The sequence below is a fragment of the Mesocricetus auratus genome, unplaced genomic scaffold (assembly GCF_017639785.1).
Source record: "Mesocricetus auratus isolate SY011 unplaced genomic scaffold, BCM_Maur_2.0 Super-Scaffold_100044, whole genome shotgun sequence".
Lineage (NCBI taxonomy): Eukaryota > Metazoa > Chordata > Mammalia > Rodentia > Cricetidae > Mesocricetus > Mesocricetus auratus.
Window position 1 is genome coordinate 1,348,436 of NW_024429221.1, and position 143,078 is coordinate 1,491,513.

At 48.1% G+C, this 143,078-nt stretch overlaps 2 protein-coding genes across 5 annotated transcripts in view; one reads left to right on the forward strand and one right to left on the reverse strand.

Annotated features, from left to right (window-relative positions):
• The first annotated feature begins 36,496 nt into the window (after nt 1-36,496).
• On the forward strand, nt 36,497-103,459 carry Smco4 (single-pass membrane protein with coiled-coil domains 4). Its single transcript, XM_021235248.2, is given in 3 exon segments — nt 36,497-36,695; nt 74,206-74,267; nt 102,440-103,459. Coding segments are annotated over 3 exon segments (384 nt in total). The 5' UTR covers nt 36,497-36,634; the 3' UTR covers nt 102,701-103,459.
• Nucleotides 103,460-125,294: 21,835 nt separating this feature from the next.
• The window catches only part of Deup1 (deuterosome assembly protein 1), a 67,249-nt gene continuing 49,465 nt past the window's right edge, over nt 125,295-143,078 (reverse strand). For all 4 annotated transcript variants that reach the window (XM_040735260.1, XM_040735261.1, XM_040735258.1 and 1 more), the window contains 3 exons: nt 137,786-137,982; nt 129,287-129,401; nt 125,295-126,089 (listed from right to left, as the gene is read on the reverse strand). In XM_040735260.1, coding sequence (XP_040591194.1) covers nt 125,913-126,089; nt 129,287-129,401; nt 137,786-137,982 — 489 coding nt within the window. In that variant the 3' untranslated portion in view covers nt 125,295-125,912. The remainder of the gene's footprint in view (nt 126,090-129,286; nt 129,402-137,785; nt 137,983-143,078) is intronic.

A 143,078-nucleotide genomic window follows, 5' to 3' on the forward strand; every position in this document is an offset into this window, starting at 1 on the left:
GCTTCCAGCCTGGTCGACAGCTTTAACTATCGGTGTCTGGATGAACAATGAAGCACATTGAAATGACCCCAGAATTCAATTTTTCTCCTCCTCCACTTCCTCCTCTCCTCCACCCCCCTTCTTCCTTCTGTAGCGCTGGGGGAAGAACCCAGGGCCTCCCATGTGCTACCCCTGAGCTGCAGCTTCCTGTGACCTCATCCTTACGGGCACACTGGCCAGTGTTTAAGGTGAATGCGAGTAGGGTGTGATGATACACTTATGTGGAAATATCGGTTTTTTTTTTTTTTTGGTGTGTCAGTTTCTAAAGACATGAACGAAAGGCCTCTCTTCAGCCAGATGAGACAAGAGCAATGTCCATCTGCCTATGGTTCTGGGAAAACAGAGGCCACTCCCTCTTACAATTGATGTCACAAAGGCTACTTACTAGGGAGCCCTGGGCCTGGAGTGCCTGCAGGAGGTCAGGGGACAGAGAGAGACAGATAATCATCCACAAATACATGCTGCACACCACATGATGCTCATGCCCCTGCAGCGGCTTCTGCTGCAGCCATAGCTGAAGCCAGCAGTGGTCATCTTCTTGCGGGGAGGGGGGGCACCAAAGCTCTTGTGTACAGACTTTGGGTCCGTGATGTTTTCTACAGCCACAGAAGCTGTTACACTTTCCAACTCGTGTAATTCTTCCAGGGCAATGGGAAGATGCTGGAAAGCATCAATAAATAAAGAAAAAATGGCAATGCAATAAAATAGTCATAATGAATAAAAAACAAAAAGTCGATATTTCATACAGAGAATCTCTGAGGTAACTGAAGACAGATGAATGATGATATTTGTGTCGGATCTGTGAGTAAAACATCTTCAGGCCACAGAAGACAATAATTTTAGGTAGCTGTCATGCACGTTTTCATTGAATGCCTAGATCCAGGCTGAGGTGACTGCTTTCTCTTTCCATTTATTCAATTTGAGGACAAACACATATTTCTATGTCCTCCTCCTCTGCCTTCCCAGTGTCTCCCTGGGAGTGATGAAATGCCTTGTTTGTTTCTCTGTTTTCTGTACCTGCTACATGGGCTCAAAATTTGTTTGTTGGATGAATACCAAGCAAAGAGATTTAAATATTATTGACTAGCAAACAGTGCTCAAATAGTTTAAGGCCTGTTAGGTAGGCACTCATTAATACTGCTATAGTCATGCTAATATTTTCTTCCTCTAAATTATTTTCAATCATCCACAGAACTTTTTTATGTGTGTGTGTGTGGTGTGTGTGTGTGTGTGATATGGAGGCCAAAGGTTGACATCAGACATCTTCGTTCATCACTCTCCATCGTATATATTGAGGGGGGCCCTCACCTGAACCCAGAGCTCACCATTCAGCTTAGGGGGCTTGCCCCATGGATCTCCTGTCTTTGCTCCCAAAGTGCGAGGGTTACAGACTGGCCTCTGCACCCACACAGCATTTATATGGGCACTGGGAAGTGAACTCAGGTCCTCACACTTATTTGCAAACACTTTACCAACTGAACCTTTAGTAAAGCTGGGATCTTGCCTGTAATCCCAGCACGCAGAGGCTGAGGGTCACATGAGTTCAAGGCCAGCCCATTCTACATAGTGAGTCCCAGACATTGAAACTATATAGTAAGACTTGTATAGAAAAACCAACTAACCAACTAACCAACCAATTAAACTAAGCTAAAAGGTGGTGAGTGTAAGTTGACTTGGGGAATTAGACTTGGAGAATTAAAATGCTCTAAGAGAAGGCTGTATGCTCAGCTCACCTTTGAGAAGGTGAAGTGACTTTTAAATAATCCCAGGTCAGACATAATCAAGAAACTAAATGCATGGTAGGAGATCAAATGCCTGCAAAGCAGAGGAAACATTTATAAAATCACCTTGTGCTCCAGAATGTACACAGTGCTGTTCTGCTCAGTAGCATAGTTAGTAGTAAATTGGCTCTAATTATTAATACCAATAACACCATTCATTCACTGTGAAATCAGTTTATAATAAAGAATTATTTAGCTCCCAAGCTCCTGGGGCCAAACCAAATACTTGCTGGAGAGGGAGCAGGAGGGATTATTATTATTAATTATCTGTCCAATTATCCCTGTTCTGCTAGGAACACTAACAATGTGCATGTCCCATCTGGGGAGGGGGGAGATGGCTGCCTGAGCCTTCTTACGGCTCAGGCTCCTTTCAACAGTCTGGAGGCCCTTCAGCAGGTGGTCTAGTCCTGAAAAAGCTTTCAGAGCCTCGTGAGAATGTGTGTGTGTGTGTGTGTGTGTGTGTGTGTGTGCGCGTGCGCGTGCGCGCGTGCGCTCGTGGCTACACATCCTGTGTATGGTGGGCTCTCTTCCAGTCATTTCCTTCCCTACAATGCATGCCTACCTTGCGTTCTCAGGAGTGACTTCCCTCAGCTTTCCCCTCTGGCTTCTTGAGTCAGTCTTTCTCATTGTGCTCCCAAACCCTGCTTCTTCCTCTCCCCCCATCCCTCCCCCCACCCCCGTCTTAATTATCTGACAAAATCAGTTTAAGGATGGAGGAATTTGTTTTGGCCCACAGTTGGAGGAACAGACCATCACGGTGGGAAGCTGAGGCAGCAAAGCTCCAGGCAGCTGGACACATCTGCAGCCAGGAAGCAGAGACAGAGACGAATGCCTGTGCTCAGTTAGCTTTCCTTTTTATCCACCAGGGTTCCAGGCCTGGGGAGGGTGCCATGCACAGTTAACAGCGGGTAGGGGGAGTCTTCCCACTGTGGTTAACTTAAGCCAGATCAGCCCTCACAGGCATGCTCAGAGGTTGTCTTGGTGCTGATTTCAAACCCTGTCAAGTGGGCAGTATTAACCATCACCTTCTCCCTTTCTCGCCTCTGAAACAGCTGTTGAAGGAAAGATCTTAAACAAGCTTAAAGTTGAATAGAGCTTTTTTAAAACTTTATGGTAAAATACACATAAAATCTACCATTTAAAACCCGCGAAAGCACGTGAGTTAACATTTTCAAGGCACTCTTAATTACATGTAATCTTCACTACCATCTAGTGTCACTATGTTTTTAATCACCGGGAAGTTGTTTCTTGGAGTTGGCAATCCTATCCCCCAACCCCATCCCTGCAAGTCAGACTTACTGGGGGACCCAGTGCATTTTCCCTTCTGAGCATTTCCTACTCAACATAAACTCCTCTGTGGCTAGTTGTCTTTACTTGGATTGGTTCATTCATTTTTGTGGCATACATCAGTTCTCCATTCTTTTTAATGATCCAATTAAATTCCATTATATGTAGAGATCACTCTTTATCAATTAATGGGCATCTGGGTGGCTTCTACCAACCAAACTGTTTTAAGGCGAGCCCCTCATATCACCTCTGTTTTCTCAGTCAAGTGGAAAATGGTTCTTGTCCTGGCAAGAGTAACAAGCCAGTGGTGACAGAGAACCTGGGCTCAACAGGACATAAAGTGCTTTCCAAGCAGAGTTTCCCTTGAGCATCTTCATTGTCACCTTGATGGGGTGTTGAATTATCACCAGACCGAGCTTCTGGATGTATTTGCAAGGGTCTCTAGTCAAGTTTAACACAACGGGGCACCAGCATCCATTCCCCGGCATCCACCTTGCAGATGCAATGTGTCCTAGTTAGGCTTCTATCACTGTGATAACGCAGCATGATCAAAATCAACGTGGAGGTAAAATTTATTTGGCTTATAGGTTCATCACCAGGGAAGACAAGGCAGGAACCTGAAGTCAGGAACTGAAGCAGAGACGATGGACAAATGCCAGCTTGCTCAACAAGGCTTGCCCAGTCTGCTTTCTTGTGTAAACCAGGACCATCTACCCAGGGGTGGCCTTATAGTGGGCTGGGACCTCCCACATCAATCATTACTAAAAAAAAAATACCCCCAGTCTTGCCTACAGACCAGTCTTATGAAGGCATTTTCTCAACTAAGGCTCCTTCTTCCAAGGTGACCCTAGCTTGTGTCATGTTGACAAAAAAAAAAAAAAAAACAAAAAAAAAAACGAAACAGCACACAGTGTGACCAGCCATGTTCTTGTCACCATGTCTTCCCGGCTGTGCTCTCAACTGTGAGCCTGTCTTCCTTCCTTAAACTCTTCCTTCCAGAAGTTGCTTTTCCCCCTGTCATTTTGCCGTGGCAGTGAGAAAAGTAGCTAATACACTTCATTGTATGAAGCTAGTGGCTTTGATCATCGTCAGGCTGCCCAACAGAGGGGCTGGGGTAGAATTCTAGCCCAGGTCCATCAGCTCAGCCAAGAGCCTTGCAGGGGTTGTTTCTGTCCTAAGAGAGGCACTGGGCTCTTGCACAGAAGCAGTCCTGTGCACAGCCCTCTGCCCTAAATGTTGTCCCTGTGCCCAGTCTACACTTACAGGAGGGAAAAGTCAGCATTTCACACAACTTTTCCAAGCCCAAACAGCCAGCGAAGAGAAGCAGCCAGGAACGGAAGCCAGCTCCAACTGAGCCAGAACCCTTAGTCACTCACCTCTCCAGGTGACACTGTGAGTACATCTGCAGCCTTCTTTCTTCTTCCAATATTTCCTTGCACCAGAGTTCAAGAAGAGGTAAGACCTCATGACCAGTATGGCATTTATATACACAAAAAGAATCTTCATGGATACATACTTAATCTTAGCACCTGAAATACATTTTTCCATCCTATTGCCTGGGTAAGTTTGAGTCTGGAGCCACTAAATTAGTTTCTAACAGGTTGTTCACAGTTTGAAACTCACTACTTTGAATGACATTTGATACTTAGCTTGGCCACCATGATGTATCTGAAGACACTCCCCCTGGTCCAGGGAACACCCATTGTCCTCAAGCTGCCTGAAAGCAGTCATTCAAGGCTCACTGTTTCTGCCTCCCTCTCTGTGCACCATACAAAGAGCTCTGCTGCTCCCCATTTTAGTTAAATGCCTGCTCTGCCTCCCAGTCTCTCAAGGGACATAAAGAACTCTTGAAACTCCTGAAAACAACCCAAGGAAAAGAAATTTGCTGTCATCCATCATCCGATAAGTAAAACCAAGGGCCACAATAAAAGACACGGTACAGTGGTGTCTGGAGTTATAACCCCAACAATACAAGTGCTGGCAAGAACACGGAGCCATTGAAATGTGTGTAAATCGCTGAAGGGAGCAGAAAGAACTTCGGTCCTTGGAGGACCTATGGACAGTTTCTTCTTGTTGCTTAGCATGGGCTCCCCAAATGCCACTCCTATGATTTTTTTTTTTGCCCAGAAATCAAAACACATATGCACACGGGATCCTTGGACACAAATACTCTTTACAGTTTTATTTCTTGTCCCGAACACACAGCAGCTGAAACATCTACCAACTGACAACCGAGGGAGAAAAGGGATAGGTGTTCTCCTTTCATTTCTCTTGCTGTGACAAAACAGGCGGACAGCATGCGACTTAGGGGAGAAAGGGGCCATTTCAGCTCACTCTGCCAGGCTGCAGTCCACTATGATGGGGAAGGCACGGCAGCTCCATCTTATGTTTGTTTATTTATTCTACGTGGCTTTTACATCATGTACCTTGATCCCTTTAATTTCCATAGCCCTGTGTACCTGCCCTCCCCACCCCTGCATCCCTCCCCAAAATAAAACAAAATTTAAGAGGCAAAAGGGGAACAATTAGAATGGGAAAAAATTAAAAATCTCGTTATGCGAGTCAAGCTGTAAACCTCTTTGTTCGTGCATGTTTACTTCCAAGTGTTCATTGAAAGGAGCCATGGGTTTGGTTTGAGGTCTCTGGAGTCTACTACACTATGGATGCTGGGCCCTCACTACGAATCTTCCTGGGTTGTTGCCCAGTGTTGTTGAGATCCTGCAGCTTTGGGTCTGCAGGTCAGGTTCCTTCACATGCTCCGGCAGATCATAGATGGGATGGATGTTGGGATGGACCAAGGCATGAACTTGGGCCTGGGCCTGGGCAATCGCAGGGTTGGTCTGCCAGATGAGAAATGGGGACAGCTCTCCAATGTTTACAGCTTTGGGGCTGGCTTGCCACACTGGCTCTGACAGGGTTGACTCCCTGCTCTCATGACCACTGGGACAGCTCTCCCATCTGTCCAGGTATCGACTGGTGTGTGTCCCTTGCCCACGATGCCACGAGACTGTTGGGTAATGGGGACCACTCTCCCATGCTCACAATTTTGGGGCTGATTCACCCACACCTGCACCAACAGGGTTGGCTCTATTTGCAGCAGCTGGATCTTGAGAGAGAGGGTCACTACGGTGGTCAAGAGCAGAGAGAAATGAATGCATGCAGTCATTTCTTGCTTGTTTATGCTTATCTTGGTTTCTCCAGTCTCAAACTCTCTGCCTAGGGAGTGGTACCACCCACAGTGGGCTGGGTCTTTCCACATGAATGAGTGTAATCAAGACATTCCCACGGCCCTACACAATGTACACAATCCCTCATCGAGACTCTCCTCTCAGGTGAATCTAATCTGAGGTAACCAACACTGTAGGTGCTGAGGGTCAAATGTCCATGAGACACTAGGGTGAAAGCTTTATAAAACCCAGCACTTCATTCAACAAATGTGTAAGGATTAAAATAGAGGAGATAGGCTGTGTATATATGGGAAATAATGTATTTGAGGTAACTCTCTACGAAGCTAAGATACTCAAGAATTTTAAAGTATACGGATAAAAACGGAGTATGGTGGACATCCATGCATCGGAACACTGCTTTGCTATATAAATACATGAGCTCCTGATTTAGCTAACACAAATGGGTGGATTTTAAATACATCACGAATTAATTCTAGGGAAGGGCAAACTGTAATGACAAGAGAGCATAACTGTGGCCATCTGAGTTGGGCTGGGTAGGGGTGTTGTTTACTAACCAGAGAGGCCACAAGGTAGCTTTCTAGATGAAGGAGAGATTCTGTTCTAGTTGTGGTTTCATGGGTGCATGTAAAACTGTCAACACTTATCAGACTGTGTACTTAAAAAGATCCACTTTAATTTATGTAAAGTGTATCGTTCTAAAGGTTGATTTAATAGGCCAGCTGAGGTTTAAAAGTACTTCTTCACTTACCCCACCTAGCAAAACCAATTATCAAACTCTGCTAACTTGACTTCAAACATTTCCTTCACACGCGTCTCTCCACTTATGCTCTGCTGCGCAGTTCCGAGCCTCACTTCTGGCTGTGCGGCTTCCCCTCACTGCGGCTCAAACTCATCTAACATTCTCCACGTTCCTCATCGCTCCCGTCAGCCCCATGAGCTACCTGTCGCCATTAGCTGGCTTTGTCACAGCTCGTGGTGCAGAGTACACCCTCCCTCCCTCCCTTCCTTCCCCTTACTTTCTATACCTCAACAAGTGGCCTTTGGGGGCATTTAGCACCCCATAGAGAGCCACGCCATAAACCATTCCTCGCCTTGACGCAGCTGTACCTGCTACCTGCGCGTCCCTCGTGCTCTCTTTTTGATTTGTTCAAGGTCCAGCTTGTACAATTCCGCCTCTGATTACTCAACACCCCTCCCACCAAATGTCTCAGGAGCTTTCATTTAACTGACCGACTAACATACACACACCTATACGTGTAACAACAATAATCCCGAAAGAAAACAGGTGTCCGGAGAGGAGCGCTTTCTGCTCTTGCAAAGGACCGTTGCCTCTGAAGCTGTAAGCAATCCTTCCCAATCAAATTCTTTCTTTTCTAAGAGTTGTCATGCTCATGGTGTCTCTTCCCAGCAGCAGAATGGCGAATGTCTCTGTTCAGTATTCTTCATTCATTTGTGAAGTTGTGCTGTTGGACTGGTGTCTGTCTCTCACCTCAACCCTGTTCCTTACAAACTGGACTCTTCTTGTTTGTGGTTGACTTTCCGTGTGTCTGAACCGCACTGGAGCAAGTCCTCAGAGACATTTGTTAAAGAGTTACTAGGCCCCTAAAAAATGGATTAAGGAAAACAATAGCCCCACCGTTTGATCCACGCCTGGTTTCTAAGCCAGGGATGAAGAATCATTTACCCTGAATGAACAAGAGTCAAGGACACCATAAATTATAGGAACACATGTCCTGCAAGGCCAGGAAACACAGCCCGTCCCAAAGATCAGAACTTGGCAGTTGACGACACCTTGTTGGAAGCCAGCTGGCTGACTGCATTTTGGAAAACACAGAGATGCATTAATTCTCAAAGGCAAAGTCAGAGGACGCAGCTCTGCTGAAGGGCCGTGTGCCTGACTGCAGCCAAAGAGCCCAGTCTCCAAATGCGTCCCTTTCCCAGAGCCAGTTCCCTGTGCTCTGCGACACTGCCATTAGGATGGGAAGATCTGGCCTGAGTACGGTGTACCTGCTGCCTGTCTGGGCACTTAGCTGAAAATGTGACCTTTCTGGGGCCTCAGAGTTATCTTTAAAAACTGCTTTTGTATAATTTAACTTTGCTAAATGTGTAATGTTTGCTATTTTATTATCTATAAATTATTGGGCAAATATCTAGAATGCAGAGCTTGAGGTTAAGGAGTTGTACAGGAACAAGGACTTTTTAGTTTTCTGTGCAAGAATCAAAATGGAACAGTTAAAGATCGAAGAGAGTTTACCATTCCAGGGTGTAACAGAGGCCACAAGATAGAAAGTGTTTTCTTTGTGGCTACTAAAGATCATTTCAACTTTAAAAGTTAAAAACAAACAAACAAAAAAGCCTAAAGATCCCAGAAAATCCCCAGTGCAGTAATTAGAGGCTGGCCGCTGCGCCTTTGAAGTGTGGGCTTGTGTGACAGTCACTGACCAGCGCAGCCTGAATGACAAGTGTGGGGTTGGGTGTGGAAGTGACTTGGTTGGTAAAGTGCTTGCACCTGAGTTCAGATCTCGAGCGCCAACATCAGCTGAGTGTGAAGGCAGCTCAGGTCTATAACCCGGGACTGGGTAATGAGATAGGTAGACCCCCTGAGGTTGCTGGCCTACTGAATCCATGAGCTCTGGGTTCAGTGAGAGGGCGTGTCCCAGAAAGGAATATGGAGGAACACACTTGACCTGCAGTCTCCATGTGCATGTACACAACAGCACAGATACGTGAACATGTGTATACATACACAAAAGGCAGAAGGAGGGAACACAGACACACACAGACATACACAGACAGACATACACACAGACACACACAGACACACACAGACTTACACAGACACAGACAGACACAGACACACAGACACACACACAGACATACACAGACACCCACACACACAGACATACACAGACATACACAGACACACACACAGACATACACAGACACACACACACAGACATACACAGACAGACAGACACAGACACACACACACAGACATACACAGACACACACACACAGACATACACAGACAGACAGACACAGACACACACACACAGACACACATACACACACATACACAGACACAGATAGACATACACAGACACAGACAGACAGACACAGACACACACACACACAGACATACACACACACACAGACATACACACACAGACACACACACACACATACACACACAGATAGACATACACAGACAGACAGACACAGACACACACACACAGACATACACAGACACACACACACAGACATACACAGACAGACAGACACAGACACACACACACAGACATACACAGACACACACACACACACATACACAGACATACACAGACACACAGACAAATACAGACACACACACAGACATACACACACACACAGACATACACACACAGACACACACACATACACACACAGATAGACATACACAGACAGACAGACACAGACACACACACAGACATACACAGACACACACACACATACACACACACACATACACACACAGATAGACATACACAGACACAGACAGACAGACACAGACACACACACACAGACATACACAGACACACACACACAGACACACATACACACACATACACAGACACAGATAGACATACACAGACACAGACAGACAGACACAGACACACACACAGACACACACACACATACACAGACACAGATAGACATACACAGACACAGACAGACAGACACAGACACACACACACAGACATACACAGACACACACACACACAGACACACACATACACAGACACAGACAGACACAGACACACACACACATACACACACATACACAGACACACACACAAACATACACAGACACACACAGACATACACAGACACACACAGACATACAGACACAGACAGATGCACGCACACACACATACACACACGCGCGCACACACACGCACGCATGCACGCACACCAAGATATCACTTTGTCCCTCTCCTAGGCATCAGCAAACCATGGTTCTTGGGGCTTTGAGCTGAAACTTGCATCAGCACCTGAGGCCTCTGAACTTAAGTTACCCTCATGACTTTTGGATGGCAGACCTCCTTAATTACAGGAGCCAATTCCTGTACCGCGTTCTCTCTTACTGTCCCTGTATCTTTATTGGTTCTCTTTCCCAAGGGAACTCAGATTAAAACAATCACCATCAATGAAAACACTTAAGCTTAACCGATGAGTGAGTGAAAGGCCTGCTGTGGTTGTGTTGCTGTGTAGCTGCTATCTGTGGCTTGAAGCACTGCTTGTAGTGGTGTCAGGGAAGCTGGGTAACTAGTGGGAGAGCAAGGAGACTCCAGCCCCTCCCTGAGGCTGTAGAAGCAGGGGGAAGGAGCCACTGAGTGTCCTGCGGCCTGCAAGTCTGCAAGCCTCCCCCCCCCGCAGGCAGCTCCGGGGACACAGCTTGCCTGAGTCATCACCCATCTTGGGAGGTCTTCGCACTGATGGGGCTTCCTGAGTCAGCCCTGCTTCTGCAAGTCACTCGAACGCATTCGCTGGATCACCGTGCCGGACTTGCGGTAGAATCGGTTATTTAGTACAACCTCCGTTAGCCTGTCTGGGATGAACAGATGCCTGTTTTACACCTCCCCAGGAAAAGCCACACAACAGTTTGTAATCAGAAAAGCTGAAAAGGAGAAGTAACACGAGGAGCTGGTAGGCAGCTTGGGCGTGCGAGGTCGCCGGCAGGCATGCCCTGAGGGTAGCCGTGAGTATCATACTTCATGTGCATGATCTCGTTAGCATGTCACGAAAGCTTCACTTATCCCACTCTTACAGAGAAGGAAACTGAGGCACTGAGACTGGACTGCTGTAGACCACTGGTCAGGAAGTTGAGGCCAGCATTCCTACCAGGCCAACTCTATCATAGGCTTCAGTGTCTCTGGTTATTATAATGAAATACAAATATAGTAGATTATAATTGAAATGTGTACATACTATAACTAGAAGGACAGAATCAACGATTAACAGAAGAGCAACAGCCTGTGCCACTGAGCGAGGGCTTCCCTGGTCATCCCTAGCTTTCCACTCACGTGCCAGGGTCTGTACCTGCCTCAGAGACCATTCAAGTGCAGCTGAAGAGTCTGATGTGTCCGAGGCTGCACTCTTGGCCTTATTTTCTGCTGGGCTTCTTGGTTGGGTTTTCTGGAGTGTGACATGCCTTCGATAGTTTGGAATGGACCAGAGATCAAAATTGAGGGAGTAGGGCTTGTCTCCATTTAAGTGTCTTAAATCTCTGGTATTCCAAAGAGAAAGAGACATGAGGGCACCAGGTTCCATGGGGATGGAAGTGACAGGCTGAGCCACTCTGCCTGCTGCTGTATGTCCTGGGCAGAGCCCAGGTTTAGGGGGTCTGTCTCCCCACCAAGCAGGCATAGCTTTGTTCATTGCTCTCAGACCAAAAGCCGGCTTTGGGAGATGTCAATGCAGATCATACAATGCAAGGCCGTGCTTCTCAGAGGCAGGCTGCCAACACGTGGCCAGTGACCAGCTGAAATTGGCAGTGGGAACCACTCACTCTTCCTCCAGCCAAAAACAGAGTAACTGGCACCTTGGAGGAGGTTCAGCCACCGCTATGGATTGGATTGCTCCCAAACTGACTCTGTAACAGGGACCCGCAGAACGCCTAATGTGAGTTGCTCTCTTGAAGACCAGAAACCTCTCTGCTGGAGTGAGTCTAATCCTCAGAGGATGGCAGGATGCCAGATCACCCAGGCTCTCCATCATCCCATTATTAATCTCGTCTCTTATTAACCCAGATAAATGCTTTCTTCTCGACAGCAGTACCCCTGGGGGCAAAAGCTACTTTCTTCGGGATTCAAATTGCCAGCATTTTCTTTGTTCCAGGCACTACTCGAAGTCCCCAGGTGGACTTCCTACCTGTCTCAGTGGCTCTTTACAGAAAAGGGAAGCAGAGAGAAGAGAGCAACTTCAAAGGACACACAGAGGTGTGTCACCTAGGTCACCTCTGAAGTCTAGGAGCATCGCACACACGCAGAACTTCTCTCTCAGGAGGGGTTTGGGGAGGAATTGTTTAAGTATTTGTGTCTCTGTTTTCTTTCCAAATGCATTTCCTCAAGGGCAGGGGGTCACATCTAACCCCTGGGTTTCTGTAGCACTCATTCATGCATTTGGAAAACGCACATTGAACAGTTGTGTGTACCAGGGATCACACTAAGCATTTACCAATGTGAGGATCAAAGTCATTGGTCTGCCCTGTGGAAGTATTTAATCCCAGGGAGGCCAGTGGCTTATCACAGAATTACAAGGGCTGCTCCACATGACCTGTGACATTTATTTTCTTTTAGAATTTTTTAAAATTTAAGTTAGAAACATGTTTCACATGTCAATTCCAGCTCCCTCTCCCTTTCTTTCTCCCCCGCCCTCCCCACCAGCCCCCCAGCCCCCCACTCAATCTCCACTATGATCCCCAGGGAGGGTGATGCACTCCATGGTGGATCTCCAGAGTCTGTCATTTCATCGAGGATAGGGCCTAGGCCCTCCCACAGGAGTCCAAGCTAAGAGAACATTCCTCACTGTGGGATGGGCACTCAAAGTCTATTTGTATGCCAGGCATAAATACTACCCAAGGCCCCATAGATTACCTAGGCCTCCTCACTGACACCCACATTCAGGGGGTCTGGATCATTCCCATGCTTTCCACACAGCCATCAATCTGGGGTCCAAGAGCTCCCCCTTGTTCAGGTCAACTGTTTCTGTGGGTTAAACCAGCCCAGTCTTAACTCCTTTGCTCATCGGTTCTCCCTGTCTGTCAGTGGATTCCAGGAGTTCAGTTCAGTGTTTAGCTGTGTATGTCTGCCTCTGCTTCCATCAGTCGCTGGATGAAAGTTCTGTTTCTCAGACTCTCTGGCAGTGGGATTGTAGGCTGGCACTCCTCTGATCCACATCTAAAATCCATATATGGGTGAGTACATACCACATTTCTCTTTTAGTGACTGGGTTATGTCACTCAGGATGGTTTCTTCTAGTGCCATCCATTTGCCTGCAAATTTCAAGATTCCATTGTTTTTTTTTTGTTTGTTTGTTTGTTTGTTTCTTGTTTTTGCTGAGTTGTACTCCAATGTGTAAATGTACCACATTTTCTCTATCCACTCTTCAGTCGAGGGGCATCTAGGTTGCTTCCAAGTTCTGGCTATGATAAACAATGTTGCTATGAACATAGTGGAACAGATGTCCTTGTTGTTTGAATGTGCATCTTTTGGGTATATGCCTAATAATGGAATTGCTGGGTCTTGTGGTAGACTGATTGCCATTTTCCTGAGGAATCTCCATACTGATTTCCAAAGTGGCTGTATGAGTTGGCACTCCCACCAGCAGTGGAGGAGTGTTCCCCTTTCTCCACATCCTCTTCAGCATAAACTGTCACTGGAGTTTTTGATTTTAGCCATTTGACAAGAGTAAGATGGTATCTCAGAGTTGTTTTGATTTGCATTTCCCAGATGGCTAGGGATGTTGAGCACTTTCTCAAGTGTCTCTCAGCCATTTTAGTCTCCTCTACTGAGAATTCTCTACTAGGTTCTGTACCCTACTTTTTGATTGGACCCTTTGCTGTTTTGGTGACTAGCTTCTTGAGTTCTTTGTAAATTTTGGAAATCAGCTCTCTGTCAGATGTGGGGCTAGTGAATATCTTTTCCCAATCTGTGGGTTGCCTTTTTGTCCTGCTGACTGTGTCCTTTCCCTTACAGAAGCTTCTCAGTTTCAGGAGGTCCCATTTATTAATTGTCGATCTTAGTGTCTGTGCTACTAGAGTTATGTTCAGGAAGCTGTCTCCAGTACCAATTCGTTCAAGGGTATCTCCCACTTTTTCTTCTAACAGAATCAGTGTGGCTGGATTTATGTTGAAGTCATTGATCCATTTGGGTTTAAGTTTTGTGCATGGTGATAGACATGGATCTATCTGCAGTCTTCTACATGTCAGCCTCCAGTTATGTCAGTACCATTTGTTGAAGATGCTTTCCTTCTTCCATTGTGTAATTTTAGCTCTTGTCAAAGATCAGGTGTTCATAAGTGTATGGGTTAAGGTCAGGGTGTTCAATTCGATTCCATTGGTCTATCTGTCTATTTTTATGCCGATACCAAGCTGTTTTCAGAACTATAGTTTTGTAATACAGCTTGAAATCAGGGATGGTGATGACGCCTCTGGATGTTGCCTTGTTGAACAGGGTTGTTTTGGCTATCCTGGGTCTTTTGTTTTTCCGTATAAAGTTGAGAATTGTTCTTTCGAGGTCTGTGAAGAATTGTGCTGGGATTTTAATGGGGATTGTGTTAAATCTGTATATTGCTTTTGGTAAGATTGCCATTTTTACTATGTTGATCCTATCTATCCAAGAGCATGGGAGATCTTCCCATTTTCTGGTGACTTCTTTAATTTCTTTCTTTAAAGACTCAAAGTTCTTGCAATACAAGTCTTTTGCTTGTTTGGTTAGCGTTACCCAAAGGTACTTTATATTGTTTGTGGCTATTGTAAAGGGCGATGTTTTTCTGATTTCTTTCTCAGTCCTTTTATCGTTTGTATATAGCAGGGCTACTGATTTTCTTGAGTTGACCTTGTATCCTGCCACTTTGCTGAAGGTATTTATCAGCTGCAGGAGTTCCCTGGTAGAGTTTTTTGGGTCACTTATGTAAACTATCATATCATCTGCCAATAGTGAAAGTTTGACCTCTTCCTTTCCAATTTGTATCCCCTTGATCTCTTTTTGTTGTCTTATTACTCTAGCTAGACCTTCAAGGACAATATAGAAAAGGTATGGAGAGAGTGGACAGCCTTGTCTTGTTCCTGATTTTAGAGGAATTGCATTGAATTTCTGTCTATTTATTTTGATGTTGGCTGTTGGTTTACTGTATATAGCTTTTATTATGTTAAGGTAAGTTCCTGTTATCCTGGATCTCTCCAAGACCTTTATCATGAAGGGGTGTTGGATTTTGTCAAAGGCTTTTTCAGCATCTAGTGAGATGATCATGTGATTTTTATTTCTCAGCTTGTTTATATGCTGGATTGCATTGATGAATTTTCGTATGTTGAACCATCCCTGCATCCCTGGAATGAAGCCTACTTGATCATGGTGGATGAGTTTCTGATGTGTTCTTGGATCTGATTTGCCAGTATTTTATTGAGTATTTTTGCAGCAATGTTCATGAGGGATATTGATCTGAAGTGTCTTTGTGTAGTTTGGGTATCAAGGTTTTTGAAGCCTCATAGTAAGAGTTTGGCAAAGACCCTTCTGCTTCCATTGCATCAATACTTTGAGAAGAATTGTTATAAGCTGTTCTTTGAATTTCTGGTAGAATTTTGCACTGAGTCCATCTGGCCCTGGGCTTTTTTTTGGTTGGGAGACTTTTGATTCTACTTCCTTAGGGGTTGTAGGTCTATTTAAATTGCTTATCTGTTCTTGATTTAATTTTCCCAATTGATATCTATCCAGAAAATTGTTCATTTCCTTTAGATTTTCAAATTTTGTGGAGTACAGGTTTTCAAAGTATGACCGTATGATTCTCTGGATTTCCTCAGTGTCCGTTGTTATGTCTCCCTTTGCATTTCTGATTTTGTTAATTTGCATGTTCACACTCTGCGGTATCATAAGTTTGGATAAAGGTTTGTCTATCTTGTTGACTTTCTCAAAAAAACCAACTCTTCGTATACATTGATTTTTTTGTATTGTTTTCCTAGTTTCTACTTTATTGATTTCAGCCCTCAGTTTGATTATTTCCTGGCATCTGTTCCTCCTGGGTGAGTTTGCTTCTTTGTGTTCTAGAGCTTTCAGGTGTGCTGTTAATTCCCTAGTGTAACTATTCTCCAGTTTCTTCATGTGGGTACTTAATGCTATGAACTTCCCCTGCAGCACTGCCTTCAAAGTGTCCCATAAATTTGTGTATGTTGTGTCTTCATTCTCATTGAATTCTAGGAAGACTTTAATTTCTTTTTTTATTTCTTCTTTGACTCAGGAATGGTACAATTGTGCATTATTCAATTTCCATGAGTTTGTAGGGTTTCTGCAATTTGTGTTGTTGTTGAATTCTAATTTTAACTCATGGTGGTCTGATAAGGTGCATGGAGTTATTTCAAGTTTTTTGTACCTGTTGAGGTTTGATGTGTTGCCAAGTATGTGGTTGATTTTTGAGAAGGTTCCATGTGGCGCTGAGAAGAAGGTATATTCTTTTTTATTTGGGTGGAATGTTCTATAGATGTCTGTTAACCCCAATTGGGTCATAATCTCTATTAGTTCCTTTGCTTCTTTGTTAAGTTTCTGTCTGCTAGTCCTGTTTAGTAGTGAGAGTGGAGTGGGGTGTTGAAGTCTCCTACTATAAGTGTGTGGGACTTTATATGTGATTTGAGTTTTAGTAATGTTTCTTTTACTAATGTGGATGCCTTTGTATTTGGGGCATAGACGTTCAGAATTGAAACTTCATCTTGGTGGATTTCTCCTGTGATGAGTATGAAATGACTTCCTTAATTTCTTTTGATTGATTTTATTTTAAAATCTAATTTGTTAGACATTAGGATTGCTACCCCACTTGTTTCTTGTGTCCATTTAATTGGAAAATATTTTCCCATCCCTTAACTCTGAGGTAATGTCTGTCTTTGAGGCTGAGGTGTGTTTCTTGTATGCAGCAGAAGGATGGGTTCTATTTTTGAATCCATTCTGTCAGCCTGTGTCTTTTTTGGGCGAGTTGAGACCATTAATATTGAGGGATATTAATGACCATTGATTGCTCATTCTTGTTTGTTTTGGAATGGTTGATAGTAGTGAAATTATTTGTGGTTTCCACCTCTTTTTTCTTTTGGCTGTTGGTAAAGTGGGATTATCTATTGCTTATGTTTTTCTGGTTGTAGTTAATGTCTTTGGACTGGAGTTTTCCCTCCAGAACTTTCTGTAGGGCTGAGTTAGTGGATATGTATTGTTTAAATCTGGTTTTGTCATGGTATATTTTGTTATCTCCATCTATAGTGATTGAAGGTTTTGGTTGGTATAATAGTCTGGGCTGGCATCCGTGGTCTCTCAGTATTGGTAGAATATCTATCCAGGACCTTCCGGGTTTCAGAGTTTCCATGGAGAAGTCAAGCGTGATTCTGATAGGTTTCCCTTTGTATGTTACTTGGCCTTTTTCCTTTGCTGCTCTTAATATTCTTTCTTTATTTTCTATGTTTGGGGTTTTTACTATTATGTGGTGCGGGGACTTCCTTTTGTGGTCCACTCTATTTGGTGTTCTGTAGGCTTCTTGTACTTTCATTGGCATGTCTTTCTTTAGGTTAGGAAAGTTTTCTTCTATGATTTTGTTGAATATGTTTTCTGCACCTTTGAGCTGGGTTTCTTCACCTTCTTCTATCCCCACTATTCTTAGGTTTGGTCTTTTCATGGTGTTCCATATTTCTTGGATATTTTGTGTTAGGGATTTGTTGAATTTAAGATTTTCTTTGGTCAGAATCTATTTCCCCTAGTGTATCTTCAACATCTGAGATTCTCTCTTCCATCTCTTGTATTCTGTTGGTTATGCTTGTATCTGTCATACCTGACCATTTGCCCAGCTTTTCTATTTCCAGCATTCCTTTCAGGCTGTGTTTTCTTTATTGTCTCTATTTCAGCTTTCAACCCTTGCACTGTTTGAATTGTTTCTTGCCATTTTTTGCTTTGTCTTTTCTTCTCTTCCTTGCATTTGTTAGATTTTTTTTGGTTTGTCTTTTTTCCATTTCTTGCATACCTTGCATATTTTGGTTTGTTTTTCTTCCATTTCTTGCATTTTGGTTTACTTTTTCTTCCATTTCTTTAAGGGATTTTCTCATATCCTCTTTGAGGGCCTCTATCATTTTCATGAAGTTGTTTTTAAAGTCTTTCTCATCTGCTTCTTCTGCAATGGACTGTTCATGTCTTGCGGGTGTAGAGTCTCTAGTGTCTGGCTGGTGTCATATTGGTTTTTCTGTTGCTGAGTGCATTTTTATATTGTCTCCTTCCAATCATTTCTTCCTGTGGGTGCAGAAGGAGTCTCTTCCTCTCCTGGTGGGTATGTGACCACGGTTCCTTTCCAGTGGGTGGGAGCAGGTCCAATACCCTGGTGGCCTTCCTCTTGCATGGATGAAGCTGTCCTAGTATCAGGGTCTTGGCAATCTCTGGGTAGGCTGCACCCTCACCTGTCCCATGGATGGAGAATGGGACTTGGACTTTGGTAGTCTCTGGGCAGCCTGGCTTCTGATGGGATGGGAGCTGCAGTGCACAGTACCCTGGCCTTGGCTTGTTGTGCAGAGATCACCGAAAGGGGGGGCTGCAAACAGGTCTAGGCTTATCTAGCCCAGTGAGTGGAGAAGGGGACTATGGTGCTGGCAGTCTCTGGGCGGGCTGAATCCCATCGGGATGGGATCGGACTTGTGTAGTCGGCTTGTGGCATTCTTATCCTATCAGTTAATCACAGACAGGGAACATATTTTGTATGTTCATATATCTGATTCTAAATGTAATTAACAAGCATGCTATTCTCTGAAAAAAAGCAAGCTTACATTAGTTCAATCAAGAGTGTGTATGCCCTGTGCACAGAATCTCTCTCCCTGGCTCTTGGAGCAAAGTTCCTAAATACCTTGGGATTCTTAGAGTGATCAGAACATCTTTTATTGTAGAGGCAACCCTGGAATGTCTCAAGATGGATACGGTGAGTCAGTAGAAAATGCAAACCCTGGCTTGAAGCCTGAAGCTATCAGCCTCTATTCCTACCTCTCTGAAAGTGTAGGTGTGGGGACTGGAGATTGAGGGACAACTGACTGATCCTGTCATTCTATGACGTCATCATTCTGTGGACTCCCCTAGACATGGGGTCTGCAGAGGTGCAGGGTCAGTGAGTACACAGTGGTGTTGGGAGAGACCCGTGCATACAGAAGGCATAGAGAACCCCAGGTCCTCACCGTGAGCCTCTCTCATTGGCTGCTCTGGGGGTGCCTTCTCTTCCACAAGCAGATTGTTGTAAGTGGTGTCTTTCTGGGTTCCGTGTGTCATTCTAGTTGACCATCAACTCCACTGGGGAGGTCATGGGAGCCTGTGCTTTAACAGCCAGTCAGTCAGAAGTGTGGGGATCTTGGGATCTGGGACTGGTGCCTGGCATGGGGCAGCTTTGCGGAGCTGAGTCTGACTTTCTTGGAGCTGATACTAACTGCATATCCTGTTTGGGGAACATGCAGGTACTGTCTGGAGACTCGGAGAATTGGTCACTGGTGTTGGGGAGCACTCTGAGACTCTTGACATATTACATCAGAAGGTATATAATCATTCTGTCAAAAAAGCGCAGCAAACTGAAAAATTCATACAACTTCATTTTTGAAAACTGTTAAGATCAAAGAGGTGTGTGTTTAAGGTTTCTACTAGGAGTTTCTGCCTGGACTACTACAGAGGCCTCCTGACTCATACTCCTGTGTCCTCTGCCCCATTGCCAATTTCTCAGTGGTAAATTTCTTTTTAAAAATTATACAGATGGGTGTTTTGCCTGTATGCATGTCTGTGTCCCATGTGCCTAAAATGGACAGCCAGGTCCTCTGGGACAATTTCAAGCCACCATGTGGGTGCTGGGAATCAAACCCAGGTGCTGTTGGCCACTGAGCCATCTCTCCAGCCCCAGCACTAAATTTCTTAACACAACAGAAATCACAAAGCTTGCCAACGACTTGCAATTGCTTTCCCACCAAATCCTAAGTTTCTCAGCTTGTCTGTGATGATTGACAGGACCTGCCTCTGAGCTTACTGGACTGGTGTGACAGTGGTGATGACGATAAGGATGGAAATGATGGACAGGTGGCCTTTATTGAGCTTCCACGAGGCATGTCACATGTCATTGAATCTTCATGACAGGCCGTGCACCTCCTTTCTAACTGACATAGCAGCAAACGGAGCCCTTTCTCCACAGTGAGCTGGTCACAGATACTTGCACTTAACCCCACTGATGGCCAGACCCTACTTATCTGTCAGTAACAATGTCACCTTTTTGGGTGTCTGTCCTAGACAGCCAATCACGAACTCCCTCACTGGGCTGACTTTCTGCCTGTGAGAACTCACTGAGTCCTTTCACAGCCAGGTTCCACGGCCTCTACCCTGACGCTCGTCTCTCTCCATCTAGAACACGGTGCAGGATCTGTGACAGCAGCTCTCTTGACTCGCTGACTTCGATATTACCAGCCAGTCCCATGTGTCTAGCACGGGTGTTCAACGTGCAGTTGGTGAGACACATCCCGGGAATGTGTGTGCTAATGCGTGCCATGTCTTTTAAAAGCTCTGGCAATTCTTTTAAGTGACGATCACCTCCATGTGCCTACATCTGTCGCTTCATAGGTCTGAGTTCCAGGGGTCCACTAAGATGTGTGCAGCGGTGACAAAATCAGGCCCAGGGACCTGTGTTTTGAAGAAGCTTGGTGCCATTGCTTACATCTAGACAAACAGTGGCTACTTCTAGGAAACATTAGGACCACAGGGTTAACAGGAGGTGACCTTAGCCCTTATTCCTTACTGTTAACTTCACTTGCCTTGCTCTTCTGCCTGACAGTTTCAAGGTTCCTGGCTCTGGGATAGCTTTAGATGTTTGTTTCTCCTTGCTCCTATGCCGGCCAGGCGAAATTCTCCTTATGCTCTTATCTGAGATACGGACTCACATCTAATGTCCCCTGTGACCTTGTTCAATTAAACTAGTGGTTCTAGCTCCTGAATCCCAATGTGTACTATGTAAAGACACACAGAAATACAGTCCTGTGGTGTCAGTGGCATAGGCTCTACAGTTAGCTGCCTAGGTCTGCTTATGACCAGCCATGTGCATTAATTATGTTTCACGTCTCTGTGTCAAAATACCTGATGAGGGCAGCTTCATGGAGGGGGGATTTATGCTGACTGGGGGGGGTGAAGGGATACTGTTACGGTAGCTAGGGCTCATGTCTCTGAACAGCAGGGAGCTAGATGGGAAGCATGGCTTCTGTGAACCCTATGTCCTCCAGGCAGTTGCCTGAGCAAATTCTGCAATCTGCCCCAACAGCATCAGCAGCTAGGGACCACGAGTTCAAACATGCACGCCTGTCAGAATACAGCAGCCGGTAACTGGACACTCTGAGCTTTAGCATCTTCATCTGTGAGTGAAGATAATTGTGCTGCCTGTGACAGTACTGTTGGAGTCAGAGACAGATGCTCCAGTCTAATACCGTGCACTGAGTGGCTTCTAGCAGAAGTGACTGTTTCTGTAGCAAAGGAAAGCCCTCTCTCAGTTGTGTGGGCTGAGGGGGAGTTCAAGCTCAGGACAGAGTCCACGGATGCTGAGGACCTCCTCTTCCTGGATGACCATCTTCCCGCTACAGCCCCATAAGGCAGAAGGTAAAAGACACTCTGAAGTTTAGTGTTTTTCTCTATTCTTGAAAGTATTTTTTATAATTTCTGTCTATACTCACTTTTAATCAATTAATTAAAATTATTTTCATACCACATATCTTGATCATATGTGTTCCCCTCTCCCAACTCCTGCCAGATCCTCCCCACCTCCCTGCCCACCCAATTTCATTCTTCCTCTCTTTCTCAAATAAAAAAAACTCAAAACAACAAACGAAAATCAAAACCGACCAACCAAGAAAACCCCAATAGGACAAAACGCACTAAAACAAATCAGTTTTGTGTTGGCCATGGACCTGCCCTGGAGTGTGGTTGCCATACCTAGTGCATTTTTATATTGCATGGGAGGAAACTGGTTTTCTCTTGCCCGGTGTGTATCAATTGTAAACAGCTTCTTGGGTGGGGGTGGGGCTTTGTGTCCATGTCTCAGCACTGGGATTTTTGTCTCGCTTGAACAGGCGCAGGCTTTGTGCATGGTGTCAGAGTCTCTGTGAGTTCACGCGTGTGTCAGCCTTGCCGTGTCTGGGAGCCACTGTTTCCCTGGAGTTATCCTCCACCTCCGCCTCTCACAGTCTTCCTTTCTCCTCTTCCACAAGGACCTCTGTGCCTTGAGGGGAGGGACTTGATGAAGGCAACCCTTTTAGGACCGAGACTCCAAAGTCTCTGCACATTGCCCAGCTGTGGATCTCTGTGTTAAATACCGTGGGATGGTTAATCTTATTGCCAACTTGGGGGATTGGGGATCCGTTAAAAGGTACACTGAAAGGTTCAGGCATTACGCTGGCCTGGCCCCTGTTACCCGGCAGGATGCACTCAGGCAGTTCTCTGGCCAGCCCAGGGTTCCACGAGAACCAGTCAGCACGCAGGTGCAAAGGACCCCTTTAAAAGACAGACCCCGCCCACTTACATTCTCTTCTCTCACTCCTCTTACCTCTCTTTTCTCTTACACTCCCTCCCGTTATCTCTCTGTCTTCTCCGGCTCTCGCTCTCCCGCCGCTATAATAAGCTATGACTCATGCACTCTCCATGGCTCCTGCTCCATCTATCACGCTGGCCCCCTGGTTCCGTGCTCAAGCTTGTGTTTCACTTTAGCCCCTTCTAATTTCTAATCTTAAGCAAAAGAACAACATATACCTCTTGAGGGGACTCTGTGAGCGTGAAAGATTAACTGAGGAGGGGAGGACCCCCTAATAGTGGGTAAGCATCTTCTGATAGCCATGCAGATATAAAGATGTCCAAGGGAAGCACAGCTCTGCTTCCCTGCCTGCTTTTGCTTCTTGCTGTTGAGTATGACTATCCTGTTGCCGCCTGTACTGTTGCATCCTCCGCTGACATCTATATCCTGATTTGGCCTCCCAATGTAGGCTGAAGACCAGCAGCTCTGTGGGATCCTTCAGGCCCTCAGTACCAGATTTGGCTATGGAGGCATCTAGCTTCACAGACTACATAGCTCCTGGACCCAGCGTTTTCAATGTGCAGACAGACGTTGGCGAGTTACCTAGCCTACACGGTGTAAGCCAACCCTCTGAATCCTATTTCAAACTCTGTGCTCATCCTGTCTGTTCTGTCCCTGTGAAGGGCCCAGACCCTCACCCAAGCCCCCTGCTTTGGCAGCCCTGACAGGCTGCAGAAAAGGCCCAGCAAGATGTAGGCCCGTGACTCAGCAACACGTGCTGAGCTCCCAACCAAGCCTGGCCTTGCCCTCCATGTGTCGAGGAGCCAATGAGAAGTTTGCAGGGGGGCTCTGGAAGTGCTTTACTGATAACAGTGGGATTCAGAGCACAGCAACCACCCTGGGAGGGCCTCCAGGCATAGCAACCGCAGCTGCAGCTGACCAATCAACACAGGACAGGTTGTCCAAGCTGGGAGGGTCACCAATCCTGAGACCGTTGCTATGGAACTAGCGGACCCCAAGATATTCCCCTTGCTGTACCCCAACATATTCCCTGCCCCACTGCTGCTCGAGGTTCTACCTGCTTCACCAGCTGTGTTGGATGAATGGGGGAACCAAGTTAATTTATAAAATTGAACACTCTTTGCTTTTGTGTAAAGTGGAGGTTTTCCTTGCCGGTCGCCTGGGCCCTGCTGCGTTGTCTGAACCCCTAAATAACTCACAGGACACTGTATTAATTATGAAGCTGTTGGCCGTTTGCTTGATTTCTTACTGGCTATCTCTGACTTAAGTATTTAACCCATAATTGTTAATCTAAGTATTTCTCTTACCGGAGAAAAGGGTCCGAACCTCTTACCCCTATGGCGGCTACATCATGGATGACTCTGCCTCTATTTCCCAGAATCCTCCTTGACTCCTAGTCCCACCTATCTTGCTTCCCTATTGGCCAACAATGCTTTATTGACATATACACAGGACTTCCCTATCACTTTTGGATTGGATTGGGTTTCTTGGTGATTTTGGGGGTTCAGAGTTTGGGCACAATACCTGTAGAGTAGTGGTTCTCAACCCGTGGGTTTCAACCCCTTTGGCAAATCTCTAGTTCTAAAAATATTTACATTATGATTCAGAGCAGTAGCAAAATTACAGTTATGAATAGCAACAAAAAGTAATTTTACAGTTGGGGGCTCGCCACAACATGAGGAACTGTGTTAAAGGGTCAAAGCATTAGGAAGGTTGAGAACCACTGCCCTAGAGAGTCCTGATTAATACTTTGCCAGCCCTTATGACGCTATCACCTTTCCAAAGCCCCCGCTTTCTTACATCATCTGTGGATTAGGATTTAGACACGGATTTAGGAGAGCCGCTAGTCTAGACTGTGTGTGCTGGGTTTTCCATGAAGGGTTGTTGGAAGGGTCTGAGGAGCTGGTGCATGGCTCAGGGTCAGTCTCTGGCGTGCTGAGGAGTTAAGTGTGCTGCTACTTTCTCGACACTCCATGTGTTTCTGACAGTGGAAGGTTCAGGTTCTATCATAACCTAGAGCCTTGTAGTGTTGTGCCCAAATTCTGAACCCCCAGATCACCAAGAGACCTGATCTGATGCAAAAGCAAAGAGTCTTTTATTGTTTAACGAGTTAACTGTATTTAACTTGGTTCCTCCGTCCCTCTGACCCAGCAGGTGGAGTGAGAAGGACCCAGAGGGACCCAGGGGCAGGGAATTTATTTGGGGTAGAGCAAGGGGAGTGTTTGGGCTCTGCAAAAGTCTCAGGATTGGTGCACTTTGTCCTGAGCTGATTGGCCAACTGTAACAGGTAGGTTGCTGTGGCCTAGAGGCCCTCCCAGGGCGGTTGCTATGCTCTGCATTCCAGTGTTATCATAAATCACATCCAGAGCCCGCCAGCTAACTCCTGATTGGTTCCTTGCCACATGGAGGGTATCTGGCTTCCTAGTGAGGGGCAAGGTCGAAAGTTCAGCATGCATAGCTGAGTCAGGGGCCTTTGTCTTGCTGGGGCTTTTCTGCAGCCTGTCATGGCTGCCAAAGCAGGGGGGCTGGGTGGGGTTCCCTTCAGCATGCCAGTCCCAGCTTGGCTCACAGTGAACGCTGCTCGAAAGAAGGGATGTCACAGCTGAGGAAACCCAGGCTCAGAGAAGTTAGGGAGCATGGTCCCTGGAGTGTGCTCTGACTCCCTGATGAGCCCGGGGGCCAGTGTTCCTGGGTTAGCAATTGAACTGTGGCATGAGCTGGTCTACCCTTGTGTCTTTAGCAAGGAATTCAAATTTCTTTCCATGTAGTCTTTCATGGTACCTTGAAAAGGGACATCTTCAGCTACACAACATTAAAAATGTACATCTAAGAACAAGCTTCTGAAGTTGTCAAGATTCGGGAGTGACGGGAGGTTTTTTTTTTCCCCACAAGTTTTGAGTAATTTGAATGTATGGCATGAAATAACTGGGACAAATGGTCAATAAACTGGAAAAAAATCTTTATTTTTAAGATAGATCTTGAGGGTAAGGCATACCTGTCCTTCCAGCATTTGCAGAATGCCTTGCATTGGTTTTCACATGAAACAGTCCCTTAGTATTTATTGACCTAGTGAGAAGCAGAGGCGTAGTCTTGTGATGTAAGCAGAGCCAGAGCAAGGTTGATGGGAAGAAGCCTGAGGGGAGCTAGAGGAGGGCCAGCACGCGTGCCCAAGCACTCTGGTCGGGGCTGCATACCTCAAGGGCTAAGTCCCAGGGTGTGGAGTGAGTTCCTGAATGGGAGGAAGACTTGCAGTGATCCCTCAGGCCCCATTTGAGGAAGTAAGGCAAGATGGTGCTTCAGGTCTCTTCTTAAAAAGCCCTCCGTGGCCGGGCGTTGGTGGCGCACGCCTTTAATCCCAGCACTCGGGAGGCAGAGGCAGGCGGATCTCTGTGAGTTCCAGACCAGCCTGGACTACCAAGCGAGTTCCAGGACAGCCTCCAAAGCCACAGAGAAACCCTGTCTCGAAAAACCAAAAAAAAAAAAAAAAAAAAAAAAAAGCCCTCCATGGCCATCATGTAGTGCGGTTCACATCCCAGATATTCAGGCAGCCGTCTGGTGTCATACTTAGCTGCAGGCAGGATGAAGAAAGAGCAGCCAAAAGCCACCGTCTGGCATGACGTGGGCATGAGTGACAGACACCACAGTTCTCCATCTTGGAATGACTCTCTAATCCAGCCTTCTCGGAACAGAATAAAGGAGAGGTCTTTAAAGAAAGCCGAGGGCCGAGGGGCACAGCAATGTCTCCACTCCCGCGCCCCCACATCCCCCAGCTCACCATCCCTGGACACTAAACCACAGGAGTAGTCAGAAGTGGGCGACGCCTCCTGTTCACCCATCAGTCTCCACTGCTGGCTATTTTTCAATCCAGGAGAAATTTAGCGGGTGCATTAAAAATGCATCCTGGCACAATATAGCCTAGTTTGAAGATTAAAATATAGCTTGTCAGGTGAGTGTTTAGTGGTGTGTTTTAATATGCTTAAGTGCAAACCAGAATTTAATGTGGAGGCTGAAGTACACATTAGCAATTTCATAAACAATCTGAAATGTCAGTAGGCACTGATGAGTTGGTGGAGGGTGGGCAGAGGGAAAAGAGACAAATGCCACTGAACCTCGAGTACTTTCCCTGTTTTTCTTTAAGTGGGACCTCAAGTAACTCACAGTAGGGTTGGTTATGGAGTTTTCCATTGTCTGTCTTATTACTGCATTTTATGTCTTATTGGAATAGATGGGATTCTCACATTGAAATGAACCCTTTACAGGGTACAATTGGGTGACATTTAGAGCACATGCAGTGCTGTCATGATCGCTTCTCACTAGCTGTAAAATAATCGCCATCCCACAGGGAGCCCTGTGCCCCAAAGAGGCTTAATCTCTCCATGTCCCGCTCCAGCCAAACTTACAACCACCAACCAATCTGCTCTCTGTGGATATATTCACCCTAACCTCTCCCTCCTTCCCTCCTTCCCTCCCTCCCTCCCTCCTTCTCTCCCTCTCTCCTTCTCTGTCTCCCTCCCTCCCTCCCTCCCTCCCTCCCTCCCTCCCTCCCTCCCTCCCTCCCTCCTCTCTGGCCCCTTCTCTTCCTCTCTCCCTTCTCATTTCGTTTCTGTCCCATGGTTCATAGACGTTCCTTTCTTTGGACTCTAGGCAATGTGTGCTCTTTGGCTGAATTCAGAAGTTGAAATGCGGAGTGGCAAGTTGTTCAGCTGTTGTAGAATCAAGATGGGAAGGGGAAGGAGACTCTTCCTGGGATTTTTCCTAAAGAATCTTTTGGTCTCTGTGTGCTGTGGGTTAGTTAGCAGCCGGATGGAGCTCTTAGACCTCTTGTGAGGATAATATTTTCAATAAAATAAAGCACATGGATTGCAAAGAAAGTCAATTATATTAAGGTACAATTATAAAATATTGATGACCAAGTAATACATATACTTCATTAACATGTGAATAGCATCATGTATTATGGATTTAATAATGTTATTTTGTTGTTTTTTGTTTTTTGAGACAGGGTTTCTTTGTATTGTTTTGGAGGCTGTCCTGGAACTCACTTTGTACACTAGGCTGGCCTCGAACTCACAGAGATCCGCCTGCCTCTGCCTCCTGAGTGCTGGGATTAAAGGCGTGTGCCACTAACACCCGGCAATAATGCTATAATTTTAGAGCAGTGAGAGGCATAAATTGTATTTCCGGACCTCTGTAACACTATGCCGTAAATACATCTGATTTCTATGGTGGCAAAGTCACGTGGGAGAGCTCATGACAGCAGGAGTGTTGCCTGCCTTCATATGGAAAGGAGCATGGTGAAAGTCAGTGCAAAGGAAAACATTTCTAGGTTACTAGGATGGGCTGCGGTGGGGCAGCCCACCCTAACCGTGGGCAGCTGAAGCACATGTAATAGGAACTGTATATAAGCCTTGAACTTCCGTGCTTTCCCAGGTTAGCTTTGCAAGGCATAGTACGCTGCTGGGCTGTGTTGCTGCAGTGACTGCGACTTCCGGGAAGCTGCACAGTTGTCAGGCTGGCAGAGGGCGCAGTAGACTCTGTGGCACATAGCAGTATTGGGCAGTCTAGGTGTAGGCAATGCGTTTTGACTTACAGTGTTTCCACTGACAACAGGTTTACAGGGATGTATGTCAGAGGGCGTCTGATTTTGTAGACACAGTGGCGTCCGAGTCACTGTGGTCTTTTTTTTTTTTTTTTTTTTTCGGGACAGGGTTTCTCTGTGGCTTTGGAGGCTGTCCTGGAACTCGTTCTGTAGACCAGGCTGGCCTCGAACTCACAGAGATCCGCCTGCCTCTGCCTCCCGAGTGCTGGGATTAAAGGTGTGCGCCACCAACGCCCGGCTGTCACTGTGGTCTTAAATCAACCAAGGCCCTGTCTGCTGGGCTCCTCGGTTTCAGGGGAAGTTCTACATAGGTGTCCTTCCTGCCATTTCCTCATCAGCTTCGCAGTTCTAAAGCACACTTGCTGTCTCTGACTTAGCTCTCGCTCCACCTCAGATCAGACACTGGACGCCAGCATGTGCTGAGAGAAAATCCACCTTCATTAAACAAACAGGTGGTTACAACTCAAGCAGGCAAGGGCCTTGAGCTTGGAAAGGGACTCTGAGGCAGCTGCTCCCTCTCTAGGAGCCAAAAGATTGGATGCGGGGGCTATAGGATCACAAGAACTAGAGTTGTAGCCTAGGCCATCCATACGTTGGTGCTCACACAGCGACACTCACCTGGGTGATGACACTGTGACACTCACCAGGGTGCTAATCCATAGGCTGCTGCCTTGGAGAGTCAAGAGTTTCTGGAAGCCCAGTGTAGGCTGAATGGAGAAAGGAGCTGCTGTTGAGAGGCTTTTTTTGGGGGGTGGGGTGGGGGGGTGTTGTCCCTGTGTGCAACTGTCTATGGGAAGGCAGGGCGAGCCCCAGGTCTCTACTCTGATGCACTGGGAAGTTGCCATTCTTGTCCAAGATCTTGTAGCGTTGAGTGAGGACCACATAGGAGCAGCTTCTTCACCGGGCCATTGCCTGTTCATCAGATAGCTGTCCCCTAAGTTTCATGATCTGTCAATACCATGCCTCTTTATTAAGCCGTGTCACAGAACTAGTTCTTTTCCTCGACAATATATTTGTAAATTCATTTACTTACCTTCCTCGTTGGTGTATGAGCTTCTCCTTGGAGGAAAAAAGGACTACATATTTTAGGCATACCTGAGTATCCACAAAACTCAGTATCTTGTATGTATTCTCTCAAAGGGCATGGAGCAATTAAGGAGGTAAGCACAGACTAGAAACTTTGTCACTGTTTTTGGATGAGAAAACTCACTTGGGGATAAGGACAGAAGTGACAGGAAACAGGTTCTGATATTGGAAGTTAGAGACTAAAAGGCACAGCTGGTAGATGAGTCATCGACGAAGCTCTTGGGGGGGTCACGGTAAATAAAGACAAATCGGGAGAGCTCTTTCTCCGCCTGGAATTTCAAAACCATAGTGGACTATTTTCAGCTTTTGGGAAGCTCCACCCTCGGCACACTGATAGCTCCGCTTTAAATGAGCTCTGGGGAGTAGTGGGTTTAGTGTGGCCCTACTTTCCCACACGATCCCTGTGGAACCCTGAAAGGAGAAGAAGGAGCTCAAAGACAGGGAGGTTATGTATACAATCTTCTGACTACATGCCAGCAAAGAGCACCAGATCTCATTCAAGGTGCCTGTGAGCCACAATGTGGTTGCTGGAAATTGAACTCAGGACCTCTGGAAGAGTAGTCAGTGCTCTTAACCACTGAGCCATCTCTCCAGCCCAAGACAGGGAGGTTAATGAGGCCCTGGAAGAAATTCAGTGTTGAGCTGGGCTTGGCTGGCGCAGGCCTGTAATCTCAGCACTCAGGAGGCTAAGGCAGGAAGACTACATACCAGAGGCAAGCCTGGGCCACCAGGCTTGGCTGTTAGAAGACAAGGGGTAGGGATTGCTTCTGTCCCTTAGCAGGTGACGTCAACTCCAGGAGGTTAGAGCCGATGAGCTTGAAGGCATCTGTTGAATTCTTCATTTGGGCTCCATCTAGTCCTTTGTACACACAAAAGCAGGGATCTTACATTGTTTCCTTGTAAGGGGTTCAACAGCTCTGTGAGAATAGTCAAGTGCACCCTTTGCTGTGCATAGAGCAGGTATAATTTTGTTCAAAGTCTTTGTGAAAAAAAAAACCATATATTACTGTGTGGGAAAAAAAGAGGTTTTCGTTACATTACATGATAGATATATTAGTTTTCTTTGTGGAACTCAGGTTCCAGCAAAATTCATGGAGGGAACAGTCTAGCTCCTGGTAAATGCAGACACATAGGGGCTTAAAGCATTATGACTTTTCCTTCTAACTGGTGCATATCATCGTACACAGGCTGAGGTTCATAAAGACATTTTGATTAAGTATATGATGGACTTTTTAAACCAAATTTACTGATCCCTTTCGTTTTCCCAGTCAGTCTCTTGTCAACATTCACAATATATACACATATAAATAGTTGTAGATATACACATAAACTTTCAGAGCCACACCACTTGTTTTTCTGAGTTTGGCTAAGTCTTCCCCCTGCACTTTCTCTAATATAGGAAGTTGGACCTCTCCCTCTTAGCTCAGGAAGATACATCTCTACAAGAATCTTTGTTGGCCGAGGGAGGGCTCTTGAACATGTGAGGCCAAGCTGCTTTTCTTCTAGGGCTTGTGGTATGAAAAGCACAGGGGAAAACCAGTGGCTGTTTTAGTAGGTGAGCCTTGGTGAGGCCTCTTGTTTGTCCCTAACAATACCTATGTGACCTCAGCTCTTGGCCCATCTGAAATGTGGACGAAGAGGCTGAAGATCACCTACCTGTCCACCCGTGTGTGTGTGTGTGTGTGTGTGTGTGTGTGTGTGTGTGTGTGTGTGTGTGATGTCTACCCTATCCCTTACATTGACCAAAACATTACCCAAGATCATTGTGTTTAAAGATTTATTTTGTTGCTGGGCATTGGTGGCACACGCCTTTAATCCCAGCACTTGGGAGGCAGAGGAAGGCGGATCTCTGTGAGTTCCAGGCTACTCTGGTCTACAAAGCTAGTCCCAGGACAGTCTCCAAAGCCACAGAGAAGCCCTGTCTCAGGGGAAAAAAGATTTTTAATTGTGTGTCTCTTTATGAGTATGTGCTATGTATGTGTGGGTGCCCTAGGAGACCAGAAGAGGGGGTCGAATCTGCATTTGGAGTTACAAGCAGTTGTGAGTCACCTGATGTGGTTTCTGGGAACTGATCTTGGGTCCTCTGCAAGAGCAGCAACAGCTGCTGAGCCACCTCTCCAGTCCCAGGAAAAATTTTTAAATGGCAACAGCACAGTCCAGAGAGCGTAAAAGAGTCTGTGTTGAGACAGATCCCTGGGGATCCATCGGCTTCTTCCCGACTCGGGTGTTTCTTCATGCCATAACGACCCTGCTTGTTCCTCACTCCCCAGTGTTTCCTGATCTGGTCTCCTCATGGGCTGGGGAGATGCCTGGTGGGTCAAAGCACTGCTGCACAAGCCGCACCACCTGAGTTCCAGCCCTGGAGCCCACGGAAGAGCCAGATGCAATAGTGCACGCATCTGCAATCCCAGCATGCCTCTCTTGGGAGACGGGAGGCAAGGGAGAACTGCTGGTTCACAGGTCAGCTGGCCTGGTCTATGAGCGGTGAGCAAGAGGGCCCTCCTCACACTGGGCTGAAGGCAAGGACTGACACCCACGGCCAGTACCTGACCTTTTTTTAAAAAAAAAAATGAGTGCTTTGTTTTCTCCCATACCAGAAAGGAGCACCAGATCTCATTACAGATGGTTGTGAGCCACCGTGTGGTTGCTGGGAATTGAACTTAGGACCTCCGGAAGAGCAGCCAGCCAATGCTCTCAACCGCTGAGCCGACTCTCCAGCCCCCCATTATCTGACCTTTAAATGCACCACACCATGGTATGTGTGTGTATTCACATGCACACGTGCTCTCTCTCTCTCTCTCTCTCTCTCTCTCTCTCTCTCCCTCTCTCTCCTCCCTCCCTCTCTCCCTCTCTCTCTCTCTCTCTCTCTCTCTCTCTCTCACACACACACACACACACACAGAGAAAGACACACACACACACACACACACCTTGTCATCAAGGAGCTTACAATGTAAGGGAAGAAATAAACACTCCCAACCTCCATGACACCTCCTGTTGGCATTCCAGTCAGTTAGGCTTCAAGCTTGATAGCTTACAAGCTGACCTTGCCAGCCCCTTGTCACACTGGCAGCAAAAGAATTTTAAACTGCCAGGCTCAGTGATGAACCAATTCAATGAAGAACTCTGGGAGAGGCATTTACATAAAATGTGATGCTTGGCTAAGCTCAGACACAGGCTTCAGCTGAATACTTCATGACTGAAAACACTACTAGCTGGAGACTGATTCTTGGGTGAGTTTCGCCGAGACCTTGTAACTGTAGAAAGGCCTACCAGGAAGGGTGAGTGTCTCTATTATCTACTCTCGTGTAAAAATCACTCTTGATGTCGAACGAATTCAACCAGGGCCACTTCACGTTTTGACATCCCGGGTTCCTTGTGGCTGGCTTTGTCTAAGCCTCCCTCAGGTGAGGAAGAGGCGGTGCTGCCGAGCCCTTCTGTCCGTGGGGTCTTTCTTGTGTGTAGAGGTCAGTCCGGGGTTCTTTGTGGCAATCTTAGGAGGACAGGAGGACCCGAAAGAGCAAGGAGTAAGGCTCAAGGACTCAGCTGATAAGATCACAGAACACACCCACAGATCAAAGTGCATCACAAGGTCAGCATGGGAGGGGACCGTGTCAGGGTGAGCATGCTTCCTTCAAGTGAGGGGAATGCTGGGTGAGCAGGGACTCTTGACCTCTGGAAGTCTGCAACTCTAACACCTCACTGAGAGCTCTTTCACAGGATGCAAAGAACTCTCCTCCTTAAGGGACTGATTTCTTCAATGCTCATACAAATACTTGTGACATTTTGGCGGTGGTCTCGGGAAGTTATATTTATCATATTTAGAGGAAAAGGTGCTTCAGACTGGACCTTTAAGCTTACTGACTTCAAACAGAACTGCATGCCATTCCTTCTGTCCTAGATGGGGGACCACCAGAACCAAACTTGAGGACAAGAACACGATTGTTTCTCTAAATCTAGGACCCACAACCCTAAATAGATGCATCCAATATGTTTGTAGGGAAAAAGGGCCAGTCAAAGAAACACACCCTAAGCAGAGGCAAAAGAAACACACTTGGGCCCTGAAACCAGAGCCAAATCTGACCCTGAACCTGAGCAGAAAACCAACCAATCCCTGACGTGAGACCTAGCCAATCAGGGACTGAAAACTGACCAATCCCCACCCTGGAAATCTTCTCCCCCAGAAAACTCTGCCCCTAAGAAGCCCTATGTCTGTTTGCTGCCGGCTCCTTCCATCCTGGCAGAGGCAGCCGCTCTCCTGGATTCTCCTGTCCCAATACATCTCCTGGATGAGGTTTGGGTGAGACCTTCTTTCTCTGGAGCAGGGACGGAGCCTGGGCACAGCGGAGAGGAGTGGAGCAGGGCTGTAACACGTTTTTGGGGGAAACCTTCCCCTAGCAAAGCAGAGTTTTTATGTTTCACTTCATACTTCACTGGGCTGGCCTGAACTGTAACTTCTCCGGGGAAGCCTTCCCCTGCTGGAGCAGAGTTGTTACACTGGGGAAGCCTTTCCCTGGAGCAGGTTTGTAAGCTGCTATGCTTACTGTGACCTGTGGTATTCCTTGGCTCCCGAGTGCTAGAATCCTTTCCCATCCTAGCCGCTGTAACGCAACGCTTCCCAGTGCTTGCTAACCACACTGATAGTGTCTTTTTTTTAAAATTAATTTAATGTGTATTGGTATAAGGGTGTCAGATTCCCTAGAACTGACTTAGAGACAGTTGTGAGCTGCCATGTGGGCGCTGGGAATTGAACCAAGGTCCTTCCAGAGGGCAGCCAGTTTTCTTAACCACTGAGCCATGTCTCCAGCCCACTGGTAGTGTCTTTATGAAACACCTGTGTGCTCTGGAGATCGACTCATAGACTGGTCAAAGGACTGGTCATGGAAGCTCTGGAGGAAATCTGTGCCAGGGGAGGAGACAAAGGTTGACTTTGGTAGTCAGGTGACAGAGCCACCACCCCAGGGCTTTAAGGAAGTCCTTAAAGTGGTGGTGACACACCTTTAATTCCAGCACCGAGGAGGCAGAGATATCGGCCAGCCTGGTCTTCAGTGAGAGTCCCAGGATAGCTAAGGCTGCATAGAGAAACCCTGTCTCGAGAGAGAAAAAAACAAGAGCACTTGCTGTTCTCCAGGGGACTCAAGTTTTAGTCCCAGCACCTTCAAAATGACTCAGAACCTCCTGTAACTGAAACTCCAGGGATGATCTGGTGCCCTCTTCTGGCCCCCTCGGAGAACACACACATACATGTAAACAAAAATTAACCGGAAAAATGGGCCTTTATTTTCTGTGTGTCCTGAATGTCTGCCAGGACATGTAGAGGACAAAGGTCAGCATCAGTGGTCTTTCCTCTATGGTTGAGACCTTGTTTTTTTGAGACGTGGGACCTAAGAGCTCAACCTTTTAGCTAGGAGAGACAGAAACGAGAGAGAGAGAGAGAGAGAGAGAGAGAGAGAGAGAGAGAGAGAGAGAGAGAGAGAGAGAGAGAGAGATCGAGATCTAAGAGAGAGTTAAGAGAGAGACAGAGTCAGAGACAGAGAGATCTAAGAGAGACAGAGAGACAGAGAGAGATCTAAGAGAGACAGAGAGACATAGAGAGAGAGAGACAGAGAGAGACAGAGAAAGATCTAAGAGAGTTAAGAGAGAGACAGAGACAGAGACAGAGAGACAAAGAGAGAGAGATCTAAGAGAGAGCTAAGCGCGCTGCATGATCTCCGTGGATCTTCAAACCACAACACCAGCAAGTAGGTTTTGTGACTATTATGGAGGAGTTCTTTTTTTTTTTTTTTTTGCAAAAGGAGATTAGCTTTCCTGAGACGGTTCGACTTTTAAGAGGTTGATTTAAAACCCGTGTGTTTGGCTACAAGTCCTTAGTAACATTTAGCTTAGGGCCTTGAGGGGCTTTAATACTGATGAGATAAGGAGCAAGGAATCCCATTTTATTTATAAGCCGAACATGTGTTGCACATGTATAATTTACGAGAAACGAGCCCTCATCGGAGCATCCCCGTGTGAAAGTCTACTTGGATGGGAGGGGAAGATCTGTGGTTTTGTTTTGCTGACCTGCGCCAGATATAAAACTGTGCAGCTTTCCGAACGTACCCCAGGGCCGCGTGAACGCAGTTCCGCGAGGGTGGCCACGTGGTTTGGGAAGCCAGCGCCTCTGGCCACAGACCGCTCGCTCGGCAGGACAGGCTCAACTCCCCCTCGCGGAACATACTCCCAACCCCCCAGCCCTCGCCTGCTCAACAATGGCGGAGGCGCCTCTGGGTGTACCTGGCCTGGGGACAGTTGACCGTGCAATAAACCACTTCGCTTTTGCAAGACAGTCCCCCCCCCCCCCGGCCTCCCCCTCGCCGGTTCCTAGACCCTGGGTGCATCAGGCCTGGCCGCCTCCGCCGGGCCTGCCAACCACGCGTGCGTCTGCGGCAGCTGGCGGCGGGCCAGGCGTCCAGGCCCTGCGGGGCGCGCGCGGGGTGCGGGGTGCCGCGTGGCCCGGCCCCGCGTTAGGGTTAGGGCGCAGCATTCGGCTTCCCGGCGGCAGAGGGCGCCTGGCGCCGCGGTCCCGCGCCCCGGAGCCGCCCGCGAGGCGCGAGCAGAGGCGAGGCGGGCGGGCGGGCGGGCCGGCGAGCGGCGGCCCCTGCCACGTACCCGGCCGTGCGCGGCGGCGGCGGCGGCAGGTGGGCGCGGGGGGCTGCGGGGACCGCGCGGCTCCGAGCGGGGCTTGGGCGCGCGGGTGCGGCGGCGGGGGGCGGGAGAGGCCGGGGCGCGCTGGCGGGCGGGACGGACGGCTGGCTCAGCGCTCCCCGCCGCGCCTTCCGGGCCGGGTCGGGCCGGGAAAAGTTGGGGGCGGCTCGCTGGCCTCGGGGACCGGGCGGGAAGTGCGGCCCGGGCGGCCGAGGCCCCGCGCGGCCCGCGGAGGGGCGCGCGTTTGCAGGTGGCGGCGGGCGGCCGGGGGACCCAGGAGGCGGCGGGGACGAACTGGCCTCTGTCCCCCGCTGCGGCCCAGAGTTGGGGCCCCTCGCGGCGTCCGGGGCCCCGGTGGGGCAGGGACTGAGCGTGGTTTCCTGCGTCGCGGGCTCCAGAACCGCCCCTCCCGGCGCCTCATTCGCCTCCCACTGCGGCGTTTGTCCTGGGGAAGTTGAGCGGGCCGCGGAGTGAACGAACGGTATGTGTAGGGTGTTGTGCGGAGACTGGGATGGGACCGCATGAAGCACGCACGCACGCCCACCCTCTCATTCCCTGCTCGGTGCTGCGAAAGTCCCGGCCCCCTAGCGTTGGAGAGATTCCCGGGGCTGGGCCAGCAGCTGCCCAGAGCCCTCCCTACACAGCGCATCCAGGCATAGTGTGTGGACATGGCTTCTGATGTTCTGTCTGTCGTTGGATACTTCCCAAACAAGGTGTCAGCGGCTGCCCGTGAGTTATTAGAACAACCTTTGTGGTGCCCTTTGACGAACCAGATGGCCGCCACCCCCAAATAAACTTAGTATTCAAGACACCTTATGCCCAGTCCCGTGCAGTAGCACACAGCTGTGGGCCCAGGCCAGGGGCCTCTTGAGTCCTTGGGAGAATCTCAGTGTGTCAGCAGATCGTGACCTTGGGTGAGCCCTCTGGACCTCAATGTTGTTATCTGTGCAGCAGGAGTAAAAGGCAGGTAATTTGGAGGAGGCAGGAAGGGCTTCCGAGGGAGACTGACGTGCAGCCTTGTCTGACGTGCAGGCTCCCGTGTGGACGTACGTTTCTCCTTGCTCTCAGGAAGAAATTAGGATAGTGTGAAAGGGAAACAGAGGCTAGGAAGATTGGCCACACGGAGCAAAGAAAGTAATTATTGGCGGGAGCATTGGGAGTGCTAGTGGCTGCTCTGGGCTGCCCATTTGTCTTTGCTGTGAAACTGCTCCCAAAGCTGAGAACATACCGAACATAGAAACCCACGGGCATGAATGGTTTCTTTTTTTAGCCTTCAAGTCTGGGGTGGTCGCTCAGTTGGCTTGGTGGAGCCCTCCCTGAAGGACGTGTCCAGATCTCATTATCCTGTCAGACTGAGCCTGGAGCAACCGCAGCCCCGCCGCTGCCCTCCTCTCCAGGCTTAGAAGTGGTGGGCTGGTGTCCCATTGCGTGTGGCGTTTCTGAACCAAGCTGGTTTCTTTCAAGGGAGAGTAGTAAATAAATAGGCGTGCAGTATGCTTGGGTGCAGCCGATAAAAATAGCTTCCAGTAGCAGCGTGTGCTGTGTCTACACCATTTCATTCCCCTCGCCCGAACCTGGGGGAAGCAATTTTTTGGGCGCGGAGGGTGTTCACAGAATCACGGTAACCAGGACTAACCAGCCCATTAACGATTGAGCTATAGTGTGGGAGGGTGAGGAGGGTTTTCTTGTTCTGTCACAACTGAATGTTCTTCTCCTGTCCACTTCTACTCTCCGTTTTCAAATCCACACGCTTGGCTAGTTTCTTGGGAGTGGCAGTAGATAGTAAGTTTAAAATAGTGTCAAATGGTATCTTAAACATGTAAGGGCTCTACTAATTACACCCAGCCCTTAAGATACGCACAGTGTGTGCATGTGTGAATATGACTTTAACAGGATGCTAAATTAAAAAAAATCATGTTTTCAGTATAGTTACCATTTGGGCCCCATGCTGTTTAGACTTGGTTCACGGGTAAAGCTTTTGGTGGTGACAGGAAAGCAATTATATGTCTAGAAGGTTGCGATCTCTAAGTGACATCATACACTTGAAAATCAGCATGCTCTCTTACTCAGGATGTTGGATCATGAGCACCGGAGGACTCTGGGCCTGTGAAGTGAATCTTGGGAGTATAGTGGACGCTGGTATAAGTCCTGAGCCCTGGGCCTCACCTCTGGCCTGGAATCTGCCAGGGTAAAATCAGAGCCCAGCTGCCTTCCCTCACCTGTAGGGAAGGCTGGCCCCTCCCCTCCCCTTGCTCGGGCACTCCAGATAATGGGATTGATTAAGTCTTCCACTAGGAATTGTCCTCAGGGGAGAAAGGCTTTTTAAAGTACATTTCTTGTTCTTATGAATAATTGCTCCAGCTTCTGCCTCCCCACACCAACCCCAGCACACACAGAGAACATCCCAGGGCCTTGGGCTATGGATGGGTTCAAGAAGGAACAGAACGAAATCAGAAGCCCAGAAAGGGTTGGTGCTGTGTTGGGAGATGGAGGTGGTTTGCTTAGTTTCTGGATTTCTCTTCTCTTTTTTTGGACAAGGAAAAGATAACTGAATTCGGGGGCTTCTGAAGGCCCTGCGAGGGGTTGAGAAAGGGAAGGGGCAGGAAGGCCGTGGAGGCCCTGCCTCTGGCTGACAGTAGACGGGAAGCTCTCTCCACCCAGCCCCCCCCCCTGCTGGGGCTTTGAAGTTTTGCACTCTAGGCAGATTGTGACTTGCTTTAGTGGCAGCATCAGTGAATTTCTGTAGTCAGTCGTGTGCCGAAAAGGAAATTAAATTCCAAGAGGGTGTTTGTTGTGATGGATGCCAGGATTTTTATTAGGGTATAGTCAGTCTATAAAAGTAACCTCCTAATTCCCTGAAGATATTTATTAAAAAATAGTTTTTAAACCATGGAAATGTTTCTATTGTGAGTCTTTGAAATGTCACCCTCCTAAATTTAAACAAACGAGGCCCAAAACATCCCAGGAATTTACATTTTAACCTGTTCCTGCCCTATTCTTGCATTGATTTAGTAATGAGTTAGTTTTGTTTTTTTTTACATTTAATAGCCCAGTTTTTATACCTTAGGGCTTGCCTCTGCCCTCTGTTCTTGTGGGTTAATTCTTGCTCACTGATTGTGTAGGGGTAGTAAGGAAATAATCAGGCTGGGGACAGCCACAGAGTTGTTTGCTCTTGGAGCCAAGATGTCTTGACGAGAGCCTGACACCCATCCATCTCATAATCCACAAAGCATGTGTAATGACGACTTAACAGACTCACGTATCTTGCATGTCTGTTAAGATATGAAAGTCTGGTCATGCTGTCACAGGTGTGGTGATGGTTCAGAGACACGTGTCCAACAAGTAGTCAGCCTTGGACCACGGCCTGGGCTTACGTCGGTTCTTGAAAGGCGGGGCTGCGCTCGCTCTGCTGAGGATAGGATAGGGTCGCTTGTCTTTGTGGGTTGGGAGCTTCGTCGGTAGAAAGGGGGCAAGTCTGTACGAGGGGTGTTGAGCCCAGCAAATGGAAATTAACAGAGAAAAGAGTTCACTAATACAGTGGGCTCAAAACACAGCCCACTTGAAAAACACGGCACTGTGGCCGTGTGGTGGGGAAAGGTTCGCCGCGAATGGGGAGATGTAGGCCTCTGGGTGAGGGGGTGCGGAGGAACCTCTCCTTCTTGCTCCTCACCCCTCTCACAGCTTTGGCTCCGAGCCCGGTGATGCTGAGAGATCTGCCGTAGAGTAGCAGGCCTGCTTTCTGTTGGTGCCTCCGTGTGACCAGAAAGGCCTTCTTGGTGGCTGCTCTCTGACCTCATTGTTTCCAGAAGCTTTTCAGGACTGAAGTTGGTTTCCTTAGGCCCCACTTAGGAAGACACAGTTGGAGTCTTTTTAAAAGAAAGTGCTAGAAGGAGGCAGTCTAGCCTCAAGTGGCTTGCATGCCTGAAATTGCTGGTCACCAAGCAGGCATGCTAGGGTTAGTCCTTAGTTCTCCGTGCTTGCCTGTGAGGGATTGTTGGGAAGAGCCGTGAGGATGCATTTACTGTGGCCAGTGGCCAGTTCTGAAGAATGGAGGTTATTTTCCCCTAGAGCATCGAGTGGTTCTTAACCTTCCTAATACTGCCACCCCTTAATACAGTTCATGCCGTGATGACCCTCAGCCATAAAATTCTTTTTGTTGCTACTTCATAACCATAATTTTGCTACCGTTATGAATCCTAATGCAAATATCTGATATGCAGGACAGCTGCTATGTGACTCCCAAAGGGGTCGAGACCCGCAGGTTGAGATCTGCTGCCCTAAATGCTGTAGCCAGTGCAGCAGAGCCTGCCAAACTCAGGTGGAGCAGTTTATGAGCCTTGGGATTTAGGCGACTGGAATTCTCGAATGGAACACACTGTTCTCACGTCTTGGGTCATCTCCCTCACCTGTGCCAAAGATGGCAGGTAACTTGCTTATGGCCCTCTGTTGTCTGGATTGCATCTCTGCTTGTCCTTGTTCTGGTCACGCTGGGGATCGGTTACCCAAGTTCTGGCTCTGGGCTATGCTCTTTATGAAGTAGCTGCTTTACCTGTTGGAACTCTGCAATCTCATGTCACAATCTCTGCTGGGAGACACCTCAGCACATACTGCTTGCTGCTTTCTGTTTCTTCTGAAGGGGTGACCTTGCATCGTGGTTCTAAGGTGCCTCTTTTTGGTCCCCCTCATCTGTTGACTGCAGTAGCATCCTTGTCTGGGTGGTAGGGCCCATGCTGTAAAAGAGTGAGCCTACTGAAGATAGTAGCTGTCATGCCTACCTTGAGTATTGTGTCCAATCTTTGCCGACTTTCTTTGAGGTGTGTGTGTGTGTGTGTGTGTGTGTGTGTGTGTGTGTGTGTGTGTGTGGTGCGGTCTGTTTGCTTTAATTATTACTAAGAATCAGGAAAGATATTTATCAAATGTTTAGATCTACGGCAGTGCTGTGGCTCTGGCAGGCAGGCAGAATAAATATACATTTAGCCAGGGTTACCGCTGATTTATCTCTTCCTGTGCTTACACTGCTCTGTTGGCAGACTTGTCTGATTTGTGTACTCACGCAGTTTGGGTTTCAGGAGTGAGGGAAAGATTCCCGGGCTGCCCGCCGGAGTGGAGGAGCTCGACTGAGCAGGCTTCTCCACCCTTCCTGGCTTTCCCGCTAACACAGCGCTGGCACGTGGTGCTCCACCGGGAAGGTGGAGTTTGACCAGGCCTTTTCGTTGTTCGCTTGCCTGGGAGACGCCCAGTGGGTGACGGTGGCAGACCTCTCTCTGCTACAGGGAGGGGGATTCTCCTTTGACGTCGTGTGCTTACGTGTGAGGAGAAGCCCGGAACCCATGCATTCGGGGATGGCAGGTCGAGGGTAGGAACGACCGGTGTGTTCTCAGGAACTCCTAGCTCCCCGCCATCCACGTTGCCCTCTTCCCCAGTCAGTCCCTATTTGGCCTGTTGTCAGAGGCGCAGAATCAGGCTGGGATCTCTTCCTTTCCCCTGGAGTGCAGCAGGGAAGCACGTACCGTTGTGTGGTGTGGCTCTGCTAGTAGGAGAATCTGTGTGGGTGGTGGTGCTTAGAGTCAGGCCCGTTGCTTTCTTCTCTGATCATGCAGGTGGTGTGTGAGTATCTGCTCCGACACCCCCACCTTCCCATGTAAAGAGTGTGCAAGAAAGGGCAGCTGTGTCAACACCCAACAGCCGCCTTCCAGATACCTCCTGAGCCAAGCCCTTAGCAGCAACTAGTCTTAGCAGTCGGATGAGTACATTTGTCAGTGTATTTAGACACGGGTACGTAGGTTTTTTTTTTTTTTAATTTTGCAAGCCTAGATTTTTATTTTTATTTATTTATTTTTTAGTTTTTTGAGACAGGGTTTCTTTGTATTGTCTTGGAGGCTGTCCTGGAACTAACTGTGTAGACCAGGCTGGCCTGGAACTCACAGAGATCCACCTGCCTCTGCCTCCTGAGTGCTGAGATTAAAGGCATGTGCCACCAATGCCCAGCACAAGCCTAGATCTTATTGTGTGTACCATTCCACTCCTTTTGCTGTTCTTGTTATATATTGTGAAGTTATTTACATGCATGCGTCTTTTCTGTTCTGTCTATAATGTTGTAGGCGTATCGGTTCATAAATTGGTTTCATGTTGATGGACAGGTGGGCTAGCTCATGAGATTTTTCTCTTACGCACCGTATGTGCATTCGCATGCCTGTGTTTCTCTGAAACTGGAACTGATTTGTCTGATGTTTACATTCATCCAGCACACCGCAGCGGTACCCACATGGTGCTCTTAGATGTCCTGATTTCCACTACAGTTTACAAGTTTGCCCACTTCCTTACTGGCTGACACTATACCGAGTGGAAGAAGCAGACTGTGTTTTATAAGTGCTCTGTCGGTCTGCTCAGCCTCCAGGTCTCCGTGGCAGGATCTTACTCTCAGAGTGGGCAGGTCTACAGTTATTGCTGGGTAAAGCCCGCAAAGCCCTTGCTTGGCTCTGCGTGGGGTGGCATAAGTGCCACCGCGTCACCAGGGGTGGTGGTGTGGCACCTGGGAGCCAGACCTGGTTTTCACTTTCCTTCCACTGCTTCCAGAGGCCAGGTATGGTGACAGGCTCCTTGGCATTTGGTGTGGGGTCCCTGAGTAGGTCTTGAAGGGTTTCCCCGAGGGACTGGTGAAGTGCCAACTCAGACTGGTCTGCCCAGGCCTCTCACTTGGTGAATAGCTTGCAGAGGCCATGAGCCTGAAAACCAGATGCTGCGGCTCTCACAAGGCCCAGGGGAGAGCCTGCGCAGGGCAGGCCTTCCTTCCAGCTGTGCGGCCCTCACCACTGCTCCTGGCTTGCTGTGGGATACTGTGGCAGTTTGTCAGGGAGAAGCTGGAGTCTTACAGCCAGCAGGCTGTTAGACGGATGGTACCTGCAGGGTGACCCTGCTAGACTGACTTGGGGAAGCTTTGACTCACTGGACCATTTCAATCTTCACTTCTGAGGGGTCCTGGAGTGGGGGTGGCGGGGCAGAGTGGCGAGGAAGGGACTTGGGAGCCCAGCTGTTTTGGAACTCAGCTCCCGCTCTGTCCCCATCAAGGGGAGGGCGGAGCCCGTTGTGTCCTGGCACTAGAGCAGAATTAGTTCTCTTTCTAGCCTCAGTTTCTTCCCTGGGGATCCAGGCACTCCTAGGACTTCACCCCCAGGGTGCTTGTGAGGGTTCAGGGTGCTCTCGTAGAGTTTTGACATCAGTGACTGAAGTTTCTTCTGTTTGCAGACTCCTCTCCTTAGTAAGTGGCTCTAAAATGTTAATTGTGTGTGCATGCCTGCGTGTGTGTGTGTGTGTGTGTGTGTGTGTGTGTGTGTGTGTGGTGTGTGTGTGTGCGCGTGCGTGCGCGCGTGCACACGCATGCATGCTGACAAGTCCACCCTCAGCCCCTATTTTGTTTGCTGATGGTTTATTTCAGACAGTTGTCTGAGGCCTGCAGGGCGAATGTGGAGGAGGCAGCACCTGAGGCCTGCAGAACCCCCGGGGCGGTGGTGTCTACCTGGGAAAAACACAGCACTGCTGCGCACAAAGCCATGCTTGGTGAAGGAGCATGTGGTCTGGGGCCTGCGGGGTCCTAGAGCACCCTGCGCAGATGCAGGAGGTTGTGGGGAGCGCGCAGAGTTTCAGTCACAGAAGCTGTGACGTGACTCTGGACACCGTTCGACAGTTAATGGTGCAAATGGAATAGTGGTGGCCTGCGGCACTGGAGAGACCGGAGAGCAGTGTACAGAGGGGGAGGGGGGGCAAAGGTCCGCCTTGAATAGAAGTCAGCAGAACCAGGGCTTCACCCTGGGGCTGGAGGTCTGGGCGGCTTCTTAGAACAGGCACAGATCATAACGATCCGCCATTAGCCGGCAGAGAGCAGATACCCTGGGCTTTCATTACACACGGCATTTGACAGGTGAAGACACTGAGACCCCAGGGGCGAGCAGCCTGTTCAAGGTCAGTCTGACTAGAGGAGAGCCAAGCTGGGTCCTGCCCTGTGGCCTGTGGCAGTCATTACCGTAGCAGCTCTCCTCGAGGCCGGAGGTCAGCACCTGCCGGAAGTCAGTGCTGTGAATCCTGCCGGAAGTCAGTGTTGTGAATAGAACGAGTGAGTTCCCAGTTCTGACCTGGCCGTCCGGCTCTGAGGCTGTTAGAACGTTCGTCTCTCTGCGTGGGCGCGTCGAGGCTGAAGGTGGCGCCCCTCCTCCTGTTCCTGTGCTGTCTCCAGTGTGCTAGCTGTCAAAGATCTGATGGTGAGGGAAAGAAGTTGAGCTCCCGGTCCTGCTGGGGACTCGCTGGCTACAGGACCTTGCACGCGTGCTGGTTTCCTGTGGCTGCCCCGGTTCTCAGGCTCCAAGGGAATGTGCTCCTTGTTCCCATCCTAGCTCCTCTGAGCTCCTTGGTGCGCTCGGCGCTGCAGCCGTCTTCGTCACCTGGGGTTTTCCTTAGCTTTCCGTGCTAGGTTCTCCAGAGGCACGGAGCAAGCAGTTCGTTTTATTGTACTTCCAAGACCCCGCACGCATGTGCGTGCCTGCGTGATGTGTGTGTGTGTGTGTGTGTGTCTGTAGGAGCTACTGTAATGTGTTGACTCACAGCATTGCAGAGGCCAAAATGTCCTAGGATCTGTCTTCAGAAGGTTGGAGACCCATCACAAGTGAGGAGTCAGTTCTGACCCAAGTCTACTGCCTGAAGCAGGAGAGTCGAGCCAAGGACAGAAGTTACAATCTGATAGCTGGCAGGCTGTAGACACCCAAGCCTGATTCTGAGTTCAAGAACAAAGGCAGGAAATGACCCATGCCTTCTGAGTACTGGAGCAGTCAGCTGGAGGAATTCTCATTCTCACAGGCTATTATGTTCAGGGGTTCATTTGATTGACAGGCTCACCTGCCTTAGGCAGACAAGTGTGTTTTGCTCAGTCCACGGTCTCACGTGTTACAGGGGATGCTGGGCAGAATGGACACCTTTGAGCTGTTCAAATCCACACATGAAATTAACTGCCACACTTAGGTTGGGACTGCTCACACACCCTGTTTACAGAGGAGGTCCTGAAGTCCCAGTGGCCATGGATTTGGGGGATATTGTTTAAAGCGGCTGGCTGGCCAGATGAGGCGATGGCTGAAAGGTAGAGGGTCAGGTAAGAAGGGGGCCAGGGAAAGCCTCACCGAGGGAGTATTTACTTGAACTCCAGCCTGAGGGAATGGAAAGGGGGGAACGTTCCGAGTTAGGGCTGGAGCTAACTGGTACATGGAAGGAAGTCAGCAGAGTCTGGAGTGGGCATGCCTCCCACAGATAGCACGGAGCCAGCATGTTTGAAATGTGAGTCTGTGTTGTGGGGAAGTCTGTGAAGGCGGGCATCTGAGGGTTCAAGGAAAACAGAGGTCCTGTCCCGCCTGTGCTTGGTGGAAATGCTGGTCTTCATGTAGAGGGGGGTGAGCCACTGTTAAAGCTGCCAGTGCAGTGACAGCAGGACTGTGCTAAGCTCAGATGGCCTGTGCGTGTGTCTGTGTGCGTGCGTGCCTGTGTGTGTGCGTGTGCCTGTGTGTGTGCACCCAGGTAGTTTGTGACTGCAGGACTGTGCTAAGCTCAGATGGCCTGGGCGTGTGTGTGTGTGTGTGTGTGTGTGTGTGTATGTGTGTGTGTGTGTGCGCGCGCGTGCGTGCATGTGTGCGCGTGCGTGCATGTGTGCCTGTGTGTATGTGTGCCTGTGTGCATGTGTGTGTGTGTGTCTGTGTGCGTGCGAGCATGTATGCGTGCCTGTGTGTGCGTACGTGTGTATGTGCGTGTGCCTGTATGTGTGTGTGCACCCAGGTAGTTTGTGACAGCAGGACTGTCCTAAGCTCAGATGGCCTGTGTGTGTGTTCGTGCGCACGTGTGTGTGTTTGTGCACACCTGTGTGTGCCCATGTGTGTGCATGCGTGTGTGTATGTGTGCGCGCGTGCGTGTGTGTGTGTTCGTGCACGTGTGTGTGTGTGTGTGTGTTTGTCTGCAGGTTTTTTTTTTTTTCGAGACAGGGTTTCCCCTGTATTGTTTTCGAGGTTGTCGGTCCAGCCTGGCCTTGAACTCACAGAGATCCGCCTGCCTCTGCCTCCCGAGTGCTGGGATTAAAGGCGTGCGCCACCACCGCCCGGCTTTGTCTGCAGGTTTTAAAAAGAAGGAGTTGGTTTTCTATTCACCACAGATCCTCTGCCCTTTCCTGACTCTCCGCCTGCCTGCCTCCCCTCACATACTCCACATGCGTGAGCGTGAGGCTTGGGTGGCATGTGTACGTGTGAAGAACATGCATAGCCACCTGCTGTGAGTCTCATGGCCTTCGACCCTCTGATCCTGTGGTCTCTATCCCCTGTTCCAGAGTGGTGGACACTGTACTTACAGTCAGGTGGTCATCGAAATTCTGAGGTCAGTGTGCAAGTTCGGTTCGGCACCCAGACCCTTGCAAGCTGCAAAGACACTGCAGTGCAGCGAAGAGTCCAGTCCACTCCCTCCGTTAGTGGGTCACGATTAGCCTGGAAAACGTCTGCAGAAGCCTGTGAAGAGAGCTCAACCGCCCTGTGTCTTGGCACTTGAGTCCAGGGCCTTCTCACTCTGGAACTCACCAGGTTTTCGTAAAACCACCGAGTTTCAGTTGTTAAAACGAACAGGCTCTGATGGAAGCTTGCCTCCACCTGCTTGGCCTGCCTGAGGCCTGTGGGGCCAGTTTGCCTGACTGCTGAGTGGGAAGCCGCCTCGTCTAACTGACAAGGAATTTCCTCTTGGAGCCGCAGAAGGAAACAGCCTTGTACCGTTTGAGGAGGCTCCTGAGAGGTGGGGCCGTGGGGGCGTGCTTGCTTCCTTCACCCGCAGAGTGGGGCCCAGAGGTCAGCCGTGTTTAGAGGCTCACTGGATGCTGCCGCCGCCCAGGCCCCTGTGGAGAGCGCCGTTTTAGATGATAATTGTGTCTAAGTGGAGATGGGGTTAGAATTGCCTGTGTCAGGAGGAGCTGCCCTTGGGGAGATACACACTTGGTCCCCAGCTCCCTCCTGAACAAAGCACTCTGCAGAGTAAAAGTTGTAGACCACCCAAGCGTTTTGTGAGATTGTAGTTCCTTCCCCAGGGTTATTATTTGGGGGATGTTTCTCCTAGCACATCAAAACAACTCCCATGGAAGAAGTGCTTTTTAAAATGCAGTCTTTTCCTGTTGGAGCCAGTCAGGAAGCCGGTCTTGGTGGCGTCCTATAGATGTTGCAGGGCCAGTGTTGTTTCTGTTGTATATATACAGTGAGAACCCTTGTCTCATAGCCAGATGACTGTCCAAGTGTACCCGTGAATCATCTTGGTCCTGAGCCTGGGGGTGGCCTTTGTGTCTGTCATTGTGTCCTGAGCACTGAGTAAGTAGCTTTTGGTAGTATGGCGTGTGGACTCTGACATGTTTTGGGGGCTCCAGGCAAATCGCGTGCTATGAGATCTGAGCTCAGAGTCCCCACGCTGGGACTGTAGTACTCACTTCTGCTCTCATTCCTGCTGCTTTGGGTCTCAGTTGGAGGCATTATTGGGGCTACTTGCCAGAGCATGAAGGACTCAAAAGCAGCTGCATTACTGGAAACCCCACCCCATCATGGGCAAGGGCACGGAAGTCCCGTCCTGAGCAACTTGCAGGCAGCTCTGCTAGAAAAGCCTCTGCTGAGCTCACTGCTGTGTACTCTGCTTGCCTTTAGCCTGTAGGACCGGTGAAAGGACTAGAGCGATCTCTTCCTTGTGCCCCTCTCTCCCGCTTGGGTAGCCCCTTGGCCTCATCTCCCTAAGTGGGAACCCATGCGTAGGGCTGTCCTACTTATTGGGAAATGGACATATTCAGACTCCCTTGGAAGTCATGGCCAACACCTCTAGTACTCCATGACAGCCCATCAGCCTCCAGGGCTCTTGCTTTCTAGGCAGTGGTACTTGGAAGGGGGAGGGGAGCGTTTGGATGTGTGAGCCTCCACATGGCTTCTGGAGGCAGGTGGTTCCAGTTGCTCAGTTAATCTCCGTGTTCTCTCAAGTTTCACACAACTTTCTGTGCTTGACTTGAACAAAGACCCTTTATTTTGGGGGGTTGTTTTCATAACTCAAGTAAGGAAAAAATGGGTCATGACTGCAAGATTGTATATATATTACTTTGTAAATTTGTTGAGAAATACATTTGCATAGGAGATATACTAAAAAGTTATTTCTCTGGTTATCTCTGCATTTTATATTCTTGGAAATTTGCATCTTTGTTTCCATTTTGAGACAGGGTTGTGTGTATGTCAGGCTAATCTGACACCTGCTGTGTAGCTGAAGATGACCTTGGTCTTCTGATCCCCCTGTCTCCTCCCTGCAGGGGCAGGGATTACAGGGGTGCCCCGTCTCTCCTAGTCTGTGTGGTGCTGGTACTGAACTCAGGGTTTCATGCATGCTGGACAGCAGTCTACCAACCGACAGGCATCTCTAGGCCAGATATGGTTTCTTCTGTGTTGTACGGGGTAAAAACATCAATATCAATGACAGATTGCTACTTAGTAGAGTTTAGTAGGTACCAGACATTATAAGACATACCTACGCCGGCTGTTGGTGGCGCACGCCTTTAATCCCAGCACTCGGGAGGCAGAGGCAGGAGGATCTCTGTGAGTTCCAGACCAGCCTGGTCTACAAGAGCTAGTTCCAGGACAGCCTCCAAAGCCACAGAGAAATCCTGTCTCGAAAAACAAACAAACAAACAAACAAACAAAAAACAAACACACAAAAAAGACACACTACTAAAATTATTTACAAAAACATAAATAATAACCTACTTTTGTTTTGTGGCAAAGTATAAACAGCATGAAACTTACCCTTTTGATCTTTTTTTGTAAACATTTCAAGCTGGCCTTGAACTTGTGATCCTCTTGCCCTGAGTACGTGGATTATAGGAGGGTACCACCACTCCTAGCCTCCTATTTACTTTTTATCTATGTGTATGTACACAGCTGTCGGATTTCCTGGAGCTGGAGTTGTAGGTGGTTGGAGGCTTCCTGATGGGAGTGCTGGGAACCGAACTCGAGTCCTCAGGAAGAGCAGGGAGTGCTCTTAACCCCTAAGTCATCTTTCTGGACCCCTACTCCTGGCCTTTTAAACTGTTTCCATGAATGCAGTTCAGGGCTGTGCCTCTGCTGTTAGATCCTTTCCTGAACTTACCCATTTTATATTTGAGGAAGCTGCGGCTGGAGCAGAGTTATTGGTAAAGGTCACAGAGTAAGTTCCAGAGGCCACACTTGAATGCAGCACTGATAGCTGCTTACTGGGTGCTCTGTGGGGGTCTCAGTCTTTCTTACCCCGTGCTTGCCCCACACTGGCTGTTACAAGACCGTTTTCTGGAGACTTTCAGCAGTGGGGTTGTGCATTGGTTAGGGCTGTGTTGGTCAGCCTGGCTCTGTGGTGTTCCTGCTGTTGCTGAGAAGGTGGAAGGATATAGGCTGCCTGCTGGGTTTCTGTCTGCAGAATGATTGAGTGGCCCCGGGGCAGAAGAACGGCCTGGCACTTAGAAATGTGAGCCCTGAGAGTCTGGGGGGGTTTCAGAGAACAAGCGTTGAACTTGGAGTTCGAAGGTCTGTGACTCAGTCTTCATGCTTGCCCTCCCTCCCTCCCTCCCACCCTCCCTCCCTCCCTCATTTTGAGTTAGATCTGTAGCTCAGCTGGCCTCAAACACACTCCATGTTTTAGGTTCCACCTTGAACCTCAGATCCTCTGGCCTCTATACAGAGCTGACCACCGTGCCCGGTTCTATGATGAACGGTGCTGGAGATGGAACCCAGGGCCTCATGCTTGCTTGGCAGGCATTCTGAACCAAGCGACATCCCCACACCCAATTTCTGCTCTCAAGTCATTTCTGTGGAGGGAATTTGGGCACACAGGGCTCGGGCCGTGTTGTGGCCTAAGCCCAGAGGTTAGGAGGAGGTTGGATGGGAAGGGGGGGGTCGAACCCAGAGACGGAGGAGGAAGTTAGATCTGAAGGGTTGGGAAAGGTGATGGCCCTGCTTGGTTTTGCACTGCTCTGCCGTTGGTAGGCTCCCTCTACCCTCCTTAGGTGCTGAGGGGGAATATTCCTCTGTGCACCTAGTGTTGTGTACCTGGTGCTAAATGCTCCAAGTGAGTTCCTGAGATGCCCGCCACTCTGCAAGACTCGCCTTCCCCTGCTGAAGCGAATTGTCATTTAGATCACCTAGCAGGCCTGACTATCTGTCTTGTTTGAAGCCCAGCCTCGCTTTGCTCTGTAACCCTTTGAGTGGCTGGGAGCTGTGCTTTGTTGCAGTGTGTGTGTGTGTGTGTGTGTGTGTGTGTGTGTGTGTGTGTGTGTTCATCTCGGTAGACCCACTGTGTGCCAACACTGAAGAGCACCAGGAGAGGACGGAGTAGCTCTCATAGAAGCTCGGGTTTCACGAGGGAAGTCACGGTTGGGAGGGTGCAGGTCTCAGTAGCATGAGCGGGCGCTGGCAGCAGCCGGATGACCCTTGGTTTGCATAGGCAGAAGTGCTTCTCTGGAGAGTCAGGGGGCACGAGCAGTTGGCATGCCTCTGGCACTCTGCTTCTCAGCAACTGCTCGCATCAGCGGTCTGTAGCTGGGCGCCTGCCTGCCTCAGCACCTTGAGTCGTCTTTGCCACGTGCTTTGAGTGACGCAGAGGACGGTCTAGGCAAGGCTCTGCTGAAGTCAGCGACCTCGGCTCACTACCCTCTCGGTTTCTGCTTTGAGACTGGCCTGGCCCTGGCAGAATAAGTAGGTCATGGATACGTGTTTTGAACAGCGCTTGGCTGCATTCCACGGATGTTTAATTTCCAGAGCAAATCTGGCTGGCCTCCTTTGCCCAGGAGACTGGCCACAGGCACTCCGGTTTGTTTCAGGGTGTATTTATAGAGTGTGATGATGCTGGAGCAGGAGACACTGTGACTCTCCAGGCCTTCTAGGGAGCAATAGCAGAGAGGCTGTGGAGCCTTCTGGAAGAAGGGTGCTGGGGAGGGTCTTCTGGAAATCCTTCATCCTCACTAACTGCACGGAATCTCCTGAGAAATCAAGTTTATTTCCGTAGCGATTTACGTTGCTTCTGTTTTAAGTCCGTGGCTGTTGTTGGGTTGCTGCGTGCTGTGCTGAGCTTTTTCTGCAGCCCTCCTCACAGAACCCTCACAGCCACCTTGGGAAGTGAGCTCTGGAGGAGTGGCTGGGGATCATTTGCTCACACTCTTGTGTGGAAACTGTGGGCCCATAGACCCCCACCCAGGGCTGCTAGCCGGAGTCTAGCCTTGTTTACATTAACAGTTTTGATAATCCTGTGTGGGATGAGTGCTTAGTTGAGGCTCTGTGGCCTGTTCTGGCCTTTTTTGAAGGAAGGGTGGCTGTGCATATTGGGGACCCGCCCACAGGGCGGAGGAGGTGCTGTAACTGGAAGTTAGTATTGGGGACCCGCCCACAGGGCGGAGGAGGTGCTGTAACTGGAAGTTAGTATTGGGGACCCGCCCACAGGGCGGAGGAGGTGCTGTAACTGGAAGTTAGTATTGGGGACCCGCCCACCGGGCGGAGGAGGTGCTGTAACTGGAAGTTAGTATTGGGGACCCGCCCACCGGGCGGAGGAGGTGCTGTAACCTGGAGTTAGCTTGAGGCTGAGGCTTTTTCACCCTTCAGTGACTTTTCCCTTGCCTTGCCGTTTTCCCTGGTTCCTCACCTAAGCCTCCTGAGTGAGGGCTAGTGTGAGTTAAGATGTCTGCCCTGTTCACATGGTGGCATCATTGCTTCACAATAGCCCAATGTGTACACCAGCTGTTGACCAGACTGTTCAGTCTACCCTCCCTCCCTCCCTCCCTCCTTCCCCCCCTCCCTGCCTCCCTGCAGGTTTGAGGAGCAAGTCTGAGTTTGGAGGTGGTTGTGTGCTTAATCTTGCTCTCTAGCTTTGTCTTCAAAGCAGGTTGCAAAGTCCTGAAGGGAACATTGCTTTTCCAGGTTGACTGTGTCCCAGGTTGACTGTTTAATTAGAACCCGGAGGCAGTCTGCCCAGGGATTGGCTTGGATAGCATTCCTCAGAGCCATCATGGTCCGTCTCCGAGTACAGATGCATTTTATGGTAGCCAAGCACTTAGATAGCATGCTTTCTTTCTGCTGTGGTTTCGTCTAGAATATTTTTTTTAATTTCAGCTCACAGCAAGTCAGCTATGAGCGGCTCCTACTGACTTCAAACAGAAGAAATGCAATAGTCATTAAAAAGTTTTCTCCTAAAAGTTTTTACTAAAAAATCTGAAGAGGTGTCTGCTTAAAGCCGACTGTGTTGTCCATGGGAACACCTCCTCAGAAGCTGCCTGGGGTTTGCTGGAAACAGCAAGCATCTCCATCAGGGGCAACCACAGCCTCCCAGCATTTACTGGCCTTGTGAGTAGGGACTGGCTACATGCCCTTAGCCTATAAATTTCCAGTGGTGACATGTATAAGAAGCTGTGGTGAGACAGATATAAATGAAACTGTGCATGTGAGTCCCAGGACCCAATTCATGACTTGCTGTTCGTCTTGCGTATTCTACCAGCTTAACTTAGAAAAGTCACCAGCTTTACTCTACTAGGTGAGACTTGAAACTCTCTCCTTTCCCAGAGGAGAGTGGGAGCCATCTATTCTACAGACCGTTGCAAGGAGACATCTGCAGGGAACCCTTCTTCAGGGGAAGTCGTCCTGTCTGTCATGGAAAAACTTGGTTGTCAGTTTGACATATCTGGGAAGTAGGACCCTCAACTGAAGAGTTCCCTCCATCTGGTTAGCCTGTAGCACCAGTCCAGGTGGCCTGACCTGTTCCTCCACAGCTTCTGCTTGAAGCCCCTGCCTGGAGTGTCTGCCTTGGGTTCCCGGGATGGCAGAATATAATCTGTAAGGGGAAGTAAACCTTTTCCCCTAAGCTGCTTTTGGACATGGTATTTATCACCACTATAGAGTGGAGACTAGAATACCCTTTTTTTTTTTTTTTTTTTTTTGGTTTGGGGTCTTGGTTTCAGCTGGCAGGAACCTAAGTTCAAAGAAACCATGGTAGCCACATGACCTTAGAAATGCCCAGGCCAGTGCTTAAAGGAAGTGACAAAGGAGAAATTGATTAATTTTTATTTTATTTATTTTTTGTTTTATGAGTATGAGTGTTTTACCTGCATATATGTCTGTGCATCACATGTGCAGAGATCAGGAGAGGGCATCAGACCCCCTGGACCTGGAGTATAGACAGTTGTAAGCTGTCATGTGGATGTTGGGACTCCAACCCTGGTCCTTCAGAAGAGCATCCAGTGCTCTTGACTGTTGAGCCATCTTGTTGGCCTCAGTTTATTTACTTATTTATTTATTGACGCAGGTTCTTACTCTGTAGCCCAGGCTGGCCTTGAACTCGTCGTGGTCCTCCTGCCTCAGTTTCCTGAGTGCCAGGTTCACAGATAATGAGCCAACGTGCCAGACAAAACAGCATTTAGAGACAGTCTTTAAAGCATGCATATTGGTCACCTGCACTTTGAAAGCTGTCACTTACTAAGTAATCATCATGAGCTCACTTTAAAAGCCGTTTGGCCTCCTCTCAAAACACCTCCCGTGCAACTAGTGGGTTTGCTCTTACATTTTCTGCTGTCTGGTGAGAACCCCCCCCCCCTTCTTTAGTGTTCATACATTTGAGTGTTGACAAGCACGGGGGCCAGGTTTGGTCTTCCGAGCCCCAGTGCTGTTTACATTTGCCTTGTTTGTTCTCCTTAATTCAAGGAGCGGAGCGCACAGTCCTGTAGGGCAGAGAGACCTCAAGTACTGATCATGTTAACAGGCTGGGAGTTCTTTCCGTTAGAAGTTGTCTTGGTGAGATTGCGGTGGAAGTGGTGACTTCTGAGTCTTAGTTCATTGAAAATGAGACCATCTGCAAGTTTAGTCTTTTCCTGGAAGGACTTCAGTGGGCGGAAGGGATGGGTGTCTCAGCAGAAGACAGTTCCTCGTCTGACTCCCTGAGCCTCTTGCCCTGTGTCCATCAGCCACCGCTTACCTGTGTGCCTGCGCGGCCGATTGGTGGGTCTGTCTGGGACCACTCCTTATGTTTTACCCTTAGAGCTGGAAGACTAACCAGGGAAATGTGTGGGTCAGTTTGCTGAATGGTGTTCCCACAAGGGATCAGAAAAGGGGGGGGTCTTGCCTTAGCTTTATGAATAAAGAAAACAGGAAGAGTGGAGACCAGGAAAGTGCCACCTCAGATATTCCAGTTTGGACTTCAAATGGGCCACGGTGCATGCAGGAAGGCATGCTGTCTGAACTCCCCTTGTCTGCCTGAAGATAACATCCTGCAGCCAGGGATGACGGTAGGGATGTCACAGAGGAGGGGGGAGCCACGCCACATTCACTTGGCCACAGGAGAGACCTGCTTTTGTGAGGGCCTATTCATCTTTCCTAGAAATTGGTACTTCTTTAAATCACCTGCATTTCCCTCCCTTCCCAGAGCTTCCTGGTCCCCCGCATTCTGGGCCAACAACATGATGCCCCATGTGGGAGAATCTGCCTATTGCCATTTATTTTGTGGACTCGTTTATTGATGCCTCAGAGGGCAAAGGGTGGTGTTTTCTCTCTGCTCTAGTGATGGGGACATGACTAGTTAGAACTCTGGGTTGTGAAGTTTGAAAAACCTGGGTATGACTTCTTATGTGATTTTGGAGTACCCCTCCATCTTGAAGCTGGGTATGAAAACATGCCTACCTCAGAGATACTGTCCATGATAAGATGAGGTGGCTCAAGCCGAAAGCCTTGGCGCAGAGCCTAGCATCCATAAGCCCTGCTTGCCGCTCTTCTGGGTTTTGTGTTTAGTATTAAGAAAGATATGACTCACTTTGAGTTTCAGGGTACAGATGGAGCCATGCTCCCCGGTAGGATAGGAGGCCCCTTTCCCAGAACTCTGGAACTGAACTTGTAGCTTAACCAGGGGCTGTGACAGGAAATGCCGTTCCAGTAGAGCAGGTGTGTGGTGAAGAGATTTCCTGGTTCTGTGCTTCCCTCTATGGGAAAGTGGAACTGTGCTGGAATTGGAGAGCCCAGAGGAAGCTGCTTGGGACAGCAGGCACTTTTTGTTTTCTAAAACAATGTAGCAGTTTAAGGGAGCCTGGTGACTTTGTATCCAGCCAGGAGATGGTTTTAGTGGACTCTCTCTGGTCTGGCAAACAGAGGGTTCTGAGGTCATTCTCTGGTCTTAGCAGCTCTGCAGTGAACCAAGGCCATGTACTTCCACTGTGTTTGTCGAAAGCGTGTGTGCTGACTTTTAGTATTCAACACTTGTTTTGAAGTCTGAATCTGCTCAGTTCTGTCCTTTAGGCTTGAGTGCCATGAATTTATCCTCCCAAAGTTAAAATAGATCCGTTCTTTATCTCTATAAGCTCTGTTTCCTTTTTTTTTTTTTTTTTTTTTTTTTTTTTTGTGCCCGAGGAAGCAACAGGGGTACATGCTGAGAATCAACCAGTGATAGGCAGTTTCTACCTTGTGCTTTAGTTGAAATAGAATCTCTCCCCCATGCTGGGAAGCAACATAGTGTCCCTGCAGTCAAGCTTAATGGATAAGCCTGCAGACTTTGAGCCAGCCTAAGACTCCGACTCCAGTTCTGGGATTTGGGGGAGTGTCTTACTGTCTTTTCTTTTTCTACTTGCATGTGTGTGTGTCGTATGTATGAGTGTAGGTGTTGTTAAAATGTCTAGGTTTATCCAGTAACGAGACACAAAACGTGACTCAATGATCCCATGTGGCGTTTTATTGGTGGACAGGAAAGGAAAGGGGGGGTGAGGTAACCAACCCGTGCAGAGCTGAGAGAGAGAGAGAGAGAGAGAGAGAGAGAGAGAGAGAGAGAGAGAGAGAGGAGGAAGACAAGAGTAAAAGAGAGCGTAAGCAGGCAGGGGTCAGTCCTTTAAAGGGGTCCTTTACACCTGCGTGGTTCTCAAGGAACTCTGGGCTGGCCAGAGTGCTGCCTGAGTGCATCCTGCCAGGTAACAGGGCAGGCCAGAGTAATGCCTGAACCTTTCATTCCGCCTTTATTTATGATTAAAAAGAGATGGGGGTGTTAGACATGGCAGGTTCGGGATCCAGGACGTTGAGTTCTTAAGACTGCTTCCTGCTGACCTGGGGGCGTTACCATCTTTGGGGGAACCTGAGAAAGCTGGGGTGCTGCCACATCTGGAGTAGCTGGTTGCTCCATCGCAGTCCAGGCTGTCTGGAACTCTCTGGCACCTCTGTAGATCTGGCAAGATGTTAGCAGAGTAGAGGACAAAGTTAGGTTTAAAATTTTCTTTCTTAGGTCCTGGTATTTGAGGGGAAGATTGTAAGATGAGGGAGGGATTCCCGAGGGGGTCCCAAGATAATGGAGTCCCAGGACCAGGGAGAGGCTGAATAATATCTGGAGTGAATCTGACCCGTTGGCTTCCTGGAACTTACAAGAATCCTTTGAGTTTGTGAAAACATAAGTATTAGACATATCAGCAACATATTTGTGTTACAAATGACTTGGCTGAAAGTATTAACATTTTAAAAACTGACAAGATATTTTTAGCACAATGAAAAGTACCTTAATTTTGAGCTTGTAGTTATGATCCTATAGTGGCATTGTTGTTTAGCACTCTGTTGGAGGTAGTTTATCAGAACTTTATTGATTAATGTTAAGACTATGAAAAGTAGTATAATGAAAGAGAAAAACCTGGAACATATTTTTTTAATGTCTCAACTTACTTTATTACATTACCATCTTACATAGATAAACCTTATAATACCTGTTCCTGAAATCTGTTTTATGACAGAGCTTTGCCTTGTCTGTTACTTTAAAGTGGCAAACCTACTAGCCATCAAAAGCATCAGAGTTCTTGAGAAGGCTAAGATTTTACCTGAGATTGGAGAATGAGAGACTTAGTAGCTGACTGCATGGACAGCCACCCCCAAGGGCCTCCACAGTTGTTGAAATCAGAAGCTCCAAAGACACCTGCCTTTTGCTGATAGTGAGACCTGTGGATTGGGGACTTCTTAGGAAGGCCTTCATACTGTTGACCTGAACAATGTGGAGAAAGTCGATTCCAGTGTCCTCTTTTTCATGGCCTGAAGAGTCTTTTGAAGTAGTTGAGGTGAAGGGCAGGGTTGCTGAGTGGCCTGTGTTGCCACTTTTGTGGGTGGAGTTTCTTGAGTGTCCACCAGTCTTCTTGGAGGAAATGGGGTGGTGCCAGCCGCTGGCCTGTCTCTCTGTTATAAAAAAGCTTCTAAATAAAACATTTAAATGCCATGTTCTCTAGATCCCTGAGCATTTGAGGACTGTTCATCTGTTTAGCATATCTCAGTAGACAAAATTTATCTTTAGTGACTTCTCTTAAGTACATTGGTGACTACAGAAAAATCCCTTTTGTAATAGCTTTACCTTCGTAAATAGCTTAGAGGACCGACTGGGTGGTATAAATACTTTGCTAATTTGAAATAGACCTTTATAACTTTAAACATAATAATTAAATTTAACTTAACAGAGAGAAGTAGATACATCAAACAGGACTGGATAAGAGTAAAAGGCAGAACTAGGGTTGTAGCAGACAGACAGATTTAAACAGACAGTGATGAGAAGACAGGTCTGTTGTAGACAGAACAGGGGACCGTGGAAAGGCACAGTGTTTAATAAACGAGCCAAGGAAAACCGAGTCAGTGAAAGAAAAAATTAGAGGCAAAAATAAAAGGCAAAAAGTAAATGAATTGTATCTGTCAGCAGGCTTGGCCGGCAGAAGCTGGCTGGACTGAGTGGGCGTGTCTACAGCTAGGTCACACAGTAAACATGGCGGCCTCAGTAAACAAGTTTCCAAAGCTAGGCCGCATGGTTAAGATGGCCAATGGAGGCCTCCATAGGCACATTCCTTAGAGTGTCCCGAGCAGACACTAACCCAAGCCAGACCATTGTAAGCTGCTGGCATCTGTATGGAGAAGAAATAAGGTAGAAGCAAAGCTGGATAGAAAAGAAGGAATTTGCCATTCCAAGCTGAATGGACAGGAGAGACAAAACAGGACACTCCTGGGTGGAAGGCGGTTCCCTCCCTGAGGCAGGTTTAGTCACGAGGGGAAGTGGCAGGAAGCCTCTGTGACTGGCGGGAGTTTTTTAGGTAGCTTTTAAAGCTAGAAGAATGAGATTTAGAGGAAGAAAGAATGTTGAAGAGAATGTTTAGCAGAGAGGTAGAGAAAAGCTTGAACATAAGTTAACTCCTTCAATCGACCAGATCGCTGGCAGTGACTAGAGAGGTCCCGTAAAATATGAGATAAGTGAGTCTGGATGACTTAAGGAGAGGATGGGTCGATTTCCTTTGTCGGTTTGTTACCCTGAGCCAGGTCTAAAGGAAAGGAAATGGGGAGACCAACTCTTCAGAACTGGTCAGCCCGAGCGTCTAGCCAGGGCAGAAAAACTAACCGAAAAAAGAATCCGGAGTCCGAAAGGCGAAAAGCCGCCGAAGGCTCAGAAAGGAGCCGAAAAAATTACCAATAGGCTGTGCCCGTGGAAACAAACCGAAAATGATGGGGTCGACCGTGACCTTGAAGGCCGTGGTTGGGTGTGTCTCCCCGTTTAAGGGTGCCGGACTCTCAATGGTCAGTCCTTAGGTTCAGGGAAACGTTTACGCCAACCTAGAGGGGGTCCTTACCAAATCACAGCCGCTGTTGGACGTAAAATTCAGCGTTCTGGTCGATGGAAAGTGGGTTGGCCCGAAGTTGCAGGTTACCTGGGTGGTCACCTGCCATGTCGGCAGGCTGCCGAGCCGCAGGGAGAGCCTGTGCAGGTCAGGGAACCAGTGTTGTTAAAATTGTTGACACACAGACTGTGACTCCACAATCCCATGTGGAGTTTTATTGGTGGACAGGAAAGGAAAGGGGGGTGAGGGGTAACTGACCCGTGCAGAACTGAGGCGGGGGGGGGAGGAAGACGAGAGTAAAAGAGAGAGTAAGCAGGCAGGGGTCAGTCCTTTAAAGGGGTCCTTTGTACCTGCGTGGTTCTCACAGAATGCTGGGCTGGCCAGAGTGCTGCCTGAGTGCATCCTGCCAGGTAACAGGGCAGGCCAGCGTAATGCCTGAACCTTTCAGCAGGTACATGTGTGTGTGTGTGTGTGTGTGTGTGTGCGTGAGTATACATATGAGGGTTCGTGAATATGGAAGCCCAAGCTTGATGTTGGGAGTCATCCTTGATCAATCTTCAACCTTATTGAGGCAGGCTCTGATGTGACTAGTCTTACTGGCCAGCTTGTGGACCACCACACACACCTGACATTCTCATGGGCCCTGGGAATCTGAATTCTGGTCACACCTGGTGCCAATGGTTTTGTTTTGTTTTGTTTTGTTTTTTCGAGACATGGTTTCTCTGTGGCTTTGAAGGCTGTCCTGGAACTAGCTCTTGTAGATCAGGTTGGTCTCGAACTCACAGAGATCCGCCTGCCTCTGCCTCCCAAGTGCTGGGATTAAATGTGCGCCACCACTGCCCAGCTGGTGCCAGTGTTTTAACCACTGAGTGATCTTCCCAGCCCCTGTCAGGTTCAAAAGGAACTCCATTTCCTCAGATTTGGCGGGTGGACAAGAGCCAGCATTCCTCAGGAACTTGTGAAAAATGGTTCCCCTCTACCAAAGGAGTCATTTCTCTTGACACTGGCAAAAGGGACAAATGACTACTTGTGGTGACTATTGGCATACCAAATGTATGCTGGTCTCCAGGCTCCCGCAGCGCAGGTCACAAGTACCTGTGACATATGTTAGAGTCCATGCTGGCATCCTGGCTCTTCTCAGGTCTTGTCCAGCTCATGGGCTTCCCCTCCGCAGCTTCTCATTCTGCTTATAGCCCTGCTATTTTGGCTGTGCACTCTCTTGGTATTTCTCTGTCTTCCGTCTCTCTGCTACTGTATCTCTGCTGGCCAGGCCCAGTCTGCTGGCCGTGTTCAGTCTGCTGCTTCCTCTTTCTGCTTTGGGTTCTGTCAGAAGTCTCTGGCCGACCTCCCTCACATCTGCAGTAGGAATCACCCCTTGACCACACCATGCAGTGGTCATGTCATCAGTTCATAACTCTCCTTAGCATCTTTTCTGTAAAACAAGGATGCTGTCCATCTGGACGTTCTGCTTTTCCCTGCTAGTGTCTAGCTTCCTTTCAGGTGGAGTGGCGTGGGGCTGGCTGCAGCTCTGTGGGGATCCCCGTCCCCGAGATGGGCATGGTGGTCCCCATCACCCTTGTTTTTCCTTCGCCTCAGTTTGAATGCACAGTGTCTTCCGCCTTTCCTGGCTGTGTGGCAGCACCTCTCACAACTGCTTCTTGCCAGCGTGTTTCCTTCACCTCAGTTTGAATGCAGTGTCTTCCACCTTTCCTGGCTGTGTGGCAGCACCTCTCACAACTGCTTCTTGCCAGCGTGTTGTGTTCTGACTCTTGGCTTGCCTGCTGTGTTTGTGTCAAGTCTCGGCTTGGCTGAGTCTCACACCTAGGGAGATTACAAATAAGGGCGATCCCATTGCCTTGGCTTTTACATCTCTTCCTCCTTATGCTTCTGTTACCCCCCCCCCCAGCTTCCCTGGAAGAGCCCCATTTGGAGAGCGGTGGCTTTTGTCATCCACAGTCCCTGCTTTCTTCTTTGTTTGCTCTCAGGCCTCCAGTTGGGAGGAGGCTGGCGGAGCCAGTCTTGTGTAATTTTACATTTCACACATGCTTCTTTGCCAGCCCCAACCTTAACAGAGCGAGTCTCTGGTCCTCCATTGGTGTTTCAGGCGTGTCTCCCGACTCTGCTGGACAGGACGCCCAGTGAATTAATTGAGTTGTTTTCATCCCACTTCCGGCCTCACCAAACACCTGCGTGGTAAATGCTGCCAGCTCCCGTTTCCTACCTGATTGGCCAGCTGTCCTTGCCATGTTAGTTTCTTGCTTATATATCGGAAATGTCAGTTTTGTCTTTCGAAGTCACCCAGCTGTGTTGGTCTTAATTTGAGGGTGCACTACATGCTCCTTTGGCGCCGTCCCCGTGTTCCAACCTCGCCGTCACCCGTGTGGTCGCTGGTGACCGACCTCAAACCTTGTGAGAGCCGCTGAGAGCTGCGGAGCGAGCCCGTAAGTGTGCTCCCCCGGGGTTCCCGGAATTGCTGGTCTTTCCCCGGACCTCGTCCTGACCCGGTGTTTCCTAAGCTGTTTCGGGCCTGACCTCTGAAGAGATGCCGCAAAGATAGGCTGTAAAGACTGCACGTGCGTCGTGGGTTCATTACCGTTCCAAAGGCAAGCGTGGTTTAACCAAGAGCAAGGACGTGGTCGGAGGATGAGTACAACCCAGCCACAGAGCTGTCCTTGTCTGCAGCCCGTGCTTTCCCTGGCTAGCCGGCTAGCCGCCTTCCTTGGTTGAGATGCCCCAGAGCCAGCTTTGTGGTTCCTGGTGAAGCCATGGCTTAGGTGACATTTTGCTGCTTAGAAACCCAGGTGAATTCCTAGAGGGTACCGGGAGTGGTATTGTTGGACCATGTAGTCCTTCTATTTTTCAGTTTTTCCTGCCATGGTTTGAGTGAGAATGGTTCTTGTCGCACCTGCTGAGCAGCCTGCATCCGAGAATGTAGCGAGGTGGTCGGGATAGATGACACAGGGTCCGGTCGGTTGCGTTAAGAAAACTTTATGCTTCCCAAGTCTGCTTAGGAGAACTCCCAAGAAAAAACGCTTCCCTTTTTAAAAGACTTCTGCCATCCATACACACACAATTCTCCAACCGAGCTCTCACACACCTCTCACAGCTCTCACAGACTTCTCACCCTCCTTGCTGGTGGTCTAATCTCCGGCCCCAGAATCGGGGAGAAACCGCAGGGAGCAGGAAGAAACATCTAGCCTTGGGGGGGGGATCAAAGTCATGGTGTTTCAGTGAGGGAGCCCTTATCAGAGCCCTATCAAGAGCTTTATGGCACTGAATTGTTTTCAGTAAACATTATCTCACAGCTGCCTGCTCCCAGGATGATGGAGGGGTGGGTTTCCGGCCAGGGTCTGTGATCCCCACAGTTCTCGTGTCCGTGTTTGTTTGAGCGGACCCCTGTTGGTGGAACTCTTGGGGGAAGGAGTGTGGCCTTGTTGGGGTGGGTTTGGCCTTCTTGGAGGAGGTGTGTCGCTGAGGGTGGGCTTGGGTGTTTCAGAAGCCCATGCCAGCCTCAGCCTCATTCTGTGTCTGCCTGCAGGTCAGGATGTAGGTCCTCAGCGGCTGCCCCAGCACCATGCCTGGCTGCTGCCCTGCTCCCGCCATGACGGTGAGGGACTAACCCTCTGAAACTGTAAACCCCCATTACAGGCTTCCTTTTATGTTTCCTTGGCCATGGTGTCTCTTCCCAGCGATAGAAGAGTCACTAAGACACCTCCATACTCGCTCCCTTAATGACTGCCCTGGGTTAAACCCTCAGTAGCAGTGAACAGAGTTCCTGCCCCACTTCGGGTGAGAAAAGTCAGATAGGCAGTTACACCTGTCTCCAAGAAGGCGGGATTCTACAGTGACCCCCACAAGGATTGCTCGAGGGTGAGGCTCCTCACTGGGGGTGCAGAAGGAAGCGTGGAGTTGGTTGGCGAGGCTGGGATCCTGGTTTGTCACTTTGTGCCATGGGCAAATTAGCCTTTGCCCTCCCAGCATGTTTAAAGAAGGCGTAACATTAGAGCGTCCCATTAGGACTGTCCGGAGGGAGAATGGATGGGGGGAGCATTGGGCATGCTGCAGGTGCCTAATAGATGTCAGTCTTTCTGTCCGGTCGTGATCAGAGAGCAGCTAGCTGTACATGGAGAGAAGCAAACGCTAGGGACCCAGGGTGGACGTCAGCTGCCCACCAACGCTAGGCCTTGATGAAGAAGGTAAAAACTGCCCTGCTTTCTAGACTTTTCTAGAAGTCACCATAGCCAGTCATGTGGCATGTGTGACAGGATCATCTGTAAGACACTCAGTACCTGAGATTTCCAGATTAAGTCAAACAGAAGAGCCAGACGTGGGCCAGTTAAGGGATCGGGGAGCTAGGCATGGAGGCAATTATCTGTTTTCCTGGCATTTGGGAGATTGAGGCAGGAGGATCCAGAGACCAAGGGCAGCTTGTTTGTATAGGTAAAAGAGGAGGGGGAAACCCACGAAAGGGAAAGAAGAGGGAAGTGCCTTGGTCTCTCTTCCCAAGGGGCTCTCAGCTCATATATATTCACACACACAGTTTAGTAAGGTCTGAGGAAGGCCCCCCTGGTCCTTGGTGGAGGAGAGGAGCCGAGGCTGCTTTCCTGGGTAAAGAGCTAGTTTTGCTTTCTTCGTGTTCTGTTCTCGCTGGTGGAGTGGGCTGACTACTGTGGGATACTGTTTGTAGATATGTCCACCGAGCCTCTTTTCTCATCCTGTTTCCTTCTAGCACAGCACCCCGGCTACACGGTTAGCACCGTCTTGTGGAGCGCTGGCGGTGAGCTTGGCTGTCTGGTGTCTGGGTTAGATCCGGTGTAGAGCAAGGTTATCAGGAGCGTGCAGGCTTCACTAATCCATCTCCCTCAGCTAGATCCTTTCCTTTGCCCCAGATGAGCAGAACTCTTTTCCTTGTTGCTTACATTCGTAGGCAGTGAACACTGTGACCTTTGGTGACTCCCCGGGCTTACCTTTCTTCATAGGGACGGCAACAAGAGGTGAGCGGGGCATTTCAACTTTCATGATTGTTTTATTAACTGCCTGGCACTAATGAATCCACTGTCCCGAATATCATTAATTTTCTAAACAAAATGTGCAGTGAGCACAAGTAATCTTTCAAGTCGTAATCCCAGAGTTGCTTGACCTGACCCCGGTGTATCTGTAGGAAACGAATGATTGGCTCTTGATAAATAAATTATGGCCTTTTCTGAGCCTAAAGAAGGCTTTTTTCTGAGTTAATTATGTCCTGGGGAGCAGAGAGTGCCGTCTCCAAGGCAGACAGGTTGTTCTCCGTGTCTCTGTGACAAGGATAATGGCACTAAGATTTCAGAGTAATTGCACATGGCTCTGGAGTTAAATAGCTTCAGTTTGAGTGCTGGCATGACTCTTACTCAACGCATTGTTCTGAGTGTCATCGTGTCACCTGCACAGTGGGAATGGCTGAGCATGACAGGAGGTGACATAAGTCCTTAACTGTGCAATAATGCTTAACAGATGTAACTGTTATTGTAAAAGTGGTGGCTTCAGGGTGCGTCTAGAAACTGTGAATCTGAATGTGATATTTGCAACCTAGTCCATTAGTCGCTGTAAAAATTAGCCTCTCACTGCTGGGTGCCATTCTGTGACGGTGGTGTGGGGGAGAAAGCACAGTCTCCCGTCACCCCACAGGCCGCGACTGCCCCTTCCGAGACCCCCCGACCTGATGGTGCCACCACCCCAGACACTTCAGAGAGTCTTTGCCCTTCCTGTCCCTCACTCGTGCTTGCCAGGTCCTGTGGGCTCTGCTGCCCTCACTCATCCCCCGTCTCCAAGCCAGCGTCTCCAAGGTTAGGTCATTACCCTTGTTACTAAGTTCTGAAGTTGGCTTTTCAGAGACAGAGGAAGAAGAAGGTGGAATGGAAATCGTTGGAGGTTCTGCATGTAGCCAGGCTGATTTAGTTGGTGAGACTCGTGTGTAACTCATGTGTAACATGGGGTGTCGTAACCCACAGTGGTCACTGGCAAGGGCTTTGTATGCACTGACTCATCTATCCCCAACAACAGCCTACCGTTTTACAGTTGGTGAAATGGTCTTGGGAATTTGCAGAGCTGGCCCAGGATCACAGTAATATCAGCGTTCCAGCACAGGCCGAGTGTGTTTGTGAGCATCTTCGAGTTTCTGGGTGTAAAGCATCCTACTTGCATTTGCCACTGAATAAAGGTTAAGAATGGTTCTGTGAGACCGAGCCCTGTCCATCACACTTTCTGGAAATGCAGACTGAGCAGTGCCTTCCTTTGGGGGAACCCCTAAAGAGCCCATTCACTTCTGAGCATGGGATCTGTGTGGTCACAAGGCCCCGTGCCTCTGGTCTCTGCCTGCTTCCCCGCCCCTCTCTGACCACTCATCTCTGCTCACTGGTCTTTCAGCACCTACATGAGCCAGGCTTTGAAAGCCTGGGGCCTTTGCATCAAAGTTAGGCCTCCTCGTGACCCACTACCATTACAAGTCGGCTGTGCTTAAAACGGCCAGCAAGAAAGTGTCCTGTTCATTTAATGTCTGTCCAAGGGCTCTGAGGGCAAAGGCTAGCTCATATACCCTGCCCTGAGGACAGCACCTGACGTGCCAAGGAGATACTTACTGGCTGCTTCATTATCTGGGGGAGATAGGAAGAAGGAAGAGTCAAAGTGGTCATTTCTGTCAAGACTGTCTTTAATCCTTTTCTTGCCTGACTTTTCCAGGATGCATTCAGTTGGCTCTATTTATTACACAGAACAGGTCAATACCTTTTGCGGTTTATCTATCTGTTTATTTACTGGTCCCAGCATCTACCCTAACTACATGTCGAGCTGCTGACCCACACCCATTGGGCAGGCTTTCCATTCTGATGGGGTCTGGGGGAAGCCCTAGACCTTAGGTCAAGGCAGCAGCTCAGGTCTGGGGGAGGATGGGCCGGTCAGAGAAGTGCTCGCCCTGCAATCACCAAGATCTCAGTTTTAATTCCAGTACCCACATAAAAAGGCAAATCTGTGTGGTGAGCTCTGGGTGGAAAATGAGAGATCATGTATCAAAAAACAAGGTAGGCACTGAAGAAGACACCTGAAGTTCATCACTGGCCTCGGCACACACACGCGCGCGCGCACACACACACACACACACACACACACACACATCCAAAAAAAGCAGGTGAGCAGCGCAGCGGCCCCGCCCGCCGTGAGCCAGGGGTGGTGATAGTTGTTGGCGGCTCACCTCTAGGTGAGCCTGACCAGGGGAGGAAACGGGGTTTGAATGGTGGCATTAGCTGTCCTGTCGTACAGGAAGCCAGCTGTTTCTTTAACCTTTTGTGTCTTGGGTTGAGTGCGTCTGTGATGCAGGCTGTCTGTCACCAGAGCAGCCACATAGACTCAGGCCTTGGTCAAGGACAGCTCTCATCAGCTGGACACGTGAGAATCTGTCCAAACCTGTTCAAATTCTTCTCCTCATCCGAGGTTTTAGTGGACTTTGAAACCTTGGCAGCTGGCCCCCAGTAGGTGTTGACTGGAAAACTCCGGTTCTGCTCTGGCTCTGAAGAGGCTGCGCTGATAACCTCAGGCTTGCTGGTGGAGTACCTGCTCTGCACCAGACCCGGGCTCACAGGCCGCCATGCTGTGGTATCACTGCCCACCGCCCTGCAGGAGATGATGGACCCCCTCATTGCGTAGGAGAGGAAACTGAGGCCCAGTGAGCTTGAACCGTTTGTCACTGTTGTCCAATGACAGCTTGTGACTTAGCAGATAGCTGTGCAGGCTGACTGAGGGTGAATTTGCTGTGTTTGCTCTAGGTGGGAGTAAGCGGATGTTTCCCAGGGGGTGTCCTTTCTCGGGAGGTCAGCTGGCCCTGACTCTGCAGGCCTGCTTCTCCTCACTCGGAAGATGCCAGCAGAGGCCAGTGTCCTCTCTGCCTTTTCTTCCTACTTTTCCTCCCTGGCTAGGTTCTGACTGTCTGACTGTGCACCTACTCAGATGCCCGCCTTATTACCTGTCTATTGTTTTGAAACAGGGTCTCACTCGGTAGCCCAGGTTAGCCTCTAGCTCTCTGCGGCCCCCTGCTCAGCCTCTTGAGAGTTGGGACGGCAGCTGTGAGCTTTCCTTTTCCTCTTTACTCCCACTTTACTGCTCTTTGCTTTCTCCTGTAATTTTACTTTTCCAGACACGCCTGAAATGCATCTTGATTTTGGCACCTTAAGAGATTAAAAGCTCCTCACTTGTTGCCATGATTTCCTTCACTCTGCAGGGTTTTATTTGGATACAAGTCTGCTGTATAAGCCTGGCTTTTCTCCTTTCTTCTATCATTTAATTTTAATATCTCCCCATTTCTACTCTTTTATAGAAATCTGTATTTCATTTTTCAGGATGTAGTAATTGGTCTTCAGTGCCCTGCAGTTTGACTTCTTCTCGTACTTGTTCTTAGATCCTATGTCTGTGGAACAGAGTGCTTTTGTTTTCCTTGCTGGAAGGCGAGTCTGCCAGTGGCACTTGTGATGGTCTGTACTCCCCTCACTCTGGCCTTTGGAAGATCAGCTCTGAGTGCCCACCACGGTGTTAGCCTCCATCCCTCCATTCCCTGACCCCCCCCCTCCCTGGCACCAGACTAGTGTTTGGTTTTAGGACTCTCATAAGTCTTAAATTAGTGAGATTTTCCTGAACAGGGTGTGTGTGTGAGAATGTGAGTGTGTGTGTGTGTATGTGTGTGTGTGTGTGTGAGAGAGAGACAGAGAGAGAGAGAGAGGGTGGGAGGGAGGGAGGGAGGGAGGGAGGGAGGGAGAGAGAGAGAGAGAGAGAGAGAATGAGAGAATGTGTGAATGTACATGGCACACGGCTGTGTAGTTGTAGACTTTTGGTCTTCAGGTACCTGTTAGCCTTCTGTATAAGATGGTCTGTCACTGCCTGGAACTTGGCCGTGTAGGTCAGGCTAGCTGGCCCACACGCTTCCAAGGATCTGCCTATCTATGCTGCTCATATTGTCCCTGTACCCAGCTCTGACGATCCAAGCTCAGTCCTTCTGCTTTCAAGGCCTTTCTCCAACTGAGGCATCTGAACACCTTTCCTTTTAGACAGGCCACGTCTGCAAACTTTTATGTATTAGAATCTGAGATGACTTAAAAATATTAAGTTAAATACAGCAATAATAAGCAGATGCCATAATGTCTAGACATTCTTTGTGGATGAAGTGTTTGCGTGGTGTGTCTGCATGTTTGTACACTTGTGTGTGTATGTGTGTGTGTGCGTGTTGTGTGTGTGTGGGGGCTCGCACCTGTGAGTGTGCAAATGTGGATGCTTGAAGCTGATGCTGGGTGTTTCCCCCATCACTCCACTCTTTCTCTTTAGGCAGGGTCTCTTACTGAGCCTGGAGCTCACCGCTTCCAGGTAATCTCGCTAGTGAGCTTGTCCTGGAGCCTTTCCTTTCTTAGGGCTGGGGTCGCAGGTGGCCATTGTGGCTGCCAAGCTTCTCGTGGGCTATTGGGATGGCAATTCCTGTTCTTCTGCTTGTGTGGCAAGGGTTTTATCCACCTGGGTGTTGCTCCAGCCCAGCTCCACACGCCTGATGAAAACAACTGCTTCCAGCACTGGACATTTAGTGAGAGGAGTGACATTGTTTACTTGACTGCAGTCTCCCGTGGTCTCAAGGCTTGGTTGGGCCTTTGTCCTGTTTCAGGATCACCTGGTGGTCTTTGTCCTGTGATGGTTCATCTTGGTTGCTAACCGGACACACCTGGAGAGAGGGAGCCTCAGCTGAGGAATCACCCTGTCTGATTGCCTGTGGGCGTGTCTGTGGGAGATTGTCTTGATTAACACTGTGGGAGGGCTCACCCTGCTGTGAGCGGCTGCATCATCCCCAGGCAAGTGGGCCTGGGTTGTTGAATGTCCTCATCCATCTTTGTGGTGAGGCCTGAATAGATAGTTTTGAACAGATGAAAAGCCCATGGTTCCCTTAGCATTATGTGTGTGTGTGTGTGTGTGTGTGTGTGTGTATCTCAGGCTGAGTAGGTAACCTGTGAAGCTTGTTTTGATGGCATGGCTCATAGGATTAGGGTCTTTAGGATGTTCTTCAGACAATAGTCAGGCACCCTGACTTTTTCCTTTTTAAAGGGATTTATTTTATTTATGTGTATATGAGCATGTAGACCAGAAGAGGACATTGGATGCCTTGGAGCTGGAGCCACAGATAGTTGTGAGCCCCTGGTATGGGTGCCGGGGCTGGACTTTGGTCCTGATATGGGTGCCAGGGGCTGGACTTTGGTCCTGGAAGAGCAATCTCTCCAGCCCCAACCTTTCTGTTTTAACAGATGATAAAATTGACTGCCTGTGTGTGTTCTTGCCTGACCTTGTAGTTTGGGCACCGCCAGATGTTGGTGCTCTGTGAAATGGAGGGCCGAATGGGAGACACCAACACACATCGGCCAGTCACTGAGGTCGCAGGTGGTGAGGGAGCCTTGTAAGGGGGTACGCCATACGAGATCTTTTCTTCCCGGCCTCCCTGTTTCAGAGCCCTGCCTGGCCCGTAGGTCTTTCTTTGGATACTGCTGCTGGCATCCGTGTGACCCCGACGCCAGTGGTATGCCAGGCTGAGCCAGCCTCCAGGACAGTATGTTGAATGTGTCTTTTTGGCATGGGAGACATTACAGGCGACGTACCCACTGACAAGCCGACTAGACAATTCATAAATGCACTCAGGAAAACCTGGACTGCAGGATGTTCCCTACCCGCTCTGCTCTCATCCGTGTCTTCTCTCCCTGCTCTGAAGTCATGTAACACGCGTGCACAGTGTGTTCTGTGAACCTGGCCTGACCTCAGCTTAAAGGGAACAGGCTGCTCTTGGTTTCCTCCTCCTTGTGAGAAAGTGCAGATCAGAAAGACACATCCTGCGGTTTACTTGGGCCCAGTACTGCCCACGCATTGGGGAAAATGATAATATGATGTGCGAGTCTGTCTGATCAAAGCACGGATGTAGGGGCAGTGAAGCTGGCCTTGGCTGTTGTGACAGAGGACCCGTGGAGTCAGGCGGTGGGTGAGGAGACTAGGGTGCTGTTTAGTGTTTCCTTCTGGGACGTTATCTGCAGAGAAATTAAACATTTACCTTTTCCTGGTGCCCTCTGTTCTTGGCACGTGGTCACAGACTTTGGGCTGACCTGGCTCTCCCTGGCACCACACAAGTCCGGGTAGATGGGGGAAAACATGCGTCCTCAGCTCCCTTTGGTTTCCAAAGCCTGAAACTTCTTGGGTTATGTTTTGCTCCTACTGGAGTCTGAAAAATTAAGTTTTGAGAAACTGAGGGCTGGGTGGTTCTCTAATGGTGTGGTGCACCTCAGTTGCTGGTTTCTTCAGGTGGTCGCTTGAGATTGAATTAAGATGATTATCAGGGAATTCTGGATCTCTTGATTTTTAGTCTGTGTTTGAGTTTGATTTGCAGAAATATCATGAATTGCTAATTAAAAAACCTTTCTTTTCTTTGTGAAAATAATTCACACTAATTATAGAAATTGGAAAAATATAAAAAAGCATAATGCTGAACATGTTTCTATTCAGGGATATTCACTAAAAACATTTTTGTTGTATTTGTGTGTATTTTGTATGCATAATTAAGTTCATTGTGTATACATTTTGATTTCTGTTTTTATTGCTTAATGCGGAAGAGAACTCTCTCCTGCATTGGTTGCAGCGCAGTATAGGTGTTTGCATGGGTTTCTTGTCATTGCTGCAATGACTTCCTATGTATGGAGTGGCTTTAAATGGCATGTATTTATTCCCTTGAGTTGCTAGAGACCAGAGGCCCAAATCAAGGTGCAGGCAGGACTGATCCCTCCACTGACCATAGGGGGTTTATTTCTTATTCCTTTGTTTCTGTTAGCTGTGACATTTAGGTCTTATTCAGATTATTGATTTAAAAAAAATTTGCAGTCATAGGATTTGAATCCACACCCAAGGCTTCAAACATGCTAGGCAAGCACTCTGTTTCTGAGCTATATCCCCAGACTGCTTTTAAAAATGAACAAAACTTCATAAAAGAAACAAAAACCTGTTTTTCCAGTTCTGAGATAGACTGCCACTAAATTACTCAGACTGGATATACACTCACCCTGTAGCCTCTGTTGGCCTTGAGTCCATCTTGGCTTGACCTGGCGAGTGCTTGCTCATGTAAGGTTCCATTGACAGCTTTCAGGATAGGGCCTGCCATCTCTAGGGCTCTTGTTCAATCTGCAGTGCTTAACAGGCAGGGGCTCTGAGGCTGGACTGTGTGCGCTCAAATCCCAGAGCCCCCTCTTAGGAGCCAGAAGGCCTTGAGCAAGTGTCTTGATTCTCAGCCACTCATTTTCTGATGGTGTAGTTGAAATGAAACACCTGAGTTGGTATAACCCTTGATGGTGTGTGTTTGTGAGTGTGTGTGTGTGTGTGTGTGTGAGTGTGTGGGGGGGGGTAGGGAGACGGAGAGAGAATGTACACAGTACTGTACATACTTACGGGAGTGCCTTAAGAATTGCAGTTGTTTTTATTAAATATTCTGCATAACATGATTTTTTATTTGAATGGCTTGATACTGCCACATTTATTTGTCTAATATTTTCCTTTTTTTGGCAAGAGGTCTTTTTGTTTTTTACCTCACACATAGGCTCAGTTACCTACTATAGACTTTGGGAAATGGAATTGTGCCTTCAAAGGGTGATGGGATTTTTCAGCTTCTCGATCAGAGTGTGGCGAGCGGCCTTCCAGAAGTCTCTCACCTGCCGTGTTCCTGCCGGCAGCTGAGATATGAGAGGGCCTGTGAACACTATCACTTTAGAGCCCAAAGTTTAGAGTCCCCCAGGGCTTCTGATGTTGTCTGCAGCTGTGTGAGTTTGTAGCAAAGGGACCAGCGGCTTCTGTTTTGAAATGATACCCTGTTCTGCTGTGTCTGCAAGCCCGTTTCTGTTTGTTTCAAAGGCTGAAAGCTTCCTGGGAGTTTCTGAGGTCGTGGAGGATGCATGTTTGCAGAGAGCGCATGCTAACAGCAAGGTGATTCTGGGTTTCTGTGTGTCCAGACATTTAAAGACTCTGCTTAGCGGCACTCGGACAGAAAACTAGTGGATTTAGGTTTGCAGCTAAAGCCTTGCGAAGCCCAGAGGGATGGGTGGGAGGGTACCACCGCCTACCTCCTTCCTTTCCTGCAGTGGCTGCTGTGGCCTGGCTCCTGGGCCATACAGGAAGAGCAGGGCTCTGAGCATGACTGCAGGGACCACATCAGAGACCCATTTGTCCCAGTGCTGCTCAGGCTATCAGGGAATTGCGTGGGGGCTCCTTCTCCCCAGCTGTGAACTGATGTGAATGTACAGTAAATGCAGTGATGTGCCGGAAAGGGATTCAATAATGACCAAGCCAGCCGAGGACTCAATGGGGAAGAGTCTTTGCCGATGTGAGGACCTTGAGGTAGAATCATCCTGGCTCGGTCAGGAGGCCCCAGATGCCAGTTCCTGGACTCTTACAACGTGGTCAGGAGAAAGCGATGAGAAGATGAGGCCAGAGAGGGGGATGGCACAAGCCATGCAATGCCGGTGCCCACCAGGGCTGTGCAGGGAGGAGGAGCCTCTGCAGGGACGCGTGTGCGCTGCCTGTTTGCTCTCAGACTTCCGGGCTCGGCACCGGGAGTGGATGTCTGCTGGTTCACACCCCTTGCTCAGTGGCCGTTGGGTGTGAAGCTCACGTGCCAGCCTGTGTTCTATGCCACAGTGGCCCCTCTGACCTAGTGCCAGCCTGGTGGCGAGAAAGCCTCTAACGACTCTAACTTTCTGTGCTTTCCTTGTTACCACTGGCACATGGAGTTGGTGGCAGGTGGCACCAGTTTGAGCCTTGTTCTGTAAGTCTCATCCTCCTCTTTGTCTTGTGGATGGGGAAACTGAGGCCTGGACAGGAGCTGAGTCCTGGACAGTAAGGCTGAGTCTTTGCTGCCTGGACTGGGTAGCAGTGACAGTTGGTCGCAGGAAACAGGAATGCTCTCACACCAGTTTAAGCTGGCAGAAGATTGCCAAGGAGTCTCAGGAACAAACTCAGCAGTGTGCTGGGTTTAAGTCTTGCAGGCCAACTCCTGTCCGTGTCACACTCTCCACCAGTACCCTCTCATAGATGCCCAAGTATCCCATTTCTTTAGGCCATTAGCTGTTCCCCGGGCACAGAAGCCAGCGCACGTGGCAGGCAGTAAGCCACCTTCGGTAGGCAGTGGACCCTGTCGAGGCTGGGGGCCATTGAGGGCCCTCCGTTAGCAGATTTCCAGTCTGCTGCTTCTGTCTCTGGGGCTCTAGCCATGTCATCTCTTCGGAAGCCCGTGTAAACTATGTGTCTTGACAGTGAGGTCACGTCAGCTCTCACACATCTCCAGGGAGGTCAGGCGCCTTAACCTGACACGTGTGGCCTTCAGAAGAATCGATCACCTTCTCCTTTCTAGCCCCGCTTCCTGATCCTGCTTTCAGTGTCTTGTTCTCAGAGCCTCACCAGTCAGTGCTCTACAAGACTGGGGATGAGAGTTCTTGAAGCATGCGCGACTCCTCATTCACCAGGGCTCCAACTAATGTGGAACTGTGACAAGTGACAGAAATTGGTCATTAAGTGTGAGATGCACTTATTACCTGTGTGTGTGTGTGTGTGTGTGTGTGTGTGTGTGCGCGCGCATATGTATATGTGTAGGCATGCTTGTGTGTGTGTGTGTGTGTGTGTGTGTGCTTGCATTCAGTAAAATGAAAAATACATAGAGCAGTGTTGATCACCATCAGGTTAGTGAATTCACTTTGGACCCTCCAGCCTGGCTGAGCTGCCAGATAACTGGAGCCACATTGGTAAGCCAGGCTAGACCAGAAACAGAATCAGCCATAGCCAAACCACAAGACTGGTGGCAAATCAGATTTTATTACTTAAGGCAGAACATTGATTTGGTAGAAAGGGCAGTGCGTTTAGCCCTGTGTTGTTGGGTCTGTTTTGGTGATGGGCATTGCTCCGTTGCTCAATTACCCTTTGCTGTAGACTTTCCTCGGATGGATGCTCCCAACTCTGTTTTCAGTGAAACTCTTACGTTGGTGTTTTACAGTCCTGCCCTGACTGTGCCTGTCTTCCCTGCAGTCTGGGCCTCTAGCCTGATGTCTCATGGCTCTGGGTTTTAGGAATTGTTTTTTGGCTCTGCATTCTGGGTCCGCAGACACCTTTTTCCTTGAAGTCTTTCGGGACAGTGGCGTGAGACCCATGCCATCTCCCCCTGTTTTCTGTTTCCCATGTCTTCATGTTAGAAGTCACTATTTCGTCTCTGCCTTCTTCCACTCCCCTTCCTGGGCCCAGCCATGGATCTCGCATTTTACAGCAGTGACGGTTGGTCTCAGGGAACGGGAATGCTCTCACACCAGTGTAAGCTGGCAGAAGATTGCCAACGAGTCTCAGGAACAAACTCAGCATTGTGCTGGGAGTGCTTATAGGAGGTGCTCCAACTTGCACTGTCTCTCTGGGCTAGGGCAGCTGAAGGCTCGCCCTTCACCTGGCAGTTGGGGAAGTAAGCATGCGCCTGCCTTCTCAGCGTGGTGGGAGTCAGGATGGGGAGCCTATCTCCACACATTTTTTACTCTTTCACTTCTGATTTCTCAACAGGAACCACTCAGATCACCTTGACTGGAAGTTGGCTGACTGACGTCACGGAATTTGAAGTAAAGGTAAAACCACTCATCCATCGGGAGATGGCAAGCGTGACTCCTCTCTGCCCAGCCCCTTGCTCGTCAAAGACCTTCCTCAAATGTCTGCCTAGGGGCTGGCTTTGAATTGGGCTTGCACAGGAAGCAGCCTGGGGTGAGGTTTTGCCTGGCAGACCTCACCGTTGTCTGTGCGTACCTCCGGGCAGCTTAGTGAATGGTTGCTGGGAATCGTTTTCCTACCAGAACATTGTGCTTTAAACTAACCAGTGGGTTCCTTTTCTCAAACTGTTTATGCACCTGCAGTTATTACAGAGAGGTCTTTGGCTTATCCTATCTTTGCTGTCCTCGGGTAGACAAGCCCCAGCTCTTCCTCAATGACCATTGCCACTGCCTTCTCTTGGGTCTAGAGTGCCTTCCCACTTGCTGGTAACGCTACATAAGCATGCAGTTTGGGAGACAGGCAGGCAGATGGTAGCCTTTCATTCCAAGCCAGCAAACAAGCTCAGAAGTTCAATCTTGCTCTAAGGGCATAAGCCAACGTGGACGTAGCCTGTTCTCTCCCTCTCTTGTCCCATCTTGGCCTTCTCTGGGGAAACCGTGGCAGGCTGCTTGTGTCAAGGAGCCTAGAGCCCCACCCTCCAACCTTTCAGGGAATTTTTCTCTTCTGTTGACCCTCTGTGTTACTCCATCACCGGCTTTTCCTCCACAGCCGATACCCTCATCCTGATGTCTCTCAGTCTGCTCCGAAAGTGCCCTCTCCCACTTAGGGCTTATTTAGATGCTGAGAGTATAGTTGTTTTATATGAATGCTGCATGGCCACACTTCATAAATCAACTGGAAGTCAGTGTCCAATCAACTTGATCCTGCTGCCTCTGACGATGTTTTCTTTTTCCTTCTTAAAATAATTGCAAATGGTTCTGTCAGTCAAGGTGGCGCCGCACACAGACTCGCCATGTGGAATTGTTTGGTTAAATGCAACTTCTAAAAAAAAAAAGAAAAGAATCAACTTTTCATTAGAGGGCAGATTGTCAGCTGGCATTTGATTTGTCCTTTGAGGAGGAAGCTGGAAAACAGATGCCACAGCGCGAGGCCAGGTTGTAGTCCAGAAGGAGGCAGATTCGCTTGAGAGCAGGATGCGGCTTCAGTGGAGCATTGCTTCCTGAAATAGGCTGACCTTTCCGGGCTCTTCTGCTGGAAGGCCTTCCTCTGTGTTTGATGCCACTTGCCCACGGGACTGAGCAGGAGTCCTCTAAACAGGACCTTTCTCTCAAGCTGGGAGTCGCAGAGCCCATGACCAGCACCCCACTCTATGACCTGGCATTCGTGAGTTCAGAAATCAGCAGACCTCCACGATGCTGTGGCTGAAGAGTATCAGCCTGTGCGCTTCCAGCTGCAGCATAAAGCAACTTTTAGAGGAGGTTTTACCGTGTGTTCCCGTTCTATATCGTACTGTCACATAGAGGCATTTCCAAACAAGTATTATACTTTGGGTGTATATCCTCCCCTCATGTCTCTCTACTGTCCCCTTCCAGCCATAGCTCCTTTCTTCCCGTGGACAGTCTTGCTTCGGGTCATGTATACATACGTCACCTTAAATATCTCCATGAAATCTGGGAAACACAAAAGGGAGGAAACTGAACTGTGTCTCTCTAAGACTGATTAATTTGCTCAATGTGATTATCTCTGGTGGTATCCGTTTCCTTGCAAATGGCATAATTTTGTCCTTTATAGCTAAAAAAAATTCCATATAAACCAAATTCTCTCTATCCACCCCTTCTATTGTTAGATACCTAAGGGTCTTTGTTTTCTTATAATGCTTGGGTTCCTGTGGCTTGGGGCTGTGGCAGAGAGGCAGCCTGTGCACCTCCTAGTTGAACTTGGTCTCATTGGTTGCACTCCATTTTGAGCTGGCACAGTGACAGGGACACTCAGTCACTGTGGCTGGAGAGGATGACAGAAAGGGGTCAGCGATGAGGCCACCTCGAGGTGCCCGTCATTCCCTGTGACTCCTTTGTGTTCTATAGCCTTTCCTGTTTCTTGTTCAACAGTTAGCACATGTGTATGGCATGGACATCTCGAACTCAATGTGGCCATGTTTTAGCTCTTGCAAATCTCTGCTCTCCCCTCCATCTCAGCCAGGCATGCAGTAGTTCACTCGCTTTTCTTTTTAAGCCAAGACTTGGGAGAGTCATCTGGTCATGGTCACCTTTTCAAATCCCGAAAGCCTCATTGCTTCTCTCAAAGTCAGTCTCAATCTCATCTGTACCTTCCCGTATCCAAACAGCCTTCTGTTTCCTAGTGGCCTGCCAAGGCCTGCCTGGCACTCCTGCCTCTGTCCTGATGCTCCCTTTGGGCTGACATTATTTTTAACAGTACAGTCATTGTCCTTCTTGGATGGCGCCTGTAGACTTGAGAGGACTGTGTGGGCTGAAGACGGCAGTGACTCTGATTTTCCAAACGCAATAAAATACCTGGCAGGCTTTCAGAGGTGTAAGTGGATGGCTGTTGTGCTATGGGACATGGAGCCAGGGCTGATTTTTTTTTTTTGTTGTTCCCAAGAACCCCGGAACTTCAATTCCTAGAACTCAGGTGAATCATTACTTCATGTGGGGACCTTGATAAGTTCACAACCGCTGACACATAGTGAAAAAACATTTAACACCTCCTTCCCTCCCAAGTGGTCCTCTTCCTCCAAATATTCTTGGCCTAATAATGTTGAGTGCAGTGTAACTCAGGAATACTTCTGGACTGTGGTGGAAAAGACCAGCAACCTATAGAGGAAGAAGAAATCCCACGCTGGCGGTGTAGCCCTCCCGTTAAGCACATTCTTCCCTGCGGCTTTGCTGTTCTTAACTGACCTTGAACTTTGAACTTTGTCAGGTGTGTATTTACACATCTGCTGATGTAACACCCCCTCCTCACAGGCTTCCTGGTTAAGGTAATGACCAGGAATAGAGAACTTGCAGCTGGAGTTTTGGTGCAGTGCGGTCTCTAAGGAATACAGCTGTTCTGTGATCTTAATTTGAAATATAGCTCATGAATCATAGCAGAAAAATGACCGTGAGGTGCCTTACAAGGAGATCTGTAGGTGTCACAAGGCACTGTGGTTGTGTTTATAACAGTAACCCAGGGGCTGGGGGATGGGCCCCTTCCTTAACTTTAGAGTAGAAAGTGCTGGGATCTTTATGGTGGGTCTTAAGGGGGATTGCCAACCACTTGAGACAGTAGGAAGTCCACAGGGCCGTCCCGGTGGCAAAGTCGGTAGCTGGGGTGGGGCATGCGCTTGTTAGGTGTGTAGGAGCTACATCATGGAGGACCTTACTTGGGGACAGGGTTAAACAAGGACCTCAGCTTATTTAATTCTGTCGCTAGAGGAACATAGTTATAGAATGTATGCTAGGGAGTTCTGGGTCAGATTCCTCTTTGGAATATGACTGCCTTCCTTAAGACAGCCCACTCCCCACCACACCCCCCACCTCATCCCCTACCCCAACCCCCACCCCGCCAAAAAAGGCAACAGCAGTCTGATTCCCATTCTGTGTGTTTACTTTCTTGTGTGTCTGTGTTTGGGGGGGCGGCGACCGTGGCGTGTGTGCAGATCAGAGTACGACTTGAGGGAGCCTGTCCTCTCCCCCCCCCCGTGGTTCTCAGGGGTCAAAGGCTTGGTGGAAAGCACCCCTACCCGTTGAGGCGTCTCCAGCTCCTTTAATCTGACCTTGTGGGTGTGAGACTTCCCGTCGTGGGGCCCGGCTCCAGTTAGTGACTTAACCACGAAGCTGGCATGCTTCTGGCGTGCAGTGGCACCGTGAGTGCCTGCCTCGCTAGAGTGCGGGAGCTTCTGCACTAGCAACACCGCTAGCCAGGGCCCTGCTGTGCGTGGACACTCTGGCTTCCCGGCTCCTCAGATCTTAGAAATAGCCCTTGAGCGGTGCTGTGTCAGCAAAGTCCCCTACTCCTAGCGGTTTCTAACTGCTGGGAATCTCGATGCTTAATGATCAGTTACTGCTCACTTGGCTCTCTTGTTATTAGTCCGGCAGGTTGGTTTTTAGCCCTGCATGTCAAGTAGTGCCTATTTATGCCAGTAATTTTTTTTTTGTGCTAAAAGCGTTTCCAATGACTATACTTTCAAGCAGGCATGAGGTTTAGATGAGTCATCTGTACCCCTCCGATGAAGATGTTTGCATCTCTCAGATCTGCTGGCTACAGTGATTTTGACGTTTGCCGTGTGTTTTTGTTGGTAACGGGAAGTGGGGAGGATGGACAGGTATCGAATGCTTTACCTGCCCATGTGGACAGTGGTTTTAGATGAGGTTAGGCATGTTTTCCTACCTAGGGCTTGAGAGAGTAGTGAGTTTAGGAGAAAACACAGGTTACACAACCGTTCTGGCAGCCTTCAGGAACAGAGGTCAGGCCTGGATTCAGGACTGTGGGGACAGAGAGGAGAGGGGGTGTAAGAGGCAGTATTAGGAACGGGGAGCTAAGAGGGACAGGATTGAAATTTCTGTGTCAGGAGTGACTAGGGGGCGGGGAGGTCGGGGAAGTCATGCTTTTGGCTCCAGCGGTGTTAACAGGAGGAACAGGCTGACATCAGGCAGACGGGAAAGCCTGAGGTGGCAGACAGATCCACAGTCAGCACACGAAGGCCCTCGAAGGCCAAGCCACACTAGCACCGTGGGGCGCGTGCTGGGAGTCACCGAGACAGACTGTTGAGTGCTAAGATGGCCCTTTGCTCCACTGAGACCCTGACATCTGGGAGGTAGGTCAGACAGGCCCTGAAAGTCAGGGGGACTGCGGCTTTACCTTATCTGGGATACAGCGAGTTCTGATTCTACGTTTAGCGTTGTAGGACATCCACTGCAAGTCAGCAGGGTTGAGTGTGGTGGCAGTACCAGACCAGCAATCGTACACGCTCCCCCGTCTTAGGTGTCCAGATGGTCTTACTGACAGTGACTCCACAGAGGTCTGAGTGGACAGAGGCCGTGGCTGACCTGGAATGCCGGGAAGGATGAGATGAGCCCACCTTCCGTGCTCTGTGCGGTTCACTCAGGCCCCCTACCCTTGATGTCCGCTTTAGAAAGTCAGCTTAAGGTTCAACCCAAAGGATACTGTCTAAATTCAAGGCCAAATATTTATCAGCTTGTTAATGACAAGTGAACTTTAGCCCGAGGTCGTTCGTTGTCTGCTGGGGTCATTTTCTTCTGTCGTCCCATGACCCACTCTTAGGACCCCCCCCCCCGTGAACACACACTGCTTGGTCAACGTTACAGCACCCAGTTCACTGGCTGCCTTTTGCAGAATATTTTAACTTTTCAGGAGTCTGGGGCGACAGTGAAGTCAGATAAGAGGCCTCAGGATGTCGCCACATGGCTTCCACAGTCTTTTGAGCCCATCTCTCCAGTCCTGCCGCTCCCCGGGCCATCTTTCTGAGCCTGACACGTTTCAGACTACTCCTGGCTCACCTCCTTTGCCTCCTGTTTCTTCCTGACTCCCCTTCCCCTCCTTCTCTCCTCCTGCAGTCAGAGTCAGCCCGCCGTCACCGCCTGTTGGAGCCTGCTCACACTCAGCACACGGTTCTTACACACAGCACACAAGTATCTGTTATAGCCTTCCTCAGTTAGAACTGGAGTGCAGAGACCAGGCCCCGCCACCAGGATCAGACATCTTGCATACAAGACTGCTTCGTATCTGCTGAATAGTGACTGCTTCCTAGACCTAGGCAGTCATCACAGACACCACAGTTAGTCAGCACCGGGCTTGAGGGACATTGCTGGGGAAGCATCCAGACAATGGGCGGAGTTTACGGAGTGAATCTGCACATGTGGGTCCCAGCCCAGTGGTGCATGACAAATGTGTGTGATACAAGTTCTCTGTGTTCATCCACAGGCCCAGTCCTGCAGGTGGGTCAAGCCCCATTTTCTTTAGAGAGGAAGGCCCCATATATGGAGTTTGGGGGATAGGCAGTTTCTATTCTTTTTTGAAAAATGCAAGCAGCCCCTCACTCTGATATAGCTACCATTAGCTGGGCTCTATAATTTACTTACTATACTTTAGCTTAGAGATGGATTTTTTTTTTCATTTTAAAGGTTCACTGGACACTGATGCTTGTGGCATTTTGGTTGTTGATGAAGTCTGAGCCTATGTGAACGTGAGGGCTGTGTTCTTGTCTAGGAAGGACAGGGGAGTGTGCTCAGATCTGGCCATGGAAATGCAGGGGTGGGCTGGCAGGTTCTGGTCAAATGACATCGTTCTTACTTGGGGTACACCACAGTGCATCTGCTATGGGTGAGACAGAGCCACAGGTGGTGTGTCATGTCCTCTTGAGGGTCATGCTTTGATCTGGGGAGATGACATATAAAGAATGTTAAACATGGATAGTTGCTGGATGAGAATTTATCAAGCTTATTAGCAGAGAGCAGGCTGTCCCGCGCCACAGTCTCGCCAGCAAGAACGACACAGGACACTCGGATCCTTCTGCAGTAAAGCTTTAATGCATCTTGAGAGACAGATGATCAGCTTCTGAGAGGGAGACCCCAAGGTAAGAAACCCAGCCCCTTATATAAGCCTAGGAGCTCCGAGTGAGATGTGTAGAGCCAGGATTGATGGTTTGCTCATCACCCCAGATGATGCCATGGGAGAGGCAGAGCTTAAACGGTGGACTCCAACCGACAACGGATGTCGGCACCATCTTGTAATGGTGATAGCGATAGCGAGGGCGGCTCCTCACATCTCCCCCCTATTCATTTATTTTTGAAGCCATAGGACACCCACAACTTTGGAGTGGAGATAGAGGTCAAATCCCCATGTGCAAATTTGGAACATGTACAAAGCTCCTCTCCAGGGTCTTATCCCCAGAGGGAGCCCTGACCAGTCCCGAAGTCGTTTTTCTGGGGGAAGGAGATCATGACATAGAACCTTCATGCAAGATGACTTATCTCCCAGGAGAAAGTCGTTATACCGCAGACCTCTCCTGTGCAGTGCTTAGCCTTGCAACTCTTTGGGCTGCTGAAGCCTACCCACTCTATCCTGTGCAATGAGACTAGCCCCGTGGGGTGCAAGAGCCGGGAGGCCAGCGACCTATTGCTTTAACATGGTTAACCAAATGTCAGGGGAGGCTCCGTGTTCTAAGGCAGCAAGTGCTTGTGCCACCACCACTTTGTCTCTTTTTGTTTGGGCTCTGAGCTTACACACCATCCAAAGCATCAACACTATTCCACAGCAGAGAACTAGGCTAAATAATTCCACCCCCACCCATTCCTTAAAATAAGAAAATGCAGATGAAATCCAGGAGGAGAGGCCTTCCATCAGAGAAAGATCCAGACGCGTCGAATTCACTTGCAGGATCGGCACTCTCAACTCACGGAGTGTCTGCTCAAACTCAAAAGTCCAATTCTGTAATAAATGGTGAGACAGAGCTTTTGACAGGTTAGCTGCTCTTGTAAAATTCTCATATTGTACTGACGTGACACAAAGGCCAGGCAACTTTTGTTCACATCCCAATTGGGCCATCTGCCACAATATATCCAATTGTTCCTGAACCAAATCAATCCATTGGTTTATCAACATCAGGCCTCCTTGTATCTGAGAATTGGCAGTGGCCTGTTTATCTAGGGCCATGGTCACAGTGGCCGATAGTTCATTAATGGTTTGAGTTGTCTGCACAGTGGTGGAAAGTGCAAGGGCCGAGGCGGTAACCGAAGCGGTAACCGCAGCGGCGGCTATCAGGCCCACAATAATAGCAGAGATCCCAAAAATCTCGCTTTTCCCTAAACAAACTCAAACTACTTGGCGCCTCAACAGGAACTGGAACAAATCGAGGCATGCGCATTACCAAAGCAAAAGGGTGCTTAATAGCATCCCAGCATAATGCATAAAAACAATTCTAAGCAGAGCAATTTATTTCTTTCTGATTCTTACCTAAGGTATCATTACTCACAACCCAAATAAAGGGCAGCCAAACACAAATTGGAGCAGCTGAATAATTAGTTCTCTTAAAAGGGGTATACTTAACATTGGAGGAGGACCAATCAGATGATCCAGAGCTCTGTCCCTCACTCAGACTGTTGCCTAATGCCCCTTTCCAATCAAAAGTAATCTGTCCCTTCTCACTATATCCTCCAGCAATCATTGCCATAGGAGAAAGATCAGTACAGCTTCCATTAATTCCGCAAAGCAACCATTGATCAAAAGGTTTAGCATTAGATCTTTCTGGATCCATATGAGTAAAATTATCCTTTAATGAAGAAATCACAGTAAAGCACAAGCTTCCTACCAATGACAAGGTTCTCTCATCCTGAAAGCTCTGTATCTGAGGATCCAAAGGCAAGAAGGCAAGCCCCAACTCTCTATTAGTTGTGAAAAATCTAGGGAACACCTGGGCATTATGCATCACTGGCATCGGTAGGGGGAAGGTAGACATGATGGCCCACCGTAACTCTCCCATCATACTAGGAACCATCATCCCGAGTAGGAGAGTCTTCATCATCCACTTGGCCTCCATCCTTCTTATTCTGGAGTTGTGAAGGAGCTCTTCGAGTGAGTCTTTCAGGGATCCACAGGGGGTTTTCTTCCTCCTGTGGAAAAACACACACAGCTCCCCTGGATCTTATAAGAATAGGATCCGGGCCTTTCCAGAGACCAGTCAAGACATCTTTCCATTTTACCATTTCTTTTGGCCTATCAGGCTCTAAACTGTGGCGATCGGCCGCAGTGTGGCCTTGGGCATCAGAGTTCAAGAAATTAAGGGTAAAAAGTGCCATGGACACAGCAACTCTTGGTACCAAGGGTAGAACATCCTCAATACTCCCCTTTTGTTTAATCAGATATGATTTGAGTGTACGATGGGCACGTTCCACAATGCCCTGTCCTTGAGGGTTATAAGGTAGGCCAGTTAGATGGGTAACATCCATTTGCCGACAAAACTGTTGGAATTTTTGAGAGGTATATGCTGGTCCATTATCTGTTTTTAAAATTCTGGGTTTTCCCCAAGCACTCCAGGCCTCAAGGCAATGTTGAATCACATGTGAGGCCTTTTCCCCTGTTAGGGGTGTGGCGAACATTACACCAGAACAGGTGTCAACAGAAACATGAACATATTGAAGCCTTCCAAAAGAGGGAATATGAGTAACATCCATCTGCCACATCTGCAATGGTCTAATGCCACGTGGGTTTATTCCCACGTGGGGAGCAGGTAAGAATTCACAGCAATTCTGGCATTGAGTAACAATTTCCCTAGCCTCTTTCCTGGATAGAGCAAAACGACGGCGCAAGGTCTCAGCCGTCACATGAAAGCGCTGATGGAATTCTTTTGCTGCTTGTGCGTGGGTAGACAAGGCAGCGGCCACCAGCTTTGTAGCCTTGTCCGCTAAGTCATTCCCTGAGGACATGGGACCTGGGAGTCCAGAATGTGCTCGGACATGGGTAATGAAAACAGGAAATCTCCTATTTAACAAGGCAGCTTGTATCTTCTGAAAGATGTTAGCAACTCTGCTGGAGGATCTTATTATTCCAGCTATCTCAAGGAGATTAACTGCATTAACCACATAAGAGGAATCTGATACAATATTGAGGGGTCCTGGAAAGGCCTCAAGAACCTCCAGTACTATCAGACATTCTACAACTTGAGGTGAAGTTTCATTATATTGTTTAGATATAACCCTATCCTTGACCACATAAGCTCCCATACCAGTTTTCGATCCATCAGTGTACACCACAGTCCCATCTGGGAGTGGGTCTTTAGCTGTCACTTGTGGAAACACTATAGCCTGATTTAGGGCAAACTGTAAAATTGGATGCTTTGGAAAATGATTATCAATTTGTCCTGAAAAGGAAGTAACTAAAACTGCCCAATCACTAGATGTGGCTGCCAAGGTCTGAACTTGTGCAGCAGTATAAGGCACAATCAAGGAATCAGGATCCCTGCCAAAATGCGTAACAGCTGCTTTTATTCCGCGAAGCGCGAGCTGTGCAACAGCATCAGGGTACCAGTCAATAATCTTAGCGGGGGAAGCATTTGGATGAATCCAAAGTAATGGTCCGTGTTGCCACAGGACTGCAGTTGGCAATTGAGCTGTCTTAAAAACACACAGACTAAAAGGTAGTGACTCCTCAATACGTTGTAATTGTGCTTCCTGTAAGGCCTCTTCCACCATCTGTAAGGCTCGGTGGGCGGCAGGGGTAAATTTTCTGGGTGAGGAGATATGAGGCTCACCCTCCAGGAGATCGAAGAGGGGCTTTAGATTAGCAGATGGAATTTTTAAAAAGGGCCTCAACCAATTTATATCTCCCAGAAGTTTCTGAAAATCATTTAATGTTTGTAAGTGGTCTTTGCGAATTTCTATTTTCTGAGGAACTATATTTTTGGGAGTAATCATTGAGCCCAAAAAGAGGCCTGTATCTGCAATTTGAACCTTCTCTGAGGCAATCTCTAATCCCCACTGTTTTAATTCAGCCACCAGCATGGGAAAAGCCTTTTGTAAAATATCTAACTCTTTGTGACAAATAAGAATATCGTCCATATAATGGATCATGATTAAAGATGTAAATTGCTTCCTAATTGGCTCCAAAGCCTCTTGCACATACAGCTGACATATCGTTGGGCTATTGGCCATGCCTTGCGGCAGTACCTTCCACTGAAATCTCTTGTCTGGTTCCATATGATTAAGAGAAGGGATAGTGAAGGCAAACCTTGGTCTATCCCGTGGGTAAAGTGGAATAGAGAAGAAACAATCCTTAATATCTATAATAATAAGCTTCCAATCTTGAGGAAGTGCAGAAAGCAAAGGAAGGCCTCTTTGAACAGGGCCAAAAAGATGCATCTGATTGTTAATGGCCCGCAGGTCATGGAGTAATCTCCACTTCCCAGATTTCTTCTTAATAACAAAAATTGGTGTATTCCATGGGGAGGTAGAAGGCTCTAGATGCCCCAGCCATTCCTGTTCTTGCACTAATCTTGTGACAGCCTTTAATTTTTCAGAGGATAGAGGCCATTGAGAGACCCATACCGGCTCCTCTGTTTTCCATGGTATGGGTCGTGAAGCCTCAACGGCCCCTAAATAAAACCCAGTCCTTTTCTACCCTGATTTCCGTGTTGCATAATGGGTTCTATTCTGCCTTGTTCTTGCCTGCCCAAACCTCCACCCTTTGTATACCCCATCTTTGCCATAATGGCTGATGCCTGGGGGGGAGTATTCATTAGTTAGGGTCATGCCCATGGCTTGTAACACATCCCGTCCCCATAAATTTACAGGGAGTGGCAACACATAGGGGGTAAAACATCCCTGTTTGCCCTCAGCGTTCCGCCAGGTTAAGGCTGAGGCACTGATGGCAGGAGAGGACTGGTATCCAAGACCTTGTAGAGAATGAGATGAAACAACAGTGGGCCAAGACTTCGGCCACCAATGGAGTGAAATAATGCTTTTGTCTGCTCCCGTATCCATTATCCCTTCAAATTCTTTTCCATTAATTAACAATTTTATTGTAGGTCTCTCATTTAGGGGTATAGCCAGATAGGCTGAATCACTTCCAGAAGATCCCATAGCCCTTTTTTGTAAAGTGTAGGTTTCTCCATCCCCGAGGGAGGGCAGCAACACCAGTTGTGCAATTCTATCTCCCTGCTTTATAGAAAATACGCCCCGAGGGCTAGAACAGAGAACTTGAATCTCCTCTTTATGATACGGGTCAACAATCCCAGGATATATAATGAGTCCCTGTAAAGTTAAGGAGCCGCGGCCCAGAATAAGCCCAATGGTGGCAGGGGGCAAAGGTCCAGGGGAATGGACTGGGACCGGTTGAATATTCATTTGGGGCATGAGTAAGAAGTCGGAGGCGGCACGCAAGTCCATTCCAGGGGTTCCTCGGAAGCCTCTTCCTTCTCTTGATTGCTTTTCTGAAATCGGTTCCCATATTTCTGAGGGCCCTGGGACCATGGGCCCCGTGACCCGTTTTTTGATTGGGGTACCTTGGGTTCTTCAATAGGGGGCAGAAGCCTCCCTTTTATATCCCGGACTGACCTGCATTCACTAGCCTTATGATAACCTTTACCACAACGCCGGCAAAGCTCCAGTTCTCTTGTTCTTCCAGGGGCTTGACAATCTTTCTTAAGGTGCCCCATTTTCCCACAATTAAAACAAGCTTTTCGATTAGATAAATCTCTATGCCTGTGCGTTTGTAAAATGGCGGCAGCTAGTCCTGCATTGGTTAGGGGTCCCCCCAGCTCCCTGCACACTCTGAGCCAATCTTGTAAACCTTTGCTTTTGCGAGGGGGCGATAGCCGCTCGACATTCCTGGGTTGCTTGTTCATAGACAAGTTGCTCAATCAGGGGCATAGCTTGTTCTGAATCACCAAAGATGCGACCGGCGGCCTCGGTCATTCTGGCCACAAAGTCTGAAAATGGCTCTTGGGGTCCTTGGACAATCTTTGTAAGGTGTCCACTGGATTCTCCCCTTTTTGTGAGGGCCTTCCATGCTTTAATAGCGGCGGCCGACACCTGACCATAGACGCCCCAGATGTAGTTGGTTTGATTAAGGGCATGTTGACCCTGACCTGTCAGCATTTCAAATGTCCACCGCCTCTGATTCTCATCTTCAGCTGTGGCATTAACTCTAGCTTGCGCCTGGGCTGCATCATACCAGAGAGCCTTCCATTCCATGTATTGTCCCATGTTGGGAAGCACTGCTTTCACTGTCGTCTGCCAGTCAGTGGGAGTCATGGCAAAATTAGCAAGCCTTTCCACCTGTATTGTGGTAAAGTTAGCATTGACCCCATAATTACGAACGGATTCGGCCAATTCTTTGATTTGATTGTAATCTACGGGGGTATGTACTCTTCCGCCTTCCGCATTCTCAAATACTGGAAAAGCCACTTGTATTTTTCTCCGTTCCTCTAAAGGTAAAAAGGAGTCAGTACCAGTATTCAGCCGAAGCTCATACGGCGGAGGCGCCGAGGGGCGTGAGCCTGCCGGATTTATAGGCGGTGGCCTCACATTCATTTTTGTTTTCAGCGGCCGGTGTCTATCAGGGTGATATCTTTCTTCCTCATACCGTGCCGCCTCCTCCTCTAGATCAGCTTCTTCGCTAGAATCCAGAGTGTCATAATCGGAATTATCTAGCTCCAAGGCTTCTAGCTCTACCGTAGGGTATAGGCTAGATTCTGGCTTTTTCTTTTCCTTAGATTTGTTAGGGGGTGAATGATCACTCCCTTCTTTCTCTCCCCCTTTCTTAACTTCTTGGGGAGGGCCTTTTTTCTTAGACATGTCTTTCCTTTTGCGAGCTCCCATTCTCTCACTCCGTTCGGTTTCTGACATGCTATCCTGAACTTCCTCTAAGGTTCCCTGACTTTCTACTATAGCAGGGTGACAGGCCTCATCCTCCAAGCAGTTTTTAACTAGCTTCCAAATGGCTTTGGTACCTAAGCGGAGATCTCCTTCTGCATGCTTCCTGTCTAGGTCTTTACCTAGCTTGTTCCACGAGGCCACAGTGAGGGACCCGGAACAAGCATACCATGGTGCCACTCTATCTACCTCCTTCACAAAATTTTGAAGTGTTCGTGGTGCAATTTTAAGATCTCTTTGTTTTAGCACAGTCTGTAGGGCAGTAACCACTGACTGTGACGACCCCATCTTGCTGGCGGCTTATGTAATGGCGCGGCTGGAGGCAAAACAAAAGTAAAAAACGGTGCTCGACTCCTTTATCAGACTGACCACACCATTTTGTTAGCACCAGCCATGATGAAGAAGAAGGACAAACAGGACTAGCACCAAAGCCTCCACTGACCCGTCCCACAGTGGTGACAAATTAAGGCCAAAGTTGAAAAAGGGGGGGTTCAGGATCAAGCATACCTCTCCGAACTTACCTCCCTGCAGTTCTGAATCCGCCCCGTCTTCCGAGGGGTCTCCCGCGGTGCCGGCGATGTTGAAGAGTTCCCGGGTTTCGGCACCAGATGTCCCGCGCCTCAGTCTCGCCAGCAAGAACGACACAGGACACTCGGATCCTTCTGCAGTAAAGCTTTAATGCACCTTGAGAGACAGATGAACAGCTTCTGAGAGGGAGACCCCAAGCTAAGAAACCCAGCCCCTTATATAAGCCTAGAAGCTCTGAGTGAGACGTGTAGAGCCGGGATTGGTGGTTTGCTCATCACCCCAGATGACGCCACGGGAGAGGCAGAGCTTAAGCATTGGCTACTCCAACCGACAACGAATGTCGGCGCCATCTTGTAATGGCGATAGCGAGGGCGGCTCCTCACAGCAGGCTATGGAACCAGACTGCTCAGGCTTGACACTGATCCTCTGCCTACTTGTGTCCTGGGGCCTGGGTCAGTTCTAGAACCTCTTTGTCTCTGAGGCGAGGGCCTGGTGCCCAGGAAGAGCTGGAGGCCTCAGTTTGCTGTCAGGGGTCAGTGAGAGCCATAGACGGCTTCATCCTGCTGTGTGACACTAAGCAAACAAGGCTAATGTCACAGATGACTCCTTGACATGTGAAGATAACAGAGCAGACACAATGCAGTCTTATTATTTGTGTGGCTGTGCTGCAAACCTGGCCTTTAAGAAGGAATGATCACTCTGTTCTGTCTATTTCAGATGGAGAAAGTAGAGAAACGTTGTCTTAAACTAAATACATGTAGTTGGCTGCTCTGCACCTCTTTGTGAATTCTCCCCAGAACCTTGCCTTGCTGTAGAGTTGAGCTGTCAGCTAGGGATGAGCTGGTTTGGCTTGTCTTGTCTTTAAGTGTCTTGCTAAGTGTCAGGTGACGTGAGGGTGCCTATGGGTTTGAATACAGACCCAATTCCGTTAAGGAATGGCATAATGGAAGAGCTGGTCACACTCCTGGGCACCTTCACACACGTGATGTCCCTTCTGTCTCAGAGGAACCTGTTTATCAGGTAGAGAATGCTCCAGGGTAGAGGGAAAGAGTTGCAGCTGTGGGGGCCCGTCTCTGACCCAACTGCAGAATTTCTTCTGCAGTTCATCTTCTGCTGCCGGTGGCCTCTTGTTGAGATGGAGAGCTCCCTGCCCCGAAGGCAGTCAGCCTAGCTGCCTGTAACCGCTGCTCATTGGTTCAGGGTTCTTCCGGCTTTGACTTTCAGCTCACCCTTGTTGTTACACAGAGCTTTGGATCTTGGAGGGTGTGTACGAGACCAGCCTGTTGCTCATGAGGTCCCTTCAATATCCAGGCACCTCTGAACCAAGATTATTCTTTTCATAAGCAGAAGAGGCATGTATCGTAAATTAATCTGGGAAGTGTGGCAATAACTCAGACTGCAAAGGGAAGGCCGGGGCTTAGCGGGAGTGGTAGAATTGAGAATCTGGCCGTGCTTTCTAGCTGGTAGCAGCCGGCTCACCTTGTTCTGAGATGTTTGGCCTCTAACCGGCGGTCACCACAGCCCGCCGGCGATGCCATGCCCTACCTGCACAGGTGTTTCGTGACTCCCCCCACTCCCTTCCTGGCCTGCTGGGCTGGTCTTTTTCTTTCCATACTTCTCTTTCCATGCACAGTTGCTTTGTCAATCTGCCCGTGTCTTGACGAGAGCTGGCGGTGGATGCTTGCATTGTACTCAATATGCAGCAGCTACTGTTCTCCCCTTAGCTCCCCAGGTTCAACTACTCACCCCATTTCTTCAGGTTAGAAGCCTGGGGCAGAGAGGTCAAGTGACCTGCTTGTAGTTATAGACCAAACGGCTACACCAGGGCTCTGCCCAGAGTCCACACTGAGTAACGGTCTGCTGAGAGCTTTGTGCAGGGCTGTGTGTTCCCTCCTCCTTCCTGCTGCCCTGCCCCCATCACGACACCCACCTGTGGGCACATCAAGTGGGCTGCCCCTCCCCCAAACACCTTCAGTTAGCTTCCAGGGTACCCTATTCTTACCCATTTTCTCCCCTGATTGTCTTTTATCTCTGCGTCTTCCCTGCTGAGCTCTGCTGCTCAGGCCAGTCTTGGGTCTGTCTTCCTCTTTCACGCCACATCCCCAACCTGTCCCCTCTCTACGGCACCCAGCCTGTGACCACACCTGCCCTTCCCCTGGGCGAGGTTCATGGTTTCATCACTGGGCCCTTGCTTCAGCCTCGCCTCTGGGGAATTTCCCCAGAGTTCTTGTGATGTGCTAGCAGACGGCCGTGGGACCTCGTCTTGCCCCTGGCCTGCTCCCACCGTCTGACCTTCAGCACGATACTCTCCTGCTCTCTGCAGCCTCGCTGGCCTCTGTGCCATGCTAAGCTGTGCCACACGTACGTGCCCACCAGAGAGACCAGCTTTGCTCTGCTGCCCGCCTGGAAGGTCACCCCAGAAATCTTTACAGGCCATTCCGTACCTTCTTCCAGGCTCTTCCGTATCCCTCTGCTGCCATTTACCAGAAAGGTAGCAGCTCCCTGGAGGCTGGTTGTCTGTCTCCTCACATTCCCTGTGAATGAAGGCAGCTTCCTTACCCAGGGCAACAGTTCTGCCTGTGTGGTTGGTTCATAGCTGGCTCCTTGCCTTGAATGAGAGGTATTTTTATCCCTGATTTTCAGTGAAGTAATTGAAGGTCTAAGAGGCTAAGTGGTCGGCCAGGGTCACTGTCCCTAGAATTACCGGGCTAGGGCTGAGACCCTGCCGTGCAAGCCTTCATTGCTCTGAGTGTGCTGTCTTTTCTTGTTACAAACACCACACAGACTGGCCACGAGGATGGGAGGAATAATATACACGAAAGCACTTTGAAAATCCCAGTTGCTGAGAAACGTTGCCTACCTAAGTTACTGAGAACTCTGGATTTCCATGGTTCTATGCTGCAGCCCCCAGGTTCTGTTGTGTTCTGGGATTTCTTTTCAGGCCTGACTGATCCTGGTGTTGTCAAATATTATGTTTTCTTGATCCTTCTTTCCTCAATGTGAGGTGTGCTTCTGTCTGTGACTCTGATCCCCTACACCACACACACACACACACACACACACACACCAGTCTGGTTGTGCTTGGCACACCTCTGGCCTGTCAGCAGTAGGGGACAGAGGGGCAGGCGTCTGCATGGCTGTCATTGTTTGTTCTGTCCTGGGAAAGTGCTTACGTTAGCAGCGGGTGCTCAGTGGGAGTCTGGAGCTCACACAGTCTCCCTCACACAGTCTGCTTGCCTCTTGCCCCTACTCTGGCAGAGTGGAGTGAAGTGATCCCAGGAGAACGAGGCTGCCCTAGTCTTAGGCTGCTCCATAAGCTACCTTCTTTGGTGCCTGAGAAGTGAGACCCACACCGAGAACAGGCCGCCATCTGCCCTGGGCCTGGTTACTGAACTCCCCGTGTGTTAAATGGTCAGATATAATCACCATAGTCCTCAGCATCTTAGCACGGACCCCAGGCCAGGTCACGCTGTGCTCGGTGGGCACGGCTCCAGCTCCTGGCTGTCTCCGTGCTGTTGGCCCTTGTAGTGATGGGCAGAGAAAGTTGCAGTGGCCTACAGGGGTTTGGAACCGCCTACCCCTCACGCTCGTTCTGACAAGACGCAGCCTGGCTTTTTACCTGGCACAACTGTGTGGCAGCCTGGGCACCAACGTGAAAAGCTAAGTCTGTCTGCAGCAAGTGAGACAGCCTGCTGCTTTTCCCGCGGCCTCAGATCGTAAAGCTGATGGGCAGGACTGTGGTCCACAGTCTTATGGAGATGATGCTTCTCACCGCTTGGGGGAAACTGTATGGAGCAGCACCTGAGCTACAAGGAGCTGGGTTCAAAACACATCTGTGCTTTTTTAGGACCTAGGACCTGTTGCTCCTAGCCTCAGTTTCTCTGCCTGCACGGGACAGTTGGGTGTTTGTAGAGCGCTGCTAGGGAGGGCATGCCTGGGAAACAGTAGCTACTGTTCTCAGTTACGGTGGCTTGGTGGCCCCATGGAGTAACAGAGAGGGCTGACGCTTTGAGTCAGTTCTGAGTTCAAATCCTCAGTTGTTACTCATTAGATATTTCATACACATTTATGGTGGGTTTTCACTGGACTCGACACTGTGCTTGTTCCCTTGTAGTCTTTGAACTTGGAAAATCCATTGTACCGATGTGAATTTCTTTCGTCGTGTAAAACAGTAGACAGGGCAGTTGTGTGGGACAGTGCTAAGTGTGAAGCTTGTAAGGGGTTCATAGTCTGCTCCTGCAGCTCTTCCCATTCTGATGGTTTGCTGAAGAACTACTTCAATCCAGCTTCCATTCTCTAGCCAGTGCTTGTCTGCTAAGTGCCTGCTATACTCAGGGCTTCCTGACAGCCCATGGGGTTCATCACTGCCACCAAGATTCATTTTCAGCCCCTGAGAAGTTGGGGTGAGTGACAGAGACCCAGCCAGTTAGGCAGTGGCTATCAGTTAGTGGGGTTGTGAAGACATAAACTGAGTCCTGAGGTGTCACAGACACGGAGCCATCTTTTCTGCTTGGAGAGTGTTGGGAAAGTCGTGAGTAAGAGCTGGCCAAGGGTGGGAAGGGGCTGTTGCTTCAGTGCCTGGAGGGTGGCGCTCGAGGGAAAGTGCTCCATTGATGATTGAGTTTAGATGCTGTGTGTGTGTGTGTGTGTGTGTGTGTGTGTGTGTGTGTGTGTGTTGATGGCCGTGGCCATGCTGCTATGAGGTGGCCTGGGAGAGCCAATGACACTGGGCTGTGAAAACCCTGGGGGTTGTTGCTGTTGTGGGTGAAGTCTGTGTTGCTCTCACTTCTAGGAGGGCAGAGCATGAGACTGCTTATAAGGTTCATGCTACAGCACCATTCAAGCACAGCAGTGTCTTTGACAAGTGTTGTGCGAGCTACTGAGGGGATTAAAATGCTCCTGGGAGCCAAATTAAGGTAGGAAACAGGTGACGTTAACTTTATCTAAGCCCGAGTATCCAAAATATTATCATTTCAGCACGTAATTACATTCCCCATGTTGGCACTAATCTACCAAAATGTGGTCTGTAGTAGGCAGCACAGCTCATTTTGCAGACAGACCTGCCACATTTAAGGTTTTATAAACTATGTGTATGTCTCTCTATGTGGGTATGTGCAAGTGGGTGCAGGTATCTGTGGAGGCCAGAAGAGGGCACCAGATGCCCTGGAAAAGGAGTCCCATGCAGTTGGAGCTGCCCTATGTGAGTGCTGTCATCAGCATTGCTCACTCTTGGCTGCAGGGCTATCCTCCAGTCCCCCAGCAGCATTTTAAATGCCCAGGCTACAGTGTTAGGCAGAGATGGTTTAGTAGGTCTGGGATGGAGGGAGTTGGAAGTAACCTTTGTCTTCCAGAGCCTGCTCTTGATAGCAGGAACCAGCCTTGCAACCCCTCTGTCCAGCAGCTGATTTCTCACTAAGGGGGAAAGAAAACACTGAGGATTCTATCTCCCATAGGTCATATGGTCAATTCAAAACAAAACACAGCAGTAATCTGTTCAGAGTATTCAGGCTGGGGTACAAGGACAGCCCTCTGGTGAGTGAGCTTCCCAGTGTCCAGCCTGGGGTATGAGGACAGCCCTCTGGGGAGTAAACTTCCCAGTGTCCAGCCTCGGGTATGAAGACAGCCCTCTGGGGAATGAACCTCCTAGTGTCCAGCCTGGGGTACAAGGACAGCCCTCTGGGGAGTGAGCTTCCCAGTGTCCAGCCTGGGGTACAAGGACAGCCCTCTGGGGAGTGAGCCCCCCAGTGTCCAGCCTGGGGTACGAGGATAGCCCTCTGGGGAGTGAGCCCCCCAGTGTCCAGCCTGGGGTACGAGGATAGCCCTCTGGGGAGTGAGCCCCCCAGTGTCCAGCCTGGGGTCCCAGGACAGCCCTCTGGGAGTGAACTGCTAAGTGCTGCTCACTGAAGTCTTCTTGGCCTGCTGAGCACCCTAGGCGCCTCTGTGAGTAGGCTGGTTTTGGTGTTTCAGGAGCTCTACAAAGCAGCCTTCATGCCCAGTGTACAGAGGATAGTCAGGTCGTAAAAAAAATGTAGTGCCTTGCTTGGGTCTTGTAACTACATGCGACAGAACTGAGGCCCAGCCCTGATCTCAACCAGGCTCGTGTTTTGGACTGTTTCCCTACTGGGATTCAGTGCTAAACACATTATGATCTCTGAAGTAGGGGGAAAAGAGGCAACTTTAGAACATACAATATATGCATATACATCGACGTGCACGTGTGTGGGGGAGACTGTATAGTTATAATCGGAGAAAGACCCTAACCCTACCAGTCTCCTCCTCCCACTGGCCATTAGAAGGTTCCAGGGCTGGCCAGTTGCCATGGGCTTCCATTGGTGGGGGTGGGACATAGCCTATGGAGTCCCATTAGAATCAGGTAGAACTCGGGGTTTGTGATGTTTCTGTTTCCTTGGTTAGGGGAGCTACAGGCCGTGGGGGACCAACTGGTGGCATCTGCTTCCGTCTTACTGAGTCCACCAGGTATGTGCACTGTGGTCTCCAAAGCGGGAAAAAGGTTGATTAGAGAATGTCCCTGCGTGTGTGTAGGGAATCCTTTTGGGGCAGCTGTTAGTATGAGCATGGTTCGAGAACAGGCCTGAGCTGCTCCTGGGGGTAGCCTCTTTTTTCTTCTCCACAAGGGGCTGGTGAACCCATCAGATGTAACCCTAAAGGGAGCTGAGGTCCGGAAGGTGTGTGGGGTGTGCCCAGAGGGTGGCGGGCTTATAGTCGAACCCTGGCTTGACAGTGGGTGGTGCTCCTCTCTCGTGGGGTGAGCTGGGGCTCCATTCCATGTTCAGAGCAGAGACCATCAGAGCCAGATCAAAGAGAAAGGCGTTTATCACCGCAGAAGCAGATACCAGTAACCTCAGAACAGACGCCTTGGGAGAGGTGGGTCTCCCAGAGGTGAAGGCTGCCTCTCTGTCTCTGATTCCACCGTGCCCTGCTCCCCTGCCCTTGTCACACAGGACACTAGGTAGCACCTGTAGCTCCTTCTGTAGCGTGTCTCAAGGGAAGAGCTACCCCATTGTCCAGTGCTGGCTCCTCATGCTTCCCAGATCCTAGCTCTGCAGCCAGTTGGCTCAGCTTCTTTATGAGGAAAACCCTCATTTCCAACGTCCTAGAATCTCCACAAGGCACAGCCTTGGCCCAGGAGAGCGCCTGATTCAGCCACTCAGGCTAGCACTTGGGGTCCTCAAAGAACAGGAAGTCAACGGTTAGAATGCCAACCATGAGGACTATTTCTCCGTTTCTATTTTTTTAGTATAATTATTTCAAGCCCCCTTTTCTTAGACTTGCCTCTTAACTACACCTGACTTCTCCAGTTTACTAACAAAACAAAATAAATAAACTCCATTAGCCTTTGTTTCTTTCCAGTGTAGTCTTAACCCTCCAGGCTTGCAGAACCATCCCTCCTGTGTCTCTCCCTGGCTGACCCCTCTTCCTGTGTCTCCTCCAATGCAAACCCACCCCTCCTATGTCTCCTCTAGTGTAAACCTGCTCCTTTTGTGACTCCTCCTGTGTAGACCTGGCCTCCTGTGGCTCCTGCTGTGTAGACTTGGCCTCCTGGGACTCCTCCTGTGTGGCCTGGCCTCCTGTGGCTCCTGCTGTGTAGACCTGGCCTCCTGTGACTCCTCCTGTGTAGACCTGGCCTCCTGGGACTCCTGTGTAGACCTAGTCCTCCTGTGACTCCTCCTGTGTAGACCTGGCCTCCTGTGGCTCCTGTGTAGACCTAGCCCTCCTGTGACTCCTCCTGTGTAGACCTGGCCTCCTGTGACTCCTGCTGTGTAGACCTGGCCTCCTGTGACTCCTGCTGTGTAGACTGGCCTCCTGTGACTCCTCCTGTGTAGACCTGGCCTCCTGTGACTCCTCCTGTGTAGACCTGGCCTCCTGTGACTCCTCCTGTGTAGATCTAGCCCTCCTGTGACTCCTCCTGTGTAGACCTGGCCCTCCTGTGACTCCTCCTGTGTAGACCTGACCTTCTGTGACTCCTGCTGTGTAGACCTGGCCTCCTGTGACTCCTGCTGTGTAGACTGGCCTCCTGTGACTCCTCCTGTGTAGACCTGGCCTCCTGTGACTCCTCCTGTGTGGCCTGGCCTCCTGTGACTCCTGTGTAGACTGGCCTCCTGTGACTCCTCCTGTGTAGGCCTGGCCTCCTATGACTCCTCTTATGTAGACCTGGCCTCCTGTGACTCCTCCTGTGTAGACCTGGCCTCCTGTGACTCCTCCTGTGTAGATCTAGCCCTCCTGTGACTCCTCCTGTGTAGACCTGGCCTCCTGTGACTCCTGCTGTGTAGACCTGGCCTCCTGTGACTCCTGCTGTGTAGACTGGCCTCCTGTGACTCCTCCTGTGTAGACCTGGCCTCCTGTGACTCCTCCTGTGTAGATCTAGCCCTCCTGTGACTCCTCCTGTGTAGACCTGGCCCTCCTGTGACTCCTCCTGTGTAGACCTGACCTCCTGTGACTCCTGCTGTGTAGACCTGGCCTCCTGTGACTCCTGCTGTGTAGACTGGCCTCCTGTGACTCCTCCTGTGTAGACCTGGCCTCCTGTGACTCCTCCTGTGTAGACCTGGCCTCCTGTGACTCCTCCTGTGTAGATCTAGCCCTCCTGTGACTCCTCCTGTGTAGACCTGGCCCTCCTGTGACTCCTCCTGTGTAGACCTGGCCTCCTGTGACTCCTCCTGTGTAGATCTAGCCCTCCTGTGACTCCTCCTGTGTAGACCTGGCCCTCCTGTGACTCCTCCTGTGTAGACCTGACCTCCTGTGACTCCTGCTGTGTAGACCTGGCCTCCTGTGACTCCTGCTGTGTAGACTGGCCTCCTGTGACTCCTGCTGTGTAGACCTGGCCTCCTGTGACTCCTCCTGTGTGGCCTGGCCTCCTGTGACTCCTGTGTAGACTGGCCTCCTGTGACTCCTCCTGTGTAGGCCTGGCCTCCTATGACTCCTCTTATGTAGACCTGGCCTCCTGTGACTCCTCCTGTGTAGACCTGGCCTCCTGTGACTCCTCCTGTGTAGACCTAGCCCTCCTGTGACTCCTCCTGTGTAGACCTGGCCTCTTGTGACTCCTGCTGTGTAGACCTGGCCTCCTGTGGCTCCTGCTGTGTAGACTGGCCTCCTGTGACTCCTCCTGTGTAGACCTGGCCTCCTGTGACTCCTCCTGTGTAGACCTGGCCTCCTGTGACTCCTCCTGTGTAGACCTGGCCTCCTGTGACTCCTCCTGTGTAGATCTAGCCCTCCTGTGACTCCTCCTGTGTAGACCTGGCCCTCCTGTGACTCCTCCTGTGTAGACCTGACCTCCTGTGACTCCTGCTGTGTAGACCTGGCCTCCTGTGACTCCTGCTGTGTAGACTGGCCTCCTGTGACTCCTCCTGTGTAGACCTGGCCTCCTGTGACTCCTCCTGTGTGGCCTGGCCTCCTGTGACTCCTGTGTAGACTGGCCTCCTGTGACTCCTCCTGTGTAGACCTGTCCTCCTATGACTCCTGCTGTGTAGACCTGTCCCTCCTGTGACTCCTGCTGTGTAGACCTGTCCCTCCTGTGACTCCTGCTGTGTAGACCTGTCCCTCCTGTGACTCCTGCTGTGTAGACCTGTCCCTCCTGTGACTCCTGCTGTGTAGACCTGGCCTCCTGAGACTCCGGCTGTGTAGACCTGGCCTCCTGTGACTCCTGCTGTGTAGACTGGCCTCCTGTGAATCCTGCTGTGTAGACTGGCCTCCTGTGTTCCCAGGGCAGACCCGTGATCCTGTTCCTGTTCCTCTTCATCAGCTTCTTCTCTGTGCTCCCCCCTCACCTTTCCCCCCCCCTTGCAAGCGTGTTCTCCCTTCTGCTCCTTCCCATTCCTGTCTTTAGCAAGAGGATTCTCTTGACCCCTGCACACCCTCTGGTTACCATCACTATTAAAATAAAAAGCAGAAAACGCTTTTTGACCACACAGAGTCTTCTAGCAGAATTCAAACCAGCTGTCTGCCCTTTAGTTTTCTAACTGTGTGCTGCCTCTGTTTACAGTTTAGAAAAATAGGAAGGTGTTCATGCTCGCATGGACATCAACTGTGCATTGAGTGTGTTCAGCCAATTTCTTTTTTCATGGCAAAATTCTCCCAAGGAAGGAGTTGGCACAAGCAATTACATTCTAAAACATGCTATTACTAGACAATCGAGAAGTGAGAAAAGTTTGGGACATCAGCAGCCACGTGCAGTTGTCGGACTCAACCCATCTCTCCCCCGTTAAATCCTCCCAGCAGACATGGGGTAATGGCAAGTGGGTGCAGCGTCTCTCTGTGCTGGTTGTCTCCTCAACAGCGACTTTGGCTCTCCTGAGCCCCGCGATGAGCTCTCTCTTCAGTTTCTTTCCCCCTTCCCCGTGTCTCCTGACACTCAGCTTCCAGGGCGCATGTGTGTGAGCAGGGGTGTGAGCAGGGGTGTTCAGGCCCAGGTCCTCTTCTCTGCCCTGCTGTAGTGACCTCCCCTAGTCCCACGGAAGATCTGTAAGCAGACCCAGTTCCAGATTCCCAGCTATCTCCTGGCTGTATCCACACCCACACCCAGGGGACGTCCTTGCTCGTGGGTAGGTGTAAACAGAGCTTTAATATCGTCCTAGGCTCTCTTCTTCCCAGGACTGGGCCGTCCTCTTGTCAGTTCTCTTACGTTAGTGTCGCTAGCCAGCTAGTGCCCCGCCCAGTGTCTCCAGACCTTGGAGTCCTCCTCATTGTCCCCGCCACGTCCTCACTGGCCACACCTGATCTACCAGCAAGGCTTAGATATTGGAATTCTGGCAAGCAACTTCCAACCTCTTCCTTGAATCAACTACCTTACATCTAAGACCCCACCACCCACCAGAATATTCCTCTTTTGTTTCCCCTGGGACACATTGCACACCGTGCCTCCCTATGTGTGCTGAGTTATTATTTTATTTTGCTAACTTGACACAATTGGGGTCAATCTGGGAACAAGGGAACCTCAATTGTGAAAATACCATCAGATTGGTCTGTAGGCCAGTTGGGCAGTTTTTTTGATCAATGGTTAATATGGCATACCCATCCCACTGAGTGATGACACCCTTGCACAATTAGTCCTGAGTTGCATTAAAAAAAAAAAAAAGGCAAGCTGGGCACTGGAGAGATGGCCCAGTGGTTAAGAGCAGTGACTGTTCTTCTAGAGGACCCAGGTTCAATTCCCAGAACCCACATAGCAGCTTGCTGTTGTCTGTAACTCCAGTTCCAGGAGACCCAGGCTTAGGAAAGTTCAGCTGCCCCACCTGAGCCCAGTGTGGAGATGTCTCATCCAGCCAGTGCCATCCCTGACCCAGGAGCAGGCAGAGCCTTCCCTGACTAGACATGCATTTTTACCGTCGGTCCTCCCTGGTTTTCATTGTTCAGATGGTGTCAGGACCTGGGGAAGGGGCCTGACCACTGTGCTTCTGAGCTTTGACATGGTGTCATATAGTCCTTTGGAGGGTTTTGTGAAGGGAGTCTATTGCCTGGGCTTCCTGTACTTTGAGACCTTCCTTCAGAGCAGCAGTGCTAGGGAGTCACCGTGACGGAATCATCCTGTAACGGACGCCCTACATAGGTAATCTGTGAAGAGAAGGGACTTAATGGTGACCCACGGTTGGAAGGTTCCAGCCTCCCTGGTGGGTACGGCATGGCATGGTAGGAGGCTATGGTAGTGATACTGGTCACCTTTTGATGGACAACAGCAGGAGGAGAGAGAGAGGAGGGGCGTGCCTGTCAGAGACCTAGGCCCCGCCTCTTGCGGCGCCCCTCAACTGCAGGCTTGTAACACCTGAACTACTGGGCAATCGCCTAGTGGCTATTGTTAGTGCCTACTGTTCCTAGTTTGTGATTATGGAGTTGTTGAGAACTTTTATTACTTGTCTTGTTGGGGTACCCCGAATTGAGGAGGGGTCCCCAAACTGGATTTGTCACCCCAAGAATCAAGAGTCCACGCGCCAATTGATGCAACACTCAAGAGGCTTTAATTAGGCATCTGCAGATGGGCCTCTCAGTCAGCTTTTAGACCTATTGGCCCCGAGGTTCAGTTACAATCAGCTTTTAAAGACAAAAAACACAAGCCTTTGGGAGGGGTCCCTATCTTGTGACCGGGGGTACGTGACTACTGACCAGGGGAAGTAGATGTCTTCCTGACCTACACGTAAATTCCTCAAACCTTGGTATGAGTTAATCATCTCTCCCTAAGTAAATGGTGTTATCACCTCCTTGTTTCCCACAAATCTTGTTTGCCCATCTCTGACGCCCTGGTCAGTTCTTCACAGGTGGTCAGCAGCCCAGAATTTGGCCTTTTGTGGGTTTACAGCCCTTCTGCAATTAAGGTTGCTAAACCATACATTCCATTCTGTGCTTTGGCCAGTTCCTGGGATGGGGTCCTTTGTTCACTTCCCAAGTTCTCTAGTGGGGTGCCCTCCCTGTTTAAGCTTATATTTTATTTCTATAAATTCGGGGTCTTTCAGTCTGGGGCTGGTGTTTTGTAATCTTAGCACAGCAATTCTAGTCATGTCCCACCATAAGAAGCTGCCTGATTGGATGAAGCACACTCTCAGCTGTCGGGGAACAGAGCAGTAAGAGATTAGGTTCCTTTACAATGAAAAGGGAAGATGGCAAGGCCTGACTCAGAACTTAACCCCTCTGCCACCTAAAGGGGCCACTCGGGTGTGAATGTCTTTTTCCTCGTTAAGACGCGGACAGACCACCTACAGCCCTAGACAATACTGAGTGCTTGGTCTCTGGCATAGAAGTCCTTGTCAGAGGAGCCCTGGGGTGTAGCTTTTTCTGACCACGTGTGGGTTCCTTGGATGCTGCCGTGGCCATCGTCTTGGTTGTTATATCCCTGCCCAGTATCCGATCCTGACTCCATGCCTGTGTCTGGAGATGGCCCTGCCTGCTGTGAGAGTGGGAATGTGGACTCTGGACACGCTAAACCTGAGCACTGTCTGGGCAGTGTAGAGCAGGGTCTGGCAATGACACCAGCACTGCTGCCGTCACGAAGAGAAGACACAGAGGTGTCACGGCTGGTAGAGAAGACGAGGGCTGTGGTACCTGGGTACCGGGAACTGGCTCTGGACTAGGATTAGCTCATCATGGCACCCCTTACCCTGCCCATTTTCTGAACTGGCCCCCTCACTTTCTAAGGAATCTGTGAGGTGCCAAAAGTTTCTAGTGAAGTTCTCAATTGAATCAGCCGAAGTGTATCTCTGTTGCTTAGAACTACGGAGCGGAGTTCCACAGGGAAGCCGCGCTGTAGTCATTTGAGGGTCTTACTCATTTTCCCATTACGCGGGTGTCTCCACGAGTCTCAGAATCTAACACAAGGCAGGCATGGGTTGAGGGATGGTGAGACCTGGGCTCAGCGAGTCTCTCTTCACTGTGGCTCTGACCAGACTGCACTCTGCCTGAGGCAAGCAGCGTGGCCTCTGGAGGATGGAAGCAGCCTTCCCTTGTGGCCTCAGCACAGGAGGGTGCCCAGCTCTCGCGGGTGCTCGGGAGGGTTTGGATGAAGTTGCCTTTGCCCAGAGCTTGCCACAACCACCGCGGTTCTTGCCCTGACTTGCGAGTTGTAAATATGCACACTGTTTGCCTTGAACTAGTGTGTGTGTGTGTGTGTGATATGTTGTGTGTGTGGTACCTACATGTGAGTGCACAGGTTTACATACCCATGTTAGGCAGGATGGACAGGTTGGGTAGGTTGGGAACTATTCCTTGGGAGACATGCATCTGTTTCACCTCAGGGAGCCAATGATGGATAAAAGTGTTGATACCATCAAAGTCCACTAAGTTCCGGGTCGCTCACAGAAGCAGGGGTGATACAAAGGAAACCACTTCACCAAACTCCCACCCAGCATGGGTGATGACTCATGAAAGGTGCCCAAATTGCAGGCAGATCTGCAGGTTAGAGTCTCTCCAGGCAGCTCGGCTTATCTGGGCTTCCTCAGAAGTCTTTAGTGCATAGAGAGCCCTGGGAGGGGGCAGCCTTGTGCATCTGGTCAGTTTCGGGAATTCCTGACAAAGTCTTAATGAGTCTCCCTTAGAATTTCCTGAGCCTTAGGGTGCTTCCCTCCGGGATGGAATGCTTTCTACACAAAAGGAGGCCAGGGCAAGAGTAGGGTGTCTTCATCTATTGCTCCCTTACTGCCTCAAGGCAGTGTCGCTCACTGTTTGGAGTATGCTGCCATTCGCGGCCTAACATGTTAATATGTGGGTACTGGGGATCTGAACACGAGTCCTCATGTGTGTCAAGTTATCACTTATCCACAGAGCCGTCTCCCCGGCTCTAAGATTTCTCTGATTTCCTTTGTTCCACTCCGCCCTGACCACCGCTGTTCTCCTTGCAGAGGCCCCCTGCCTGGACAGAGGATTGTGGTCCTTCCTCCTAGACCTCTCTGGACACATCTTCCCATCATCCTCCAGCAGAGATGCGTCAGCTCAAGGGAAAGCCAAAGAAGGAGACGTCCAAGGACAAGAAGGAGCGGAAGCAGGCCATGCAGGAGGCCCGGCAGCAGATCACCACAGTGGTGCTGCCCACCCTGGCCGTGGTGGTGCTCCTGATCGTAGTCTTTGTGTACTTGGCCACGCGCCCCGCAGTCACCGAGTGAGCCGTCGCCTCCTCTCCGGCTTTCCTCTGCAGAGACGCACAGCGCCGAGCCCCGCGCAGGGGTGCCCTGTCTCCTCTGGTCTTTGACTTGACTGAAATTTCTCTACTCGTTTGGGGGAGGGAATCGGGAACATTTTATCAGTGAATGTGCCATACACCTGATGGTCCACTTCATGTGCCTTTCAGACTTCAAAGCAGACGCTTGCGTGCGTGCGTGTGCGTGTGTGAGTGTGGGTGCGTGTGTTCCCCCTGAAATGATGCTTAGCTGCACCCGGGGAGCGTGTGTGTGTGTGTGCGTGTGTGTGCGTGTGTGTGTGTGTGCGCGCGCGCGCACGCGTGTGTGTTCCCCCTGAAATGATGCTTAGCTGCACCCGGGGAGCGTGTGCGTGTGTGTGTGTGTGTGTGTGTGTGCGCGCGCGCGTGCGCGTGTGTGTTCCCCCTGAAATGATGCTTAGCTGCACCCGGGGAGCGTGTGTGTGTGTGTGTGTGCGTGTGTGTGTGTGCGCGCGCGCGCGCGCGCGTGTGTGTTCCCCCTGAAATGATGCTTAGCTGCACCCGGGGAGCACAGGCCTCTCTGGGCGAGCCTGTTGGAATCAGTGCCACCCTCCCTCCTGTTCCTGCAACATGCTTTCCTGCTCCCTCCCGTTCGCTCACAACTTTCTAAGGGGACAGCATTTCTTCTCTGTGCTTGATGGGACTTGAAATATGTTGATTCAAAGTGAGATATTTATTTTTTGAATAAAGGAGATACTAGTCTTAAGCTGGGCATTTGTCTTGTGTTTGTGCCCCTTGCTCGGGCCTTACCTCTCTCTCTGCTTCCCCTCTCCTGGGGCTGTTTCCCACTCCCCTTTCACTTGCTGCTGTCCTACATTTGCAGGAGCATGATGGATTTTGACCGGATGTTTAAAAGGCTAAGAAGGAAGTCTAGAGAGGGACAGAGTGTGTGCTAACTGACCTCTTTTAGCTAAGAGAGAGTTCTCACTGGAGTATGACCACACATGCTCTCTGGCTGGTTAGCATTTCCTGTTGGATGCTGTATTTGCAAATGGCAACACACCCTAACTCCCAGTGGTAAAAGGTCAGGCTAGCTTTTGTTGTTAGCTGATGGATGCCAGCTTTTGGCATTCCAGCTGAGTTTTAAATGCAAATTGGCTGAGCCTCATTGTATTCCGGCAGCAGACTTCCCAGGTCCCGGTGCCTGATGGAGCTGCCTCTTTGGAAGTCAGATCCCTCTTAACTGTTCCTCTGTGTCTCTTCATGCCATCACTGCTGATTACAGAGAGATTTGCAAGGAGGGAAGGGCTTGCTGAGTACCAGTGGTGGCTAATAACTTGCCGACAGCACAGATGGTACTGGATATTTGGAGACTATTGGAGAAAGCCTCTTCAGGAGAGAAAATGAAAGACTCCAGCTCAAGTCTGGAGACGCTAACGTGGGTGAGTGACTTGGTGACACCTCCCACCCCAAGTGCCAGTGACCCTGTGTTTACTAAAACAGTTGTCAAGTGTGGGGTTGACAAGCATGTGAAGATCTCAGTGTGGGGACTCGGGGACTCAGGGAGTCTCAGTGCCTGGTGGTGTGGGAGGGATGGAAGACCACAGCTTCAACCAGGAGTGGGAGGGAGGGCTCCGTAGCCATTCCCTGCTTTCCACAGTGGCACCAGGCTGCTGGCTGTCCCCTCCTCCCGCAGGAGATGTCCTGAAGTCACGGCAAGAGCAGCCTTCCCACCAAAAGAACAAGACCCACCTGTCTCCCGATGGCCTGGTCTGCAGTTAATCCAGCCGTATACAGGGCTGGGTAGCCACACTGGGTAGCCTCGGTTTCTCTGGGAGCAGTTGCTAGAACACTTTAGGGAGATGAGACATCTAGTGGAAAATGAGGCTTTAGAGTGAACCTGAGTTCACGCCAATTGTGCTACTAGAACCTGAGTCCATGTCCTGTGGTCACAGTGACAATGGTTGTTACCCTGTCTCAGGGTGGCTGTAAGGACTGAATTACAGTAGTGCAAAGGGGTCGACCTCATAAATCATAGCCCCCCACCCCACTTGTACTAACACGTTTCTTTTCATGCAGCTGTCTGATGTAGGTGCTCATCTTTATCAAAGAAAAGGCCAGGCAGACCAGGCCACACTGTCACACGGCAGTGTCAGAGGCCGGCAGTCCAGGAAACCTTGTCACACTGCAGTGTCAGGGGCAGGCAGTCCAACGAAACCCTGTCACACTGCAGTGGCAGTGCCCAGGTCTGTTGTTTCCTTGGTTTTTGTTATAGGAGATTTTAGACACAAGTAGGAAGAGAATGGGCGAGGCTCCTGGTGACTGAGGAGTGTGCAGTCATTGACGGGCTTCCAAAGACACCAGCACACAGTGGTGGCATAAAAACCACAGCTCTCACCTTGCAGGGGGTAGGAGATAAGTTTTTTTCTGGAGCCAAATATGAATGACCATGGTCCCAGAACACAGATGTAACTTACCCCAATTATATGTTCCAACATAAGAGTTTTGTGGAGTTTTTATAGTAAGAGAACAAAGAAAGTCATCAATTAAGATATTTTGTAAATACATTGTTGGGATCATCAGGTAGGCAAGTGTAGCAAAGCCTGCTATAAGCCTCAGATATACATGATGACATTTCTAGCCTTTGGGCTTGCGGAAGCTGGGGGCCTCTTCAGACATGTCAAAAAGATGGGTCATGTATAGAGGAGGGCAGTGAATGGCTCTTCAAGGTGCCAAGATAGCCAGAGATAGTTGTCTCAGAGCCAGCAACATGGTAATATCTTTACAAATGTTGAAGTCCTAGTTAGTCAATCCAATTTGTAGAATGTCCCAAATAGGCAGGCAATAATTTCTGTTTCTGGGAACTTCAGTTCGTATCTTCAGTAACTTAGCTGTTGTCTCTGTCAAAAGAATTCACACGAGACCCACAGTGTACTGAAGAGGATGGGAAATGTTTAGTATCAAAGGGACCCTTTCTAGAAGGGATGGTGGGCAATGGCCCATGGACCATTGTACTATAAGCTTCACATTTAGGTAGACTTTCCTGAGGGTTGCTTTCCTGTCCAAGTGATTGGCAGGCTTACTGGAATCAACTCTCCAGAGGGGACAGTGGTATGTTTTCGTTCTTCATAGTATGCCTCCTCTTCAACAATAACAATTTCGGGGGCCTTTCAGATTATCTGACTCGGATCCCATTCTTCTGGCCAGCAATCAGGGTCCTGAAGTTTGAGGTCCCAGTTTAGCAAGCTGGGATTCTGAGGAAGGGGTCCATGCTAATGAACCTCAAGCTACTATCTGACTAGCTACCTACCAGAGTAGGCAAACATTGGAGGACCAGCTCCAGAGGCCACAGTCTCCATTATAATTTCAATGGATTCCCTCAAATCTGCACTGCCTCACCTGGTGATAGAGACTGCAGCATCTTAGATGCTCTTAGTGGATGAGTTCGGTGTCCCCTCCAGGGCCCCCAGTGGGGCATGCTCTTAAACCATCATAGGGTGAAGAGAAGCTTGCCTAGGAAACATCAAGAGAGATGTCTGTCCAGTGGGCTCCTTATGCAAACATTTGGGGGTTCTTTGAGATATAAGATTGTGAGTTATCTTAAAAGCATGAGTTTGGGGCAGCAAAGGTATCTGTGGATCAAACCCACCGTTTGACTGTTCCGCTGAGCAGCCTCAGGCTCCCACAGCTGAGCTCTGAGGCTCCACATTTGCTCATTTTGCCACTGAGATGGTAAGAGGATGAATTGAAACACAAAACCAACAGAGCATCCTACCCAGGACATCCTAGGAGCTCAATAAATGCCTATTTCTGCCCTTGTCGGTGTGTTTAGAACCTCATAGAACACACATGCAGTCCTGCTCCCAGACTTTCCTAGCAACTCAGATGCCAGAATATACATGCGATGCACCCACCACATGCTTTTGAGTCTTGCTTGCCTCTGTGTTTTCCTCTTGTTCTATGGAAGGACATGTGGACTTGAACTACATCTGCAGTCAGGCAGGCTCAGTGAAGGCGGCTGAAAGTGGACCTCTGGGGTTAATACCATCTTGCTGTGGGCCACCTCCTAGCCGGCATAAAATGTCGGTTTACTGTGGATCTGTTGGGTAGAAGCTTACCCCTTCTCAGGGTAGATGGTGCTCTCTCCTGTGGGTAAGTTGATAATGAGCTGAAGCACTGGCTTCTAAGCTATCCCCAGGCACTCAGTGGCTTCATGACGAAATGGAATGATTTATTAGGCATGTCAGAGAGTGGTGCTGGGGTTTCTGCAGTGAAGTATGGGACTCTTGGTGTTGAGTCCTCGTTACTGACCGTGTTCCAGAGTAGAAATCGGGTTGGAACCATCGTGGTGGGTATACATGGTGTCATTTGTTGTGTTTGTTTTAAATCAGTGCTGCTCTATATGTTTGCTTACCCATTCTTTGACCAAGCAAACTCTCAGTGTCCCATTAGTGCAGTTGTTGGGGGTGGGATGCTGAGAATTCAGACCCCGTCTTCTCTCAGTGTGTTATTGGCCAGTGTCTGTGTGGGTATGTCTGGCTATAGATCCTCATATAACCTCTGGCACCCTAGAGATTCTGGACATGGCATCAATAAAGTTCCTGCATGAGTAAAAAGTCGTGCAGAACTCAGGGAACCGGCAGCCCTGAAAATGGAAGCTTCCAGGGAGCCTGCACAGCCTCTCCACCTGCTCCGTGCTGTGTGGCTGCACCAGCTACTTATGAGTCGGCACGGGGGAGAGCGAGGCTCAGTGTGATGAGGTTGCCTCATCTAATTCCCCACTTGGCTAGCTAAAGTGCAATAGGCATGCACCCTTCCCTGCTTCCTGCCAGCAGCCTGGCTCATCTGAGATGCTGACACTTGCTTTGGGTTATTGACGTTAAGCAGATGGTTTCCCCTCTCCACCGCCCCCCCCTCCAGAGGATCTTAAACCATCGGTTACTTGCTAGAGGAGAGAAAGAAGGAAGCGTCTTGGTTATGTCCACCGTCGTGTGTCTGTATCCTCTTCAGCTGTTTGTTGACGATGTCCCATGCGGTATGTCTCCTGCTCTCACCAGGAATTGGTTTCTCTCTGCAGGGGCCATACTGATTCTGTGTTCTCTATGGTATTTGCCACAGACTGCTGTGCAAATATCAGATATGAGATACAGTATCTTCAGATTAAGGGACTACGTGAGAGCTGCCTTCTACGTCCCTCCCAAATGTCTGCAAGAAGGATGGAGATGCTCGGGGGGGGGTTAGGGGTGACTGTCCCTGTGCTCACATATCTGATGTTAGGGAGAGCAAGGGTGCTTGTCTGGCTTGCCATGCCTGTTCTTCCTGGCCTGTTTTCTTCTGATGAGTCTTGGTAATATCTCGTCTTCCACAGCAAACCTCTTTGACATTAGTACATATCAGGCGCTTCCCTGTGTTATTTCTCTGCCTGCCAGTTCTTTCGAAAAGAACAACCTTTTCAAAAAGCCTTTAATCCCTTCTAAGTCATAAGCACTGTGGATTCCAGAGAGCTCCTGAATGCTTGGTAAAACTGGTAAGACTCCAGCTAAGCCTCTAGACTTCCCTTGGCATTTTCCTCCCTGCTGTTTCATAAAAGTTATCTGTCTTTGAACTCTCCCAGCAGAACATTTTTCCCCAACTTTTGAATATTCCTTTTCCAGTACTGGTTACCTGGCTGTTTCAGAAGGCCTGTTACATTCCTGGGATTAGACCTGGGTCTCACGTTACCAGCTGGTTCAGAATGGAATAAATTAAGAAAATCTGCTATGAGATCAGTAGCACAATAATTAAAAACCCAGAGACTGATATTGAGATTCAAGCTCCAAGGTGAAGATCAGAAAAGCAAAGCAGTCAAGTCACCAGCTCTTGCTTTTACCTCAGACTGAAAGAGGCTGATCCTGTCTCCATGAGCAATCACCAAGCCTCAGACTGCTGCCTCTCCTCAGCGTGGCTGGAGAGTCAGTGTCTGATACTGACTACTGAAGACCCTGCTCCTCTGTTTTATACCTCTCTAGTGCCGGGATTAAAGGCGTGAGCTCTGTTAATCTTCACTCTTGTGCAGGCTAGGGTGGCCTTGAACAAACAGAGTTCCGTTGGCCTGCCTCATGAGTCCTGCGATGAAAGGTGTGTACCACCACTACCTGTCTCTATGGCTGACTAGTGTGGCTGCTGAGATTAAAGGTGTGTATCACCACTGCCTGACCTCTAAAGCTTATGGCTGACTTTGCTTTCTGAATCCTCAGGCAAGCTCTAATAAATCACAAGTAATACATCACCACAGAGAACCTTTTGCAAACTCCCCTACTTTGAAACACTTTTGCTTCCAGCACTGTCTCTGGCTGCTTGAAAACCGGGCTTTCCCATTTCATTTTCTGCACTTGGAATCCAAAGACACTAAGATGCCCACTGTAGTGGCATCTTGCTTTGCCAGTGAACTTTCGGTGGTGACCACACCCTATGGGTGTGACTTCATGTGTGCAGACGTGACTCCTTATAAGGGAGAGGAGGGGCTGGCTCGCTCTTTTGTGTTTTGGTGAGAGCATCTGAAGAGCAGAGAATTTCTGGAGCAGGGAGACCACATTGTTATTTACTCTTATCTGTGTAAGCGCCTCCCTAATAGACACCTATTTATCATTTATCTCGGGTCTGGTGGACTCATTTAAACCCTGCCTTCAATTAGTACCCAACATGGGGCTTGAACCAAGGACCCTGAGATTAAGAGTCTCCTGCTCTATCAACTGAGCAAGCCGGGCGGTGGTGGTGCATGCTTTTAATCCCAGCACTTGGAAGGCAGAGGCAGGCGGATCGATGTGAGTTCAAGGCCAAGTCTGATCTACAGAGGGACTTCCAGGACAGGCTCCAAAACTACAGAGAAACCCTGTTTCAGAAAACAAAACAAAGGACCTGAGCCGGTTGTGATGGTGCAAGCTGCCCATAGGGTTTGCTGAAGGAGGAGGCAGGAGGATCAAGAGAGGGAGCCAGCCCCTCCTCTACCTTATAAGGGGTCAGTCTGCACACCTGAAACCACACCCACTGGGTGTGGCCACCACTGCAAAATCACTGGCAAAGCAAGGCGGTACTACGGCTCACCTCACACTGTCCTCCCAGACTGGATTTTCAAAGACTTAGTTACACCTACAAAGACATACATAAAGCAGAAATGTACAAAAAAAAATGGAGAATGAGAAGATGGGGAGAGATAAGGTAAGCATACATCAACAGAAACCATGGCAACAGTTGTAACATCAATGAAACAAATAAGAGGTGGATGTGTCACAAGGGGTAAAATTCTAGTCGGGCAATAACAAGCATGGTGCGGCTGTAAGATGTGTCGGTTGATAACCTGGCCTCAAATGTATGTGAAGCCAATGACTGCTGAGGGGACTGCAGGAAGATATGTTTGCTTTGATTGTTTTTTTTTAATGATTTACCTTCAAGTAACTGAACATCAGAATAATAAAAGTAGTCAGCTTGATCTGGTAGATAAATAGATATAAGCAATATGTTCCCTCAACAGGAAATGTACGTATTAAGAACACGCACCTGGAAACAATAATTAAAAATTGGCTTAGTTTCCAAGTTGGGTGAAAAACATAAATCTACAATTCAGAAGTTTCAACAAGCGCTAAGCGAGATCACGTGAAATCACCTTGACCAGTTCACTGGAAACCCAAATTAGATTGTGGTGGGTGTTGGAGACAGATGGGCATGGAGCAAGAGTCCCTGGCCCTTTCCTGGTTGAGCTCTGTTCTCAGGTGCTCACAGTGCTGCAGCTGCGGGCTGGTTACCTAGCAGTGAGAAAACACTTTGTTTTTAATCCTGTTTTTATGGGATGTGCATTCTGGTGGGTGAAAACTCACATATAAAATAGTTACACAGAAGCCTTTATGAGTGTGGGACAGTTGAAGGCTGTTTTCGTACGAACAGTTTATGGGGGAAATTATGACTATGCAGTTCAAGCATTCAAGAGAGAAATAGAGAAAATACAGCAAGAGAATTTACACTGGAATTTAGAATCGCCCCTCCCAGGGTCATGTTTCTGGGATTGTGGCTTAAGAAGAGCTGGCAGAGGTTGGAAGTGGGAAGGAAAGTAAGAGGACTCATAGGAAGTCTGTCTTTTACTCTTCCACTAGGATTTTATAGAATAAAGCTTACAGATAGGATGAAGGGTAACCTGAAAGACAAGTAGAAATGCAAGCAGCCTATTTGGCCTGGGGTGGGTGTGTGAGGAAGTGAAGGGGCTCTGTTAGCCTCTGCATCTGTGCAGGGTCAGTAGACAGAGAGAGCATGACTGGTTTGGACAGGACGGTTCAGTTTTTTGTTTTTCTTAGAGTAAGGACCTCAGGGTAACAACAGGCAAACTGAGGTTGCAAAACTCTCATGCACAATGAAGGAAACAGTGAACAGCCCAAAAACAGAGTAAGAGAATAGATTTGCAAAGTATACATCTCATAATGGGTTAACATCCCAATTATGTAGGGAACTCAACTCAAATGTTTAAGAAAACAGATGAGTCAGCTCAGTGCTTAGCGGTGGAAAGCCAGTGACAGAGAGGGAGGACCGACGACCAAAGGCGTTAAGACTGGGCTGGTTTAACCCCCAGAAACAGCTGACCTGACAAGGGTTAGCTCTTGAATCCCAGACTGATGCCTGGAAATCTAGCATGGGACTGATCAAGACCCCCTGAATGTGGGTGTCAGTGAGGAGGCCTAGATAATCTATTGAGCCTTGGGCAGTAGATCAGTATTTATCCCGGATAGACAAATGGACTTTGGGCTCTCACCCTGAACTCTCAGGGGAGGGTCTAGGCCCTGCCCTGGATAAAATGACTGACTATGGACACCCCCATGGAGGGCCTCACCCTCCCTGGGGAAATGAGGGAATATTGGGGGGGGGGTTGGTGGGAGGGCACGGGAAGAGGGGAGGGAAAGGAAGAGGGACCTGGAATTGACTTGTGAAGCAACCTTGCTTCTAACTTAAATTTTGGACACCCCCATGGAGGGCCTCACCCTTCTTGGGGAAATGGGGGGATATTGGGGAGGGTTGGTGGGAGGGCTCAGGAGGAGGGGAGGGAAAGGGAGAGGGACCTAGAATTGACATGTGAAGCAACCTTGTTTCTAATTTAAATTTAAAGATAAAATATTTTTAAAAAGATTGTTTCATTAGAGAAACTTTGCTTTTAAATAAATGTATAGATAGCCTTAAAAGTGTAAACAATAAAAAAAAGAAAAGAAAACAGATGAGTCAATTGCAAAGAGGACAAGGGATCTGAGTAGAGAGGCCACCATTCCCCGCACTGAAACGGTCAAGGAGTACGTTTAAAATGCTAGGCATTGCCAGTCTGAGGCATGGCAATGGAACCCTGAGCTGGCACTGCACACCTGTTGGAGCAGGCTGGTGTCCAAAGGGCTAGGGTGGCTGTTGGGCAGGATATGGAGGACACGCAGCTATTTTGCTGAGAGCTTAAATAAGCTATGTAAGTGTTTCGGGATGGGTCAGGACAGATTGGAACAGGAGTGGGTCAGGTATTCTGGCACTCGGGAGTCACAGAATACTGAGTGTTACACAGCTCAGGTGGAAAGGTATCCTGGAGCTCGGGAGCCAAGGATACTGAGTGTTACACAGCTCAGGTGGAAAGGTATCCTGGAGCTCGGGAGCCAAGGACCAACACAGGTTGCAGTAAGCTTGGCAGCTTACAGCCTTGCCTCAGAGAAAGGCTTCTCCGGTGTGTCAGCTCCGCTCCGGCAGGACAGGGTCTTCCAGCTGGGGATGTTCGCCTAGTGTAGCAGTTTTGCTAGGCAGGAGGTTTCTCAGGCGAAGTTGCTACAGTTCAGCTCTGCTCCTGGAGAGCAGAGAGTGGGGAGCGGGGAGCGGAGTGTAACAACTCGGCTCTGCCAAGGAAGGTTTCCCAGCAAGTGTTACAGCGCTGCTCGCTCTGCTCTGCTCTGCCCAGGGTCGCCTCTGCTCGCTCTGCTCTGCTCTGCCCAGGGTCGCCTCTGCTCTGTCGCAGCCACAAAAGAAGATCTTCACCCAAAGCTCATCCAAAGTGGTTTGTTGGAAGGCAGCTGGACCAACCAAGCTGAACATACACAGGGTTTATATAGGGATTCTTGGGGTTGGGGAAGTTTTTCCAGGGTAGGGATTGGTCCGATTTCAATGCTGAGCTCAGATTGGCTAGAGCTCTGCTCTGGGATTGGTTACTTTTTTACACAGGATTAGGGTCAGATTTGGCTCTGGTTGCAGGGCCAAAGTGTGTTTCTTTGACTGGTCCCTTTTCCCTACAAGCTAGGCTGGCGGCAGCGAGCCCAAGCAGTTTTCCTGCCTCCTCCCTCCAGCGTTGTGTTACAGGCATGCGCGCAAATGCTTAGCTTTTCACGCGAGTGCCGGACTTCCGGCTTTTGTCCTCAAGCTTGTACAGCAAGCACCCTCAGCTACAGAGTCACCTCTCTGGTGTCTTAAATACAGATACTTTAAATGATCTGAAGCTTTCTTTTTCCCTGCTGAATTGTCATCAAAATGACTGAATGCGAAGGCTAGGAAGTGAGATGAATTCACAGTGCAAATATTAAACCACAGTGTGATTACAAGGAACCCAGAAGACTCCGAATGATGCTTGCAGGAGCTCAGCTGAGAAGTTATTTACAGGAGTGTGGGCAACTCATCGGTGGTTACACCGCTGAAGAATTGCCTCTCTTTTCCACTTACCAGTTTGTATCTTCAAGAAGGGGAGAGGCCCCACGAGCCCCTCACTGTCCATGAGGGAACATTCGCGGGTCTAATCTTGAGTGGGTCTTGTGCAGGTAATCACAGCTGCTGAGCAGTCAAGAGGGCAATGGCGTCATAGCCAGGGGACAGCTTTCTCCAGCACCACCATTTAGTGAGTAGAGCCTTTCTTGTCTGCACTCAGCTCTAGAGAAAACCACACTCTGTGCACCACATGGAACTCGCCACCTGTTTGAACGGCTGGGATATACCAAGAATAGTTGTTTTTTTTTTAAGTAAACTTTTATTTTGCTATAGCTGTAGATTCACATGTAACTGTAGGAAATCACACAGAGATTGTGTGTACCCCTTATCTAGTCCCCCAGGATTAACTTCCTTACACCTGTCATGAGGGTCTGAGGGTAGCCTGCCTGGCATTGGTGCTACTGAGATGAGTTACAGATTGTCTCTGATCTTGCCAGCTGTTGAATCATCACTTTTCCCCTCATTTTTAGTTCCTTTTAAAAATTTATTATTTAAGAAGTTTCTTTTAAAATTATTTTAGATTTATTTTATTATTTTATGTATATGAACATTTTGTATGTATGTATGTTTGTATGTATGTATGTATGTATGTCACATGCATACCTGGTGCCTGTGGAGGGTGTTGGATTCCCTGGACTGCAGTTACAGATGTGGGCTTCCATGTGGGTACTGGGAACTGAACCCCGCTCGGCTGCAGGAACCCCAAGTGCTGTAACCTTCCAAGCCGCCTTTCTAGCCTTTGAGCGTTTTCATCTTTTGCTCTTCTGATGCCAGTGTCTTGGTTCTTCCTAGAGTTTAATTTGCATTTCCTGAGTGGCTAATGCTCAGCCTTCCCCCATGGGCTTTACTTGCCACCCCTGGATTCTCCTCAGTGAAGTGGGGTAAAACGGGTCTCCATGTCTCTTAGCTGTGTTCTAATTGGGTTGCTGGCAGTTTTGCTGTTGAGTTTGCAGAGAATTTTATACATTCTAGACACTAGTTCTTGTCAGCTATGTGATTTGCAAATACTTCCCAGTAGGTTTTCTTTTCATCCTCCTAACAGGGCCTTTAGCTGAACAAATGTTTTCGGTTTTGGAAGCTCCCCACTTACCAATTTGCCTTTTTATGCATTTTGATTTTCCTGTCACATCTCAGAACCCTGCCTGGCTGTGAATCCCAAAGTCTTTATCTTAGGCTTTTTCTGAAAAGATTTATGGCTTCACATATATATATATATATATATATATATATATATATATATTTTTTTTTTTTTTTTTGGTTTTTACGAGACAGGGTTTCTCTGTATTGTTTTCGAGGCTGTTGGTCCAGCCCAGACTCGAACTCACAGAGATCCACCTGCCTCTGCCTCCCGGGATTAAAGGCGTGTGCCACCACCGCCTGGCCCTGGCTTCACATATTTATCCATGATTTGTGTGTGTGTGTATGTGGTATGTGCATGTATGTTTGTGTGCTCATGTCTAGAGGCCAAAGGTCAACGTTGAGTGTCTCCCTCTGTCTCTCTCTACCTAATTTTGGGGGAAACAGAGTCTTTCACTGAACCTGGAGCTTGCTGACTGCCTAGATTGCTGGCCAGCTGCTCTAAGCTTTTGCCTGTCACCATGCAGATATCAGACACAAGCCACCATGCCTGAGTTTCACATGGCTATTGGAGCTCTGAAAGCAGATCTCCATACTTTCATGACAAGTATCTTACTAACAGACATCCCCTAACCCCCATCTTTTGTTGTTGCTTTTTGACAAGAGTCTCACAAGGTAGCTCAGGCTGACTTTGGTCAACTTCTCAGAACCTTTCTGCCTCAAAGTCCCAAGTTCTAGGATTAAAGGCTTATGCCATCACACGATCTATTTCGTACAATTATTAATTGCATTATTTACTAATTATAAAATGTTAATTTAAAGCGGGGCAGTGGTGGCACACACCTTTAATACCAGCACTTGGGAAGCAGAGGAAGGTGGATCTCTGTGAGTTTGAGACCAGCCTGGTCTACAAGAGCTAGCTCCAGGACAGGCTCCAAAGTTACACAGGGAAACCCTGTCTTGAAAAAATAAAAAGTTTATTTGCACATTTTCCCTTTTGATGTCCTATTCCTCCAGCATTTGTTGAAAGGCTGCCATCCCTCCTCTGAATAGTGTGAACATTTTCGTGAAGAGTCTGTTGGGCATGTTTGTGTGGGAATATTCCTAAAGTCAATCTTAACTGTTAACTTGAGAAGTAGAATCTCAGGACAAGGGCCTTTGGGAATACCTGTCAGTATCATCTCAATTAGATGGATTGAGGCAGGATGATCCCATTGTGGATGGGATCATTCCCTGGGCTGAGGTCCTAGACTATATTAAAAAAAGGAGAAAGAAAGATGAACACAGGTACCCATCGATCTATATGTGAAGGGACTGGACCTGCAGATCCAAAGCTTCAGGATCTCCACGACACAGGGCAACAACAGGATATCCAAGAGGAGCCCCAGTGAGGGCCCAGTGTCAAGGGTATAGAAGAAGCCGGAGGCCTCGAACCAGACCAATCACTCATTACAATAAACACAAGGTGTATGAACTAAAGGGTACACTGTGTGACTCTCTGTGTCACACAACGCTGTCCACACCAAGTCTGTCCTTTCTTTCTTTCTTTCTTTCTTTCTCTCTTTCTTTCTTTCTTTCTCTTTCTCTCTCTCTTTCTTCTTCTTCTTCTTCTTCTTCTTCTTCTTCTTCTTCTTCTTCTTCTTCTTCTTCTTCTTCTTCTTCTTCTTCTTCTTCTTCTTCTTCTTCCTCTTCCTTTTCCTCTTCTTCTTTTGTATGTTAGTTTTGTCTTTGTTTTGGTTTCTCTTTTCACTGAACCTGGAGCTTGCTGGCAGTCTAGACTGTCACCCAAATGCAGCATGTAGCGAGGAGTGAGACCAGTTCTCCTGCTCACATGCTCTCGGGGCCAACTCACCCACATGTAAACCATCAGGGTCAGCTCTACTCTTTTGTCCAGGCAAGATGCAGGGTCCATTCTCCCGTGTTCTGTGGCCAGTGAAGAGCAGGGCCGGCTCTCCCATCTGTTGTCGGTGGTAAGGGGTGAGGGGGCAGGTCTTCTCTTCCTCACCTATGCCACCACATGGCAGATGAAAAGGGTGGGGTTAGCTCTCCCACCCTCAGGGCTGGATTACCTGCACCCCCACCAATAGGGTCAGCTCTACTGTGCTGCCTTGGGGAGGTGCAGGGCTCGTCCGTTCTCCCCTCCTGTGTGCTGCACCAGGACGAGCTCTCCCACTCGCACGAACTCAGGGCCAGCTCCCCCACCTGCCACAGGCAGCGAGGGGGTAGGGGATGCAAGCAGATAAGGGGGTGGTGCCAGATCTCTCAAGGCCAGATGACCTGTGCCCCTGTCAAAAGGGCCAGCTCTATTGTACTGCCCAGGTGAGATGCTCTCTCTTGTGCTGCAGCTGGTGAGGGGCAGGACACTAACATGGCCCTAAGTGGCAGCCCTGACCCCAGATGTTCAAGTGGCCCTTGGTGGCAACACGGGCCATGGATATCAACACAGATCCCAACTGCAGACGGATCATGGACACAGACCTGGTCTCTGCCAGCAGCCTGGAACAGGATGTCACCGTGGTTTTGACTGGCAGTGCAGGTCACTCAGATTAGCATACCTCAGCAGCTACAAGGCCCTCAGACACCAATATGGCCTTGGTGGGGGTCTACATTCCTGGCGTCCACACAGCTCCCAATGGCAATAGGAGACTCGGACATCAACACAGACCCTTGATGCAGCTGGGCCAAAGAGACCCAAACATGGCACCATGGCTCCAGTTGGCAGCACATGTCACTCTGGTCTATATGGCACCGGCAGTAACACAGCCTATCGAATGCCACATTTGCTTTATCCATTCTTCTGTTGATGGATATCTACATTGTTTCCAGTTCCTGGCTATTTCAAATAAAGCTGCTATGAACACAGTTGAGCAAGTGTCCTTTTTGTATGGTAGAGTGTCCTTTGGGTATATGCTCACGATTGGAATAGCTGGGTCTTTCCCCCAGGTAGATCAATTCCCAATTTTCTGAGAAACCACCATACTGATTTCCAAAGTGACTGTGTAAGTTTGCACTCCTGTCAGCAGTGGAGGAGTGTTCCACATCCTCTCCAGCATGAGTTGTCACTTGTGTATTTGTTTTTTGTTTTTTTTTAAATCTTAGCTATTATGATAGGTGTAAGATGGAATTTCAGAGTTGTTTTGATTTGTATTTCCATGATGACTAAGGATGACGAACATTTCTTTAAGTGTCTCTCTGCTATTTGAAATTCCTCTGTTGAGAATTCTATTTAGATCTATACTCTATTTTAAAATTGGATTATTTGGTTTTTTGATGTCTAGTTTCTTGAGTTCTTTATGTAGTTTTGGAAATCAGCCATCTGTCAGATGTGGGGTTGGTGAAGATCTTTTCCCATTCTGTAGGCTGACATTCTGTCCTTTCGACAGTGTCCTTTGCCTTACAGAAGCTTTTCAGTTTCATGAGGTCCCATTTGTTAGTTATTGATCTTCACGCGTGTGAGATTTTCTGTTCAGAAATTTGTCTCCTGTGTCAATGCGTTCAAGGCTATTCTCCACTTTCTCTTCCATCAGGTTCAGTGTATCTGGTTTTACGTTGAGGCATTTGGTCCACTTGGACTTAGTTTTATGCAGGGTGATAGATATGGATCTATTTGCATTCCTTTCCATGCTGACATTCACTTAGACCAGCACCATTTATTGAAGATGCTTTCTTTTTCCCCATTGTTTATTTCTGGCTTCTTGATCTAAAATCTGGTGTCCATAGATTTATGTCTGGGTCTTCAGTTTGGTTTGATTTATCAACCTGTCTGTTTTCATGCCAATTTCGTGTGACTTTTATTACTAGGGTTCTGTAGTACACCCCTTGAAATCAGGGATGGTGATACCTCCAGAAGTTCTTTCATTGTACGGCATTGTTTTAGCTATCCTGGGGTTTCTGTCTTTCCATATGAAGTTGAGACTTGTCCTTTCAAGATCTGTGAGGAGTTGTGTTGGAGTTTTGATGGGGAGTGTATCGAATCTGTAGACTGCTTTTGGTAAGATGGCCATTTTTTTACTATGTTAATCATATTGATCTATGAACATGGGAGATCTTCCCATTTTCTTCAAAATCTTTCCTCAATAAGTTGAAGTTCTTGCCATAGAGGTCTTTCATTGCTTTGTTCGAGTTACACTGAGATATTTTTTAATATTTGTGACTATTGAAAAGGGTGTTATTTTTCTCATTTCTTTCTCAGTCTAATTATCATTTATATACAGGAGGGCTACTCTTTTTTTTTTTTTTTTTTTTTTTTTTTTTGGTTTTTTCGAGACAGGGTTTTTCTGTGGCTTTGGAGGCTGTCCTGGAACTCGCTCTGTAGACCAGGCTGGCCTCGAACTCACAGACATCCGCCTGCCTCTGCCTCCTGAGTGCTGGGATTAAAGGCGTGCGCCACCAACGCCCAGCTTGCTACTCATTCTTTTTGAGTTTATCTTTTATCCAGCCACTTTTCTGAAGGTGTTTATTAGCTATAGGAGTTTTTTGATGTCATTTATATATACTATCATATAATCTTCAAATAATGATACTTGACTTCTTTCCTTCCAAATTGTATCCCCTTGATGTCCTTCAGTTGTCTTACTGCTGTAGCTAAAATTTCAAGTACTATATTGAATAGATATGGAGAGAGTGGGCAGCCTCCTCTTGTTCCTTATTTTAGTGGAATTGCTTTGACTAGCTTTCTGTTTAATATTATGTTGACTGTTGCTATTATGTGTAAGTATGTTCCTTGTATCTCTGATTGATCCAAGACTTTTATTATAAAGGTGTTTTGGATATTTGCGAAATACTTTTTCAGTATCTAATGAGATGCTCATGTGTTTCTTTTTCTTTCAAATTGTTTATATAATGGATAACATTGACAGATTTTCATATGTTGAACCATCCCTGTATCTTTGGGATGAGGCCTGCTTGATCATGGTGGATGAACTTTATGATGTGTTCTTTGATAGGTTTGGAAGTATTTTATTGAGTATTTTTGCATCAATGTTCATCAGAGAAATTGATCTGTAATTCTCTTTCTCTGTTATATCTCTGTGTTGTTTGGTTATCAGGGTACCTGTGGCCTCATAAAATGAATTTGACAATATTCTTTCTGTTTCTATTTTGTGGAATAATTTGAGGAGTATTGACATTAGCTCTTCTTTGAAAGTCTGGTAGAATTTAGCTCTAATACCATCTAACCCTGTCTTTTTTTGGTTGTGAGACTTTCAATGATTGCTTCTATTTCCTTAGGGGTTATACTTATACGTCTATTTAAGTTGTTTTTCTGATTTAACTTTGGTAAGTGGTATCTATGTAGAAAATTGTTAATTTCTTTTAAATTTTCCAATTTTTATGCAATTGAATATGTTGTTTTTTAAAAAATATTTCATTTATTTATTGTGCATACAGTCTTCTGCCTACATGCCAGCAGAGGGCACCAGATCTCATTCAAGGTGGTTGTGAGCCACCATGTGGTTGCCGGAAATTGAACTCAGGACCCCTGGAAGAACAGTCAGTGCTCTTAACCGCTGAGCCATCTTTCCAGCCCCAAATATGCTGTTAATTTGAATATTTCCTCTTTGCCTTTAGTTAGTTTGGACAAGGTTTTGTCTATCTTGTTGAATTTCTCAAAGAACCAACTCTTTGTTTCATTGATTCCTTGTATTATTCTTTTTGTTTCTATTTTATCAACTTCAACCCTCAGTTTGATCATTTCCTGTGTTCTACTCCTCTTAGGTATGTTTGCTTCTTTTTGTTCTAGAGCTTTCATGTGTGCTATTAAGTACTGGTATGAGATCTCTCTAGTTTCTTTATGAAGGCACTAGTACAGTGAACTTTCCTTGTAATACTGCTTTCATTGTGTCCTATAAGTTTGGGTATGTTGTGAATTCATTTTCATTGAATTCTAGGAAGTTTTTAATTTCTTTCTTATTTCTTCCTCAAACCAGTGGTAATTCAGGAGACACTTGTTCAGTTTCCATGAGTTTGTAGGCCCTCTGCTGTTTCTGTTGTTGTTGAAATCCAGCTTTAATCCATGGTGGTCTGATAGGATGCAGGGTGTTATTTCAATTTTCTTGTATAATTTGAAACTAGCTTTACGTATATAGTAAATTTTGAAGAATGTTCCATGAGGTGCCGAGAAGAAAGTACATTCTTTTGTGTCTGGGTGAAATGTTCTGTAGATATTTGTTAGGTCCATTTGGTTTATAATGTCTGCAGGCTCCATCATTTCTGTTTAGTTTTGTCTGGATAACCTGTCCATTGGGGATAGTGGAATATTGAAGTCTCCCACAGTTAATGTGTGAAGTTCAATGTGTGATGTAAGCTTTAGTAATGTTTCTTATACAAATGTAGGTGCTCTTGCATTTGGGGCACACATACTAAAAATTGCAGTCTCCTCTTGGTAGATTTTTCCTTTGATGAGTATGAAATGTCCTTCTCCATCTCTTTTGATTAACTTTTGTTTGAAGTCTATTTTGCTATGTATTAGAATGAGTATACTGGCATTCTTTTTGTATTTTAGCTATAGTTAGATCTTCTAAGATCTTTTCTCAACCCTTTACTCTGAGGTAATGTCTATTTTTGGTGTTGAGGTGTATTTCTTGTATGCAACAGGATAGATCCTGTTTTTATAACCATTCTGTTATTCTGTGTCTTTTTATTGGGGAATTGAGTCCATTGATATCAAAATATATTAATGATTAATGGTTGTTAATTCCTGTTATTTTGTTGTTGTTGTTGTTGGTGGTGGTGGTGGTGGTGTCTGTGTGTTTTCTCTCTCTGGGTTTTTCTGGTATGAGTTTATTTATTGCCTGTGTTTTTGTGGGTATAATTAACCTCTTTGGGTTGGAGTTTTCCTTCTAGTACCTTTTGTAGGGATGGGTTTGTGGATAAATATAGCTTAAATTTGATTTTATCATGAGATACCTTAGTTTTTCCATATATAGTGATTGGAAATTTTGCTGGGTATAGTAGTCTGGGTTGGCATCCATGGTCTGTTAGAGTCTGCAAGACATCTGTCCAGGCCCTTCTGGCTTTTAGAGTCTCTGTTGAGAAGTCAGGTATTAACTTTTATAGGTCTGCTTTTATATGTTACTTTGTCTTTTTTCCCTTGTAGCTTTTAATATTCTTTCTTTGTTCTGTGTTTTTATTTTTTATGTGGCAGGGGACTTTTCTTCTGGCTTGATTAATCTATTTGGTGTTCTGTAAGCTTCCTGTGCTTTTATAAGTAGGTTATAAAGTGTTCCCTTAGGTAAGAAAAATTTTCTTCTATGATTTTGTTATATTCTCTGGGTTTTCTTTTTAAGCTGGGATTCTTCTTCTATTCCTATTCATAGTATCCCAAATTTCCTGGATGATTTTGTGTTAGGGGTTTTTTAGATTTAACATTTTATTTGACCGATGAATACTGATTTATGATTTTGTTTTAAGGAGTTGGTACATTTTAAGTTGGTTTTCTGATAACCATTTGTGTTTGTATCTGTCCTGGCCTCATTTTGGTAATTTACACCCATCTTCCTTTTTTAAATTTGTCAGTCCTGCTATAGATTAGTCAATTTTATTGATTTATCTTTCAGAGACAGCTTAGATTTTTCTTTACTTTCTCTGCTTTGCGTGTCATTGCTTTCCATGTTTATCTCCTGATTCTTCTGTGGCTTTCTTTCCTTGTTTGGATTTTATGCTTCTAGATTCGGCAGATTTGAGTCTTATCCTGTTTGCTAATCTATGCGATTAGTGACTAATTTACCCTCTTAGAACTGCTTAGGCCTGCTTGTGAAGGAAGCTCTCAAGGTGGATGGCCTATGAGAGACTCAGTTTTCTCAGTTGATGGCCTATCAGAGACTCAGTTTCCTCAGTTGATGGCCTATGAGAGACTCAGCTGTCTGGTGGATGGCCTATCAGAGCCTCAGCTTTTACAGGGGGTGGCCTGTCAGAGACTCGGCTGTCTGTGTTCTCTGACTGGACTAGTCTTCTTGTCTTTGCCTACCGAGAGGGGGATTGTGCAAAGGCTTTTTAGTGTGACACATTGCCAGGTTTCCCTCTGTAGTTCAGGGATACGAGAGGATGTTGGTTTGCAGCAGCCTGTGGTTTCAAACAGCTGGAATTCATTGTCTTTGGGGCCTGAGGGCTGAACATCTGAAATCAGGGTTCCCACAGAGTGCTGTGAGGAAGAAGACGGGCTCAGGCCTCCTTCCTGGTTGCCCATGGCTTGCTGTCAGTCTTTAGCATCCCTTGACTTCTGCCTCCGTCTCCACGTAACCGGCCTCTGGAGCCGTGCACAGTGAACTCTGGTTACTTACACGTCGTCTGGTCTAAGGTATTTTGCCACCGTAGGCTAAACAGACTAATCCTACAGGTCATCACACTTAAACAAACACTAACTGATGGGTAAGTGAGAAGAAGCTTAGTTGTTTTAAATGAGCCATTATTTGTGGTGTGTGTGCAGGCTTGCACACGCCACAGCCTGCCTGTGGTGGTTGGAGGATACCCTCCTGCAGTGTGACCTCTCCTGCCGCCTTTGCGTGCTCCTGGGAATTAGACTCTGGTCGTCAGGCTCCTGCAGCAAGTGCTTCAACTGCTGACCCATCTTGGCAGACCGTTAGTTACCTCATGTGAAACAAAGTTAAGTTTACTCTCGTGTTAAGAAAACAAACGAACGAGCCATGAAAAACATGGTTTAAATAAAGCTGATACTAAGTGGAGCGCTCAAGTGGTGATTTAATACAAGTCTGCTCACGAGCTGAGGCACCGTGCACAGAGGCAGCTGGGCCTTAGGACTCACCCTTCCGCTCTCCTCACTGCTGAGGTCGAAGAATACTGTCTCCTAGATCTTGATTTTAGTGGACAAGGCTCATCCGTGAGGTTGCCCCGAGGAGACTCGAGTGGTCCAGGACTTAGGATGTGGTGAAGGTGTGTTTAAACTTTCTAAGCATGTGTTTGTTTTAGGGATGTACACAGGATCAGATGGGCTCATGGTAGTTTGGTCATGGGCCCCATTTCTACACAAACAATCCCCCATCTTCTAAGGATAACACTGATAAGCCTTTTTTCTATATTTGCTTCCCGTTTTGGCCCTTTTGATTTTTGTTGTGCAGTGCAGGATCAGCCCCAGGGCTTACAGCACGTTAGACCAAGGCTCTGTTTTCATTGTGCCCATAGAAACTAACAGGAAAGTACTACAAACCCTATGGTTTTCCCCACAGGGGTTTTTGTGGGCCCAGTTAGGGCTCTGTGATGTTTTGCATATGTCTTTGTTCCCCATCTGCCTGCTTACAGGAAGTGATATTGTGATGAGAGCCAGGAGTCTGGAATCCAGACTTTTTCCTCTGTACATCCTGTCTAATACAGGGTACTTATGGTTTTTGTTTTGCAAGTGTGTGTGCGTGGATATGTGTGTACGTGTGCAGAGGCCAGAGCGTGATATCAGGTGTCTGCTCGGTCACTCTCCACCTCATTCCCTTGGGACAGGGAGCTGGGCTCTCAGCCAGCAAGCCCCAATGATCCTCCTGTCTCTGTCCCACACAGCATGAAGCTTACAGATATGTATGGTCATGCCCTGTCTTTTTATACGGGCACTTAGAGGACTCACGTCCTCATGACTGAGCAACAAGTTCTCTTTCTCGCTGAGGCACCTTGCTAACCCTTCAGATACTCATTTTGTTGACATCAAATTCTTAAGTTTAAATGGTGCTGTGGTGTGTGTGTGTGTGTGTGTGTGTGTACTTGTGCTGCCTCCTGCCCCCGTCCCCCCCTGCATATGTGTGGTGTCTAGAGGTCTGTATGAGATATCTACCTCCAGCACCTGTAGCGCTGACCACGCCCCCAAGCCCGCTACAGGTGTGTGTGTGTGTTGGGGGGGGTATCTCACTACAGAGGTCATCCACGGATGTCATTCCTCTGGAATCTTCTACCATGTTTTTTGGTTCGGTTTCTCATTGGCATGGAGGTCCCCGTTTAGACTCAGCTGGCTGACCGGTAAACTGGGGGATCTGCCTGTCTCCGCCTCTCTAGCACTGGATTACAAGTGCAGCCACCACAGCTAGCTTCTTTCCATGGGCTTTAGGGGCCAAACTCAGATCCTGTGTGTATAAGGCAAGCACGTTACCTACTGATCTGGCTTCCAGGTCCATGAGAGGATATTTTATATAGAATAAATGTATTTCTCTCCGATGTGTATGTTGAATTCCCAGCCTTCAATGAGATGCACCAGGAGTCTTCAGGAAGGCGTCAGCCCATGAGGGTGGCGTCTCATGGAGGTAATGGATTATCCTCCTTATGAGAGAAATCGTTGTTCTCATGACACATGAGAAGGCAACAATAAAGTGACTGTTTCCAAGCCAGGAACTGGGCTGTCACCAGCCCCTAATCAGTCGGTGCCTGGATCTTGGACTTCTAAGCCTCCCAAACAGTGAGAAATCCTGTTAAAGCCACCACAGCCTGTGGGACTTTTATAGTAGTTTAACTACCATGGAAAGCTTTTGAAATATCAGGAGCTACAGAAACACAGACGGCAATGCCACCCAAAGTAGATGCCGTTTTGTATAGTTCACGTGAAAAACGACTCTCGTTATCCAAGGACATAGGGTTTCTCTTTCAGTATGTTGACACTATTTCTTTAAAAAGAAAACCACAAAAGCTGTGCTCCTACCTTGAGTTCTTCATAGTATCTACACACTCTGATGTAGTACATGTGTGTGTATTCCATTTTTAAAGAACAAGATATCAGAGTGTCATTTTGTTATGTGAATTTCATCGTTCATTTTCTTGCTGTTGCCTCTGTAGAAACTGGACACCTGTCAAGCAACTGAATTTTGCATGTCTTTATTGTCTTACAAACAGGGGTGATTACACAGGAGATGGAGGCAGCGTGAGGCCCTGTGCGCTGTGTCTTTGCACCAGCATGGCTGTCTGGCACGGCAAATTTTACTGTGCACCGTGCACATTCAGAAATCCTTGACGTTAAGGCAGAGACGCTACGTAAGTGGATGTAAAACAGCAAAGGCATATCCTTTCGCTTCTAAACAAATCTTAGGGTGTTTGTGTAGTTCGATGTATCTGTCTAAACATCTTTTACTTTTAGAAGTCCTTGAGTTTTTGTGCCCAGCACCGACGGGCAACGCTTAGTTTCCTTATGTTTAGAGATGAATGCTTCCCTTTCTCACTGCCTGTTACACAGGAAATGGGACTTTAGCATACATGATTAAAATCAGAACCAATTCATTTTAATCCCAAACTATTCCTTAGACAGGAGAGAAAGGCTTTGGGGCTATCCATGCTTATTCTATGCTAACAGGACAATTAGAACGTGAAATGCAGAAACAAACAGCCTTGTGAACACAGGCTGCTTCCTAGCTGCCTTACCAAGTGAGTTCTCAGTTTCATGAGGCTGCCTGGAGAGAAAGCAAACAGAAAAGGTGCAAAGCTCATACGTGTCTGCTCTGCTTGAACTTGGTGTATTTGTTGAGTGTGAACTCGGTGTGTCTCTGCAACTCGTCGATGTGCGTGTTGAGCAGCCTCTCCAGCTCCTTGGCCCGCCTCTCCTCTTCCATGAGGAAGTGCTGCGCAGCCAGGGAGGCCGGGAGGGACATATCTGGTGGAGACTGAAGAGAAGGGAGAAAAGAGAGATCAGGTCAGAGCCTTTAGTCTCAGGCATGCACCTCCCTGACAGTCAACCCTGCGGCTTTGACAAAGTGCTGAATTGTGGGCAGAGTCCTCCCTTTGCAATGTAGCCTCTGCTCAAGAAACCCACCACACCATTAAAGAGCTCTAGAGGTGAAAACTGCAGTGGCCAGCTGCAAATCCAGGGTGGATGTAGGTACCAGTAACCCAAGCAGGACACATGTGGTCACTTGTAAGACAAGAAATCCAAAACATAGGCAAGTCTCAGATCTGGAGTAAAGATGGAGCAGATTGGGTAAAGATGGACATCCTGCTGGAGGTGGCCCTGTGTGTGTATGTGTGTGTGTGTGTGTGAAAGAGAGAGAGAATGTGTGTGAGTGTGTGAGAGTGTGTGTATGTGTGTGAATGTGTGTGAGTGAGTGTATGTGAGTGTGTGAGTATATGTATGTGAGTGTGTGAGAGAGTGTGTAAGCGTGTGTGAGTGTGAGAGAGTATGTGTATGTGTGTGAATGTGTGTGAGTGTATGTGTGTGAGACAGTGTGTATGTGTGTGTATGAGTGTGAGAGTGTATGTGAGTATGTGAGTGTGTGAGAGAGTGTGAGTATGTCAGTGTGTATGTGAGTGTGTGAGAGTGTGTAAGCGTGTGTGAGTGTGAGAGAGTATGTGTATGTGTGTGAATGTGTGTGAGTGTATGTGTGTGAGACAGTGTGTATGTGAGTGTGTATGAGTGTGAGAGTGTATGTGAGTATGTGTGTTTGAGTGAGAGTGTGTGAGTATATGTGTGTGAGTGTGAATGAGTGTGTGAGTGTGAATGAGTGTGTATGTATGTGTGTGAATGTGTATATGTGTGTGAGTGTATGTGTGTGAGCGTATGTATGAGCATGTGTGAGAGAGAGTGTGTGAGTATATGTGTGTGAGTGAGTGTGTGTGAGTATATGCATGTGAGTGTGTATGTGATAGAGTGTGTGAGTGTGTGAGTGTGTATGTATGTGAATGTGTGTGAGTGTATGTGTGTGAGAGTGTGTGAGTATATGTGTGTGAGTGTGAATGAGTGTGTGTGTGTGTGTGTGCGTGATGGTACTGCAGTCTTCCCTCACTAGGCAAGCTTAGTAAAAGAGGAAATGCGAGTGATGCCTGGTGTAGGTGGCTGGGAGATGTGGTGTACTTCACAGCTTGTGATGTGTTTAGTGTATATTTACACACAAAAATTAGGGAATAAAGGACCTTAGTTTTATTTAAACATTATAAAATTATTTAAAATTACACCACTTTTCCAGTTCCCTTATCTACCCTTCTTCCTCTTCATTGCTCTCCGAGACAGTGCTTCAGGCAGCCCAGGCTTGTCGGGAAGTCACTGTAGTTGAGGATGACTCGGGTCTCAGCCTCCACAGTGCTGGGATTCCCGGTGTGCACCGATGCACCTGGCTGCCTTCATTCTTCTTTATTTTTTATTTGTCAAGAAGAATGCAGCTGTATGGAAGTGAGCCTGGTCATAAGCTTAGTTCATCAGTCTATGAAAACTCAGGATCACAGCAGGTGACAGCAGAGCCCTGCAGACATGATCAGGTGTGAAATCCCAGCTGCACCTTCTGTACTGGGTACAGCCTCTCCGTGAGTCTAAAGAAACAGCTGTGAGCATGCAGTGTCTGCTGCTGATGGGTCAAAGACTCTCTTTCTAAATATCCAGGGCAAAGAGGGTCAGAGCAGTTGTCTTGTACATGGGATGGACACTGTTGACACCTCCTTGTCCCAGCCTGTGCTAATGATGCGTTGCAGTGAATTCCAATGAACGCTGTCCATCTGGACACTCAAAACACCATGCCTGCCTACTAACACAAGCAAGAAGTCAGTGAAGCTGAGGAACCCAAGACTGGAAACGACACACATACTTCAGAGCGTGAACCAAAGCCCCACACAAGACTCGGGGGCTTGGCATCCTCTTAGGCTGTGTGGGGCAGGCAAGGGTATCCATGCAGAGCACAGGTTAATGTGCACTGAAGTTCCGTGCTCTTGGCTAGAACCACCTTGATGCCTTAATGGGCATCACAGAAGCCTGACAGGCCTAGAACAAAGGAGAGTTCCATCGTGGGTTCAGGATAGGTCAGAAGTCCCGCCACTGGGGTTAGATGAGCGGTAAATCTTATTCTAGGAAAATCTCCAGCAGAGAGAATGCCTTGTGCATTTCATAAGCCTCAGGGGAAAAGTCATGTAGCAGGTGTTTAAGACCAGAGTAAGGCTGTGTCTCCTGCAGAAGAAGCCTGAATAGTCTGTAGACTACTCCATGCTGTGAGCCCTGGATGTCACAGAGCATCTAGCAGATGGACGATATTACCTGTTCCATTTTCTGTTCTTCTGGCAACTCCAGAAGATATTATGTATGGGCCCAATAGCAGAGTGGCCTTCTCATTGAGAGCTACTTAGCTTACTTCTGTGGGCCAGCAGAGCCCAGGAGATGTGCCACACCTCACTGACACCAAGAAGCCTCTTGGTTGCAGCTAAACCTCCCTGGGTGCCTCTCACATTGGAGAGGGCAGAGTTTTCTCCTCCCTGGAAGTGGTGTGCATTCCTGGGCTGACCCTTTTTGTCTCAGGGCTTTAGCGCTTACCTTGATGCTCTCTGGAATGATTCAGCACATGGCCATGCACAGTTTATACATGTTACTATATGTTAACACCTATCTGGGTCTGGTGGTACATGCCTGTAAACCCAGCACCTGAGAACCTGAGGCAGGAGGACTGTTGCAAGATCAAAGCCAGCCTGGGCTGCATGGCGAATTCTATGTCAGCCTGAGTCTGAGTGAGACCCTGTCTCTAAAAAATGAAGACAAACAAAAAAACTAAAAGGCATCACCAGGATTCTTGGTGGGGTCTTAGGTTTTCGTTTTCTTCTAGAGATAGGTGTGGTCAAATGGCCTGTAGAGCAGCCTACAGTCTTATTTCAGAGATGGTATCACATAACTTTAATCCCAGCATTCTGGAGGAAGAGGCAGGTGGATCTCTGTGGCCAGCCTGGTCTACCTAGTCAGTTCCCGGCCAGCCAGGGCTATACAGAGAAACCCTGTCTCAAAACAACGATAATAAGACAAACAAAAGAAAGAGAAGCTATTCTACCCTTCCCTATATTGGTCTCAGTATTGAACAGTCTACCTTAAAGGAAAAATCAGCTTCTAGAAACTCACCAGAGGGAAAACGTCCTCGTCACTAGTCAGGGGACTTGTCATTTCTTTGGCATGAAATGGCAAAGGTGGTGATGGTGGTGCCAGGGTTCTGTTCAGCTCACAGTCTTGGCCAACTCTAAAAGACGAGAAGAAATCAATGTCAGTGTCATTCTTAAGTATCCTTACTGTTGCGTTTAAACACCACGACCAAAGCAACTTATAAAAGGGAGTGCATACTTTGACTTATGGTTTCAAAGGGTCAGAGTCCACGACGGCCAAGTGAAAGAGCAGCCGAGAGCTCACGTCTTTATCCACAGCCGCAAAGTAAAGAGCTGACTGGTAACAGCACGAGTCTTTCGAAACACCTCAAAGCTCTCTCCACCCCAGTGACACACCTCCTCCAGAAAGACTGCACCTCCAAATTCTTCCCACACTGTTCCACCAACTGGGGACCAAATATTCCGGTATGCGAGGCCTCTCTCATTCCAACTATCCACCAAAGGACATGTTTGTGTAGCTGAAGGTTTTCACTTCCTGGATGTTTAGTTAGGGAGAACCAACTGAATGGATGAGTTTGTCTGGGTGTTTCTTTGAAAAACAAATGGTTTTTCTGAATAATCCCAACTTCACTTTAAAAACTTGGAATGTACAAAAAAGACAAACATGGTATGTACTCACTCATATATGGATTTTAGACATGGATTATGGGAGTTCCAGTCTGCAATCCCACTGCAAGAGAGGCAAGGAAACAGGAAGGACCCTAAGAGAGATATATATTGTACCCCAGAGAAGGTGGAATGAGGCAAGATCTCCTGAGCAGATTGGGAGCACAGGGTGGGGATGGGGAAAGGGAGCCAGGAAAAAAAGAGGGAGACAAGAAGAAGGGAGAGGAGGGCATAGGGGAGCAGGAAGGTTGAGTTGGGGGAAGAATAGAGGAGAGCAGAATGAGAAACACCATAATAGAGGGAGTCATTCTAGGTTTGAGGGGAGATCTGGCACTAATGAGAACTCCAGATATGTACAAGGATGACACCAACTGGCAAACTAAGCAGCAGTGGAGAGACTACTTTGAATGCCCCTCCCTGATAATGATTTTGATGGCTATCTTACATACCATCCTAGACCCTCCATCCAGTGACAGATGGAAGCAAAGGCAGACACCCACAGCTAAACACTGAACTGAACTCCTGGAACCCAGTGACAGAGAGGGAGGATTGATGAGCAAAGGGGTCAAGACTGGGCTGGTGAATCCCAGAGAAACAGTGGACATGAACAAGGGGGAGATCTTGGAACCCAGAGTGATGGCTGAGAGGCCAGCATGGGACTGATCCAGACCCCCTGAATGTGGGTGTCAGTGAGGAGACTCAGGCAATCTATTGGGCTTTTGGGCAGTAAATCAATATTTATCCCTGGCACACTAATGGACTTTGGGCGTCCATCCCACAATGAGGGATGCTCTCTCAATTTGGACACTTTGGGGAGGCCACGGGCCCTCCCCAGAATGAAATGACTCTAGAGATCCCCCATGGAGGGCCTCACCCTCCCTGGGGAATAGAGTGGGGATTGGGTGGGGGGCTGGGGGAGTGGGGGGAGGGAGTGGGCATGGAGGGGAGGGAGAGGGAGCTGGGACTGACATGGGAAGCAAGCTTGTTTCTAATTTAAACATATAATAAAAAAGTGTTTTTAAAAAACTTGGAATGTAGAGTTATATGAAGCATGAAACACAGTGATTGCCAGGACGGCCTCAGCCTTCCTAATTCTAATTCCTCCTAATTCTTTTGTATTTCTAGGCCATTAGAAGAACTGAAGTCAAGATGACAGAAATCTCAAAACAGTGAACACCACTGCCCCGTGGAGTTCTAAGAGAGATGCTGAAGTCCTCTGCTGTACTTCACAGCTCTCACAATGAATCGTGGTTTGGGGGTGTGGTACCACGCAGCTGTAGTAACCAGTTCCTTCCGAGTCGCTAACTTGCAGCCTGCTTCCCACTGGTGCCCTCCCAGGCACCTGGCTCACTTAATGTGTTTGTTCTCTCCGACTTTCTCTCTCTCACGAGAAAGGGTTCTTAAGACAGGTGGAGGCCAATGCATGTAAAACTTGTAGAACATGATGCACGCTGCATTCTGGACACTCAGTAAACATCGGGGATCATCTTGATGCCCATTTGGTCTTCAAAAAAGCCCACCAAGGTGGATGTGACTACAAATGAAGAAGCTAAAATGTAAAGTTATTTACCTGCTCATTTCCTTTCCCGTTTTCTTTCTGGCACTAGGGAATGGAGCCCAGATTCTTGCAAAGAATGCTAGGCAACTGCCCTACCACTGAGCTACACCCTGTCTCTGTTTATGGTTTTGTTGTTGTTGTTTGTTTTGTTTTTGTTTTGAGACAGGGTCTCCCCAGGCTCTCCTTGAACTTGAGTCCTCTTGCCTCAGTGCCCCTGCCTCCCCCTGGCACCCCATCCTCACTAAGTGTGGGATTACATATGCCCCTGAGTCACCAGTCCATCTTCAACCATTGGTTTTAACTGCATGAAAATTGTTTCTTTTATTTTTGAGATTACAGTATGACTACATCATTTCCTCCTTCCCCTTTCTCCCCCCAAACCCTCCTATATGCCCCTCCTCCTTATGCAAATGTATGTATTCCTAAATACAACCATCTCGGCCTGTCTAATGTTACTTTAGATTCCAAAGGAGGGACGCAATCAGTAGTCCCACATGGCTATGACACTATGAACCCCGTCAACAAGCAGGATGGCACTAGAACCCTACAGGTACAGTAGAGCCTTGGCAGTCACTGACAGCTCTCTAACTGGACTTAAAATGCACTCAACAAGAGGATAATCATGCCTGGAACTAGAAACCTAACCAGCTACCCAAGGTTAGTGAAGTCATGGATCTTGGAGAAGAACCCACAATTCTGCTAAACGAGCACAGTTTCAACTACATTTGAAACATGTGTCCTTATACACACAGGTAAGCATACAGTCCTTACCCCTGAGAAAGGAAACTTCTCTTTACAACAGAGAGACGCCATTATAGAAAACCATAACTAGTCAAAATGTCCAGTTGTGGAGTCCAGCCAGCCCCGGTGGCTACATCTACATTAAATACAGTTCCTGAACTTAAGGTTCAGAGAACACTGCAGAACACAGAGCAGAAAGACTGTAAGAGCCAGAGGATTGTGTTTGCTGTGAGACGGTCCCTCCGAGGAATGTCAGAAATTACACCCATAAAGTCTCACCCTCGTGACTGTCCACCTGTGAACTTCGCAAGGATGACACCAATGGACACGCCAAAGTGGATGGAAAAAAACCAGTTGGTTATCTAGTACCAACTGGTCCAACCTGACAACAGTTGTTTACTTTAAAAAATGAGAATTGCTAGGAACTGGTAACTTTGAACTGAAGTCCAAATTTTCCTGAGGTCGAACCCCACAATGAGGATGAAAAGCACACTATGGAATTTACTGTTTGTGCTAAAATATTGGAAGATGTAAGTAAGAAAACACTGAACAGATAAGCAAATAAGGAACAAAACAACAAGCCTTAAAATTGAACCGAAGACCATCCCACCTGGCCTGTTTAACTAAATAAATGTCTTTCACGAAAGTAGGGCTTGTATTTAATCAAATCACCAAAGACCATGAAAACATAAAAATCCCTTTAATTGAAAGCTATTTATCCTTATTAATAACCCAGATTTCCCACAGGTGTTAACCATTTTCAAAGTAATGTTTTGATACAATTTAAAAACCCACACTGTATTTTTCTGTTCTCATCCAAAGTCTGATCCATGCAGACTTGCTTCTTATGCAGATTTCTTTAAGTCTGTGCATACAGATGCCATGAAGCTTGGCACTAGGTGCCTGCAGATCAGCACAGAGAAACAAACACATGTATCCCAGTTTTACTAGCTTGAGATAAACCTTTCCCCCCATTATCCCACACCATAATTACCATGGAAACAGAAGAGCAAATTAAATGGAAATAACACGGCCTATGATATGAACAATAGATGAAACATTTCACAGTTCAAACTGAGCAGTAACAATCGTATAATGTACCTGCATATCATCTCTGGCCTGAGCCTAGTGTCTACATTTCGGGGTGGAAAAAACAAGACAATTATAGATGTAATCTGAGAAATGTGAGATTTTGTGTGTGTGTGTGTGTGTGTGTGTGTGTGTGTGTATGTGTAATCTCAAATTGTGCAGAGATTTTATATAAAGTATTTGTGTGTGTGTGCAATCTCAGTTGTGCAGAGATTTTATATAAAGTATTATTTGTTCTAAATTATCTACTAATTATCACAATTATCCATTTTGCTGTGAATGTATGGAGATGGTTTACAGCCCTAATTACTAAGATTTATATAGGAACTTTTTTAAAATTATAAGATCAATAAAATATTGAGATTGAAGGAAAAAACTATATTATGAAGTAAAGTGCTTTGGCTTAAATCATCTTTATAGCTGAAAGCCCTTCTAGGACATAGCTATTCAAACACTTCATAAAACTACCCTGCACAAAATGCTGCACCTATCTGTTTAAAGAGGGCTTAAAAATTATTGCAGAAAGCTTTTGATATCCACTCACAAGTCTCACTGCTTTCCCATAGGCCCTGCTTCAGGGCCGCTAAGTATGGCCGGCTCATCTTGCCTGGATGGGAGGCTGGACTCCTCATGGAGCATGAGGTCCTGTCTAGAGCATGCAGGCCTCTCACATGTGGCCCATGCCGCCTCTCCAGGCCCTCCTGGGCTGTGGGATGATGTCCTAGGCAGGGGCAAGAAGCCGCCATCTACCGCTAGCCTCCACAGCCTCACTCCTCACACTCACAGAAGCTTCACCGTCTGCGGCCTGCACCGTCTCCAGGCTTGAAGCCTTTAGTGTGCTGTGTTCGGCTCCTTATTGGTTAGTACCCATTACTAGTGTCTTCGTGGTTCATGCTATAAGAATCTGAATCACGAATTCACTTTTTAAGAGGCCTGTTTGTTTCCATGTGTATGCGTGGGCACCTGCCTGTGAGGGCTAATGGGCCCCACTGGGATGCAGGTGCTGGCGGGAGTCAGAGGGAGTCAACTCCCCTGAAACTGGAGTGACAGGCGCCTGTGAGCCATCTGATGTGGGTGCTGGGAACTGAACCCAGGAACTCTGGAGGAGCAGTAAGTGCTCTTACCACTGAGCCATCTCTGCAGCCCCGCGACTTCACTTTTAAGCGTGGATTCTCATATAGAGACAAGCTCCATTTATTACAAAATTGGCTTGCCATTAAAATTAGCTACACTAATAGTTCTGGACCCCAACACTCTAAATCAGCCTGTAAATTCTCCTGCAACTTCAAAACACTATTTTTTTAAAGAACAAGTCAGAGCATCTTAACCAAATTCCATTAAATCTCATAAAAATTTTCAAACGATGAATAGGTTATTATTCTAGGAACTAAATGCTTTGGGTCACCTGAAGATGCTTCGGATTTCCAGTGAGACCCCATTAAGGTATCGCTTCAAATAGAGTGAAAGTCAGAAGTTGGGAGTGAATAGCAGATCGTTTAAATAACAGATCGCTCTGATCTTCCTCTGTTTCAAGGGAGAATTTCCTTAGACTGTGACCTTCGGTTTTATGGAGCAATGTTATTTTTCCTTCTCCAAATAGTTTAACCCATTGATATGTAAAGATAAGTCAGGTATTTTTCTAGCTAACTTACATCTGACAAATATATGGATAAAACCTACATGCACAGACCCCCACACATATACACATACACATAAACATATATATGCATACACACATATGCATATACACACATATGCATACATAGACATGCACACGTAAAGGTATATACACAAACAGATGCACATATACATACATACACATACATATATATGCATGCACACAGATGCATTCACACATATACAAATACCTACACACATGCACACATATACACAGATACATAGACACCATGCATACACAAAACCACACACATTCATATACACACATATGTATACACACATACACTACACACACATTTACACATACATACACACATGTGTGCATACATACATGAGCACCCATGTACATGCACACATGTGTGTATACATGGCTTTTGCTACTTGGCTCCCCGAGCTGGGCAGTGAGGGAAGGACATTAGCAGGGAGCTACCTGCTTTCCAGTTCTCCACTGCTGAGCATTCAGTGTCCCTGCGTCTCAACAACTCTTCCCCATAGTGGGTTTTACATAGCAATAATTTATTCAGACCATTTGAAATGCTGTTTCTTTTCAAAACCAGGTCACCGAAGAACACTGAAATCAGACGAGGCATTAAAACAAATTTAATGAAACTTTCAGCAAATGGAGCTGGCGGGGCACGGCTCTGCAGCAGGAGCTTATTAAGATAATCTCCCGCAGAGCCTTTTACTCCTTCCTGCCTCTGTCTCCCACTGTCTTGTTTTTGTTGCGCACTGTTAATGCACGCTGCACAGCCTGACAAACGAAGATTAAGGGCCAAGAAAAACATTTTTTAAAAATAACAAACTGTAGAGCAGCGGCGGCGCAGCACCTCACCTGAAGCTACCAGAGCAGCTCTCATGAGGGAGGACAGGAGCTGGGGAGCCCAGGACATCAGCCAGCAGTGGGACAACACTTCCCAGCATCGTTAGCGCTGGGCTTTGCTCTAGGAGACCCAAAGTAGTGATGTGCTTCGTGAGGTTCTGATTCTGGATTAGAGCACGACCTCTTAGAACAGGCTTTGAACTCTGCCGGGTGATCAACACTTGTTCAGCCAGCCATCAGAGGACCGGCTTTTGGCTTTTCCCACAATGCTCACACTGAAACCCCCATCGTGGTACCACGCCACGGCGTCCCGTCTTCCACGGCGCCTCCACTAGGACGCTGCCCTCACGGCACCACAGTACCCACCCTGCAACACCCACGCCATGCCACATTACTCCCGCCGCAGCACCCCCAGCTATGTCACCGGCGCCACAGTGTCCCGACCATGGCGCCTGCACCGCAGTACCCTCGCCGTAATACCCAACTGCAGTGCCACTACAGTGCGCCTGTTGTGGAATAATCTTTTTCCACACTGGGAAGAAATGTCACTAAATGGAGCCGGGCGTTGGTGGCGCACGCCTTTAATCCCAGCACTCTGGAGGCAGAGGCAGGCGGATCTCTGTTGAGTTTGAGGACAGCCTGGTCTACAGAGCGAGTTCCAGGACAGCCTCCAAGACAATACAGAGAAACCCTGTCTCGAAAAACAAAAAACAAACAAATAAACAAAAAGCTAAATGGCCCGTAGCTAGGCAGAGAGAATGCTGGGAAGAGGAAGGGTGGAGTCGCCAGTCAGAAGGAAGGAGAGGAGGCAGCATGGACAGTGCAGAGTAAAGGGACTGAAGCCACAAGACAAAAATTAGGTTGATAAAACTGGGTCCCTATGGGAGCATTGAACAGACCTTTCCCCCCTTTGGTTTGCTCCATAGACTTTGCTTAGCTACCAAGATGAGCATCACCTTCTCCAAGCCTCAGGTCCAGCTATTAGACTAGTCACCAAAATACACGTTAGTCACCATGAATATTATAAAAGTAATTAATATTCAAAATACAACATTAATGAAACTACACATATTACAGGTTCCTTCGCACAATCCCGCTAACACCCTGTACACGAGAAACCAGGAAACATTGTTAGGCATTCACATTGAGAGTATCTCAAGCTTCTGAGGACGGGCTGAGTCCCAGTGTGGTCTGGACTTTCTTAATCACCACGAAAGGCTTATGTCAGAGACGTTTGGTGAAGGCAGCATGCCATAGCCCTTCTCAGAAACCCACATTGCAAAGTAACGTCTTCGTGGCTCTGAGGAGTCCCAGGGAAAAGGAATCGCTTTGCTGAGCATTTGTAAGGCTGGGGAGACAGTCATCTGCCCCCTGAGACACTTCTGACTGCATAGATCGTTATTAAAATTGACTTAATTAGCATGTCTCATGGTGAACATTGACTTGGGATGTGAACTAAGACATTTTAGAGATCATGAGGATAAAATGGTATTGATCTTTCGTGCACTCTACTCTCACTACTCTCTCAGTGTCCGTGGGACCCTTGTGAGGATGTGACCAGCAGTTGGTCACCGTGGCGAGAGGGACAACACCAGGTATCTGCATCACGGGAGGACAGACAGAAGTGACACTTTCACATGTTTGGCTTTACCATTGTGCTTAACAGGCTGAACTCTAGTTTTCCCTGTTCTCACAACATTGAAAAGATGACTTGTTTATTTGTACAGCATGTCTCCTTGCAAGAGCATTCTGAAGTGACTAGAAAACAAAACTACCGGGGACCCCTCCCACCATTGTATTTGGACAGCTATTGCCAGTGTGAGTTCTTCTTATGAAATAGTGTGCCCAGACTCCTGTTACCACTACCAGATAAAATGCAAACGTGCAAAGAAGCCGTCATTTTACATCACTTATGAATTTCCCCCCAAGGCATCTCTAAGTGGCCGTTCTAGATTGCTGAGTCAGCATACCTGTCTCCGCTTGTCTCCATCTTCAGCTGGCTCTGGTAAGCGCATGTTCCTGCTTCATCATAGCCACTCTGGTTAGGCCATGCCGCCTTCCCGTTGACATGGAGCTTTGCAAGATCACTTCGGAGCCTTTGGTTCTCGTACTCCAGTTTGTTAATCGATGTGTACCGCGACTGCTCCTTGTCAGCCAAGCCCGCATTCTAGGAGTAAAACAAAGCCCCACTGAATGACCTCACACAGGACATGTGTTTTCCACATGTTTGGACTCATATGTTGGGAAGGTCCTTTCACTTGAGCTAGGTGACATAGTTTTTGTGAACTCTCTGTTCCCCCTGAACATTTTAAATAGAAGGTATTAATGTTAATAAATTAAAATATATTTTAGAAGACTTTGGATAGCTGCCTTAAAGAGGTGTAAAATTTATTTAATCACTCCTTTCCTTGAAAACTGGGTGTTTCAGAAATCATCAATGGCACCGTGACTAGCTCACACACACAGACCTTCACTGGCATTCCTATAGAACATGAGAATAAACGGAGTGAATGTCTCCGAGGACCTCATTGGGAGGTGCTAATCCCCCCTCATTACTCTCATACATTACAGCTGGAGAGACAGCTCAGAGGTTAGGAACAATTGCCGCTCATCCAAAGGACCAGGGTTCAGTTCCCAGCACCCGCACTGGGTGTCTCACAACCACTTGTAACTGCAACTCCAGGGGATCTGATGCCCTTTTCTGGTCTCCAAGAGCACATGCACAAACACACACAAGCACATTCCTTCAAAGGATATCTATCGTAAATTCCCACCAACAATAGACTAAAGATCTTTATTACACTCACAATTTAATACTACTATTGGTAGTATTTATTAGTGGGAAATAAGCAGCAGCCTTTATCACTGAGGTAGAACTTGTATTCGTGTTCTTTTGGCAGTTTTTACTCTATGCAGTCTCAGTTGCTTCATGTATTCTTTGGTCATTTTCCCACTTAGAAGTTTCTGCTTACCAATATCAAAATATATTTTAACACTAGAGGCAGCAATCCGGTGCTTCTCCAGTTGCTTGAAAGTATGGTTTGTGTGGTTTTTAGAAGCTATTTATAAAGTTTGAATTGTGCTTCATGACGTGCTTTATCTAGAAAGGTACTTTGAGCCTTGTTGTTTTAATTTAGTGAAATGTCACCTTTCCCCTGCTCCTTCCTTTTTACCTCACATTCCAATTTTCTTTTTTTTTAAAGAGCTATTAAATATTTACTTTCACTTTCTTCTATTTGCTTTATGATTTCATTATTTCACTTTAATTCTTTAACTTGTTTTGAGTTAATTTTGCTATAAAAGTAAAGACAGTAAAAATAATAAATTATTCCAACTATTCCAATCGCATATTGATTAAAATATTCATGCCCCGCATGCTGGGTGATGTAACAAATTCCATGCAGAACTTATGTGGACTGGGATGGGAATCTGAACTATTTAGCTGCATTGATCTTGCAGTTGAGACAGAGCCAACACTGCACATTTGAATCTGTGTCCTTTTATAGTAGAGATTTGCTACCTGATCTACTAATGCATGGTCTACAGAATATAAAACAAAATACATTTAAATTACAAAATAAATGCCTTAAACAAGCGGCTTAGAGATTTCCCAGGCTGTTTTAATTAAACACGGTAGGAAGTTTCCAGAGCAGGTGTGTGTGTGTGTGTGTGTGTGTGTGTGCATGCGTGCGCACACACACACTCGTGAGCTTATACTGTTCCCATAAAGCTTTGCAGGATAGACTCTATTCTGACACAGCAAGTTGTGGGAAAGCTCTGTGTGACACTCTATCGTCTGCCTCTGTCCAGTCCCGTGCATTGACTATCCCGAGCTGCATTGCGGCTGGCTGACAGGACAACAGTTCTCTGGGGTCAGAAGGGTAATACTGTAGCACAAAATACCTGGATTGAGCAACCCATCCTTTTGAAGCTCCAAACATTTGGAATTCAAGCCCTAGAAAGCTAAGTGATTGGAGCTTAGACTTTTGTTTTTATAGTCCCACAATTCTCAAGCTTTGAGATCCATTCACACAGAATAATACTCAAAGTCACTCCCAACTTTCCCACATTTTTGAATAGCTGATATCTATCGGCAATCATTCATACCATCATATTAATATCAACACAGAAAATAAAGTTGTAAATATACTTACACAATATGTACATATAGGCTATTAAAATGTTCACTTGCTTTGTTTCGTGTCAAAGACTGATCTACTTACTGTTGTTTTCTTGCATGCTATGACAGTTTAGGAAATGCAGAGGAAGGTCTGAATTCTGGGGGAAGACTCTGAGGAGGTCATTTAAGCAGCTCACTGAGACCTGGAGAAACTTAGCCACCCTGTGGCTGACCCAGCCAACCTTTCTCTACAGCTAGAGCACGCTGCCCACAGGGCAGTGGCCTCCAAAGAGCTTCCTCCTCCCCAGCCCCCAGCCCCACCCAGGCATCTGTGATCAACTTTCTTCTCCTCAATGGAGGGAAGCAAAGAGCTTCCTCCTCCCCAGCCCCACCCCGGGCATCTCAGATCAACTTCCTTTTCCTCAATGGAGGAAAGCAAAGAGCGCCAGGATTAGGCAACCAGAAACGTTCTCAAATCTGTATTTATTTAGATAGGACCAATTTCAAGATCAGTGATTTCCTTGTCTAGCATGGACATACTGGAGCTGGAACGATGGCTCAGTGGTTAAGATCACTTGGCTGCTCTTGCAGAGGACCCAGATTTGGCTCCCATCATGGGCATGGCAGCTAATAACTGTCCTTAATCCTTAGCCCCGTTCCAGGGGACCAGACACCATCTGACTTCTCCATGCACTGCATACATGTGGTACACAAACATACATGCAAGTTAAAAAAAAAAAGAAAAAACCAACTGCTATCTTAATATTACTGAAATATTAGGAGGCTGAAAGTAATGTCTATATTTTGTCTCTTTCTACCTAGGGTGAAATTTCAGCTGTAGCCTATTAATTTTATATTTATATATTCCAATCATTGCTGAAATAATTATCTGATTATGGGATTTTTTTGTACTTACAGAATTTTAATACATAGGAATGCATTTCACAATAGGGCAGAAAGAACGGCACAGGATCATGAATCAAAAACAAATTTACACCCTGCGAAACTCCAAAAGCGTGACATTTATAGTCAGAAACTAGAAATTCAGCCAGCAAGTACTGCCTTGACTTAGATTTTCTCGGAGGTCTTAGCAAGGGCGTTGTGTGACAATGACAAGACCAGTTGTGAGCACTGAAAAAGAGGAGAGAGCTAAACTACATTAGGGAAGTTCCTTCTAGAACAGAGTTCTCAACCTGTGGATCAGGACCCCTTTGAGGGTCACCTTAAGCCACTGGAAATATCAGATATTTAAATTGCAGTTCCTAACAGTAGCAAAATTACAGTTATGAAGCAGCAATGGAATGAGTTTATGGTTGGGGGTCACCACAACAAGGGGAACTGTATTAAAGGGTTGCAGCATTAGGAAGATTGAGAACCACTACTCTAGAAGGAATAAACTAACTGGGCCTTGTTCTATATTAGCAATTAGATGCTTGATGTGGTAAAAGCAAGAAATTCTATTTCTAATAGTGACAAGGATTGTAAATAACTTGGGAAATAATTTTAAAGGAAGGAAACAGGAACTATTCAAAGAAAATTGCATTACTGGGAAATGTATTATAAAGAAATGGGGAATCATGCTATATCTGATTATAATAAAAGCTTTGTCTTCAGAGTTAACACAAAAACCAAATTCAATTCCAGATAGAATCCATGGGAAATTACAAAGAGAAACCTGGTGCCTTGAGCTTAGTCTACATGAAAATTTTAACTGAGCCATTACGCATTGCATTTTAAAGTACAATTTAAATGGATCGAACAATTATACAAAAATATAAAACCTCTGAAAAATACAAAATTGTATATGGAGATGTGGAAAGCTCTGTTACCAAAGAAGGAAGTCCCACATATACCCACCGAGAAACTGATTTTTTGGCAAGTCAAAGTTTAAAACTTCTTGCATGGCAAAGATATAAAAGTCACAGAGGACAGACTTTGAAAATGTTTCTATAAATTGTCAAGAAAAAGAAAACTACCGTCAGAGAAAATATGCTTAAAGTATATCTAATTCATATTGCTACAAACTACCAATTAATGCAGGAAATGATGGAAACTACTGAAAAAGTCCGTGCAGTAATAGTACTGGCAACAAGAAGGCATAGAGATGAAAAGAAAGAGGTCGTGATGGTGATATTAACATTAAAACACATAGCCTGCGAACCAGCCCTTCCTCCTCCAGGAGCTGCTCCAAGATGTACATGTTGGGATGTTTTATGAGCTGTTTATCCAGAAGCAGAGTCAAACCCACTAAAATACTTAGGGGAGACAGCCTAATACGTTTTGATGCATCAACACCGTGGAACGTTCACCAGCTGTTATAAAGGGCAGAATACGCTTGAACCAGTCCATGTGGAAAGGCATTATCAGTGCAAACAAAAATAAAACACACACACACGAGTGACATGCAGACGTATGTGAACCTAGTAATTAAAAATAACTACATGTATGTCTGTGCGTATGTTTGTGTGCCTTTATGTGTACAGGAGCCTGACGGGATCAGGAGACGACATCACATACTCTGGAATGGACTTGTTAGGTTATCTGTGAGCTGCTGTGTGTGTGTGTGTGGGGGGAGGACTGAATCAAATCCTATACAAGAGCAGCAAATGCTCTTAAATCCTGCGAGCTCCATCCCTTCGAGCCTTCCTTATTTTAGTGAGAAAACCCCCGGATAAGCACATATGTGTGTTTGTATGGGTGTGTGAGTAAGTGACAAAATGAGTAGTCCCTGTACACTGGCTCGTGGGACAAGATGCGGAGGGAGGGGGCGGAGAGACTAAAGTAGGGAAACCGTGCTCTGAAGCCACCGGCCTGCACAGTGCAGCTAATTCGTAGACAGTTGTGTGCGGTTCCGATGAGTGTAAGCTTTCCCAGGACTTGCTGACTTGGACTGCTGAGCACGCACGCAGCTGGGGGTCAGCTCTGGGCGCCGCTTGAGCTTCACGGCTATCGTGTGGGGGGACACCATCTCCCTACGTTATCTGTGGGAATGGTCAGGAGAAAGCTCTGGGAGCCCCGCCCTCCCTCCCGCCTGCCATCACAGAGCCCTCTGCTGCCCAAGTGCGCCTGGGGGAAGGGGCGTGGGCAATTAGCGGGTTGCTTTACGTACCTCTGTGAGTTTTAGTTCTTAAAAATAATAAATA